This window comes from Pleurodeles waltl, chromosome 7 (assembly GCF_031143425.1).
Source record: "Pleurodeles waltl isolate 20211129_DDA chromosome 7, aPleWal1.hap1.20221129, whole genome shotgun sequence".
Taxonomy (NCBI): Eukaryota; Metazoa; Chordata; class Amphibia; order Caudata; family Salamandridae; genus Pleurodeles; species Pleurodeles waltl.
This window is the reverse complement of record NC_090446.1, coordinates 1,493,201,832-1,493,346,010: the sequence shown is the minus strand read 5'-3', so window position 1 is coordinate 1,493,346,010 and position 144,179 is coordinate 1,493,201,832. Positions and strand designations below refer to the sequence as shown.

Here is a 144,179-nt window from a genome sequence, read left to right as displayed (position 1 = left end):
ACTCCCGAGGACAGCGGACCTGCTCCAAGAAAAGCTGCAACTTTGTTTCCAGCAGCTTTAAAGAACCCTGCAAGCTCCCCGCAAGAAGCGTGAGACTTGCAACACTGCACCCGGCGACCCCGACTCGGCTGGTGGCGATCCAACACCTCAGGAGGGACCCCAGGACTACTCTAAGACTGTGAGTACAAAAACCTGTCCCCCCTGAGCCCCCACAGCGCCGCCTGCAGAGGGAATCCCGAGGCTTCCCCTGACCGCGACTCTTTGAATCCTAAGTCCCGACACCTGGGAGAGACCCTGCACCCGCAGCCCCCAGGACCTGAAGGACCGGACTTTCACTGGAGGAGTGACCCCCAGGAGTCCCTCTCCCTTGACCAAGTGGAGGTTTCCCCGAGGAACCCCCCCCTTGCCTGCCTGCAGCGCTGAAGAGATCCCTAGATCTCCCATTGACTTCCATTACAAACCCGACGCTTGTTTCTACACTGCACCCGGCCGCCCCCGCGCTGCTGAGGGTGAAATTTCTGTGTGGGCTTGTGTCCCCCCCGGTGCCCTACAAAACCCCCCTGGTCTGCCCTCCGAAGACGCGGGTACTTACCTGCAAGCAGACCGGAACCGGGGCACCCCCTTCTCTCCATTCTAGCCTATGTGTTTTGGGCACCACTTTGAACTCTGCACCTGACCGGCCCTGAGCTGCTGGTGTGGTGACTTTGGGGTTGCTCTGAACCCCCAACGGTGGGCTACCTTGGACCAAGAACTAAGCCCTGTAAGTGTCTTACTTACCTGGTTAACCTAACAAATACTTACCTCCCCTAGGAACTGTGAAAATTGCACTGTGTCCACTTTTAAAACAGCTATTTGTGAATAACTTGAAAAGTATACATGCAATTTTGATGATTTGAAGTTCCTAAAGTACTTACCTGCAATACCTTTCGAATGAGATATTACATGTAGAATTTGAACCTGTGGTTCTTAAAATAAACTAAGAAAAGATATTTTTCTATATAAAAACCTATTGGCTGGATTTGTCTCTGAGTGTGTGTACCTCATTTATTGTCTATGTGTATGTACAACAAATGCTTAACACTACTCCTTGGATAAGCCTACTGCTCGACCACACTACCACAAAATAGAGCATTAGTATTATCTATTTTTACCACTATTTTACCTCTAAGGGGAACCCTTGGACTCTGTGCATGCTATTCCTTACTTTGAAATAGCACATACAGAGCCAACTTCCTACATTGGTGGATCAGCGGTGGGGTACAAGACTTTGCATTTGCTGGACTACTCAGCCAATACCTGATCACACGACAAATTCCAAAATTGTCATTAGAAATTCATTTTTGCAATTTGAAATTTTTCTAAATTCTTAAAAGTCCTGCTAGGGCCTTGTGTGTTAAGTCCCTGTTTAGCATTGTCTTTTAGAGTTTAAAAGTTTGTTAAAAGTTTGAAATTAGATTCTAGAAACAGTTTTAGATTCTTTAAAAAGTCTTCCAACTTTTAGCAAAATAATGTCTGATACAGAGATGAATGTGGTGGAACTCGACACCACACCTTACCTCCATCTTAAGATGAGGGAGCTAAGGTCTCTCTGTAATATCAAAAAAATAACCATTGGCTCCAGACCTACCAAAATTCAGCTCCAGGAGCTGTTGGCAGAGTTTGAAAAAGCCAACCCCTCTGATGATGACATCACAGAGGAAGAAATTAGTGACTTGGAGGCCAATGTCCCTCCTCCAGTCCTAAATAGGGAGAACAGGACCCCTCAAGTCCTGTCTCCAACTGTGTTAGTCAGAAATGGTGAGTCCCTCACAGGAGGGTCCCACATTTCTGAAATCACTGAGGATGCTCTCAGTGAAGATGACCTCCTGTTAGCCAGGATGGCCAAAAGATTGGCTTTAGAGAGACAGCTCCTAGCCATAGAAAGGGAAAGACAAGAGATGGGCCTAGGACCCATCAATGGTGGCAGCAATATAAATAGGGTCAGAGAGTCTCCTGACATGTTAAAAATCCCCAAAGGGATTGTGACAAAATTTGAAGATGGTGATGACATCACCAAGTGGTTCACAGCTTTTGAGAGGGCTTGTGTAACCAGAAAAGTGAACAGATCTCACTGGGGTGCTCTCCTTTGGGAAATGTTCACTGGAAAGTGTAGGGATAGACTCCTCACACTCTCTGGAAAAGATGCAGAATCTTATGACCTCATGAAGGGTACCCTGATTGAGGGCTTTGGATTCTCCACTGAGGAGTACAGGATTAGGTTCAGGGGGGCTCAAAAATCCTCGAGCCAGACCTGGGTTGACTTTGTTGACTACTCAGTGAAAACACTAGATGGTTGGATTCAAGGCAGTGGTGTAAGTAATTATGATGGGCTGTACAATTTATTTGTGAAAGAACACCTGTTAAGTAATTGTTTCAATGATAAACTGCATCAGCATCTGGTAGACCTAGGACCAATTTCTCCCCAAGAATTGGGAAAGAAGGCGGACCATTGGGTCAAGACAAGGGTGTCCAAGACTTCAACAGGGGGTGACCAAAAGAAAGGGGTCACAAAGCCTCCCCAGGGGAAGGGTGATGAGACAACCAAAACTAAAAATAGTAAAGAGTCTTCTACAGGCCCCCAAAAACCTGCACAGGAGGGTGGGCCCAGAGCCTCTTCACAAAACAATGGGTACAAGGGTAAAAACTTTGATCCCAAAAAGGCCTGGTGTCATAGCTGTAAACAGCATGGACACCAAACTGGAGACAAGGCCTGTCCCAAGAAAGGTTCCACTCCAAACTCCCATCCAGGTAACACTGGTATGGCTAGTCTCCAAGTGGGATCAACAGTGTGCCCAGAGCAAATCAGGGTCCACACTGAAGCTACTCTAGTTTCTGAGGGTGGGGTGGATTTAGCCACACTAGCTGTCTGGCCGCCTAACATGCAAAAATACAGACAGCAACTCTTAATTAATGGGACTAGAATAGAGGGCCTGAGGGATACAGGTGCCAGTGTCACCATGGTGACAGAGAAACTGGTTTCCCCTGGCCAATACCTGACTGGAAAAACTTACACAGTCACCAACGCTGACAATCAGAGAAAAGTACATCCCATGGCAATGGTTACTTTAGAATGGGGAGGGGTCAATGGCCTGAAACAGGTGGTGGTCTCCTCAAATATCCCAGTGGACTGTCTGCTTGGAAATGACCTGGAGTCCTCAGCATGGGCTGAGGTAGAACTAAAAACCCATGCAGCAATGCTGGGTATCCCTGAACTGGTGTGTGTGAAAACAAGAGCACAATGCAAGGCACAGGGTGAACAAGTAGAGCTGGAGTCTGGAAGAATGGCCCAGCCTACCAAGAGAACAGGAAAGTCAGTTGGGAAACCAACTGCAACACAGCAAAAGAAAGGGAACCTCTCTTCTCAGGAAGAAGTTCTGCCCTCTGAGGGAACTGAGCCTTTGGAGCTTGAACCTTATCAGGTTGAGCTCTTAGGCCCAGGGGGACCCTCAAGGGAGGAGCTGTGTAAGGGACAAGAAACCTGTCCCTCTCTTGAAGGCCTTAGGCAGCAAGCTGCTGAAGAGTCCAAAGGCAAGAAAAATGGAACGCATAGGGTCTATTGGGAAGATGGACTCCTGTACACTGAGGCCAGAGACCCCAAACCTGGTGCCACTAGGAGAGTGGTAGTGCCTCAGCTGTTCAGGAAGTTCATCCTAACATTGGCCCATGACATTCCCCTTGCTGGACATTTGGGACAAACCAAGACGTGGGAGAGGTTAGTCAACCACTTCTACTGGCCCAATATGTCCAACATGGTTAAGGAGTTTTGCCTCTCCTGCCCCACCTGTCAAGCCAGTGGTAAGACAGGTGGACATCCAAAGGCCCCCCTCATTCCACTTCCAGTGGTGTGGGTTCCCTTTGAAAGAGTGGGTGTGGACATAGTTGGTCCACTAGAACCTCCCACAGCCTCAGGAAATATGTATATCCTGGTAGTAGTGGATCATGCTACCAGGTATCCTGAAGCTATTCCCCTTAGGTCGACTACTGCCCCTGCAGTAGCCAAGGCCCTCATTGGTATCTTTACCAGAGTGGGTTTCCCTAAGGAGGTGGTGTCTGACAGAGGTACCAACTTCATGTCAGCATACCTAAAGCACATGTGGAATGAGTGTGGAGTGACTTATAAATTCACTACACCATACCATCCACAAACTAATGGCTTGGTTGAGAGATTCAACAAGACATTAAAAGGCATGATCATGGGGCTCCCAGAAAAGCTCAAAAGGAGATGGGATGTCCTCTTGCCATGTCTGCTTTTCGCTTACAGAGAGGTGCCACAGAAGGGAGTAGGATTCTCACCCTTTGAACTTCTGTTTGGTCATCCTGTAAGGGGACCACTTGCCCTTGTTAAAGAAGGCTGGGAGAGACCTCTCCATGAGCCTAAACAGGACATAGTGGACTATGTACTTGGCCTTCGCTCTAGAATGGCAGAGTACATGGAAAAGGCAACCAAAAACCTTGAGGCCAGCCAACAGCTCCAGAAGTTTTGGTATGACCAAAAGGCTGCACTGGTTGAGTTCCAACCAGGGCAGAAAGTCTGGGTTCTGGAGCCTGTGGCTCCCAGGGCACTCCAGGACAAATGGAGTGGCCCTTACCCAGTGCTAGAAAGGAAGAGTCAGGTCACCTACCTGGTGGACCTGGGCACAAGCAGGAGCCCCAAGAGGGTGATCCATGTGAACCGCCTTAAGCTCTTCCATGACAGGGCTGATGTGAATCTGTTGATGGTAACAGATGAGGATCAGGAGGCAGAGAGTGAACCTCTCCCTGATCTTCTGTCATCAGACCCAAAAGATGGCACAGTAGATGGAGTGATCTACTCAGACACCCTCTCTGGCCAACAGCAAGCTGATTGTAGGAGAGTCCTACAACAGTTTCCTGAACTCTTCTCCTTAACCCCTGGTCAGACACACCTGTGTACCCATGATGTGGACACAGGAGACAGCATGCCTGTCAAAAACAAAATCTTTAGACAGTCTGACCATATTAAGGAAAGCATCAAGGTGGAAGTCCACAAGATGCTGGAATTGGGAGTAATTGAGCGCTCTGACAGCCCCTGGGCTAGCCCAGTGGTCTTAGTCCCCAAACCTCACACCAAAGATGGAAAGAAAGAGATGAGGTTTTGTGTGGACTACAGAGGGCTCAATTCTGTCACCAAGACAGATGCTCATCTAATTCCAAGAGCTGATGAGCTAATAGACAAATTAGGTGCTGCCAAATTCTTAAGTACCTTTGACTTGACAGCAGGGTACTGGCAAATAAAAATGGCACCTGGAGCAAAAGAGAAAACAGCATTCTCCACCCCTGATGGGCATTATCAGTTTACTGTTATGCCCTTTGGTTTAAAGAATGCCCCTGCCACCTTCCAAAGGTTGGTGAATCAAGTCCTTGCTGGCTTGGAGTCCTTTAGCACAGCTTATCTTGATGATATTGCTGTCTTTAGCTCCACCTGGCAGGATCACCTGGTCCACCTGAAGAAGGTTTTGAAGGCTCTGCAATCTGCAGGCCTCTCTATCAAGGCATCCAAATGCCAGATAGGGCAGGGAACTGTGGTTTACTTGGGCCACCTTGTAGGTGGAGGCCAAGTTCAGCCACTCCAACCCAAGATCCAGACTATTCTGGACTGGGTAGCTCCAAAAACCCAGACTCAAGTCAGGGCATTCCTTGGCTTGACTGGGTATTACAGGAGGTTTGTGAAGGGATATGGATCCATTGTGACAGCCCTCACTGAACTCACCTCCAAGAAAATGCCCAAGAAAGTGAACTGGACTGTGGAATGCCAACAGGCCTTTGACACCCTGAAACAAGCAATGTGCTCAGCACCAGTTCTAAAAGCTCCAGATTATTCTAAGCAGTTCATTGTGCAGACTGATGCCTCTGAACATGGGATAGGGGCAGTTTTGTCCCAAACAAATGATGATGGCCTTGACCAGCCTGTTGCTTTCATTAGCAGGAGGTTACTCCCCAGGGAGCAGCGTTGGAGTGCCATTGAGAGGGAGGCCTTTGCTGTGGTTTGGTGCCTGAAGAAGCTGAGACCATACCTCTTTGGGACTCACTTCCTAGTTCAAACTGACCACAGACCTCTCAAATGGCTGATGCAAATGAAAGGTGAAAATCCTAAACTGTTGAGGTGGTCCATCTCCCTACAGGGAATGGACTTTATAGTGGAACACAGACCTGGGACTGCCCATGCCAATGCAGATGGCCTTTCCAGGTTCTTCCACTTAGAAAATGAAGACTCTCTTGGGAAAGGTTAGTCTCATCCTCTTTCGTTTGGGGGGGGGTTGTGTAAGGAAATGCCTCCTTGGCATGGTTGCCCCCTGACTTTTTGCCTTTGCTGATGCTATGTTTACAATTGAAAGTGTGCTGAGGCCTGCTAACCAGGCCCCAGCACCAGTGTTCTTTCCCTAACCTGTACTTTTGTATCCACAATTGGCAGACCCTGGCATCCAGATAAGTCCCTTATAACTGGTACTTCTAGTACCAAGGGCCCTGATGCCAAGGAAGGTCTCTAAGGGCTGAAGCATGTCTTATGCCACCCTGGAGACCTCTCACTCAGCACAGACACACTGCTTGCCAGCTTGTGTGTGCTAGTGAGGACAAAACGAGTAAGTCGACATGGCACTCCCCTCAGGGTGCCATGCCAGCCTCTCACTGCCTATGCAGTATAGGTAAGACACCCCTCTAGCAGGCCTTACAGCCCTAAGGCAGGGTGCACTATACCATAGGTGAGGGTACCAGTGCATGAGCATGGTACCCCTACAGTGTCTAAACAAAACCTTAGACATTGTAAGTGCAGGGTAGCCATAAGAGTATATGGTCTGGGAGTCTGTCAAACACGAACTCCACAGCACCATAATGGCTACACTGAAAACTGGGAAGTTTGGTATCAAACTTCTCAGCACAATAAATGCACACTGATGCCAGTGTACATTTTATTGTAAAATACACCACAGAGGGCACCTTAGAGGTGCCCCCTGAAACTTAACCGACTGTCTGTGTAGGCTGACTAGTTCCAGCAGCCTGCCACACCAGAGACATGTTGCTGGCCCCATGGGGAGAGTGCCTTTGTCACTCTGAGGCCAGTAACAAAGCCTGCACTGGGTGGAGATGCTAACACCTCCCCCAGGCAGGAGCTGTGACACCTGGCGGTGAGCCTCAAAGGCTCACCCCTTTGTCACAGCCCAGTAGGGCACTCCAGCTTAGTGGAGTTGCCCGCCCCCTCCGGCCACGGCCCCCACTTTTGGCGGCAAGGCTGGAGGGAACAAAGAAAGCAACAAGGAGGAGTCACTGGCCAGTCAGGACAGCCCCTAAGGTGTCCTGAGCTGAGGTGACTCTGACTTTTAGAAATCCTCCATCTTGCAGATGGAGGATTCCCCCAATAGGGTTAGGATTGTGACCCCCTCCCCTTGGGAGGAGGCACAAAGAGGGTGTACCCACCCTCAGGGCTAGTAGCCATTGGCTACTAACCCCCCAGACCTAAACACGCCCTTAAATTTAGTATTTAAGGGCTACGCTGAACCCTAGAAAATCAGATTCCTGCAACTACAAGAAGAAGGACTGCCTAGCTGAAAAACCCCTGCAGAGGAAGACCAGAAGACGACAACTGCCTTGGCTCCAGAAACTCACCGGCCTGTCTCCTGCCTTCCAAAGATCCTGCTCCAGCGACGCCTTCCAAAGGGACCAGCGACCTCGACATCCTCTGAGGACTGCCCCTGCTTCGAAAAGACAAGAAACTCCCGAGGACAGCGGACCTGCTCCAAGAAAAGCTGCAACTTTGTTTCCAGCAGCTTTAAAGAACCTTGCAAGCTCCCCGCAAGAAGCGTGAGACTTGCAACACTGCACCCGGCGACCCCGACTCGGCTGGTGGCGATCCAACACCTCAGGAGGGACCCCAGGACTACTCTAAGACTGTGAGTACAAAAACCTGTCCCCCCTGAGCCCCCACAGCGCCGCCTGCAGAGGGAATCCCGAGGCTTCCCCTGACCGCGACTCTTTGAATCCTAAGTCCCGACACCTGGGAGAGACCCTGCACCCGCAGCCCCCAGGACCTGAAGGACCGGACTTTCACTGGAGGAGTGACCCCCAGGAGTCCCTCTCCCTTGACCAAGTGGAGGTTTCCCCGAGGAACCCCCCCCTTGCCTGCCTGCAGCGCTGAAGAGATCCCTAGATCTCCCATTGACTTCCATTACAAACCCGACGCTTGTTTCTACACTGCACCCGGCCGCCCCCGCGCTGTGAGGGTGAAATTTCTGTGTGGGCTTGTGTCCCCCCCGGTGCCCTACAAAACCCCCCTGGTCTGCCCTCCGAAGACGCGGGTACTTACCTGCAAGCAGACCGGAACCGGGGCACCCCCTTCTCTCCATTCTAGCCTATGTGTTTTGGGCACCACTTTGAACTCTGCACCTGACCGGCCCTGAGCTGCTGGTGTGGTGACTTTGGGGTTGCTCTGAACCCCCAATGGTGGGCTACCTTGGACCAAGAACTAAGCCCTGTAAGTGTCTTACTTACCTGGTTAACCTAACAAATACTTACCTCCCCTAGGAACTGTGAAAATTGCACTGTGTCCACTTTTAAAACAGCTATTTGTGAATAACTTGAAAAGTATACATGCAATTTTGATGATTTGAAGTTCCTAAAGTACTTACCTGCAATACCTTTCGAATTTGATATTACATGTAGAATTTGAACCTGTGGTTCTTAAAATAAACTAAGAAAATATATTTTTCTATATAAAAACCTATTGGCTGGATTTGTCTCTGAGTGTGTGTACCTCATTTATTGTCTATGTGTATGTACAACAAATGCTTAACACTACTCCTTGGATAAGCCTACTGCTCGACCACACTACCACAAAATAGAGCATTAGTATTATCTATTTTTACCACTATTTTACCTCTAAGGGGAACCCTTGGACTCTGTGCATGCTATTCCTTACTTTGAAATAGCACATACAGAGCCAACTTCCTACAGCCACTTTTGTGGAGAACCCTCTGCAGCTCTGTTGAAGAGCCCTAATTGTGGCTGAGAGTCTTCACTTGCCTTGAAGGAGAAGAAACATTCACAACAACGGACAATGATGTTGGGTTTTCGGTGGCTGTTAGACCTGGCATCCTTAGGGTGGTCATTCCCCAGACTCTTTGCCTTTACCTCCTGTTTTGTTGCTGTATCTTTTTGTTGGCTCTAGGGGTCTGAGCACTTTCCAATGCTCAACTGTGCTAAAGTGCATGTGCTTCTCCCCCAAAACATGGTAACACTGGCATATCCACAGCCTGTAAGTCCCTTGTAGAGTGTTATACCCTATACTCAGGGCCTCTAAGCTAAATGATATTAGTAGGCCTGCAGCGCTAATTGTGCCACACACTCAAGTAGCTCCGTAAACATATCTCAGGCCTGCCACCGCAGAGCCTGCATATGCAGTGTAACTGCAACACTAACTTGGCATTTAAAACATCTGCTCAGCCTTAATTTTCCTTTTTCTTATATTTGTTAGCCCTAAGGCAGACCCTATGTAGCCCATAGTGCAGGGTGCCATGTAAGCAAAAGGCAGGACATATACTTTTAGGTTTTTATATCCTGTTAATGAAAAACTCCCCAAAGTCATTTTTCATTACTGTGAGGCCTGTCCCTCTCATAGACCAGCATTGGGAATTCCTTATATTATCTATAAGCTGTAATTTCTGAGCTGAGGGGAGTAGCTGCATCATGTTTAGTGCCATTGGAATGGTGATAATAAATCCTCTCTTGTGGTGAGGTCAGATTTATTATTTCTATTTTAGAAATGCCACTTTTAGAAACTAGGTATTTCTCAGCACACAGTGCCCTGTGTGCCCACAGCCTATCTCCAATACACATATGACTTGGGTTAGGTGCCAGTTACCTTTGTGCATTCTCTTCAGACATCCACAACACAGGATACTAAACTGCATCCGCTTGAATCTGCATACTGATGGATCTTCCTTTGGTAGGAGGTTGGGAAGGGCTCACACTTACACCTCAAATGGGTAGTGTCTAGAGTCGTGACACACTCAAGACAGTACACTTCTGGACTCAAGACACGCTGCTAGAGTAAGGACTACTGTGTGCCAGGATTGCTACTCTGCATCAACTGACGGCTCTCAGGAACTGCTGCCCTGCATGGTTGTGCCACCCTTCTGCCTGCTGATCTGTGCCCAGCAACCCAAGACTTGATATCCAAGTTCAGAGTGACTCCGAGCGGTCCTGCCCTCCCCTCAACACTCGCTTCACAACTCTTTTGACTTCTCATCTGAGAGGCTCCTTTCTTGCTTTGCCACTCACATTGCATCAACCTCACCTGAGCGGCCTCTGCCTTGCTTTGCTGCTCTCATGACAGCAAGTTCACCCAAGTGGCTCCTGGCCTGGCCTGCCGCTCGCATCAACCTCACCCGAGAGGCCTCTGCCTTGGTTTGCCATTTGCATTGCATCAACCTCATACGAGTGGCCTTTGCCTTCCTTTGCCACTCTCACTGCAACAACTTCACCCAAGTGGCTCCTAACCTGCTTTGCTGTTCACATCGCATCAACCTCACCTGAGAGGCCTCTGCCTTGCTTTGCTGCTCTCATCACTCACTTCACACTCCAGCAGCTTTTTCCCTGCTTCGCCACTCACACTTCATTAACTTCACCTGAGTGACTCCTGTATTGCTTTGCCCGTCTCACCGCAGCAACATCCCCCAAGCAGCTTCTGCCCAGCTATGCCATTCTCATCTTTTCAGCTTCACTGAGTGGCCTCTGCCCCATGTTTGCCACTCACCATTCTTCCACCTCACTCGAGTGGCCCCTGCATTTCTCCACTGCTCGCACCTTTTAAACTTTGTAATAGGCCTCAAGAAAAAGAGAGAAGGCCCACTCTGGCCAACACATGGCTTAGAAGGGAAACACGCAGAAGTGTATATTGTGCGAGACAAGTACAGGCCTCGAACTGGGTACAATGTTAGACTGGAATGCAAGGACAAGAAGTAAAATGAAGAGAGAGGCCAGGTGCAGGGCAAAGCAGTTACAGCCAGTCCTTGTATACCACAGATAATTTAGAAGGTCATGCACATGAGAGCCTGCGCAATTTTCTGATGCCGGTGTTAGGAGGAGCTATAAATCATGGCAGATGTGAAGAGGAGACATAAGATATCAAGGTTGGTAGAGGGAGGAGGACAGGCTGTAAAACTTCAGGGCCTGGAAGTGGTGCAGGGAGGATCCACAGATAGAATTCCAAGGGAGAGATCAAAAGACACTGTGCTCGTTAGGGGATGTTTATGTATATTATTTACACTACAGCTACATTTTAGTGACAAGTAGTCAGATGCTTTTTAGAAAATTATTGCTTTTTTAAAAATGAATAAAGACAACAGAGAGTTGCACTGCTGTGCTAATTGAGAATGTGATAAGTGGTGTGGAACTTCAATTGCAGACTAAGAGTATAAAAGATGCTGTTTGTAAGAGCTGAGTTGAGTGTGATTTCAGTTACAGAACTATGCTGTACTCCTGGACATATTATATTGGAAAAATATACTGCAGTGCCATCAGAGTCGTGTCACTTCTTTTTTTCTTGAAATTCAACTACAACTTCATCCTGGCTGGCTCAGGTCCTGTCTAGCTGCATCCAGGTTATGGTATGAGCACAACCACGGGCATTGGACACTTGTGCTGAGGAGTCCCCGCCACCATCTTCTTGTCCTATTACCCTTTACTTGCACATTTATTGTACTACCTTCAGTTTTCCACACTAAATACTTAGGTATCATAATGAACCTAAATAGTATCTAGATAAATTAGCTTTATTTTTCTAAATACCCGTGTGAAGTCTGTTTCTGTGGTGTACCTCGTATAAATATTCGGTGTGTGTAGCATGAGTGCTTTACACATTGCCTCCTAAGTTAGGGCTGTCTGCTGTGCACCAAGCTACTAGAGGGTGGCTAATTTATGACATGTCACTGACTTGCCCTGACTAGAACTTTGGTCCCTACTTGGACAGGGTGACCTGGTTTCTAACAGTGGTTATGTAACTGTTTTCTTAAATTCAAAATGAATAGTTTCAGTCTGTGGTGCCTGGTCCATTCTCAGGCAGTTTTCAGACAATTTAGTTTTAATATGTGTTGCTATTTTTAGTCCTTTTGTTTTAGTTAGCTGGAAGAGGAATAGGGGATTGGCTTTGCATCAGTAGGGGAACGATCTATGGCAGTTGAACAATTCATTTTTAAATCTTATATGTTGCTTAGATGCCTCACTATAGTCAAGTTAATTTACTGGAAAACTTTTTTGTAAAAACAAGGCAATTGAGAAACAGTCTGAATTAATATGACAATAAAACTGATACTAGCGAGCAAATAGGTTTTAATAGTGTGCAGAGATAGTGAGTAATTACAACACATTCAGGGTAGAACTCTGTAGGAGCAACACTGGAATTAACACTGTGCGAGTGTAAGAGGCTGGCCTGGTTTCTACTTACACCTTATACCAGGTCCAGTTATCCCTTATTAGTGAAATGTAGGCAGTGTCTAGAAGCCTGTCTCTCCAGAGGTAGCTGTAGCTGAGCAGCCAAGGGTTCTCTAGAAGAACTGCAAAGAACATGCAATTCCACTGTAGTCACACAGTAAGCACACACATGAAATAAAAACACTCAATATTACAAAAAATAAAGGTCCTTTATTTTGGTGACACAATTACCACACATACCATAGAGACTATACTGCCTTAGGAAGTAAGTAATGCACAAATTATATACACTAGTATGTAGAAATATACATGAAAACAGTTAGAAAACAGTGCAATTAGTGAAAATCGCAATAGTTAGCAATGGGCCCAGGGGAAACACAAACCATATACTAAGAAAGTGGCATGCGAATGTTGGTTTCCCACCTACGCAAGTGAAGTGTGTAGAGAGTCACTGGGAGTACTAGAAAACACCAAAGGTAAGTACTAGAACCCACCCCAGTGCCCAGGAAAGTAGGAGTAAAACACAGTAACTTTCCCAAAACACACTGAAACATGAGAAATAATATTATGCAAGAACCAGAAGAGACTGCAGGACACCCACAGGGGGTTCCTGGACCTGAAGACCTGTGGAAGAAGGGGAACAAGTCCAAGAAGCACAATAGAGATCAGGGAGAACAGGAGCCCCTGCTAACCCGGATGAAGGTGCAAAACACTGGATGGAGGATTGCAGTGTGGTTTGCATCACTGGATTCCACCAACAAGCCTTGGCACACACAGAGCTCGCAATTAACAGAAAATGGCACTGCCCGGGACCAGTAGGGAACTGGTGGACTCTACCCAGGAGGAGGAGTCAGAGGGGGCTCTCAGCAACTCAGACAGCCCACAGAAGACCAGGCAGCGTGCACAGAAGTCCCACAGCATGGGGACAAAGAAGTTGCAAAAAGAGGCCTATGCAGCACTACAACAAAGGATCCCAAGCTACCGGAGAACCACTCAGGAAGCTGTGTGTCACAGGGTAGAGTGCTAGGGGCCGGGGCTGCACGGTGCATGAAGAACTTCGTGGAAGGGTGTCAACAAGCCTTGGCAACTGCAAAACACACAGTACACAGGGGTACTGTCTTGCGCGGGGAGGCAAGCTCTTACCTCCACCAAAGTTAGACAGTAGGACGTCAGGACTGTTGGGACTACTTCAGTCCACCACCTGTGATGCTGTATTCACTCAACTCATCAGGAGAGGGGACCCACGCTGCCAGCTGTCGATGCATAGAGGTGCCTGCTGAAGCAGGGAAGTGACTCCTTCTCTCCAAGGGGGATTCCTTCGTTTTTCTGGTGCAGGCTGAAGTCAGGCTGTCCTCTGATGATGCATGACCGGGAAACAGTTGCAGTTGCTAGCAGGAGCTGAATATACAATGTTGCAGAAGTCATCTTTGTTTCTTTGTTGCCGTTTGTAGAGTTCTTGGAGGGTCCAGATGAAGTTTCTTCAGTGAGAAGGCGAAGTAAAGGATGCAGAGGATTCCTGCTGGAGCCTTGCAATCCGAATCTGAAGAACCACGCAAGAGAGAGACCCTAAATAGCCCTGAAAGGGGGATTAGTCAGCTAAACAGGTAAGCACCTATCAGGGGAGGGCTCTGACGTCACCTGCTGGCACTGACCACTCAGATGCTCCCAAAGTTCCCTGCCAACTTGGAATCCAAGATGGCAAAACCCAGGGACCCTCTGGAGGAGCTCTGAGCACCACCCCTCAGGTGGTGATGGACACGGGAGTGGTCACTCGCCTTTCCTTTGTCCAGTTTCACGCCAGAGCATGGATTGGGGGTCCCTGAACAGGCGTAGACTGGATTATGCAAAGAGGGCACCAAATGTGCCCTTCAAAGCATTTCCATTGGCTTGGGGGAGGCTACCCCTCCGAAGCCAGTAACACCTATTTCCAAAAGGAGATGGTGTAACACCCCCCTCCCAAAGGAAATCCTTTGTTCTGCTTTCCAGGGCTTGAGCTGCTCAAGCAGCGTGAGGGCAGAAGCCTGTCTGAGAGGCGGCAGCAGCTGGGGCTGCCTGGAAAACCTCAGAAGATTGGCAATACTGGGGGTCCTCTAAGGAGCCCCCAGAGTGCATGGAATTATACAACCAATGCTTGCAAAACATTGGGGTATGATTCCAACATGTTTGATACCAAACATGCCTATGTTCGGAGTAACCATTATGTTGCTGGTCATAGGTAGTGACCTTTGTCCAGTACACGTGTAAAATGGCGTCCCCACACTCATGAAGTCCGGGAACATGGTCCTGAAGGTTGTGTGGGCTCCTCTGCTAGTGAAGGGGTGCCCTCAGCAGGGGTGCCCTCACACACAGGTACTCTGCATCCTGCCCTCGGGGCTGGAGGGTCTCTACTATAGGGGTGGCTTATAAGTGTCCTGGTGCAGTGTAAACGACAGTGAAAGGGTGCATGCACTTTTTCACACAGGCTGCAATGGCAGCCCTGTAGAAGCCTTTACATGTGCTCCCTATGGGTGGCAAAATAAACGCTGCAGCCCATAGGGATCCCCTGGAACCCCAATGCCCTGGGTACCTAGGTACTATATACTAGGGACTTACAAGGGATCACCAGTATTCCAATTGTGGGTGAACTACTGCGTTACTAGTATGCAACAACAACATTTAGAGGAGAGAGAGCATAATCACTGGGGTCCTGGTTAGCAGGATCCCAGTGAATGCAGTCAAGCACACTGACATCAGGCAGAAAATGAGGGTAACCATGGCAAAAAGAGGGTACTTTTCTACAGCGAGAGACTATGCAAGAGACATGGGTGCAAGTATATTTAGGACCAATTCCATCCAGAGATCTATGTAAATACCACTGTGTGAATGAATAAATAAATGAAAGAAAGATTGGTGAAACGCAAAGTTCACCAGATGGACATCTTGACACTGCTTGAGTTCAAAACAGGAAAGTCAAAAAGTTGGTTGCGGGGGAGCAGGAGCATTAACTGAATTGTTAGGATGTAGAGCCTTCCTGAAGGTCAAAAGAGAGAAAACAGACTTCAGAATTACCAGGAACAGGTTTCACAGCTGTGAAAGGTAATAGTTATCTGCCTTCCACCCTAGATCACTCTGAGCAAACAGACGCACTTAACACTATAGGAACATAGATGCTTTGTAGGGTTGCACAACTTTTGAGGCCACAAAAACACTTTGTGCATGAGGCATAAACATTTTAAAATATTCTCTGCTTCACATGCAGCCAATGCAAACAAACGTGGGCATTGGTGATCTGATCACTTTCACTTAACCCATGAACTGCTCTTACTGCAACATTGTGAACCCGTTGAGGTTGACAAAGGTCTATATCAGGAATTCCTGAGTACAGAAGATTAAAGTAATCTAATCTTGACAGGACTCATGACTGTGCCACTTGCCTATGTAGATTAGATGGAGAAAAAAAAACACAGTGAAAGTCCACAGATTCAATGTGCACTGTAATGGAAAGTTTCAGCTCAAGAATAACTCCTAGAGATTTCACAGTGCTAGTGGGTGATGCTGCCAAGCCCATACCTGAAGGTAAGTATACGTTGGCCCATCTTTCTAGGTTCTTAACCACCACAATCAGTTATGTCTTATTTGCATTCACCTGTCAAAAATAACAGGACTTCCAGTGTGGAAGCCCTAGAAAACATACTACTAAGAGACAAGCACTTGTATAGCTGACACAAAATAATGTTGATCTAAGTGAAGAATAATCTGGAAATCATCAGCATTGGAGAAGGTGAAACATCCATAAAGGATGACAAAAGAAACCAGGGTTTAAATATAGATGTTCAGAAGGATAGCCCAGATGGAGTACATGGTCCTTAATACCACAGTGTGTTGTTGTTTCTAAGCACTTTACATGACATATGTATCAGAATAGTAGTTGTTGGAAAATGGATTACTGATAAGGGCAGGTCTGGACCTACACTTAGCAATAGGCCACTAACCCCCACTTAGGGCCACTTAGGTCTCAATAAATTAAACCCAGCTCAAACCTTGGTAGCTTGGCAACGAGTGACTTAGGAGGCAAGTGTGGAAAGCATTTAAAAATCACAAAACAGTAAATAAGTAAAACACAAAACACAATAAAAATCCAACAACAATTTATAAAAATAGATTATATTTGTATCTTTAAAATTACACCAGAACGATTAAAATCAGATTAGGGGAACTGGAGATATACATTTTAAGGAATAAATGTTTTTAGCTCATAGAAGCAAATAGCACTTAAAGGGTAAAAAAAAGGTCACTCTGGACAGGGATGAAGAAAGTCCAGAGTTCAGGCCACCCATGAAGTAACACTATTACACTTACTTTCAGAAGTGTTTCTTGATACAGGAAAGTGGCCCACAGCACCAACCAAGGGTTCAGAGGCTCTGAGTTGCCTCTTAGGGTCCGGGACTACAACCCCCACAATGCCCTTCTTCAACTTTTTTGGAGCTGTTTACAACAGTTGCTCCAAATGTCTCTAAATTTCTGGATCTTCTTCAAGAGGTCTGTTTGGGTCCTCGAAGTGTCCACAGCTTGATCCAAGGTTACAGAAGCTCTTGGTTGCTCTGTGGGAGTTGGGAGTAAAATTCCCAAAATGCACCTGGTCAGAATCCTCAAATGGCCACTGGACGCTGGTCAACTGGGCTCTTGCAGTACTTGATGCTGGGGACTCCAGGCAGCTCGTTTGTACCTGTAGCTTACAGGAAGTCCCTTCTTGAAGCAGTTGAAGACATGCAAAGTCCTTTTAGTGGTGAACCCTTCAGAGTGTAGTGTCCAGGTGCAGGTCAGGTGTCCAGCAAGGCAGTCCTTCTTCCTCTTTTTCTTGTTCCTTGTAGGGATCTGTGGTGTTGGTGCAGCTCTGCCATATTGATCCTGGTTCCTGGGGGGGCAATTGTGTAATCACAGGCAGGCCACTACCATCTTGGATGACCACTTCCTAGTACGTGTGACATAAATCAATCCCAGGGAGCAACATTCCTTAAAAATCCAAAATGGCAGAAACTGAATTTTGGAGGTTAGGTCTGGATGCGCTCACCCTTTGGTGTGGCTAAAAATCCTTCACACACCCCTCTCCTGCTCTCTCCTAATCTGTCAGAGTCACCGGATCCTCGGGGTCTGCTCACGTTCCCAACACGTCCACCACAAGACAGCTCCAATACTCTGATTAGAATGTCACAGAGTCTAAGAGAGTCCAAGTGGGGAAAAGGGGATTAGGTAGGGAACAGCTGGGAAGGAGACCAGTAGGAAGCAAAAGATTAAAACACGCAAAATCAAGATTATATCATATTAATCATTACTAGACTATGATTCTAAGCATTGTCATACTGGAAACATGGATAACTCAAGCATGGACTAAATAACCTCAAGATGTCTGGGTACATGTGAAGGAATCAAGAAGGATTAATACAACTTTTCAATGAACTTCTCAATGAAATGTTAAACAAGGATTAGAAACATCTGAACCTTCTAGAATTACATTTTCAAATTCAAACATAGTCTTTTGCATGAGGACAAGAAAATAATTTGAATTAATTCTATATCACCATAGGAATTGTACTTAAGGGACTTATTATGCACAAACAATATAACATCTAGAATACTATCACTTTAGTTTCTTAGAATGCAGGAACATGAATTGCGCACATTGCGGATTTCCACAATAGTTTGTAAATGCCATGAAATGGTTGCGCACAATGAATAACATGAGTTAGGCACAAGAACTGAATTGCGCGTCTTGCTGATTTGAAGGCCACCAAGTAAATGCCATGCAATGGTAGCGCACAATGAACATCATGAGTTAAGCACAAGAAATGAATCGTGCGTCTTGCCGATTCGCATACCACCATGTGAAGGCCACAAAATGGTAGCGCACAATGAATAACATGAGTTCAGCACAGGAAATGAATCGTGCGTTTTGCCGATTCGAATGCTACCTTGCGAATGCCATGAAATGGTAGCGCACACTGAATATTCATGAATTAGGCACAAGGAATGAATCGCACGTCTTGCCGATTCGAAGGCCACCATGTGAATGCCATGAAATGGTAGCGCACAATGAATGACATGAATTAAGCACAAGAAATGAATTGGGCGTCTTGCCGATTCGAAAGGCACCATGTGAATGCCATGAAATGGTAGCGCACCGTGAACAACATGAATTAAGCACAAGAAATAAATCGGGCGTCTTGCCGATTCGAATGCTACCTTGTAAATGCCATGAAATGGTAGCGAACAATGAGTAACACGGATTAAGCACAAGAAATGAATCGTGCGACTTGCCGATTCGAATGCTACCTTGTAAATGCCATAAAACATAAAATGGTAGCGCACAATGAATATCAAGAGTTGTACACGAGCAAAGAATCGCGCGTCTTGCCGATTCGAGTGTCAACATGTAAATGCCATGAAACACCAAACGCACATTCACACGCACAAGAGCAAAACTGTTTTATCATGCAAATTAGGCCCAAGAACTCGAAAGACTTAGAGAACGGGATCGGGGGCCCAGCCCGACCTCCGTCTTATCGCCCTGATCAAGAATCACCAACAAAGTGAAAGGGCAAGGCCTGGAAGATCAAAGTAGGCCTCCTGAACAGGAGCTCAGGAAGTTGCTGCTGCTCTGCACCGAGACCTCTGAATAGTGAGCACGTGGAGCTGGGCTGGCTCCCTTATATAGAGTCTTGGCCCAGCCCACAAACCACACCCAGGCATGTTGCAGGGAAAGCTTCTAAAAGGCCCTGGAAAGGACCACACCCTGACACACTCTGAAAGCCTGCAGCAATACATTGCAAATGAACAGTATTTATAAGCACCTTGAACATAAGTCTTCAGGATTAAACTCTGCAATGCAAAAGGTTAAATAACAGCATATCAGCACAATGCATAAATTACGTTATCTTGAAAGTGCTGGGTTTTTTCATTCTAGTCGTCCGTAGAACGCGCACTGCCCTGATGTTGACATAATCTAAACAAGAGGGCACCTGGTTGTCTGAGTTTGCAGGAAATAGGGGAGGTCCTGAGCTGCTCCAAATGTCCTTAACTCCTTTGAAGACCAGTTTGGCTGCTCTCCCCCATCCTGTTTCACCATCTGCTGAGGCAAATCTCCTCCCCAGGCACTTCCTTTGTGTTCAGCCCAGGCCACTTCACACCAAGGCTGACCAATCAGAGAAGGGTGTGGTATATTGTTGTATCGCGCGCAGGCAGTCTCCACGGAGATGCTGCATTGGTATATCGCGTGCGGTCTCCAGGGGACGCGAGCGAGGGGAACGGTGAGAGGACGGTTAGAAGGAGCTGAGCTGATGGCTGGGGCAACGGATAATAAACTAGAATTCATTACCTTAAATGTATCCGTCTTGTTAAAGTTATCAATGAGCCCGATTTCACACTGGTGACGAGGATGGCTCAACATCGCCTCAACATCGCAGCAGGATTAAATTAAGGATGGCAGAAGGCGGTTTCGCCGATCGCATTGTTGCATTTGAAGCGCAGCATCCTGAGGCTCCTAGTTCTTCCCTACATCGTGTTGGTGAGTCGGATTTTGGGTCCGGCGATTATTTTAAACTTTTCCAAATCTGGTGATTACTTTAAGGAGGCCGTGTTTTCAAACGCGAAGAGTGTGTAGCAGTGGAGTGCCCCGGAGTCACGGTTGGAAGCTGTGCTCTGGTTTCCGGTTTCCAGGAGGCGTGGATTAGGAGTGCTTGCCCTTAAAGGGATCGTCGAGGAAACAGTCTTAAAGGGGAAGGTTTCCCTTGCCCTTAAAGGGATCGTCAAAGACTGTCTTAAAGGGGAGAAGTAAAGCTGGATTTTGATGTACATCTCAGGATACATTACCATAACAGTGATAACTGGATACGGTGACAGACACACCTTCAATATTTAATAGTTCATTTGCCTGTTGTGTACATAAAACGGTGACAGGCACACCCTCAATATTTTAATAAGACACTCTGCCTGTCATGTACATTACATGGTGACAGGCACACCTATGATAAAGTTGCGTGACTCAAAGGAAAACATTTAGTCAAACACGTAATAAGAATAGAAACATCCGAGTGTGTATTTTACAGGAAATTTGCAGGGTTGGAATTCTGTATTAGTCTTGCACTGGTGTATTTAAAGAAAAGTGTGTAGTGTTGATTAGTAAAGAACACCTGTGGTGTTGGTTATTGTGTAAGGAGAGTGGGAATTTTCATAGTTAAAGAATGCAGAACGTAACACCCCCTCCGTTTTTCTTGAGCAGTCCAGGAGATCCAACATTTCCTTGGACTAAATGGAAAAAAATGTTTGTTCATAATGCTAAAGTGTGTGGACCGACACTCAGCGCAGAGAGGAAGCACGCACTATTGATGCACTGTTTGGGAGGTGAAGGTCAAGAGGTACTTGAACGCTAGTGGACGAAAGAATTAGAGACCAATTTGTGTTAAGGTGCAGTAGCGACAAAATTAGGGAGGAATTGTGGTTAACCCCTTCGCTGCCAGGCCTTTTCCCCCTCCTGTGCCGGGCCTTTTTTTGCCTATTTGGGGCAGTTCGCGCTTAGGCCCTCATAACTTTTTGTCCACATAAGCTAACCAAGCCAAATTTGCGTCCTTTTTTTCCAACATCCTAGGGATTCTAGAGGTACCCAGACTTTGTGGGTTCCCTTGAAGGAGGCCAAGAAATTGTCCAAAATACAGTGAAAATTTAGTTTTTTTAAAAAAAAATTGAAAAAGTGGCTGCAGAAAAAGGCTTGTGGTTTTTCCCCTGAAAATGGCATCAACAAAGGGTTTGCGGTGCTAAACTCAGCAGCTTCCCAGCTTTCAGGAACAGGCAGACTTGAATCAGAAAACCCAATTTTTCCACACAATTTTGGCATTTTACTGGGACATACCCCATTTTTGCAGTTTTTTGTGCTTTTAGCCTCCTTCCAGTCAGTGACAGAAATGGGCATGAAACCAATGCTGGATCCCAGAAACCTAAACATTTCTGAAAAGTAGACAAAATTCTGAATTCAGCAAGGGGTCATTTGTGTAGATCCTACAAGGGTTTCCTACAGAAAATAACAACTGAAAAATAAAAATATTGAAATTGAGGTGAAAAAAACATAAATGTTTCTCTATGTTTTACTCTGTAACTTTTCCCTGCAATGTCAGATTATCGAAAGCAATATACCGTTACGTCTGCTGGACTCCTCTGGTTGCGGGGATATATAGGGCTTGTAGGTTCATCAAGAACCCAAGGAACCCAGAGCCAATAAATGAGCTGCACCCTGACGTGCGTTTTCAATCTATACCGGGTATAAAGCAATTCATTTGCTGAAATATAAAGAGTAAAAAATTGCTATCAAGAAAACCTTTGTATTTCCAAAAAGGGCACAAGATAAGGTGTTGAGGAGCAGTGGTTATTTGCACATATCTGAATTCCGGGGTGACCAAACTAGCATGTGAATTACAGGGCATTTCTCAAATAGATGTCTTTTTTACACACTCTCCTATATTTGGAAGGAAAAAATGTAGAGAAAGACAAGGGGCAATAACACTTGTTTTGCTAATCTATGTTCCCCCAAGTCTCCCGATAAAAATGATACCTCACTTGCGTGGGTAGGCCTAGCGCCGGCGACAGGAAACACCCCAAAGCGCAACGTGGACACATCCTAAATTTTGGAAAAAAACAGAGGTGTTTTTTGAGAAGTGCCTACCTGTAGATTTTGGCCTCTAGCTCAGCCGGCACCTAGGGAAACCTACCAAACCTGTGCATTTCTGAAAACTAGAGACCTAGGGGAATCCAAGGAGGGGGTGACTTGCGGGGCTCAGACCAGGTTCTGTTACCCAGAATCCTTTGCAAACCTCAAAATTTGGCTAAAAAAACACATGTCCCTCACATTTCTGTGGCAGAAAGTTCTGGAATCTGAGAGGAGCTACAAATTTCCTTCCACCCAGCGTTCCCCCAAGTCTCCCGATAAAAATGATACCTCACTTGCGTGGGTAGGCCTAGCGCCGGCGACAGGAAACACCCCAAAGCGCAACGTGGACACATCCTACATTTTGGAAAAAAACAGAGGTGTTTTTTGCGAAGTGCCTACCTGTAGATTTTGGCCTCTAGCTCAGCCGGCACCTAGGGAAACCTACCAAACCTGTGCATTTCTGAAAACTAGAGACCTAGGGGAATCCAAGGAGGTGTGACTTGCGGGGCTCGGACCAGGTTCTGTTACCCAGAATCCTTTGCAAACCTCAAAATTTGGCTAAAAAAACACATGTCCCTCACATTTCTGTGGCAGAAAGTTCTGGAATCTGAGAGGAGCTACAAATTTCCTTCCACCCAGCGTTCCCCCAAGTCTCCCGATAAAAATGATACCTCACTTGCGTGGGTAGGCCTAGCGCCGGCGACAGGAAACACCCCAAAGCGCAACGTGGACACATCCTAAATTTTGGAAAAAAACAGAGGTGTTTTTTGCGAAGTGCCTACCTGTAGATTTTGGCCTTTAGCTCAGCCGGCACCTAGGGAAACCTACCAAACCTGTGCATTTCTGAAAACTAGAGACCTAGGGGAATCCAAGGAGGGGTGACTTGCGGGGCTCGGACCAGGTTCTGTTACCCAGAATCCTTTGCAAACCTCAAAATTTGGCTAAAAAAACACATGTCGCTCACATTTCTGTGGCAGAAAGTTCTGGAATCTGAGAGGAGCTACAAATTTCCTTCCACCCAGCGTTCCCCCAAGTCTCCCGATAAAAATGATACCTCACTTGCGTGGGTAGGCCTAGCGCCGGCGACAGGAAACACCCCAAAGCGCAACGTGGACACATCCTAAATTTTGGAAAAAAACAGAGGTGTTTTTTGCGAAGTGCCTACCTGTAGATTTTGGCCTCTAGCTCAGCCGGCACCTAGGGAAACCTACCAAACCTGTGCATTTCTGAAAACTAGAGACCTAGGGGAATCCAAGGAGGGGTGACTTGCGGGGCTCGGACCAGGTTCTGTTACCCAGAATCCTTTGCAAACCTCAAAATTTGGCTAAAAAAACACGTTGCTCACATTTCTGTGGCAGAAAGTTCTGGAATCTGAGAGGAGCTACAAATTTCCTACCACCCCGCGTTCCCCCAAGTCTCCCGATAAAAATGATACCTCACTTGCGTGGGTAGGCCTAGCGCCGGCGACATGAAACAACCCAAAGCACAACGTGGACACATCCTAAATTTTGGAAAAAAACAGAGGTGTTTTTTGCGAAGTGCCTACCTGTAGATTTTGGCCTCTAGCTCAGCCGGCACCTAGGGAAACCTACCAAACCTGTGCATTTCTGAAAACTAGAGACCTAGGGGAATCCAAGGAGGGGTGACTTGCGGGGCTCGGACCAGGTTCTGTTACCCAGAATCCTTTGCAAACCTCAAAATTTGGCTAAAAAAACACATGTCCCTCACATTTCTGTGGCAGAAAGTTCTGGAATCTGAGAGGAGCTACAAATTTCCTACCACCCAGCGTTCCCCCAAGTCTCCCGATAAAAATGATACCTCACTTGCGTGGGTAGGCCTAGCGCCGGCGACAGGAAACACCCCAAAGCGCAACGTGGACACATCCTAAATTTTGGAAAAAAACAGAGGTGTTTTTTGCGAAGTGCCTACCTGTAGATTTTGGCCTCTAGCTCAGCCGGCACCTAGGGAAACCTACCAACCCTGTGCATTTCTGAAAACTAGAGACCTAGGGGAATCCAAGGAGGGGTGACTTGCGGGGCTCGGACCAGGTTCTGTTACCCAGAATCCTTTGCAAACCTCAAAATTTGGCTAAAAAAACACATGTCCCTCACATTTCTGTAGCAGAAAGTTCTGGAATCTGAGAGGAGCTACAAATTTACTTCCACCCAGCGTTCCCCCAAGTCTCCCGATAAAAATGATACCTCACTTGCGTGGGTAGGCCTAGCGCCGGCGACAGGAAACACCCCAAAGCGCAACGTGGACACATCCTAAATTTTGGAAAAAAACAGAGGTGTTTTTTGCGAAGTGCCTATCTGTAGATTTTGGCCTCTAGCTCAGCCGGCACCTAGGGAAACCTACCAAACCTGTGCATTTCTGAAAACTAGAGACCTAGGGGAATCCAAGGAGGGGTGACTTGCGGGGCTCGGACCAGGTTCTGTTACCCAGAATCCTTTGCAAACCTCAAAATTTGGCTAAAAAAACACATGTCCCTCACATTTCTGTGGCAGAAAGTTCTGGAATCTGAGAGGAGCTACAAATTTCCTTCCACCCAGCGTTCCCCCAAGTCCCCCGATAAAAATGATACCTCAGTTGTGTGGGTAGGCCTAGCGCCGGCGACAGGAAACACCCCAAAGCGCAACGTGGACACATCCTAAATTTTGGAAAAAAACAGAGGTGTTTTTTGCGAAGTGCCTATCTGTAGATTTTGGCCTCTAGCTCAGCCGGCACCTAGGGAAACCTACCAAACCTGTGCATTTCTGAAAACTATAGACCTAGGGGAATCCAAGGAGGGGTGACTTGCGGGGTTCGGACCAGGTTCTGTTACCCAGAATCCTTTGCAAACCTCAAAATTTGGCTAAAAAAACACATGTCCCTCACATTTCTGTGGCAGAAAGTTCTGGAATCTGAGAGGAGCTACAAATTTCCTTCCACCCAGCGTTCCCCCAAGTCTCCCGATAAAAATGATACCTCACTTGCGTGGGTAGGCCTAGCGCCGGCGACAGGAAACACCCCAAAGCGCAACGTGGACACATCCTAAATTTTGGAAAAAAACAGAGGTGTTTTTTGCGAAGTGCCTACCTGTAGATTTTGGCCTCTAGCTCAGCCGGCACCTAGGGAAACCTACCAAACCTGTGCATTTCTGAAAACTAGAGACCTAGGGGAATCCAAGGAGGGGGTGACTTGCGGGGCTCAGACCAGGTTCTGTTACCCAGAATCCTTTGCAAACCTCAAAATTTGGCTAAAAAAACACATGTCCCTCACATTTCTGTGGCAGAAAGTTCTGGAATCTGAGAGGAGCTACAAATTTCCTTCCACCCAGCGTTCCCCCAAGTCTCCCGATAAAAATGATACCTCACTTGCGTGGGTAGGCCTAGCGCCGGCGACAGGAAACACCCCAAAGCGCAACGTGGACACATCCTACATTTTGGAAAAAAACAGAGGTGTTTTTTGCGAAGTGCCTACCTGTAGATTTTGGCCTCTAGCTCAGCCGGCACCTAGGGAAACCTACCAAACCTGTGCATTTCTGAAAACTAGAGACCTAGGGGAATCCAAGGAGGTGTGACTTGCGGGGCTCGGACCAGGTTCTGTTACCCAGAATCCTTTGCAAACCTCAAAATTTGGCTAAAAAAACACATGTCCCTCACATTTCTGTGGCAGAAAGTTCTGGAATCTGAGAGGAGCTACAAATTTCCTTCCACCCAGCGTTCCCCCAAGTCTCCCGATAAAAATGATACCTCACTTGCGTGGGTAGGCCTAGCGCCGGCGACAGGAAACACCCCAAAGCGCAACGTGGACACATCCTAAATTTTGGAAAAAAACAGAGGTGTTTTTTGCGAAGTGCCTACCTGTAGATTTTGGCCTTTAGCTCAGCCGGCACCTAGGGAAACCTACCAAACCTGTGCATTTCTGAAAACTAGAGACCTAGGGGAATCCAAGGAGGGGTGACTTGCGGGGCTCGGACCAGGTTCTGTTACCCAGAATCCTTTGCAAACCTCAAAATTTGGCTAAAAAAACACATGTCGCTCACATTTCTGTGGCAGAAAGTTCTGGAATCTGAGAGGAGCTACAAATTTCCTTCCACCCAGCGTTCCCCCAAGTCTCCCGATAAAAATGATACCTCACTTGCGTGGGTAGGCCTAGCGCCGGCGACAGGAAACACCCCAAAGCGCAACGTGGACACATCCTAAATTTTTGAAAAAAACAGAGGTGTTTTTTGCGAAGTGCCTACCTGTAGATTTTGGCCTTTAGCTCAGCCGGCACCTAGGGAAACCTACCAAACCTGTGCATTTCTGAAAACTAGAGACCTAGGGGAATCCAAGGAGGGGTGACTTGCGGGACTCGGACCAGGTTCTGCTACCCAGAATCCTTTGCAAACCTCAAAATTTGGCTAAAAAAACACATGTCGCTCACATTTCTGTGGCAGAAAGTTCTGGAATCTGAGAGGAGCTACAAATTTCCTTCCACCCCGCGTTCCCCCAAGTCTCCCGATAAAAATGATACCTCACTTGCGTGGGTAGGCCTAGCGCCGGCGACAGGAAACAACCCAAAGCACAACGTGGACACATCCTAAATTTTGGAAAAAAACAGAGGTGTTTTTTGCGAAGTGCCTACCTGTAGATTTTGGCCTCTAGCTCAGCCGGCACCTAGGGAAACCTACCAAACCTGTGCATTTCTGAAAACTAGAGACCTAGGGGAATCCAAGGAGGGGTGACTTGCGGGGCTCGGACCAGGTTCTGTTACCCAGAATCCTTTGCAAACCTCAAAATTTGGCTAAAAAAACACATGTCCCTCACATTTCTGTGGCAGAAAGTTCTGGAATCTGAGAGGAGCTACAAATTTCCTACCACCCAGCGTTCCCCCAAGTCTCCCGATAAAAATGATACCTCACTTGCGTGGGTAGGACTAGCGCCGGCGACAGGAAACACCCCAAAGCGCAACGTGGACACATCCTAAATTTTGGAAAAAAACAGAGGTGTTTTTTGCGAAGTGCCTACCTGTAGATTTTGGCCTCTAGCTCAGCCGGCACCTAGGGAAACCTACCAACCCTGTGCATTTCTGAAAACTAGAGACCTAGGGGAATCCAAGGAGGGGTGACTTGCGGGGCTCGGACCAGGTTCTGTTACCCAGAATCCTTTGCAAACCTCAAAATTTGGCTAAAAAAACACATGTCCCTCACATTTCTGTGGCAGAAAGTTCTGGAATCTGAGAGGAGCTACAAATTTCCTTCCACCCAGCGTTCCCCCAAGTCTCCCGATAAAAATGATACCTCACTTGCGTGGGTAGGCCTAGCGCCGGCGACAGGAAACACCCCAAAGCGCAACGTGGACACATCCTACATTTTGGAAAAAAACAGAGGTGTTTTTTGCGAAGTGCCTACCTGTAGATTTTGGCCTCTAGCTCAGCCGGCACCTAGGGAAACCTACCAAACCTGTGCATTTCTGAAAACTAGAGACCTAGGGGAATCCAAGGAGGTGTGACTTGCGGGGCTCGGACCAGGTTCTGTTACCCAGAATCCTTTGCAAACCTCAAAATTTGGCTAAAAAAACACATGTCCCTCACATTTCTGTGGCAGAAAGTTCTGGAATCTGAGAGGAGCTACAAATTTCCTTCCACCCAGCGTTCCCCCAAGTCTCCCGATAAAAATGATACCTCACTTGCGTGGGTAGGCCTAGCGCCGGCGACAGGAAACACCCCAAAGCGCAACGTGGACACATCCTAAATTTTGGAAAAAAACAGAGGTGTTTTTTGCGAAGTGCCTACCTGTAGATTTTGGCCTTTAGCTCAGCCGGCACCTAGGGAAACCTACCAAACCTGTGCATTTCTGAAAACTAGAGACCTAGGGGAATCCAAGGAGGGGTGACTTGCGGGGCTCGGACCAGGTTCTGTTACCCAGAATCCTTTGCAAACCTCAAAATTTGGCTAAAAAAACACATGTCGCTCACATTTCTGTGGCAGAAAGTTCTGGAATCTGAGAGGAGCTACAAATTTCCTTCCACCCAGCGTTCCCCCAAGTCTCCCGATAAAAATGATACCTCACTTGCGTGGGTAGGCCTAGCGCCGGCGACAGGAAACACCCCAAAGCGCAACGTGGACACATCCTAAATTTTTGAAAAAAACAGAGGTGTTTTTTGCGAAGTGCCTACCTGTAGATTTTGGCCTTTAGCTCAGCCGGCACCTAGGGAAACCTACCAAACCTGTGCATTTCTGAAAACTAGAGACCTAGGGGAATCCAAGGAGGGGTGACTTGCGGGACTCGGACCAGGTTCTGCTACCCAGAATCCTTTGCAAACCTCAAAATTTGGCTAAAAAAACACATGTCGCTCACATTTCTGTGGCAGAAAGTTCTGGAATCTGAGAGGAGCTACAAATTTCCTTCCACCCCGCGTTCCCCCAAGTCTCCCGATAAAAATGATACCTCACTTGCGTGGGTAGGCCTAGCGCCGGCGACAGGAAACAACCCAAAGCACAACGTGGACACATCCTAAATTTTGGAAAAAAACAGAGGTGTTTTTTGCGAAGTGCCTACCTGTAGATTTTGGCCTCTAGCTCAGCCGGCACCTAGGGAAACCTACCAAACCTGTGCATTTCTGAAAACTAGAGACCTAGGGGAATCCAAGGAGGGGTGACTTGCGGGGCTCGGACCAGGTTCTGTTACCCAGAATCCTTTGCAAACCTCAAAATTTGGCTAAAAAAACACATGTCCCTCACATTTCTGTGGCAGAAAGTTCTGGAATCTGAGAGGAGCTACAAATTTCCTACCACCCAGCGTTCCCCCAAGTCTCCCGATAAAAATGATACCTCACTTGCGTGGGTAGGACTAGCGCCGGCGACAGGAAACACCCCAAAGCGCAACGTGGACACATCCTAAATTTTGGAAAAAAACAGAGGTGTTTTTTGCGAAGTGCCTACCTGTAGATTTTGGCCTCTAGCTCAGCCGGCACCTAGGGAAACCTACCAACCCTGTGCATTTCTGAAAACTAGAGACCTAGGGGAATCCAAGGAGGGGTGACTTGCGGGGCTCGGACCAGGTTCTGTTACCCAGAATCCTTTGCAAACCTCAAAATTTGGCTAAAAAAACACATGTCCCTCACATTTCTGTGGCAGAAAGTTCTGGAATCTGAGAGGAGCTACAAATTTCCTACCACCCAGCGTTCCCCCAAGTCTCCCGATAAAAATGATACCTCACTTGCGTGGGTAGGCCTAGCGCCGGCGACAGGAAACACCCCAAAGCGCAACGTGGACACATCCTAAATTTTGGAAAAAAACAGAGGTGTTTTTTGCGAAGTGCCTACCTGTAGATTTTGGCCTCTAGCTCAGCCGGCACCTAGGGAAACCTACCAACCCTGTGCATTTCTGAAAACTAGAGACCTAGGGGAATCCAAGGAGGGGTGACTTGCGGGGCTCGGACCAGGTTCTGTTACCCAGAATCCTTTGCAAACCTCAAAATCTGGCTAAAAAAACACATGTCCCTCACATTTCTGTAGCAGAAAGTTCTGGAATCTGAGAGGAGCTACAAATTTACTTCCACCCAGCGTTCCCCCAAGTCTCCCGATAAAAATGATACCTCACTTGCGTGGGTAGGCCTAGCGCCGGCGACAGGAAACACCCCAAAGCGCAACGTGGACACATCCTAAATTTTGGAAAAAAACAGAGGTGTTTTTTGCGAAGTGCCTACCTGTAGATTTTGGCCTCTAGCTCAGCCGGCACCTAGGGAAACCTACCAAACCTGTGCATTTCTGAAAACTAGAGACCTAGGGGAATCCAAGGAGGGGTGACTTGCGGGGCTCGGACCAGGTTCTGTTACCCAGAATCCTTTGCAAACCTCAAAATTTGGCTAAAAAAACACATGTCCCTCACATTTCTGTGGCAGAAAGTTCTGGAATCTGAGAGGAGCTACAAATTTCCTTCCACCCAGCGTTCCCCCAAGTCCCCCGATAAAAATGATACCTCAGTTGTGTGGGTAGGCCTAGCGCCGGCGACAGGAAACACCCCAAAGCGCAACGTGGACACATCCTAAATTTTGGAAAAAAACAGAGGTGTTTTTTGCGAAGTGCCTATCTGTAGATTTTGGCCTCTAGCTCAGCCGGCACCTAGGGAAACCTACCAAACCTGTGCATTTCTGAAAACTAGAGACCTAGGGGAATCCAAGGAGGGGTGACTTGCGGGGTTCGGACCAGGTTCTGTTACCCAGAATCCTTTGCAAACCTCAAAATTTGGCTAAAAAAACACATGTCCCTCACATTTCTGTGGCAGAAAGTTCTGGAATCTGAGAGGAGCTACAAATTTCCTTCCACCCAGCGTTCCCCCAAGTCTCCCGATAAAAATGATACCTCACTTGCGTGGGTAGGCCTAGCGCCGATGACAGGAAACACCCCAAAGCGCAACGTGGACACATCCTAAATTTTGGAAAAAAACAGAGGTGTTTTTTGCGAAGTGCCTACCTGTAGATTTTGGCCTCTAGCTCAGCCGGCACCTAGGGAAACCTACCAAACCTGTGCATTTCTGAAAACTAGAGACCTAGGGGAATCCAAGGAGGGGTGACTTGCGGGGCTCGGACCAGGTTCTGTTACCCAAAATCCTTTGCAAACCTCAAAATTTGGCTAAAAAAACACATGTCCCTCACATTTCTGTAGCAGAAAGTTCTGGAATCTGAGAGGAGCTACAAATTTCCTTCCACCCAGCGTTCCCCCAAGTCTCCCGATAAAAATGATACCTCACTTGCGTGGGTAGGCCTAGCGCCGGCCACAGGAAACACCCCAAAGCGCAACGTGGACACATCCTAAATTTTGGAAAAAAACAGAGGTGTTTTTTGTGAAGTGCCTACCTGTAGATTTTGGCCTCTAGCTCAGCTGGCACCTAGGGAAACATACCAAACCTGTGCATTTCTGAAAACTAGAGACCTAGGGGAATCCAAGGAGGGGTGACTTGCGGGGCTCGGACCAGGTTCTGTTACCCAGAATCCTTTGCAAACCTCAAAATTTGGCTAAAAAAAACACATGTCCCTCACATTTCTGTGGCAGAAAGTTCTGGAATCTGAGAGGAGCTACAAATTTCCTTCCACCCAGCGTTCCCCCAAGTCTCCCGATAAAAATGATACCTCACTTGCGTGGGTAGGCCTAGCGCCGGCGACAGGAAACACCCCAAAGCGCAACGTGGACACATCCTAAATTTTGGAAAAAAACAGAGGTGTTTTTTGCAAAGTGCCTACCTGTAGATTTTGGCCTCTAGCTCAGCCGGCACCTAGGGAAACCTACCAAACCTGTGCATTTCTGAAAACTAGAGACCTAGGGGAATCCAAGATGGGGTGACTTGTGTGGCTCGGACCAGGTTCTGTTACCCAGAATCCTTTGCACACCTCAATATTTGGCTAAAAAAACACATGTTCCTCACATTTCTGTGGCAGAAAGTTCTACAATCTGAGAGGAGCCACAAATTTCCTTCCACCCAGCGTTCCCCCACGTCTCCCGATAAAAATGATACCTCACTTGTGTGGGTAGGCCTAGCGCTCGCGACAGGAAATGGCCCAAAACACAACGTGGACACATCACATTTTTTCATAGAAAACAGTGCCTTCGTGTGGATTTTGGCCTCTAGCTCAGCCGGCACCTGGGGAAACCTAGCAAACCAGTGCATTTTTGAAAACTAGAGACCTAGGGGAATCCAAGATAGGGTGATTTGCGGGGCTCTGACCAGGTTCTGTTACCCAGAATCCTTTGCAAACATCAAAATCTGGCTAAAAAACACTTTTTCCTCTCATTTCGGTGACAGAAAGTTCTGGATTCTGAGAGGAGCCACAAATGTCCTTCCACCCAGCGTTCCCCTAAGTCTCTCCATAAAAATGGTACCTCACTTGTGTGGGTAGGCCTAGCGCCCACAAAAGGAAATGGCCCAAAACACAAAAGGGCCACAACATATTTTTTCACAGAAAACAGAGGTGTTTTTTGCAAAGTGCCTACCTGTGGATTTTGGCCTCTATCTCAGCCGGCCCCGGGGGGAGGGGGGGAAATGCCCTAAAATAAATTTGACCCCCCACTCCCCCAAACCCCCCCTGCCCAGGTGCGACCCTTGCCTACGGGGTCGCTACCCCTGCGTGACATTGGCGCCAAAAAACAAATTCCCGGTGCCTAGTGGTTTCTGCCCCCTTGGGGGCAGATTGACCTAAAATCGACCAATCTGCCCCCAAGGGGGGCAGAAATGGTCTAAACACAGTTTGGCCCCTAGGGGAGCGACCCTTGCCTGATGGGTCGCTACCCATCTCTAAAAAAACAAACAACCAAAAAAAAAAACACACAAAAAAAATTTGCCCTGGCACCTAGAGGTTTCTGCCCCCCCCTGGTGGCAGATCGGCCTAATAATAGGCCGATCTGCCCCCAGGGGGGGCAGAAATGGCCTAAAATAAATTTGCCCCCCGAACACCCACTCCCCCCCCCCGGAGGGACCCTTGCCTACGGGGTCGCTCCCCCTGCGTGACATTGGCGCCAAAAAACAAATCCCCGGTGCCTAGTGGTTTCTGCCCCCTTGGGGCAGATTGACCTAAAATCTACCAATCTGCCCCCAAGGGGGGGCAGAAATGGTCTAAACACAATTTGACCCCCAGGGGAGCGACCCTTGCCTGATGGGTCGCTCCCCATCTCTAAAAAAAAAAAAACAAACAAAAAAAAAAACACAAAAAAAAAAATTTGCCCTGGCAACAAGAGGTTTCTGCCCCCCCTGGGGGCAGATCGGCCTAATAATAGGCCGCTCTGCCCCCAGGGGGGGCAGAAATGGCCTAAAATAAATTTGCCCCCTGAACACCCTCCCCCCCCCCGGAGCGACCCTTGCCTACGGGGTCGCTCCCCCTGCGTGACATTGGCGCCAAAAAACAAATCCCCGGTGCCTAGTGGTTTCTGCCCCCTTGGGGCAGATTGACCAAAAATCTACCAATCTGCCCCCAAGGGGGGCAGAAATGGTCTAAACACAATTTGCCCCCCAGGGGAGCGACCCTTGCCTGATAGGTCGCTCCCCATCTCTAAAAAAAACCAAACAAACAAAAAAAAACACACAAAAAAAAAATTTGCCCAGGCAACAAGAGGTTTCTGCCCCCCCTGGGGGCAGATCGGCCTAATTATAGGCCGATCTGCCCCCAGGGGGGGCAGAAATGGCCTAAAATAAATTTGCCCCCGAACACCCCCTCCCCCCCCCGGAGCGACCCTTGCCTACGGGGTCGCTCCCCCTGCGTGACATTGGCGCCAAAAAACAAATCCCCGGTGCCTAGTGGTTTCTGCCCCCTTGGGGCAGATTGACCTAAAATCTACCAATCTGCCCCCAAGGGGGGCAGAAATGGTCTAAACACAATTTGCCCCCCAGGGGAGCGACCCTTGTCTGATGGGTCGCTCCCCATCTCTAAAAAAAAACCAAACAAACAAAAAAAAAAACACAAAAAAAAAATTTGCCCAGGCAACAAGAGGTTTCTGCCCCCCCTGGGGGCAGATCGGCCTAATTATAGGCCGATCTGCCCCCAGGGGGGGCAGAAATGGCCTAAAATAAATTTGCCCCCCGAACATCCCCCCCCCCCCGAGCGACCCTTGCCTACGGGGTCGCTCCCCCTGCGCGACATTGGCGCCAAAAAACAAATCCCCGGTGCCTAGTGGTTTCTGCCCCCTTGGGGCAGATTGACCTAAAATCGACCAATCTGCCCCCAAGGGGGGCAGAAATGGTCTAAACACAATTTGCCCCCCAGGGGAGCGACCCTGCCTGATGGGTCGCTCCCCATCTCTAAAAAAAAAACAAACAAACAAAAAAAAAACACAACATTTTTTTTTGCCCTGGCAACAAGAGGTTTCTGCCTCCCCTGGGGGCAGATCGGCCTAATAATAGGCCGATCTGCCCCCAGGGGGGGCAGAAATGGCCTAAAATAAATTTGCCCCCTGAACTCCCACCCCCCCCCCGGAGCGACCATTGCCTACGGGGTCGCTCCCCTTCTCTAAAAAAAAACACCAAATCAATAAAAAAAACACAAAAAAAAAATTTGCCCTGGCGCCTAGAGGTTTCTGCCCCCCCTGGGGGTAGACCGGCCTAATACCAATAGGCCGATCTGCCCCCAGGGGGGGCAGAGATGGCCTAAAATAATTTTGCCCCCCCCAACCCTACCCCCCCCCGGGGAGCGACCCTTGACTACAAGGTCGCTCCCCTTGTGTGACGGCGCAAAAAAAGGATCCCTGGTGCCTAGTGGTTTCTGCCCCCCTTGGGGGCAGATTGACCTAAAATCGGCCGATCTGCCCCCAAAGCGGGCAGAAATGGCCTAAATACATTTTGCCCCACCAGGGGAGCGACCCTTGTCCAAGGGGGTCGCTCCCCATCTGTAAAACAGAAAAACAAAAAAATCCCTGGTGCCTAGTGGTTTCTGCCCCCCTTGGGGGCAGATCAGCCGAATCAAAATAGGCTGATCTACCCCCCCCAGGGGGGCAGAAATAGCCTAAAATAATACCCCCCCCCCCACCCCCCCCCCAGGGAGCGACCCTTGCCTAAGGGGTCGCTCCCCTTGCGTGAAATTCACGCAAAAAAAAAAAACTCCCGGGTGTCTAATGGTTTCTGCCCCCCTTGGGGGCAGATTGGCCTCATCAAAATAATGCCCCCTAGGGGAGCGACCCTTGCCTAAGGGGTCGCTCCCCACCTAAAAAAAAAAGAAAACATAACAAAAAGAAAAAAAAAAAAAAAAGATCCCTGGTGCCTAGAGGTTTCTGCCCCCCCTGGGGGCAGATCGGCCTAATAATAGGGGGGTCGCTTTGTTGCGTGACATTCGCGCGCAAAAACAAACTCCCTGGTGTCTAATGGTTTCTGCCCCCCTTGGGGGCAGATTGGCCTTATCAAAATATGCCAATCTGCCCCCAAGGGTGGCAGAAATGGCCTAAATATATATTGCCCCGTAGGGGAGCGACCCTTGCCTAAGGGATCGCTCCCCACCTAAAAAAAAAGAAATCATCACAAAAAAAAGGTCCCTGGTGCCTAGAGGTTTCTGCCCCCCCTGGGGGCAGATCGGCCTAATAATAGGCCAATCTGCTCCCAGGGGGGGGCAGAAAAGGCCTTCCTAAAAAAATGCCCCTCTGGGAGCGACCCTTGCCAATTTCAAGGAAAAAAAAAAAAATCCCTGGTGTCTAGTGGGGTTTCAAAAGCCGGATTGCAAGCAATCCGGCTTTTGAAACCTGTGAGAGACTTCAAAGGGAAGGAAATACATTTCCTTCCCTTTGAAGCCTCTCGGGGCCTCCCCCATGGGATTGAAAAAGAAATGCAAAAGCATTTCTTTTTCAATCGCGCTGGAAGCTCTGCTTCCAGCGCGATGGGGGAGACCCTGTGACTAATCAGCGCGCGCTCGCGCGCTGACGTCACAGGGGGGGTTGGGGGGGTCGGGGGTGGGAGGGGAAGGGCTTCCCCTTCCATCCCTGACTTGGGGGGGTGGGGGGGAACCCCACAGAGGGAGCGAGAGCGCTCCCTCTGGGCTCTGTGCACAGGACGTAATGGTTACGTCCTGGGCACAGCAGCACTGTGCTTCAGGACGTAACCATTACGTCCTGGGCACAGAAGGGGTTAAAAGATGAACCACCTTTGGAGTAAGTGATCATGGTAGCAAAGAGGGTGGAGCATATGCTGAAGTGCGTTAAAGAATTAAGTGGTAACAAGGTTATGAGTGGAGAATCTACGAAGGTGGAAGAGGTGGTATGTGAAGTGAAAAGCAAAGAGTTTGGTGCCACGAAAAAGAAAGATGAGGGGTTAAAATTTAAAGGAGAATGCTTTCGATGTGGGAGAAGTGGTCACAAAGCTAATGCAAGCAATTGCCCAGCACTAAATGTAGTGTGCAATGGTTGCAGGAGAAAAGGGCACTACTATAAATGTTGTCGTAACAAAAAAAATGAGGAATGGTAATGGCAATATGATGAGAGAGATCAAAGAGGTGTCTCAGGAGGTGATTTTCCAGGTTGAAGCACGGGGAGAGTGAGGAACATCCAAGCGAGGTGGTGAGAGTGGATGGTGTTGATTTGATTCGTGCTTGCAATTGACGATAATTTCCAATAAAAGTTTTGATCTAATAACAAGGAAAGTTAGAGGTTTAAGAAAAATGGATGTGTGTCTTGGTGGTTATGGGGGACAACCAATAAAGATGCTAGGATATTCTGAAGGTCATCTTGAGCTAAAAGGAAGACATTTAGGGGGTCATTCTGACCCTGGCGGCCGGTGACCGCCAGGGTCACCGACCACGGGAGCACCGCCAACAGGCTGGCGGTGCTCCCTCGAGCATTCTGACCGCGGCGGTTCCGCCGCGGTCAGAAACGGAAAGTCGGCGGTCTCCCGCCGACTTTCCGCTGCTCGGGGGAATCCTCCATGGGGATTCTGACACCCCCTACCGCCATCCTGTTCCTGGCGGGTCTCCCGCCAGGAACAGGATGGCGGTAGGGGGTGCCTCGGGCCCCTGGGGGCCCCTGCAGTGCCCATGCCAATGGCATGGGCACTGCAGGGGCCCCCGTAAGCGGGCCCCACAAAGTATTTCAGTGTCTGCAAAGCAGACACTGAAATACGCGACGGGTGCAACTGCACCCGTCGCACCCCTGCAACTCCGCCGGCTCAATTCTGAGCCGGCGTCCTCGTTGCAGGGGCATTTCCGCTGGGCCGGCGGGCGCTCTTTTGGAGAGCGCCCGCCGGCCCAGCGGAAATGTTTAAATGGGAGCGGTCATTTGTTGGCGGGACCTTGCCGGACGGCCTCCGCCGTCCGCCAAGGTCTGAATGACCCCCTTAGTAGGGAAAGTCTATGGGGGTCATTCTGACCTCGGCGGTAAAAGGCGCTTACTGCCGGTCAGAAGACCGCCATAACACCGCCGCGGCCGCGGAAAGCCGCCACGGTCATTCTGACCCACAACGGCCAAGCCTCAAAAAATCCGACCTCCACTGCAGCCCGCCACATCAGCGGGCAGCGATAAACTGGAGATGACCAAACCTCCACCGTCACGCCAACAGAAATACGCCCATGCCATTCTGACCCACGAATCCACGCGGCGGTCTTTCAAACGCGGTATTCCATTGGCGCTAAACACCGCCGCGGTCAAAATACACACACAGCACCAAAACACAGCCACATTGGACAATTCAAAATACACACACCTGATACACATACACACACCACTCCCACACAATCAATCAACTATAAAACACACACCCACATCACCCACAAACCCCTGCGACCACAATTACTGAGAGAAGGAGAGAGAGACACAGCAGACAATCCATAGCAATACACACTGAGGCACACTACACCATCACACACACCACATAGTAGCACAAAGCACCACACACCAACATACTCATCATCACATACACCACCCCACACCTCACCCACACCACCCCATGGCACCCCAAAGGCACCCACGCTTTTCGGACCAAGAACTCCGGGTCATGGTGGAGGAAATCCTAAGAGTGGAACCCCAGCTCTTCGGCTCGCAGGTGCAGCACACCAGTATAGCTAGGAAGGCGGAGCTATGGCAGCGGATCGTGGACAGGGTCAACGCGGTGGGACAGCATCCCAGGAATAGGGAGGACATCCGCAAAAGATGGAACGACCTACGGGGGAAGGTCCGCTCGATGGTCTCCAGACACAACATCGCGGTCCAGAAGACTGGCGGCGGACCCCCACTCACCCCTCCCGAATTTACATCATGGGAGCAAGACGTCTTGAACATCCTGCATCCTCAGGGCCTCGCTGGAGTAGCCGGAGGAATGGACTCTGGTAAGTCCAATCTCAACTACTATATCCCCCCCACCCCACCAGCATGCCAACCCACACCCCCACCCTCACCCCCAACCCCCCAGCACACATCCTCCCTGACAATGTCTCACCAGCACAATCCACCCATCCCAACACCAACTCCTGCATGCCAACACAATCCATGGACACCCATCACCTAAGCATGACCACTGCACTAACTCCCCCCCCCCACTAACTACCCTCACAACACCTCCCTCAAGGGAATGCCTGCACTGGGGGACAAGGGCACCCATAACACGCACGCTATTGCACACACAGAAACAATAACCAAACTCTCTTACCCCATGCAGGACCCGAACGCCAACACACCAGCCAGGAGGGTCCAGAAATGTCCATCCCACCCCCGAACAGGCCCACAGTGAGGATAGCAGCTCTGTCGACACTGAACCTGATGACCAGCCCGGACCATCGGGGACCTCTGGGCAGTCGGTTCCCCTCAGGCAGCCACAGGCCACACCAGACCCGACCCCCTCTGCCAACACCAGCACAGCTCCCACCCAGCGGGCCCATGCCTCTGTCTCTAGGACAGCTCAATCAGCGGTGTGTCTGCCACTACAGGGCACCCAGGCTAACCCAACACCCCAACAACAACAGGGACCTGGGGGCAGTGGTAGCGGGCACACCGTCCAGGGGACAGAGGCCCGGGGAAACCGGGCAGCTCGGAGGGCTGCTGTGCGACAGTGGGGGGAGGAGAGGCCCAGGGAACCCACTCTCCAAGAGGCCCTCACCACCATCATGGGGGCCTACCACCACTCCCAAGAAACGATGGTGACGGTACTGGCCAGGTTCACTGAGATCCAGGCACAGCAGGAGGAACGCTACATGGGGTTCAGGGAGGAGCTGAGAATCATCGGGACCGCAATGGGGACCATCGTCCTGGCCCTCAACAGGATAGAAGATGCGTTGCGGGACCATGTTGCACCACACAGGGCCCCTGTCACTAGCCCGGACCAGGAACAGCCTACCACCTCCGCCGGCGCTAGTGGACAGGAGGCCCCAACACCACGACAGCCCACCAGAACCCCACCTCCTGCTGAAGAACAACCACCCCGTAAGAGGAGCCTGAGATCCAAAAAAACGACAGAGTAGGATGTCACGACCCCCGCCAGCAGGACATACCCCCTGAAGTCTTCCCACTGTCCCACATTGCCACCCTGTCCAACCATGAACTGCCTATGCTCCATCCTTCCACAGGCAAAAGGACAATGCACCTGTGAGACTGAGAACTGGACTCTGCCATGGACATTACTCCATCCCCACCCATCACCCTTAGAATCACATGTACCGATATCTAGCACTGTAAATAAATCACATATTGCACACAAATCAGTTTTGAGTCATGCTGTATTATTAACAAATGTATTACATATTACTGTTAAATATCTGTTCTGTCAATTAGTCATGACAACATACCAATGTCAATACGGTGTAGTTCATGGGCAAACCAAGCAGAAGTCAGGCACTGAGTCATACAGCACTAAAAAGGGAAGGGAAAGGCAAAAATTAATGAAAAAGATCTGGGGGGAACTACAGAAAGTACAGATGCAGGAGGCTATAAGCAATTGTGAAATGGCGTGGGTGATTCTTACCTGTGTGTTACTGGAAATACTGTTGTATCACTCTGTCCCTATTGTCTGTGTCGTCCTCTTCGTCTTCCTCCTCTTCACTCTCCACAGGCTCCACGGCTTCTACAACACCACCATCTGGACCATCCTCCTGCAGGAAAGGCACCTGGCGTCGCAAAGCCAGGTTGTGAAGCATACAGCACGCCACGATGATATGGCACACCTTCTTTGGTGAGTACATTAGGGATCCACCAGTCATATGCAGGCACCTAAATCTGGCCTTCAGGAGCCCAAAGGTTCGCTCAATCACCCTCCTAGTATGCCCATGGGCCTCATTGTACCGTTCCTCTGCCCTGGTCCTGGGATTCCTCACTGGGGTCAGTAGCCACGGCAGGTTGGGGTAACCAGAGTCACCAATTAGCCACACACGCTGTCTCTGTAGCTGTTCCATCACATAGGGAATGCTGCTATTTCGCATAACATACGCGTCATGCACTGACCCTGGGAACTTGGCATTTACATGGGAGATGTACTGGTCAGCCAAACAGACCACCTGCACATTCATAGAATGGTAATTCTTCCTGTTCCTGTACACCTGTTCATCGTCATTTGGGGGGACTAAAGCCACATGGGTTCCATCAATTGCACCAATGATGTTGGGGATGTGTCCAAGGGCATAGAAATCAGCTTTCACTGTAGGCAAATCACCCTCCTCTGGGAAAATGATGTAGCTCCGCATGAGTTTCATCAGGGCAGACAACACTCTGGACAAAATCTTGGAAAACATAGGCTGAGACATCCCAGATGACATGGCCACTGTTGTCTGGAATGAGCCAGTTGCAAAAAAATGGAGGACAGACAGAACCTGCACTAGAGGGGGAATTCCTGTGGGTTGGCGGATGGGGGACATCAGGGCTGGCTCCAGCTGGGCACACAGTTCATGGATGGTGGCTCGGTCAAGTCGGTATCGTAGTATTATATGGCGTTCTTCCATTGTCGACAGGTCCACCAGCGGCCGGTACACGCGAGGATTCCTCCTTCTCATCGCAAGTCCCAGCGGACGGTGCCTAGGAAGGAGAATATGGAGTACAGAGTCAATCCACTCACAGGTACGTACAACACAGCTTGCACAGTACAGGTAAATGTATGGGTTGCTATGTTTGTATGTGTGCCATAGCAAGGCCTAGGCCTGTGTGACGCATTAGAAATTAAGCCATGTGGGCCCTTGAAATGGCGGATGCCTGACCTGTGAAGTGGGACAATGGGATGTGAGGTCACTGCGCTGGCGGGGCACACCGTGGCGGTAGGCGGTCGAAGACCGCTGTGTGAAGACGCATTGGTTAACATTGAAGCCTATGGGTTTCAGGAGCCAATGACGATGTGCGCCGGCGGTCGCGGTACGCACCACCGCGGTACGCACCGCCGCGGGCGTGACCGCCATTTCCTATCTGCTTAATCACTCGAGACCTGATCATCCACAGGAGAGGACCTATACTGCAAGTGCTGCTGTGAACTCGGTCTGGAAGTGACAATGGCTGCTGCTACTGGTGAAAGGGCCCCCGCCTTCAGTTCAGAAGAGTTGGAGAAGCTCGTGGACGGGGTCCTCCCCCAGTATGCGCTACTCTACGGTCCTCCAGACCAACAGGTGAGTACACTGAGTGCACATTGAATGGGTTATGCCTGTGTGGTGTGGGGGGGATGTAAGTTGGTGGGGTGGGGAGGAAATGAGGAGTGCAACGCACAACAGATGAGAGAATGGGACCCATGGCAAGGTTGGGGAGGGGGGGGCATGTACTCCAAACATGCAGATATGTGACGTTTTCTCTTTCCCACCCTGTACATGTCAAACAGGTGAGCGCCCATCAGAAAATCGATATTTGGCGTGCCATCGCCAAGGAAGTCCGAAACTTGGGGGTCCACAACAGACGGGGCACCCACTGCCGCAAGAGGTGGGAGGACATCCGCCACGGAACGAGGAAGACCGCAGAAACACTGCTGGGGATGGCCTCCCGACCTAGGAGGGGTGCCAGTCGCACCATGACTCCCCTGATGTCCCGGATCCTGGCGGTGGCCTACCCTGATTTGGATGGGCGCTTGAAGACATCACAGCAGACACAAGGGGGTGAGTATCTGCACATTCTCCTATCTGTATGCGCAGTGGAGGCGTCTGGGTGGGGGAGGAGGGCTGTGGGTGACATTAGGCCAGGGCGCTTTCTGTAGTGTAGTCCTCACCCTTAGGCATGGCCCTGTGCCCCCGCCCCCCACCTCTGTAGGGTGCCAAGTGCAGCTACCCATGCTCCAGCATCACCCATGTGCGCGTCTGTTGTCCCTAGACCTGTTGGCCTAGTCAGAAGTACTGAGTAGTGTACCCCAAGTTCGCGACTTAGTGCATGAGGCACCTGTGTCTGTCCTCTCCGCAAAGGGTATTGATAAGGCATGCACTCAACTTTATTTTATTTCTCCCCCCACCCTTATTCTTTGTTTTCTTGTGCTTTAGCATCATCAGGCGGAGGAGATTTGGAGTCGGAGCACGAGGGAGCTGCAGGTCACCAGGCCCCGGTGGGCACTGAAACAGACACCGAGGGCACCAGTGATCCGGAGGGCGAGGGGAGCACCACAACGGGGGCCGGTGGAGACACCAGCGACACGGACACGTCCTCGTTTGGGAGCTCCCTAGCGGTGGCGGCAACATCTGTGCCCCCCGCAACAACAGGTACAGCCGCCACCCAGCGCACCAGCACCGCCCTCCCAGCAGACCCTCAGTCATCGCTCCGTGGCCGCTCGGCCAGGAAGGCGCGCGTCTCCTTCGCCCCAGGCACCTCAGCCCCTGCCTCTGTAACCCCTGCTGCCCTCAGTGCGGAGCTCATTGACCTCGTGAGGACGGTCATTGTTGGGCAGACTACCCTTCTGAATGCCATCCAGGGGGTGGAAAGGGAGGTGCATCGGAGCAATGCCTACCTGGAGGGCATTCATTCGGGTCAGGCTGCCCATCAACGAGCGTTCACTGCTCTGGCCTCAGCACTGACGGCAGCCATTGTTCCTGTCTCCAGTCTCCCTCTTCTATCTCCCTCCACCCTTTCTCTGTCTCCTGTACCTCAGCCTATCCCATCCACACCATCAGACCAGCCTGCACACACCTCAACACCCAAGGCCAGCTCATCCAAACATAAGCACCACAGAAGACACAAGCATTCACCCAAGCAACACACAGATGCAGACATATCAACAGTCACTACCACCTCTGTGTCCCCGTCCTCCTCGTCTCCCTCCTCCCTCCCTGTGACGTCTACACTCACACCTGCATGCACACCAACATCAGCCAGTTCTTCCACCACCAGCACACCCTCCACTACAGTCCGCACACCTGCAGTCACCACCCCCACTGGCATTTACACGTCCCCTGTGTCCTCTCCCACTGTGTCTGTCACCCCCTCTTCCAAGACACATAAACGCAGGCAGACACCCAAACAACAGCCAACCACCTCACAACAGCCTACGTCCCAGTCACCTGCACCCAAGGACAGCACACCTGACTCTCATACAACCACATCCTCTTCCTCCACTTCTCTCACCACTACTCCTACCCCTTACCTTGGTCCCAAGAAATATTACCTCTCCAGTCTTGACCTCTTTCCCTCCCCTGACCCACCCCCTCCAACTGGGAAAAGTCCCAAGGGCACCTCAGCCACCACCAGCCCAGCTTCTAAGGTGCAAGTGGTACATGGCATGTGGAGTCCACCCTTTGGCGGCAGTGACACTTCGGTCAGCAGCAAGGGGACAGCCAGCCCCCCCCCAGGCAAGAGGACCCGGAAAGTGAAGGGCCGCCGTGAGCGGACAGAGACGGCTGCCCCCAAGGAGGTAACTCCGGCCACTTCACCTGCCACAACAGCCAGGGGAGGCAAGGGCCCGAGAGCCCCATCTAAGGAGCGGAAGGACAGCAGGGCGGAGAGGATAACCACCAGGAGTGCGGAGCAGGAGGGCCCCACAAGCCCCATCCCGGCTGCAAGGGACGACACCAAAGGGCCCAGGACTCCGTCCCCGAAGGGGCCTGACACTGCACGGTCGGAGGGCGAGTGAGCAGGGTGTCCAGGCCAGGTCTGACTCCCTTGACATACTGCAAGAGCACCGCTGAAGAGGGCCCGCCGTGAAGACAGGTACCGCTGAACAGGGCCCGCCGTGCAGAAGAGCACCGCTGAAGAGGGCCCCGCCGTGAAGACAGGTACCGCTGAACAGGGCCCGCCGTGCAGAAGAGCACCGCTGAAGAGGGCCCCGCCGTGAAGACAGGTACCGCTGAACAGGGCCCCGCCGTGCAGAAGAGCACCGCTGAACAGGGCCCCGCCGTGCAGAAGAGCACCGCTGAACAGGGCCCCGCCGTGAAGACAGGTACCGCTGAACAGGGCCCCGCCGTGAAGACAGGTACCGCTGAACAGGGCCCGCCGTGCAGAAGAGCACCGCTGAAGAGGGCCCCGCCGTGAAGACAGGTACTGCTGAAGAGGGCCCCGCCGTGAAGACAGGTACCGCTGAACAGGGCCCGCCGTGCAGAAGAGCACCGCTGAAGAGGGCCCCGCCGTGCAGAAGAGCACCGCTGAACAGGGCCCCGCCTTGCAGAAGAGCACCGCTGAACAGGGCCCCGCCGTGAAGACAGGTACCGCTGAACAGGGCCCGCCTTGCAGAAGAGCACCGCTGAAGAGGGCCCCGCCGTGAAGACAGGTACCGCTGAACAGGGCCCGCCGTGCAGAAGAGCACCGCTGAAGAGGGCCCCGCCGTGAAGACAGGTACCGCTGAAGAGGGCCCCGCCGTGAAGACAGGTACCGCTGAAGAGGGCCCCGCCGTGTCAAGCACCGCTCCGCTGGGCCCTTCCTGTCAAGCACCGCTCCGCTGGGCCCTTCATCTCAAGCACCGCTCCGCTGGGCCCTACCTGTCAAGCACCGCTCCGCTGGGCCCTTCCTGTCAAGCACCACTCCGCTGGGCCCTTCATCTCAAGCACCGCTCCGCTGGGCCCTTCATCTCAAGCACCGCTCCGCTGGGCCCTTCATCTCAAGCACCGCTCCGCTGGGCCCTACCTGTCAAGCACCGCTCCGCTGGGCCCTTCCTGTCAAGCACCGCTCCGCTGGGCCCTTCCTGTCAAGCACTGCTCCGCTGGGCCCTTCATCTCAAGCACCGCTCCGCTGGGCCCTTCCTGTCAAGCACCGCTCCGCTGGGCCCTTCATCTCAAGCACCGCTCCGCTGGGCCCTTCATCTCAAGCACCGCTCCGCTGGGAACCGCCGTCTCAGGCACTGTTTATGGTTCACTGTGCCCACCATGCCTCCTCCTTGACCAGTGGAGACTGTCATCCACCGGATGGACTGTGGCTTTGCACTCCCCAGGATGGTACAGTGGGCAAGCCACCCACTGTAGAGACATTGAGAGACTGTGGCTTTGCACTCCCCAGGATGGTACAGTGGGCAAGCCACCCACTTTAGAGACATTGAGAGACTGTGGCTTTGCACTCCCCAGGATGGTCCAGTGGGCAGCCCACCCACTGTAGAGACATTGAGAGACTGTGGCTTTGCACTCCCCAGGATGGTGCAGTGGGCATGGTGGCTCCTCGTGGATCTGGCGTCGTGGACTCATGTGGCTGTGGTGCCCCCCCCTTCCCTTCCCCCTGAGGTGCCTGTAGTTTTAACATCAGATGCCCCTGCAGTGTTCTCTCCAAAGGACTAAGGTCTCCTGTGTGGGCTTTGCCCTTGTTTCGCTAAACATTGGCCCACGGACATGTTAGATTCGTAGGATGTGCATGACTTGTTACTTCAGTTATACACTGATGTGTATATATATTTTTTTTTTGTAAATATTTATCACGGTTGGTCAATAATTTCCAGGAGATTTTTTTGTACATAAATATTTATTCTAAATTTGGTTGTGTCATTGTATTTTTTACGGGTGTTTGGGTGGTGTCACTGTGACTTGTTGCTCTGCATTGGTGTGTACATATTGGGGGGGGGTGTGGGTCGCATATGTGTGTGCCCGTAACCTTTCGTCCTCCCCCCTCCCGTGTGTCGTAGGTGCAGTACTCACCGTTGACGTCTGCGCCGGAGTTCGTACTCGTGGTAGATGAGCAGGTAGACGAGAGCAGGTATGATGTTCAATTCGGGTTCCATGCTGTCCGGATTCCGCGTGGAGTGTCTCGAGGTGAGCGTTTTCCATTGAAAATGTCTGTTTCCGCCGTGTTTTTATCGGCGGGGCTCCCGCCACGGAAAAGGTGGCGGATTGGTGGGTCGTGATAGGGTGGGTGGTACATTGTCTGCCGCCTGTCTGTTGGCGGTGACCGCCGCGCTGTTTGTTTGTTCCGCCGTGGCGGTCGGAGTGTTAAAGCGGCGGCCTGTGTTGGCGGTTCCCGCCAGGGTCAGAATTGCATTTTTTGGACCGCCGGCCTGTTGGCGGATTGGCCGCCGCTTTATCACCGACCGCAAGGGTTAGAATCAGGCCCTATGTGTCTAACCAGGGAGACAATCTTTTAAGTTGGGCACATCAAAGATTATTAGGGGTTGTATTAAATCCCAATGCACGACCACAAGTGCAAGTGCAGTGTGTAGATGGTAATAAAGGTGAGTTAGTCTCTGAATTTCCTGAAGTATTTTCGGAAATGTTGGGATGTTTAAAAGGCTGCAGACATAAAATTAAACTGAAGAAGGGTGCCATTCCAGTAGTGGCAAAGAGGAGGAAAATTCCCTTGGCGTTACAAGAGCCGGTTGTGTTAGAACTCAAAAGGCTGCAGGATTTGGGTATAATTGAGGAGGTGGAAGCAATGGAATGTTTGGCACCTATAGTGGTGGCAAGGAAGGGTGATGGGGACATTAGACTATGGGGGTCATAATGACCCTCGCGGAAGGCGGAGAAGCGACGGTAAGACCGCCAACAGGCTGGCGGTCTTTTTTTTGGAATTATGACCATGGCGGTTACCGTCATGGTCATCCGCCGGTTCTCCGTTCCGCCCGCCGGGCTGGAGACCTGGGCGTCCAGACCGGCGGCCGTCACTATACCACCGGCGGTATTTTGACCCGGCTGACCGCCATGGATTTCATGCGGCTTGAAACCGCCATGAAATCCATGGCGGTAAGCACTATCAGTGCCAGGGAATCCCTTCCCTGCCACTGATAGGATCTCCCCCACCCCACACCCCCACCCCGACGCCCTCCCCTACACCCCCCACCAACCCTGCCACCCCCCAAAGGTGGCAGGACCCCCCTCCACAACCCGACCCCAACATCACATTACTCACTCACACACGACACGCACGCACGCACCACGAACACACATACACGCACACACACCAACATACATGCCAACATCCACAAACACAGTCAGACATGCACACCCACATTTAAACATACACGCACACATCCATACAGAAATACACACACTCATTCCCAAACACACAACACCCCCGCAAGCATACACGCACTCACACACCCCCTCTATTTACACACACTGTTGGAAAATGGGTTATTGGTAAGGGCAGGTAGGTACCTACACTTAGCAATAGGCCACTAACCTCCACTAAGGTCCAGTTAGGTCTCAGTAAATTAACCCCAGCTCAACCCTTGGTAGCTTGGCAACGAGCGTCAAGGCTTAACTTAGGAGACAGAGGTGGTCATTCGCCGCCTGCCAGGCGGGAACTGCCATTTGGCCGCTACGCGGTCAGAAGACCGCTGCCGGCATTCTGACCTTCCCGCTGGGCCGGCGGGCTCTAACTATGTTAGCGCCCGCCGGCCCAGCGGGAAGGAGGGCTGCAACACAGAAGCTGACTTCGAATGGAGCCGGCGGTGTTGCGGCCGTGCGACGGGTGCAGTTGCACCGTCGCGCTTTTCACTGTCTGCTAGGCAGACATTGAAAAGCCGTTCGGGGCCCTGTTAGGGGGCCCCTGCACTGCCCATGCCAGCGGCATGGGCAGTGCAGGGGCCCACAGGGGCCCCAAGACACCCGTTCCCGCCAGCCTCTTCCTGGCGGTGACAACCGCCAGAAACAGGCTGGCGGGAAAGGGGTCAGAATCCCCATGGCAGCGCTGCTTGGATGGCAGATTAGCCCAGACGGGGAAAAATCGGCCGGAAACCGCCGGCCCCGGTTTTCTGACCGCGGCTTTATCACCGCAGTCAGAATGGGCTAGGAAGCACCGCCAGCCTGCTTGCGGTGCTTCCGTCATTCGTGGAGAATGACCCCTAGAGTGTAAAGCATTCAAATATCACAAAACAGTAATTAAATAAAACACAGGAAACAGTTTAAAAATCCAAAACCAATTTATAAAAATAGATTATATTTTTGTCTTTAAAATGACAACAAAACGAATAAAATCGGATAAGGGGAACCGGAGATATGAATTTTTAAAGAATTATTATTTTTTTAGTGCCTAGAAACAAAAAAGCGCCTATCGGGTCATCTGGTTGCACCTCGACCGGGGCAAAGTCAAAGTTTAAGGCCACCCACGATGGAGCCCTGCTCGGCTACAGGCAGCGGGAAGCCTCGGTTGAAAGTTTACCTTCGCACTTAGTCGTTTTTCTGAAGATTTTCTTCAGCGGGACGAACCTGCCAGTCCAATCCGACCTAATGGAGCCCTTCTCCGGATACGCAATGCTGGAATCCTCGGTGGAGATTTTTACCTTCGGACTTAGTCGTTTTTTCGAGGTGAAAATCCTTCGACCGGGGTAAACCTGGATCTTGATCCGACGTCCATGGAGCCCTCCTCTGATACGCTGGCTGGGAGGTCCCGGTCAACTTTTTACCTTCGGACTTAGGCGGTCATTCTGACCTTGGAAGCGGCCACCATGCGGCCACAATAACGCGGCCCACATTCCAACATTCCTGCTGGGCCGGCGGGCGCTAACCATGTTAGCGCCCGCCGGCCCAGAGGGAATGAGGCTGCAACACTGGAGCCGGCTCCAAATGGAGCCGGTGGTGTTTCGGCCGTGAAACGGGTGCAGTTGCACCCGTCGCGCTTTTCACTGTCTGCCATGCTGACAGTGAAAAACGGGCCGGGGCCCTATTAGGGGCATGGGCAGTGCAGGGGCCCCCAGGGGCCCCAGGACACCCCTTACCGCCAGCCTCTTCCTGGCGGTGTAAAGCGCCAGAAACAGGCTGGCGGTAAGGGGGTCATAATCCCCAGGGCAGCGCTGCTTGCAGCGCTGCCCTGGCGGATTATCACCGCCGGGGGAAAATCTGCCGCGGTCAGAATGGGAGATGAAGCACCGCCAGCCTGTTGGCGGTGATTCCGTCATTCTTGCCCTGGCGGTCCAAGACCGCCAGGGTCAGAATGACCCCTTTAGTCTCTTTTTCTGAGATTTTCTTTACCGGGACGAACCAGCAAATCAGGCCGGGTCGCGGTTGAGGCAAGCCGGCTAGAGTTGCCGCGGCGGGTCTGTCCCTCTATGGAGCTTTTTTACAAAAGATGTCCAAACTTCTCCAAACTTCTGGGGCTTCTCCCAGATGTTCTTTTAATGTTCTTTTGGGGTCCACAGCTCACCCCAAAGGTCCAGAAGTTCTGAGATGTCCTTGGGGGGGTGCGGACTACAACTCCCAGAATGCACCTGGCGCAAACTCCTTTTTGGCCACTGGACAGTTGTCAGTTGGTCGCTTTCTTCAGGAGTAGGTGCAGGGGACTCTGGATAGCAATTTTTCACCTGTAGCAAACAGGGAGTCCCTCCTTGAACCAGTTGAAGCCAGGCAAAGTCCTTCTTGTGGTGAAGCCCAAGTGTGCAGCTGGTGCAGTCCTTCTGAGTGCAGGTTCCAGGTGCAGGCCAGGGGTCCAGCAGGGCAGTCCTTCTTCTTCTGTTGTTCTTCCTTGTTGGATGTGGTAGGGAACTGAGGTGTGGGTGCAGGTCTGCCAGTTTTATCCTTGCTACTGGGTGAAAAGCAGGGGGGTCCTGGTTCTCCAATCAGGTGCAGGGTCCTTCCCCCTGTGATGACCACTTCCTGGGAAGTGTGGCAAAAATCAATCTCTGGAGGCAACATTCTCTAAAAATCCATCATGGCTGAATCTGATTTTTCGAGGTTACATCTGGCTGAGCCCACCCACTGGTGTGGCTAAAAATCATAAACACACCCCTCTCCTGCCCTCTCTTAATCTAATCAAGGGGGCACCTAGTTGTCTGGGGTTGCAGGATGTGGGGGTGTTTCTGGTTGCTCCAAATGTCCTTCTCTGCCTTTGAAGACCAGTTTGGCAGCCCTCCCCCTTCCTGCCTCACCATCTGCTGAGGGGAGATCTCCTCCCACAGGCACATTCCTTTGTGTGAAGCCAGGCCACTTCACACCTCATCAAGGCAGCTTGGCCAAGCTGCTCGAGGCTGGCCAATCAGAGCACAGCAGCAAAAACTATGCAGGGCTGAAATTGGCAACTTTTCAGGTAAAGTTTAAAACTCTTTACCTGAACAAGTTATATTAAATCCCACAACTGGAAGTTGTGGGATTTATTACAAAAATTAATTTGATACCAAACTCTTGGTTGGCATCATTTAAGGAGACTTTAAAAATTAAAATAAAGTCTCCCCATTCTAGCCTATGAAGGCCATTTACTACAATGAGGGAAAAACGAATTTGGTTGTTTTTACCTCATCCGGGCTTATACAACTATTTTTATAAGGTCCCTGCTCATAGTTACATGGCACCCAGCCCTAGGGGCACATAGGGCACACCTTAGGGGTGACTTATATGTAAAAATAAGGTAGTTTAAGACTTTGGAACTACTTTTAATTCCAAAGTCGAATTTGCATATAACTTTAATTTAAAAGGAGCCAGCAAGGCAGGCCTGCCTTTAAAATGACACTGGGCACCTCAGCAGTGCACCTATGGGTGCACTACCTATGCTGTGGTCCCTAAACCTAATTATAATTAGCCTAATTTGCATATTGATTTTACACAGAGCACAGGCCCTGGGACAGTTAGCAGTACCCAGGGCACCAGCAGAGTCAGGAAAACACCAGCAAAAAGGGAAAAATGGGGGCAAAAAGTTAGGGGGCCTCTGCAATCAGCCCTGTTTTCTCACACACACGCACACCCCCATGCACCCACACAACACACAACTCCCCCACCCCCCTCCCCTAACGGACGATCGACTTACCTGGTCCGTCGATCCTCCGGGAGGGGACGTGATCCATGGGGGCTGCTCCGCCGACACCACACCGTCAACAGAACACCGCCACACCGAATCACAGGACGTGATTTGGTGGGTGGTTTTCTGTTGGCGTGGCGCAGGAGGGGGAGCAACCTCCACTTCCCCGCCAGTATGGCTGTTGGCGGCTCTCTGTCCGAAAAAGGACGGAGAGCTGCCAATAATCATAATACGCCGAGCGGAAAACCGCCACCACTGGCGGTCTTCAGCACGGCGGTCCCTCGGCGGTCTTTCAAAAACACCGCCGAGGTCATAATGACCCCCTATGTGTGGATCTTAGGGCCCTGAACAGAGAGGTAGTGGTTGACAAATTTCCCCTTCCAAATATTGAAGAAATTGTGTCCACGGTTGGGGGAGCAAAATATTTCTCCACGCTAGATTTAACATCAGCGTATCATCAGGTAGAGTTGGAAGAAAATTCACAAGAGTTGACGGCATTCATCACACCTTTCGGTGTCTTTAAGTTCAAGAGGATGCCTTTTGGACTTGTATCTGCAGCCTCTGTGTCCCAAAGCATTATGCACAAGATTCTGGGAAATGTGTGTGGTGTGAAGTGTTACCAGGACGATGTTTTGATCTTTGCAGATACAGCAGTGGATCATTGGGAGAGAGTGAGGTTGGTATTGAGAAGTTTAAGTCAAGCTGGTCTCACTCTTAAGAAGAAAAAATGTCATTTTGATCTGACTGAGGTTGAGTATCTGGGACATTTGATCACAGGGGAAGGTGTGAAACCCAAACCTGAGTTGGTTATGACGATAAAAAAGTAATCTGTACCACAAACCAAGGAGGAAGTGAGTTCATTTTTAGGGATGGTAGAATACTACGGGAGGTACATCAAGAATTTGTCAGAGAAAACAGTGAACATGAGAGACCTATTAAAGAAAGGAAAGGAGTTTAGGTGGGACACTGAATGTGAAAAGGAATTTGCCAAAATCAAGGAAGTACTGGATAATGCTCCGGATCTTCAGGCTTTTAAGCCCGGCAGGCCGACTGCTATTGTCACTGATGCCAGTGCGAAAGGGTTGGGTGCGATCTTGATGCAAGATGACAAAGGGAAGAAGAGGTTGATTGCTTGTGCATCTAAGGCTTTGAGTGGAGCTGAGAGGAATTACTCAGTGATTGAAAGGGAGTCGTTGGCTATATACTGGGCACTGAGGAAGTTTAGACATTTTGTCTGGGGTACTGAGTTTGTGGTGCTGTCCGATCACAAACCTCTAGTTGAGGTGTTTGGCAACAAAGGTTTAAATTGTATTTCAGCAAGAATAAGGAGGTGGATCATTAGTCTACAGGATTTCAAATTTAAAGTGGAGTATCTACTGGGCGCGTTGAATGTCAGTGCAGATTGTCTTTCCAGATTAGTGATGGAAGATGTAGAACTGAGTGAGGTGTGCTGAGCGTTAGAAAATGGAAGATTTGGTGCCCTAGGTAGGGTGTGGGGTTTGATAAAAGATGAATTGGCAGTGGATAATGGCATGTTGCTGAGAGGTACAAGATTGGTTCCACCAGGTATGCTAAGGAATAAGATAATGAACCAAGCACATGAAGGCCATCTGGGAATAGTTAAGACAAAAAACAATTTAAGAGTGAACTTCTGGTGGCCAGGAATGGATTTGGAGGTGGAATGTGTGGTCAGAGAGTGTATACAATGTTCACAGAGCGACAAAATATTAAAAACTCATAATGTACCAATGTACTGTAGGAATTTGCCATACAGACCCTGGGATGAAGTGGCTATAGACATTGTTGGCCCTTTATCAGGTGAACATTTTACCCCATATCTGATTGTATTAATAGATATGTATTCCAGGTGGGTAGAAGTTAAACATTTACGTACTGTCTCCTCTTCTAGTGTGATAAGTTTCTTGGAGGACATTTTTAGGAAAGAAGGATTTCCTAAATCATTGTTATCGGATAATGGTCAACAATTTTGTTCAACAGGTTTTGAGAAATTTATGAGTGAGTGCGGGATAAAGCACAAAAGGTCAGCGGTATATCATCCCAAGACCAATTGCGCAGTAGAAAGATTTAACAAGTATATCAAAGAAAGTATCCAACTGGCAAAGGCGAACGCTTTGATTTGGCGGACTGAACTATTTAAGAGAATCACGGCTTATCGGTTTTCACCACATTCTACCACTGGTAAATCTCCTTTTGAATTGTTCAAGAAAAGGATACCTAATACCAAATTGTGTCCAGGTTGGATGGGGTGGAAGAAAAATAGTTTCAATTTGGACAAAACTGGTTGGCGAGAAAGAGGACTTGGCATGGGCAGTGCAGGGGCCCCCAGGCAGAGCCTCGTCGCGCATTTCACTGCCCAAATTTCAGGCAGTGAAATGCGCGACAGGTGCTACTGCACCCGCTGCACATCAGCATTGCCGCCGGCTCAATTACGAACCGGCGGCAATGTTGATGTGACTTTTTCGCTGGCCCAGCGGAAAAGTCAAAATAGGGAGCCAGCCATACCGCCAGCAATGGCGGTATTCTGGCACCCGCAACCTCTGACTCCCTATGCCCTAGATTGAATGAATTGAGTAATGGTTAATAGGTTTGTAAGGTTGCTCTGTACAGGCAAAGGGAAATATTGCATTCACTTTGTTATAGTGTATATAATCCAACTCACTGTGTAGTGGGGGATATAGGTTGTTTGGGTCATTGGTTGTTTCACATTCTTGGGGTATTTGGGTTCCTGTTGTACTAATGCTTTTTATCTTTGTGTTTAGGACCTCTTATGTGGATAACACATACTTCTATGTTAATATTTGTTAATTATAAAGGAAGGAGATGTGTGGTATATTGTTGTATCGTGCGCAGGCAGTCTCCACGGAGATGCTGCATTGGTATAACGCGCACGGTCTCCAGGGGAAGCGAGCGAGGGGAACGGTGAGAGGACAGTTGGAAGGAGCTGAGCTGGATGGCTGGGGCAATGGATAATAAACTAGAATTCATTACCTCAAATGTATCCGTCTTGTTAAAGTTATCAATGAGCCCGATTTCACAAAGGGCACTACAGAGCTGAAACTAGTAACTTTTAACTCTTTCCCTGAATTAGTTATATTAAACTCAGCCATGGAAAGTTGTTGTATTTATTATAACAATAGGTTTGAGACCAAACTTGCCATATCTAACTCCTTTGGAGACTTTATTGATCAAAATAAAGTCTCCCCATTACAACCTATGGAACCTATTCACTACAATGAAGGAAAAACTAATTTGGCTATTTTTCCTCACCAGGGGTTATAAAACATATATTTATAAAGTCCCTGCTTATAGTTACACTGTACCCAATCCTGGGGTCACCTAGAGCACACCTTAGGGGTGACTTATATGTAAGAATAAGGTAGTTTAAGACATTGGAAGTACTTTTAATTCCAAAGTTGATTACCTTTACCTTTAAGAGCAGCCAGCAAGGCAGGCCTGCCTTTAAAATGACCCTGGGTACCTCAGCAATACACCTATGGGGGCACTACCTATGCTGGGGTCTCTAAGCCCTAGGGACGTATAGGTAGGTTGATATTACCAATTAAAATTAGCCTATATGCATATACATTTTAATCAGACTACATATCCTGGGACTGGCTAGCAGTACCAAAGGCACCACCAGAGTCAGGAAACCACCAGCAAAAAGTGAAAAATGGGGGCAATAAGTAAGGGGGCCTCTGCAATCAGCCCACCTTTCTCACAGTAGTATTCATTTCAGAAGTTTGCAAAACTTGTTTGACCTTGAGGGATGTGAGCTCATGACCTGCAAATCCCAGTGGATGCTGGCTGGAGGTAGTCAACATGCTGAGCAATAGAGTTCACAGCAATATCTACAGAGAGTAAAATCTGGACAAATGTGGAGTGGCATGCTTGTGCTTACCTATGCTTAAAGTAGAGAGAAAGTTGTCACAGCTGGGGGTATTGAAAAGTTTCTGCAAAATCTTGTTTTGAACCTAATTATTGCCTACCTGTAGTTCACAAAGTTTCCTCCTTTTCCTGTTAATGCCTATTCCTATGTTCGATCTCAGTGGACAATCTTTCTTCATTATTGTTAGTTGGGGCTGAAATAGATGTGTCATTTTCTCAAGAAAAAACTTTAAAACTGTACTGGATGGGGGTTGGTAATTTTTCTCTCAAACAAAATTAACAAGATGCAAAAGATTTCATTTTAACATGAAAACACACACAAAGAAAACTTCGCTAACTATGGGTAGTAATCATAGACTTAACAAAAATTACAGCACACTTGCATGCTGTTGGTGCCATGTGGGTACATGAGCCACACATACTTCCCCGGACCACGTACGCAGATGCAATGCACAGGAGACCAGATCAATACATATATCTATTATGTGCACACATTTCATACATACAGTTCTATAATAATAATTATTGTCATTGTTATAATTTCCGTAGTGCCCAGGCACCCCTAAGGCTGCTGTTGCTCATATGTCTGTTGCAGGTTAAAAGTTCACCCCTCTGGTTCCAGTCTTATCAGCCTTGTGACAACCAACGTGACCATGTTTGGATATGTACATCAGATACTCAACAATATCTCAGATGGAAACTGTCAACGTCTCACGCTGCAGCAGAGAGCGAGAACCAATCAGGATATGTTTCTGATCTCCCTACCCCAGGGGGATGGAGGATCCTGAACACATCAAGAAAAGGACTTGAACCCTTCACATGATAGGGGAAGAAGAGGGACTCGAATAAAGTACAAGAAGATCTGAAAGAAAGATCCAGACTATCTCATTGATTCACAGGTATGGAAAGAGTGTGGAATAGAGGCTGTGAGATAATAATGTATAGCTCCTGCTCAACAGGTGGTCCCATAGGAGAAAGTGACATTGTGGACCCAAACCAGAACAGCTGTTACACCCTAGAGTGTTTAGTTTGAGTGGCATTGCCTCTGTCCTACCTGCATTTCATGGAGCTCCATCCTTTCCACATATGGTTTCTGCCCCTGGCTCTTGCATTCTGGAGTTTATGTTTAAGCAGGAATAGGGATTTCTTATCACCTGACACGAAACACAGCACATCTTTTCTGGGCTAAAGGAAAACTACCCTTTGTGTTTATTTTGGTTTCAGGATAAGCAGGCCCAGTCCTGTGCTCCACAACCCTTCCCCTGGTTGCAAGTTTATAGGAACGGATCTGTGAAATATAATTGCCTGCAACTAAGGTAAAATTTGTATCTTCATGTTTAAGTTATTCAAACTTGCATCTAAGATTCAGTATTTGTGAATCGTATATAGTATTTATATAGCGCTGAGATTAACTGATATATATATGTGTGTGTGTGTGTGTGTATATATATATATATATATATGTGTGTGTGTGTATATAAACATGTACATATATATATATATGTGTGTAGTATGAGTGTATATATATATATATATACTCATGCTACCTACTGTACTGGTGGCAGTCGCCGGTAGGTAGTTATAGCGATGACCATGTTTCCATAGAAAAAGCATTTTTTGACTTGCCTAAATCTTTGACACTGTTTGACGAATCTTGACAAAACTTTCCAATAAAAGTGTCCTCATGAATCTTAGTGTTCATGGAAAGTTTCAGGGTAATCCGTCAAGCAGGGACCGGGAAAAAGGGGGCTAAAGAAAATGTTGCGTTTCCCATGTTAATTGCCATAGGAACTGTCAACACGTCTTCATCCCGAACCACTGGACAGAACTACACCAAATTTGTCAGAAAGTTAGCCATGGGTACGCAAATTGTGCTTTTTGTTAATTGGTGTAAATCTGTTCAGTAGTTTTTAAGAAATTTAGGGAAATTCAAATTTGTATATCTCTGGCAGTGAAGTATTCACGATCAAAGATGAGCTCGTGCTGGGAAATGCACAGCTTTGATTGGCTGCCAACATTTCAAACTAGGCAGCTATCTTTGGACTCAGCTTGAGCCGAGACCCAGAAAAAAAAGTTTACAAAAAATAAAAGAGGCGAAAGGAGAGATACCCTGACCCCTTAGTACTGGTGGGGGTCTCTGAGGGCTCCAGTGCTTGTATTTCTTAAAGGCCCCAGGGTGGCCCAGGTACCGGGGCATTAAAAGATTTGTGTGTGGGGGTCTCTCGGCCCCCCTCACAGCTCTGGGGACCACCACCTCCTTGGAGCTTTCATTTTTTTTTATGTGCGGGGGCACGTGACCCCCGCTGCCCTGGGGACCTCCACCTTCCCAGGTCCTAAATGTTTATATATGGGGGGGCCCGTGGCCTCCTGCAGCCCAGGGACCACCACCCCCATGGCTTCTATTATATAATATGCTAAGGGGCATGGCCGGCCCTCTGCCCTGGGGACCACCATCTCCCCAGGGCTGCCTTATTTGCGATATGTGGGGGGCTTGGGCCCCCTGCACCCTGATGACCACCACTCCCTGGGGCATCTAATCAAATACACGTGGGAGGCCTGTGTAAAAAAAATGAAAGGGGGTCCTTTTGGGACCCCCAAGCTCTACGGACCACCACCCCAGCAGTGATGTAAATGTTGGAGGGGGGGCACGTGGCCCCTCTCGAGAAGTCTCTGATGGCTCCGGGTACCGCACCGCCCAGGGCCAGCTCCTGTCATGTCTCAGGGGTGCCTACCCCGGGACATAGCTGTTTGCTGTGGCTTAGCTGCAGCACTGCAGCGCTGCAACCAGGCCACAGCTAACACTTTGAGTTTTGACAGCAAGACCTTTAAAGCAGGTCCCGCTGTCAAAATCCGAAGGTTTCATCTCTGTCCCCTGCACACGTGCAGGGGACAAAGATGAAATGCTTCTGCAAGCACGGATCTGCTGTCAAAGCAGCTCAGTGCTTGCTGAAGCAATGGCACTGTCAGGGAGGACTTATAGTTTCCCCCGCAGTGCCAGGAAGCCTGTAAAGGTTTTTTTTATTATAATTTTGAATAAATAATATTTATTTAAATAAATAAAAAATATATAGGGACCATGGGAGAGCCCTTGAGGGCTCCCTCGTAGTGCTTGAAAGCCCATGAAGGGCTTAAAAAAAAATCGGAAAAAACCCATAGCTCAGTGTGAAGGTTGCAGACCTTCACATTGAGCTATGGTGGTTCAAGCTCAACTTGACTCGTTTCCGTTTTTTTTTCGTAGCAAAAATGTTTTTTTTTTTTTTTTTAACTAATTAATTTTCTTATTTTAAATTGAAGACAAATAACTCATTGTAAGTATAACAGACAGCAAAGCCTAAAAACACTATCACTCTCCCTTTCACTTCCGTTCTCTCTCTATCTCTCTTTCAATCAATTCTCCCACACACACACCCACTCAGACTCTTATGCACCCACTCCCAGACCCACTCAGACACTCACGTACCCACTCACAGACCCTCTCAGACCCTATTGTACTCACCTACAGCCCCAGTCAGACCCTCATGCCCCCACTCAGACCCACTCAGTTACACTGATGTACACACTCTCACACCCAGACACACCCTCTGACAGCCACTCACAGTACCACGTACAGACCGGTGCACATACTGACGCACCCAGTAAAACACTGATGTACACACTCTCACGCCCAGACACACCCTCTGACAGCCACTCTTACCCCAAGATACAGCTTCTCACACCTATTTTCACATCCAGAGAGGCCGTGGCTAACGTCTGCCGTGCTCACAAAAAGGTCCATGCACAACATCGAGTTGAGTGATTAGGGGGGGTTGGCCGCAAGGACTGGCTGCAGGTCAACCCTTGTGGGCAACCCCTACTGTGCATGGGAGAAGGCAGTGCACAGTGCAAGTTGGGGGGGATTGGCCCTGTAGCCACGCGCACACAGCCAAAGGCCATCCGCGGCAGTGGTTGGATTCACGTATAGTAATTAAATTTACTATACATTAAAAAAAAAGAGAAATTCACTGAAAACAAAAAGGTGACAGGGACGTTATAGTTAGGTTCTGAATTTACTCGTACAAAACCATAGAAATTTAGCAGTTATAGTTAGAGTTCTGTTAGGTACCTAAAACTCATGCCCTAAGGTAACTTTAACTCGCGCCTTCGCCATGCACAGCTAATTACTCCACATATTATAACATTGATGGCATATTCTATGCCATCTTTCATATTATCACTGCAACATTTGCAATAAACTTATTGATGAGATAACTGTGCAAGGAGAAGGCGCAAGTTATAGTTAATTTAGGGTGCATGTTTTAGTTACGTCAATAAACTCTAACTATAACTGCTGAATTTCTATGGTTTTGTATGAGTAAATTCAGAACCAAACTAGAACCAAACTATTAAGTTCCTGTAACCTTTGATTTTTTCAGTATATATATATATATATATATATATATATATATATATATATATATATATAGTTAGATAGATACATATTTACACACACACAACATACAGCAGAGTTTTTAATGTCTTGTACATACTGTTTTGATACTCTGTTGTGTTGTGAAGAATATAGTGGTTATGTGTGGAAGAGCCAGCTCTTGCCTAATCTACTGAAACAGAGAAGGTTATCAGTGGATCTTATATTTGTGGGTAATAAATTCCATAGCTTGGCTGCTTGAACAGAAATAGATGTTTCACCCATGATATTTTGCTTGTATGTAAGTTCCTTTGTTTTATGTATTTGGTGATTATCTTTCTGATGAAGAGTAGTTGTTTTTATATATTGCTTGTGAGTGATACAAATGAGTACTGGCAGCTGGTGAACGCTATAAGGCCCTCAAAGCAGGGGATGTGTGTGTTTGTGGATTTACATGTAGGAGTAGTCTATCAGAAGTGTCCTGAAAACTCTGTAACCTAATAGTTGATAAAGGTAAGCCATGATATAGAACATAAGCATAATGCAGTTTTGATAGGACAAGAGAGATGTTAGCTTGAACCATGTGGGGGAGTCCGAGGTGTTGAAATATATGTTGTATAATTTTTATTGTAAGAAACTTGATTTGGCTACCTTATCCACTTGGCCCTTCACTGACAGCTTGACGCTTAGATATTTATAATTTTGTTCATTATCATCTTCCTCCAAAAGTTATAGAAGACATTTGTTGTGTCTGTCTTTATGTGTGGTAGTGAGTTTGTATAAAATTAAGATTTTGAGCTATGGAGATGTGTCTGACTTGTGTGATCGACAGGGGTGATGCTAGGTTATGAAGAGTGGAGTGGAGTGTATATTGAAGGTAGAAGATGTATGTGTTAGGTGTGGTGGTAGAGCATGAGTGTTATATTTTATGGTTCTGAATTCAGCAATGGATGATAGGTGTGTGGGATTTTTGCCTCATGTTTTCAGCTTTTACGACTGGTGTATTTGTTGCATGCAAGGTGTGAGAGATGGGTTTAAATGTGTGTTATTCATGTAGATATTCAGAGCAGAATGGATGTGTGTTTGTTAGACTTGACATTCTTGGCATGGTGTCCCCTAACTTTTTACCTCTGTTTCCCAGGTTGTTGATGTGTGCTGGACTCAGTTTTTGCTGTTTTTGTTACTCTGGGCACTTAACCGCTGTTATCCAGAGCTAAAGAGCAAGTGCTTCTATATAAAATGTGTATGTAATTGGATTTCCATGATTGGCATTATTGATTTACTGGTAGGTCCCTAGTGCCATGCACTACAGGAGCCCAGGGCCTTTAGATCAAATGCTACTAGTGGGCCTGCAGCAATGGTTGTGCCACTCACATTAGTAACCCTGTGATCATGTTTCAGACCTGCCAGTGCAGTGTCTGTGTGTGCAGTTTTAAACTGCCAATTCGACTTGGCAAGTGTACCCACTTGCCAGGCCTAAACCTTCCCTTTTCTTACATGTAAGACACCCCTAAGGTAGGCCCTAGGTAGCCCCTTGGGCAGGGTGCAGTGTATGTTTAAGGTAGGACATATACTAATGTGTTTCATATGTCCTAACAGTGAAATACTACCAAATTCGTTTTTCACTGTTACATGGCCTATCCATCTCATAGGTTAACATGGGGGCTGCCTTTAAATATGATTAAAGCTTAGATTCCCTTTGGGAGCGGATAGACATGTGGAGTTTGGGGTGTCTGGGCTCAAAATTTTAAAATACACTTTCAGTAAAGTTGATTTTGTGATTGTGTGTTTGAAAATGCCAGTTTTAGAAAGTGAGCATTTTCTTGCTTAAACCATTATGTGACTCTGCCTGTTTGTGGATTCCCTGTCTGGGTCAGTTTGACAGTTGGGCTGTTTGCACCTCTCTCTAGACAGTGACACAAAGGGAGCTGGGGTGTAGCCTTCAAATCCTGATGAGCCATCTGTGCTAGGAGAGAGGGGAAGAGTGGCCACTCACACCTGAAAGGGCTGTGCCTGCCCTCACACAATGCAGTCTCCAACACCCTGGTGTGTGTCTGGGGCCTGGCCTAGGCAAGGCAGGACTTCACAAACAAGATAGACTTTCCTTTGAAGTAAGCCTACTTCATAGGCCAAAATGGGTATAAGAAGGGCACCCAAAAGTACAGACTTTAGATCACTTCTGGAAATCTAGAGGAACCTCTGCCTAGAGAAGGAGAAGTGCTGCCCTGCCTGTGACTGTGCTTTGTGGAGCTATCCTTCAGTTGCTGCGTCTGCCTGGTGAAAGGGGGCAAAGACTGGACTTTGTTGTGCATTCCTGCTTGTGAAGAAATCTCCAAGGGCTTGCCCTGAGCTTTCCTCCTGTTGTTGAAGTCTCAGCGCCATCAAAGACTTCCCCTGCCAGCACCTGGACTCTCTGGTAGGACTCCTGCCCTGCCAAGTGGTGCCCTATCCAGTTCCTGGAGCCTTGACAGGTAAAGCTGGCAGACCAAGACTGAAAGTCCATGCACTGACCGCGGTGCGGGGAAATTTCCAAGATGCGGCCGAAGAAACGACGCGCGCCTGCTTCGCAGCTGAAGAAATGATGCGCCGCCTGCTTCCTGGCTGAAATTGATGCTCCGTCTGCAGCGCAGCTGAAGATCGACGCACGCGGCTTGAGAAATGACGCGCCACATCGCTAACGGAGGCTGGTAACATCGTGACCCACACAACACAGTTTTGCTAATACCGTGCGTCAAGATTTTTGACGCAAACCTTGCTGGACATGAAAAAACGGCGCAACGCCTGCCCGGACCCGAGTGCTGTCCGGATCGAAGCATCATTCTCCTGCGGAGAGGAAAATATTTATACACACTGACGCAACTGGAGAAAGAGAAACCATGCACAGCCTCGCTTGAGGGTGAGAAATCGAAGCATCGCTAACCTTTTTTGACGCACACTCGCCCTTGCATGTTATTTTGATGCTACCCAGGTACTTTCCAATGCTAAAAGTGTTGTACTGTTTACAAAAGGATTTAAGACTCTTTTGCTTTTAAAATGTATTACTTGACTTGTGTATGTTGGATTGTTGTTGTTTTGGTCTTGTTTTATTTAGATAAATATTCCCTTTTTCTGAACCTGTGGTGTGTCATTTTGTAGTGTGTGTGTGTTGGTAGAAATACTTTATACCTAGACTCTGAATTTAATCCTTCCTGCTTGTGCCAAGCTACCAAGGGGTGAGCAGGGGTTAACTGAGGGTGATTCTCCTTTACCCTGACTAGAGTGAGGGTCATTGCTTTGACCGGGGGTAACCTGACTGCCAACCAAAGACCCCATTTCTAACAGTGTTGGTATTTTGGGATGGGTGGGTGGTTTTGAATGTGTGAAATTTCATTCAGATGTATAGTGTATGTGAGTTTGGTCTTGTTTTTGTTGTGCAGTATTACCTGGTATTCAGCTACTGACTGAATAGAGTTGCTAACTGGATGTGTACGATTTGAGTGTGAAGGACTTCGGAGTGTGAAGGACTGCCGAGTTGTGTATCTTGAACGAGAAGGCAGTGGGTTTGAGTGTCAGAGGGTAGTCTGTGTGTAGCATGAGAGTGGATAAACGTGGGTCTGAAAGATCTTTGTACCCTGAGTAGGGGGCAGAGTTTGTCTTACTGGTCGATGGGAGTGTTGAAAAGTAATGTTGTTAATGTCCTTTATGAAGAATGTGATAGTTGTTTGGTAAAGTGAGTTGAAGAAAAGGTTGAGAGTGGTGGAAGGGTACTTGTAGGAGTAGGCACAGGGTAGTGGACAGTTTTTCTTTGAGAAAATGAGAGTTTGTGAGATTGAGGGAACTTGTTTGTGGAATATGAGAAAAATGTGTATTAGGTCTAGGTAGTACAGAGTTGTGGTTTGTGTGGGTGTGTTTTGATATCGGGGTATAAGAGTTTGTAGGAGTGTGTCGCATGAGTGGTGTCGCGATAGTGTTTGGTGAGTGTGTAGAGGGTGGATCGACCTTATTTGTTGGTACAAAGAGGCGAGTGTTTGCCAAGACCTGTGTGCATGGCGGTTAGCGGCTGTTCTTTCTAGTGTGGTTCTCGATTATGAAACAGACTGCCTATGGCCTTTCCCAGCCCAAACAGGCCCAAACAGGCAATCGCTGGAGGAGATGAATTGTCATCTTTCTAATCCACAAACTGTCTTTGGTGAGAGCAGGTAGAAACTGTCAAAATGGAGAGGAGGTGAGAAAAACTGGACTTTTAGCAATAATCTATGGTTATGGTGGTTGGAATTGCAAAAAAGTCACCGATTTACACAATTAACACAAGTGCAGTTTGTTACCAAAATATTACTGCTATATTGCTCTAACATGCACTTTTAATATAGTCTAAAGAGTACAACAGCTATTAGGCTGATAAGCACAACTCAAGTAGTGGGTAAATCAAGGAGGAAACAGAGCAGAATGGGAGAGAAAACAGAGATAATCAAAGACTTTAAAAGGATAAAGACACTAAAGAAAGGGAGCAGAGCCAGTAAATGGAATATATTGTGAGGGGTGAAGAGGGGCAGTTGGAGATCACACTGGGAGAAAAAGGGTCCAGAGCGAAGGATAGAGAGAGTGAAATATAGGCTGAAAAGAGGGAAACGACAGCAAAATAGGAGAGTATTTATATTGGGGATTAGGGGGCAGTTTGAGATTAGACAGGGGACGAGTGCAGAGGGAGCGAGAAAGGGAGAAAAAAACTGGCTACAGGATGAAGAATCAAGAGAAGGAAACAGTGGAGGGGGGAAATGGGAGGGACTTTTACAGACTTTAGAAAGTACAAAGACTGTTTTTCTTTGTTGAACAAGAGATAGCAGAGCAAACAAGATCAGAGTCCTGGTGGACCTGAGAGTATAACCCAGAAATCATGCAAAGCTTTTACTATTAACGTGCACTTTCTGAAGAAATGCAGTGAGTTGTGAGCTATGCTTGCAGTACTGACAGTGGTTGCAGTATAAACAAGCATTAGTAAATGCAATACGTTAAACCTCTGTGCCTCTGTGATCAATAATAAACTGTTTTTGTTGTAAATTGTAGTTTGGTGTGTAATATATGTTACTGAAACTCCCTGAAAGTGTTATGACGTGGCTTCTTTATTGAGAAAGGCAGTATATTGTGCTGTTACCAGTGCTTTAAATGGGCCGGTACTCTCCGGTACTGAGTACCGGCACTTTTTTATTTTGAGAGGAAGAGTACCGGCACATCTCAAGAAAAATTTAATACTTTTAATTGGAGAGTACCGACACTTCTCAGAAACAAGCAGGTACTCTGGTACAGAGTACCTGCACTTCTATTGTTCCATTTAAAGCACTGGCTGTTACTGATGGTACTATAAACGGGGAGGTTAGTTAAAGGGCAGAGGGCGAAGAAAAAAAAACCTCCAGACAAATATGCTTGAAATGGGTGCAGCTAGGGAGAGATTAACTAAAGGGGTGGGGAGAAAAACAAAACAAGCACAGTGCAAGCTCTGTGCAGACAAAACCTAACAAATGAGTGCTGACACAAGGACGGTGAATAAAAGAGATTGGACGAACTAAAAAAATGCAGCCAACAAAAGTATTCAGTTTTGAAAACATTAACTCATATGGCGACCTCTCACTGAAGCCTGGAACTGGCAACAGGTGTAAATCCAGTGCACGTTCTGTTATGTCTAGACAAGGTGCAGCAATGCACTTAGGGAATCACTATATTAAGAGTGCATGGCATAGGCAACAGAAAAACTGTCACAGTGTGTGCCTGCTGACACATGTAAATACATGAAAACATGCACTAACAGGGAAAGTGTGACACTGGCAGTATTAGGACTCCAACCAGTGAAGCGCTTCACTGTTGACCAAAGCACTCACACCTGCCTCGTGTCATCTCGGCTGCAGTGAGCACATTTTGGGCACATATCGGATTTAGCCTGAGCTTTAAAAGAAATGCTTTACAAGCAGATGAATTCAGCTGCACGTCACTGTCATAGTAACTTTCTTGGCCTCCTATGCAGGACACAGAATTAATAAATCAATAGCATTTTTTAATAAAGGGATGTAGGTTCACGATTCAACAACGTCCTGGAACCAATCCTAAGAATGCCACGACAACATGTCAGAGAAACAAACAGATGAATGCGTGGTGCACCCGTCAGCAGTTGTGATATTCACTTCCATACAATGAAAATATTACAGTGCTATGGCAGTGCTAACAGCAACAAACATTTTGCTCAGGCAGCAAAGCCCTAACCTAGGGCCAGATGTATCATCACAGCCCTTTGCGATTCGGAAATAGCGATTTTTAAGAAATCGCTATGTCCGACTCGCAAAGTGCCATGTATCACATTTGCAAATAGATAATAGCGATTTCTTAAAAATCACAAATGCTATTACCGAATCGCAAATTGCGATACCGGCCCTATTCGCAGCTATGCCATATATGCAAATTGTTTTGCATTTCCAAAATTGCGATTTCTGAACCAGGAATCGCAATTTTGGAAATGCAAAACCCCAGGGTGCTCGGGGGCTAAAGCCCCCTCTGCTGCAACCCAAAAAAGTTTTGGGGCACATGTAAGGTGCACACATGCCAAAAGGGCATGTGTGCTTTACATGTACAATTTAAAAATGCATTTTAAATGCATTTTTAAATTTTGAACATGGTTACCACCAAGTTCAACTTTGTGGTAATTAGCGATTCCTAAATGCCAAAATCGCATTTAGGAATTGCTTCATACATGTGCTAAGACATCGCAAATAAGGAATCCTTATTTGCGATTTCTAATTTAAAGAGTCGCAATTTGTGACTGTCTAAACAGGGTCGCAATTTTAAGGAATCGCTATTTTAGCAAGTCCTCAAAATTGCGTTCAGAATGTATTTCATACATTCTGAAATGGCATTTTGCATTCGCAAACAGGCATTCGCACCGTTTGCGAATGCAAAATGCTTTCCTACATCTGGCCCCAAAAGAATAAAGATAAAGCCATAAACTTGGCTACATTTCTGTCGTGGCCAACACAGCAAATACCTGACTACACACAGTTCTCCCATTGTTACCCCTAGAGGGGGATGCAGTACTCCACCTGAGACCTCTAGAACTCACACCACACCTGTTATCTTATGAAAAGGCAACTTCTCTTGTAAGTGCTGCACAATGAGACACACACAATGCTGCCTCTGGAGAAGGACGCAGTGCTCAAGCTGTAGCTTGCAGAATAGGACATTACATCCTAGATGAGTCCTCCAGGACTGGGCACAACAATCCAGGCAATGCATAACACAACTGTACACACGACTGTACACAGTGCCCAAGGTGTGGGCTGATGACGCAGAAAAAGAGGGTTCGACATATATTCATGTATACTGTGTAACCGACATATATATTGAAGTGTGATTTTAAGTAAAAGAAATAGTGTACGAGGGAAATTGTGCCCTCGGGGCAGTTCGCCATCATTATAAACGAGCTTTATTAATCATGAAGTATTAAAAATGTACTAATCCGTCATAATCGCAAATGTATGCCATGATTTCTTGTTTGAAAACTGTTTTGCTTAGCTTAAATTTAGTACAGGCTTTGGCCTAGTTGCTTGGTTTCAAATTCTAACTGCGTGATTCTTTTTTTCCTTGAATTAATGAAATATATTCTTGCTTGAAGTTGTATTTTTCCAGTAGAAACTGGCTGGTACACTTATCTCCAAGGTTTCGTGCTAGGCCGGTTACATCCCCTTTGATACAAGGTCAGTCTCTGCAGGTGCGGACAATGAAGGTACAGATAGTAAAATAATTGGCAAACCATGATACAATTTGTGTTCCAAGGCGCCAAGGACAGTGTATGCATAAATGGGCGCTAGTAAAAGACAATTTTTGATTGGACAATTTGAAGCCAACCTATGAACCCTCCAATGGAAGACCCTACAGAATTTGGAATGTTTCTTACTTAAACCCACCGGACAAAGAGAAGTCAGCCATTTTCCTCGATGCCAGTTTGAAGCCTGATGCCAGACTCCATTTTGGACGACACCCTGATGCCCTTTTCTCTATCTGAGAGAAAGAGACTTTGAGAATTCTCACCCTAGAGACTTTAACTTTGATTTGTCCCCATCTTGCCCATGCAGTAACTTTGCCCCATTCTCCTTGCCGCTGCAAGGGAGCTTGCCCTTAACTTTGCCCCCTTTTTGAAACTTGCCCCATGCTGATCAACCGGTACCTGAAGGACGAAGACTTTTCTTGAATGCTGATTGTATTTGGTAAATATGAAAGGATAAATGTATTATGCATTGTGTTTTTCCTTTTAGGTACCAACTGCTATTTTTGATAGGATCCTAGCTAGAAGTTTTCCAAATTTGTGTTGACTAAATTAGTTTTGCATGAAGTCCCACATGCCAATGCTAATTAGAGGTTAGTCGAGGTATTCATTCAATGTATCATGAAGAATTGAAATCTTGTTATGCTGACCGAATGTATGCAATTAGTCAAATACAGTTAGTCACATTGGTGATTTGCATTGCTATAACAGAGTGTATCATTATTCAGATTTTACGTAGATTGCTTTTATTCCGCCGTTATGGACAGCTAGTAATGTTCATATACATATATCAATTGGTTTTGAGACATATATATATTGTGCTAGCTTTGTTAATATAGGGAAATAAATTCACTAACTTTTAATAAACTGGTGTGGTTATTCATGACTGAAAGGTCATGGTGCGCCGAAATACCAACTGTTATTGATTTCCGATGTATTATATTGATCTATTAATTGAGTACTGATTACCGATTACAACAGTTATTGATTATTGATCTGAGTGACTCAACTATTGAGGATGAGGAGAGCCCGACTCGGTTAAAAGATTCACCGACCTCCAACGTGTCCAGGTACAGGTAATTTATAAGGGCTGGACGCGTTATCAGTAGATGGTAGCAGAGATTGATGGTTTAGCCCTTTGAGACCTCATCCGAACAATAGACAGAGTCAGGTTAGAATTTTCTTTGTTAAAACAAGTTGGAGAGATGATGATGCCCTAAGTCCCCGATGACTTTCCCGGGATCTCAGAGCTTGCGAATGAGGAACATGCAGGTATGAGAACGGTCTCAGCGTTTCTAGTGACGGTATGAGTGAAGTTAGGGTTTCGCGCTTGCACAGCTTATCACGGCAGATTAATTGAGAAGTTTGTGAGGATTTTAAGGGGGGTTAAAAGATATTAGAGGACTGTTACTCCAAAGGTGTGAGAGTAGGGAAGTCGTCGAACTTCACATGTGTGTGGCGCTTTGAGCAGAAAAATTGTCCACGTGGTTGTTGATGTTGAGACGGGCCCTGCGAGGTCAAGAGACTCCGGAGTATGTTGAAAAGTGTATGTGACACTTGTTTGATGTTGTGATCTGGTCGGTTTAATAGGTTGATCGGACGTGGTCAACAAGTCGGTATGAATGTTGCAGAGTGAAAGAAAACTTAGACTTTGAGATTTGACGAATTCTAAAGTGCACTAGAATAGTTCATTGATCAGTTGAGAGTAAAGTTTGCGGGTCAAATTTTGCTTGCGAAAGTGGGAAACCGAGAAAGATGGAATAACTGCCGAGGCTAGTGAAAAATCCCTAAGGTTTCTGAAGCGGTTGTGTTACCCTTCCTGTAGTAAACCGACAGATCTGTTTTATTCTTTTGGTTAAGTGCTCGCGTTATATTGCAGAAATTAGTTTATGAGTGAAGCCGAATGAAAAGAGGACAAGCCGCAGGACTTTGTCAGCCGCAGTGTGTGAGTGTGACGTCACTAGGAGCCGCGATGGGATAGGTCGGTTGGTGAGAAGGGTCGCGCACGGATTGGACGCAGTCCGTGAAGCGCAATTGGAAGGGGAAAGGCAAGCGAAGAGTATTCCGGGAATTAAAGTCACTTATTGATTACATATTGTCAGAAAAACAAAAGACGGAAGGATGACATTTTTCAAAGCATTTAAGAGTGCCATGAGGGGAGATGTTTATATTAAAGCAAATGTAGGAGAAGAAACACCGCCTGAGGGTACACCAGCTTACATCGTCATTGAAGAAAAGGGTGTAGCGCCGTGTCTTTGGCTAAAGCAATGGTGCAAATTAACAGAAAAACATGGAAGTGTAGCGTTCCCTATCCACGGGTCGTTTAACCTAAGGGTTTTAGAAAATCTGAGGTTTGCGCTATACGACATGAAAGTACCCCCAAGGCCAGCACAGTTTGAGGCATTGGCAATTTGGGAGCTAATAGCTAGAAATCAACAAAAAAAGAAATTTGAGACAAGGATAAGGAAAGTAGAAAAGACTCTAGCGGATGCTAGATGGGACAGCACACAAAAGGTTTGAAGATCAGACGTATTGCAGGGAATTAAATAGTTTCCAGCGATTGCCGAGGAAGAGGAGACGGAAGGAAGGAAAGCCACCTGTAAGACAAACAGGAGTCAGTCCAGGGAAGGAGAGAGCAATAGAAACTCGAAAAGGGGAGACGAGTCAGATGATGAGGAGTTCATTATACAATTACTGAATGATTGCCCACCACCATATGTGGAAAGCGAAAAAGGCTCAAGCATTAGTACTGCCCCTCCAGAACCAATACAGGGTAATGTGACGCCAAATTTGAGAAGATCTCAGAGGCCGAGCAGTTCTGACATGCCTTTCTCACCACGAATACCACGGGTTCAGAGGATGTACCCAGACGTGCCAACATTGAAACCTTCTGATAACTATCAGCCACAGGTTCAAAGGCACTATTGCGATGAGCATAATGTGGGAATGACTTCCGATTCAATGGCGCAGGGAGGACAAAACTATCAGAGACCGACATTGATTCAAGCTGAATCAACACAGTTCTCGATGCCCCAAAAGCAGACACCAGAAGTGCGAGTGGTAGAAAGCCAGTTAGGTATGCCAGCAATGATGAACCACAATGTGGGGATTAACATGCCACAGAATTCGGGGAACAGACAGAATCCAGATGCAATATCTCTACCTATCACTGTAGGTCCACCAGTACCACTGTACATACAGGCAAATTCAAGCACCAGCGACCAAGGGTTAATGATACAGAATGGGACAGGGAGAAGATGCATAGAAACCACTCCAGAGACAACTCCGATAGCGGCACTGCCAAATGGATCTGGGTCCTTGTCGGAGTTTAGTCCAATTCCAATTTGTGCTCCGTCAACCGTGGTAAGGTCACATCCACCACTATTAGTACCGTTAACCTCACAGACTGAAACATTACAGAAACCGTCGATGGCAGTTGATGTAACTGCTACATTGATGGGACTGAACGCGCAACAGTTGACACAATGGTTCAACAGCCTGAACTCCCCACAGAGTACATCAAGCGGGAAGGGAGAAGAATACCTGAATAAAATAAGGTTGGGTATGGAGGCAGACAAACTGGTAGAGGGAACAATGGGTTTGAACAGATTAGAATCATACACAGAGGAAGAACTAAGATACATGTGCCCTAGGATTACAAGAGAAGTGAGCAACATACATAAGAAGTTACAAGAAATTGCAGACAGAAACGAGATCGATATAGGTAAGACCAAACACCTGAGCAGAAGTTACAGGTTAGACTTTGAGACAAAAGATTTTGAACACATGAGATCCGCAGGGATGAAAACACACCTTAAAGAAATACTGCAGAGTGCACAGGTTTGGAGATGTTTAGACAAGTGGGAAAGCAGGTGGGTCAAGAAAAAGGATAAAAAGAAGGAAAACCCTTCAGAACGAAGTGAGAAAAAACAACAGAATGACGATCTGATAACCATGTTACCAATGAGAGAGACAGCAAGGGGAAAACTTGTGCATGTACCATGGCACAGGTGCGATATTCAATCCTTTACGGATGACTTTCCCAAATTGAGAGAGAAGCCGATTGAGTGGTATCAACAAACGGATAGATTTGTGAAGCTTGCGAAGTGTCTCTGGGAAGACCTGAATACCTTATTTGAAATTGTGGTTCCGGCTGATTTGTGGGAAGATTGTAAAAGGGCTGTAGGTTGGCCGACGAGTGAACCAGAGAGAGATAGGGACACAGGTGCGCCATCACCTATGGTAATGAGTTTATACCATAAGGTGATCGAGCACTTGAAAACCAAGGTTGCGTCGAAAAATGTGGATTGGCAAAGGATTGACAGGACCGCTCAAGAGGTTAAAGAATCTATACACGCGTATTATGAAAGGTTGTTGAAAGCGTTTAAAAATTACAGTGGCACGGAAACGATTGAACCAAAAGACATGCTCCATTTTGTGTTCAGGTTTGTGGAAGGGCTGAGACCCGAAATTAGCCAGATGATTAAATCGCATTTGATTTGTTGGCAGTCAAAGTCGATCGATGAAGTGTTGAATTATGCAAAATACTGCAGTGATGAGATTGAGACAAAGCAGAAAAGATTGAAGGAAAAGGTGATGGTGATGCAGCTCAGAGCAGCTCAGACAGGTTTACAAGGTTTGCAAGGGTTTCAACAACAGATGCCGCAGCAGCAGCAACATGGAAATGTTATGTTTCAGCCACAGATGAGAGGCAGAGGTCGAGGAGGTTTTGTGAATAATTGTCCAGATTTGAATACCGTTATGATTCCAAATGGTATACAGGCAATGAAGAAGGTGATGCCATGTCACACGTGCGGAATTGTCGGGCATTGGAAACGGGAGTGCCCAATGATGGTGCAGGAAGGTGTAGGTCAGCAAAGCAATGATGTCAATGCATTTCAGACTATGAGAGGACCGAAACTGAGAGGTCCGAATCCAAATTTTCAAAACAATATGAACCAGATGCAGGGTCTACAACCCATGCAACCGCAACAGGTGCAAATGCCTCGTGTGCAAATGACACAATTGCAGCCAATGCAACAGCAGTTTCCTATGGTACCTAATCAGCAAATGCAAATACCCTTAGCACCAATGAATCAGCAGCAAGCAATGCTTCCTCAACAGGTCACGGGTCAAGGAATGAATCAAGATGACACAGTACATCAGTTCCCGTTACACAGTGAGAATGGAATAAACGATGCATGGGAGAGTGAAAGTTCAGATGAGGAGGGAAATTGTGTGCTTGCAGCATCCTTGGAAGTTGATCAAAAGGGCCCGTATGTGGAGGGAAGAGTTATGGGCCATCGTGTTTCATTCTTGGTTGACACAGGAGCTACACGTTCCAATGTTAGGAGCATTGAAGTACCAAATCTGCCACTTTCAGGGAGAACAGTTCAAGTAGTGGGAGTAGCAAACAGGTACCTGACGAACCCAATCACAGATCCAGTACAAGTCAGAATTGGTAACTATCAAGGGTCACATAATTTTGTGGTATGTGAATCAAGCCCGATATCACTGTTAGGGAGAGACCTATTGTGCAAATTGGGATGTTCGATTATGTGTTCGAACAATGGAATTAGAATTCAGACGAGCAGTGATGGGGAAGAAGAGGACAGTGTAGAAGGGGATGAGATGGAAACTGTCGATGAAGAATATCCTCTGATTACCCTTTTTCCGATGATCACTGAAGCAGATATTCCAGCTGAATTACGGGAAACAGTCGGAAAAGAAGTGTGGGATATGACAGGAAAAGAGGTGGGATTGGTGAAAGGAGTGGAACCAGTGAAAGTGACCGTAAAACCCAATGTAACCTTTCCCCAGACCCCACAATACCATATGGCACAAGACAGCCTCATGAAAGTCGCCCAACTCATTGACGAGTTTGGAAAACAGGGAGTACTGAAAGAAGTGTTAAGCAGTCCATGTAATTGACCAATCATGGGACTAATAAAGCCAAGTGGAAAGGTCCGAATTGTGCAGGACTTGAGGAAAATAAATGACATCATAATTAAATGCTGCCCTGTAGTACCAAATCCAGCTGTGATAATGTTTCAAGTCCCTTGCGATGCCGAGTGGTTCTCAGTCATCGACTTGTCACAAGCATTCTTTTCGGTGCCTCTTCATGAGGACAGCCAATTTTTCTTTTGTTTCAAATTCTTAGACAGAGTTTACAGTTGATGTCGAATTCCTCAAGGGTTTTGGGAGTCACCGTCAATTTTCAATCAGATTCTAAAGAAAGACTTGGAAGCGTTAGAATTGCCATTCGAGTCAACCCTAGTACAGTACATTGATGTCTTACTGATTGCATCCAAGACAGAAAGTGACTGCACAGCCGACACCATTGCCCTATTGAACCATTTGGGAAGGAATGGACACAAGGTGTCTCCTTCAAAATTGCAGTTCTGTCAGAAGAAAGTGAAATATTTGGGTCATCAAATAGAGAAAGGGTCACGGAGAATAATGAAGGAAAGAATAACAAGTGTACTTCAAATGAGTCCACCAAAGACGAGGAGGGAGGTGAGGAAGTTTTTGGGGATGGTGAGCTACTGTCGCCAATTGATTCCCAACTTCTCAACTCTAGCAAAACCTTTACTGAAACTGACCCAGAAGGATGCATTGGATGAAATTGAGCTGAAAGGAGATGAGATGGATGCTTTTATTGAATTGAAAGAATGCATGTGCAGGGCTCCAGCTTTAGGTATGCCTGACTACACAAAGCCTTTCACATTGTTTTGTCATGAACGTGATGCATGTTCCTTGTCTGTCTTGACCCAAGCCCATGGTGATGTAAACAGACCAGTAGCATATTTTTCAGCTACTTTGGATCCGGTCGCAGCAGCACTGCCAGGGTGTTTGCGCGCCGTAGCAGCAGTTGGTATCAGCCTCACTCAGAGTGAAGGAATAGTGATGGGACACCCATTAACAGTCATGGTCCCTCACTCAGTCGAGATACTTTTGACACGTTCCCGAACACAGCACATGACTGGTGCTAGACTCACAAGGTACGAAACAATAATTCTGGGATCACCTAATGTGCAGCTGAAAAGGTGCACTACGTTGAATCCAGCAACCTTGTTTCCCAGTGAAAATGCTGAAATTGAGAACGCTGAAGACATCGAGCACGACTGTCTTCAGGTGACTGAATTTTGCACCAAACCAAGGCCTGATATCAAAGATACCAAATTAGAAGAAAATGATCAAATCATTTTTGTTGATGGTTCATGTTTAAGAGATGCACTGGGTGTATTGAAAGCAGGGTATGCTGTATGTACTGTAACAGGTGTTCTGGAAGCCTCTTGGCTTCAAGGGGTTTACTCTGCACAAGTAGCAGAATTGGTAGCTCTTACTAGAGCATGCCAACTTTCTGCACTAATGAAAGTTACCATTTACACTGACAGCTAATACGGGTTTGGAATAGTGCATGATTTTGGACAATTGTGGTCACAGAGAGGCTTCATGACCTCTTCAGGATCACCAGTGAAAAATGGTGAAAGAATAAGAGAATTGTTACATGCCATTCAGTTACCAGGGGAAGTAGCAGTGGTGAAGTGCAGTGCACACTCGAAGGGACAAGACTATGGGGGTTATTCCAACTTTGGAGGAAGTGGTAATCCGTCCCAAAAGTGACGGTAAAGTGACGGATATACCACCAGCCGTATTACAAGTCCATTATATCCTATGGAACTCGTAATACGGCTGGTGGTAAATCTGTCACATTTGGGACGGATTACCACCTCCTCCAAAGTTGGAATAACCCCCTATGTTTCCCTAGGAAATGGATATGCGGATCAAGTCGCAAGGTTTTGCGCATTGAACTGTATATTGCTCAGGGATGAATGGAATTTGATAAGTGAACCAGAACTTGAACAAAGCGAAATATTTGCTCTAAAAGTTATAGATACAATGGACGAATTGAAATCCCTACAGAATGTTGTCAGTGAGGATGAAAAACTCTCGTGGACTAAATCACAATGTGTAAAGAGACTAGATGAATTATGGGTTTCAAGTGAAGGGAAATTCGTTCTTCCAAATAGCCTTTTGACACAGATAGCCAGATTTTACCATGGACAAGCTCATCTTGGGAGGGATGCCATGATTAGGTTATTTAAAACTGATTGGTTTAACCCCAAATTCCGTCAAGTTGCTGAAGCAGTTTGCCACCGCTGCGTCATTTGCCAACAGATGAACGCAGGGAAGGGAACAGTAGTAAATTTGAGCCACATTGGAAGAGCAGGGGGTCCATTCAGCAGGATGCAAATGGACTTCATTGAGATGCCTGTGCATGTAGGCTTGAAGTATGTGTTGGTGATTGTGTGCATTTTTAGTCACTGGATTGAAGCATACCCTACACGCAGAAACGACAGCCTCACAGTTGCAAAACTACTCTTGAGAGAGTTAATACCACGTTTCGGATTCCCGATCTCTTTAGAATCAGATAGGGGAAGTCACTTCAATAATGAAGTAATAAAATTGCTTTGTGCAGCACTGAACATTGAGCAAAAGCTGCATTGTAGCTACCGCCCTGAAGCATCAGGTCTAGTGGAGCAAATGAATGGCACATTGAAATCGAGAATGGCGAAAATATGTGCATCAACAAACTTGAAATGGCCTGACGCATTGCCTTTGGTACTAATGTCAATGAGAAACACCCCTGACAGAAAGACTGGATTGTCCCCACACGAGATTCTCATGGGCAGAGCTATGAGACTTCCAGCAGTTCCTGCAAATGCGCTTTTGAATATTACAGATGATATGGTGTTAGACTACTGCAAAGGTCTAGCTGATGTGGTTCGATCTTTCTCTCACCAGGTGGAGGCAACCACCTTGCCACCGATCCAAGGTCCAGGACACACCCTGAAAGCAGGTGACTGGGTCGTGATAAAGAAGCACGTGAGGAAGTCGTGTTTGGAACCCCGTTGGAAAGGACCTTTCCAAGTGATTTTGACGACTACCACCGCTGTGAAGTGTGCGGGAGTTCCCAACTGGATTCACGCCAGTCACACAAAGAGGGTGTTGTGTCCCACAGATGAGGAAGTTGAAGCGCTGAAACTGCCAGTACCTGATAACAAAGTGCCGAGCGCTGAGGCAGAGCAAAACAGAACTAGAAGCGAACAGGCAGAAATAGAGGAGGGAGAAATATTCTCTGAGGACGAAGCAACCGATTCACTTGGGTAAGACCAAGGAGGAGCCTCAGACAGCGACGAAGCAGCTGAAGGTAACAAAGAGCCTGAAGCAGCTGAAAGTGACAAAGAGCCTGAAGAAAGTAACGGTGACAAAGGGCTCGAAAGAGGTGAAGAAGCAGGAGAGCCTGATCAGAGGAGGGCTTTCCCAGAAGCAGACGGTACAGAAAAAGAAAAGGAAAACCTGATTGACTCCCCAGAAGGAGAGGACAAGGCAGAACAAAACGAAACTGCTCAAGCTTCTTCAGAAGAGATCGCAGGCCCATCAAGTGGACCTAGTGCAAAAAGAAGACCAAGTATATCACCAGTGAAACTGAGAACTAGAGAAACATTGAACGACAGTGAAGGGCCAAGAGTGAAAGAGAAAAGAAAGGAAGTGTCTGTCGTGGTACCAACATCAAGTGAAGAAAAGGACTTGGCCAAAGAGGAAAGTACCAGTGAGACAGAATCAAAGAGAGATGCAAAACTGAAAAGAAAAAGGATACCGAGCAGGAGGTATTCCGGTCCGGAGTGGGCATACGTAGCCAATAACGATTGGTCAGACGAATTCGTATCCCTCAGCCTTGAGAACGAAGAGGCAGAACTTCATTTTGGAAATAAAAACTTTATGGACTCTGTTGATTGAAACCATTGATCACTTGATTGATTTTCTTTTACCGGCTAAGACATTGCTAACTTGACATTGCTAACCTGATTGACTTTTCAACCGGCTAAGACGTTGCTAACTTGATTGACTTTGAAACCGATTTTGAGACAACGCTGCTAACCGACAAGAGACTAAGCTGCTAAAGAAACTGTGTGAACATTGAACTCGTTCAGCTTTGTGAATACCTGCAACTTTAAAAAAAAGAAAAAAAAAAAAAAAAAAACCCTGCAAATACGCTTTGATAAAGTGTCTTCAGCTTTCTGATTCTATACAGATCATGACTAGCTTCACTACACAGGGGCGTAAAATGAAGTGTTGTAAATACATGTGTATAGGCTTACTGATCGCATGCGTACTAATAATTGTAGCAATAGTTCTTGGAATGCATGGTAAAGGCGAGAGTGAGACGAATGATGCTTCTACTTCTAAACCTATTATCGTTACTGAACTAACAGCTCTGAAGAGACTCGAGCAAGACGAGAGACACTTGCATGATAAAAAGGAACTTTCATCTAACGTTTTCTATCGCTTACTGAGTGAGTATGTTGAGACCATGGATGCGAAAGATTGTTATGTGTGTACACAAATACCTACCTCAGTAGTGGAAGGGGTAACGTATCACAGCATGCCTCTTACGTATGGAATTACATGTAGTATAGTAGCTTCCAGATTTTATGCTCAAAAAGACATTCATTATTTTTATACTAATTACGATGTTACATTTGCATATGTCCCCATAATAGGACACCTAAGTAAGATAGCTAGAGATTGGTCTGCCAAATTAATGAGGGAATTTTTCGAACCAATGTCCCCTTTCCACACAGCTCACGCACATAGGGAGAACCTTACATGCTTGCTTTCACCAATAGAAATAGAATTTTTAGACCGCACTGACGACAGAAAGAACGAAATGAAGGAGAAATTAGAGAAGGAGTTGCACGAAAGGACGTCTGTAGATAATTATGCTTTTGCCGCAATAAAGACACAAGGGAAAATAGCCTTAGATACATTGCATGTGGGAAGATTTTGTATACATAGATTTCCATCATATTATGACACAGTTTTTGTGGGAACGAGTGAATGTAAACACACATACGCATTTCAACAAAAGTGGACGTTCATGCTGAATGGACAAGACCCAGTTATTCCTGGAGTATATTATATTTGTGGACTCAACGCCTATTATCGTCTTCCTAAAGGATGGTATGGGAGGTGTTATTTGGAAATATTGTTCCCAAAGGTTTACCAGTTAGATGACTTAAAGAAATTTCCAAGGCTGTCTGAATCACATCATGTTCAGAAAAGGGAGACAGCTGCTGGTGTGGTAGGAGATATATTTGGAGCTATGATTCCTTCAGTAGGAGTCATATTGAATTCAATCAAAATACGAAAGTTGTCTACTATTGTGGATAACATGTTGACAAAGTTTTCGGGAGCTATAATCCTGATGGATGCTGAACTCGCTGCAGAAAGAGCTATGACTCTTCAAAATCGGCTTGCCTTAGACATTCTTTTAGCAAAGGATGGCGGCGTTTGCAAAATGCTTGGTACGCATCACTGTTGTACCTATATACCCGACAACAGTGGAAAAATTAGAACAATGCTTACAAATTTAACTAGAGAAAGTGTAGATTTAAAGGAATTGAAAGAACCCGGAGTTTGGGAGAAAATTGGAAAAGGATTTGCTTCTGTGGGAAATTGGCTCAGCAACGTTTGGAACGGATTGTTACTAAAAATAGTAAAGGGAATATTAATAATATTAATTTGTCTATTAGGTTCTTGGGGAATATGGAAAGCTTTCAAAATGTTAAAAGCAAGGAACAAAAGAAAAAGAGAAGAGAAAATAGAGAACAAAATGGTGGAAATTTATAGGGAGAAGTCAAAAGGGACTAAAAGAAAAAGGGAATTGACTGAAGTGCCAAATTACTATACAGAATTTTAATGGAATAAAATTTGTGGGTAGATTTGATGTGATGACATAATTAGTCATCAGAGGAGGGATTGATGACGCAGAAAAAGAGGGTTCGACATATATTCATGTATACTGTGTAACCGACATCTATATTGAAGTGTGATTTTAAGTAAAAGAAATAGTGTACGAGGGAAATTGTGCCCTCGGGGCAGTTCGCCATCATTATAAACGAGCTTTATTAATCATGAAGTATTAAAAATGTACTAATCCGTCATAATCGCAAATGTATGCCATGATTTCTTGTTTGAAAACTGTTTTGCTTAGCTTAAATTTAGTACAGGCTTTGGCCTAGTTGCTTGGTTTCAAATTCTAACTGCGTGATTCTTTTTTTCCTTGAATTAATGAAATATATTCTTGCTTGAAGTTGTATTTTTCCAGTAGAAACTGGCTGGTACACTTATCTCCAAGGTTTCGTGCTAGGCCGGTTACATCCCCTTTGATACAAGGTCAGTCTCTGCAGGTGCGGACAATGAAGGTACAGATAGTAAAATAATTGGCTAACCATGATACAATTTGTGTTCCAAGGCGCCAAGGACAGTGTATGCATAAATGGGCGCTAGTAAAAGACAATTTTTGATTGGACAATTTGAAGCCAACCTATGAACCCTCCAATGGAAGACCCTACCGAATTTGGAATGTTTCTTACTTAAACCCACCGGACAAAGAGAAGTCAGCCATTTTCCTCGATGCCAGTTTGAAGCCTGATGCCAGACTCCATTTTGGACGACACCCTGATGCCCTTTTCTCTATCTGAGAGAAAGAGACTTTGAGAATTCTCACCCTAGAGACTTTAACTTTGATTTGTCCCCGTCTTGCCCATGCAGTAACTTTGCCCCATTCTCCTTCCCGCTGCAAGAGAGCTTGCCCTTAACTTTGCCCCCTTTTTGAAACTTGCCCCATGCTGATCAACCGGTACCTGAAGGACGAAGACTTTTCTTGAATTCTGATTGTATTTGGTAAATATGAAAGGATAAATGTATTATGCATTGTGTTTTTCCTTTTAGGTACCAACTGCTATTTTTGATAGGATCCTAGCTAGAAGTTTTCCAAATTTGTGTTGACTAAATTCGTTTTGCATGAAGTCCCACATGCCAATGCTAATTAGAGGTTAGTCGAGGTATTCATTCAATGTATCATGAAGAATTGAAATCTTGTTATGCTGACCGAATGTATGCAATTAGTCAAATACAGTTAGTCACATTGGTGATTTGCATTGCTATAACAGAGTGTATCATTATTCAGATTTTACGTAGATTGCGTTTCTTCCGCCGTTATGGACAGCTAGTAATGTTCATATACATATATCAATTGGTTTTGAGACATATATATATCGTGCTAGCTTTGTTAATATAGGGAAATAAATTCACTAACTTTTAATAAACTGGTGTGGTTATTCATGACTGAAAGGTCATGGTGCGCCGAAATACCAACTGTTATTGATTTCCGATGTATTATATTGATCTATTAATTGAGTACTGATTACCGATTACAACAGTTATTGATTATTGATCTGAGTGACTCAACTATTGAGGATGAGGAGAGCCCGACTCGGTTAAAAGATTCACCGACCTCCAACGTGTCCAGGTACAGGTAATTTATAAGGGCTGGACGCGTTATCAGGGCCCAGAACTGAACACAACTGCAGGTGGTATCTACTGGGTGGGCACAGTGAAGCTAACAAGGCTAACAGAGCTGGACACACTTTTCCAGATGTGGTTTTCACAAGTGAACACAGAACTCCAGATGGTTTTCACAATTGAACACAAAAATCCAGATGGTTTTCACAATTGAACCCAGAACTCCAGATGCTACGATAGCTCAGAGGAAACTGCACCCTCTATTAAGTTATGGCTGTAACGTCAAGTCTCAGGATTAACTCTGGCAGGATCAATTCTGCCTTGCATCCTCACGAGGCGGATTGCCCATCTACCATTGCCACTTCAGACATCTGTGGGTGACCTTGTGGCCACAGGTTTGAGCCTTTGCAGGTTCACTCAGCCTTTTATCCTCCTGAGGGCGACTAAAGGAGAACCATTGAGTTAGGTAACTATAAATATCTGTTATTCAGCACTAATATGCCCCAGTGGGAGAGCGCACACTTTACAAGTACACATGTGTTGTTATTACTTTGGGATCTGGCACGAAAGTACTTAGAAGGAGATGCATTCTGTATATTGTGCACATTAATGCATGTTGCTGTGAATATATGAAATGACTGTCTTCCCCGCAACAGGTACCTGTAAAAGTCCTCGGGGCCTTGACAGGAGGACATAAAGCGCTAACAAATATTACAGTACTGTACATATATGAGCACTTGGCTATGAAAACACTTCATACACACCCAGGAAGCTGCACTTCCTTTCAATGAAGGCGTCTTTCGAATGTGGCAACGCTGTGCGTCTTTTCACTCTTTCAGTTGCAGGCGGGAGGAGCTGATTTGTCAGAACACTTCAAAGTCCAGAAGGGCTGGACCAGAGTCAGGCCCATAGGCTTTGCTATAGTCTAACTCCTGCACAGAGATCCAGATGTACTATGAAATGAATTTATCCAGAGGTGTCGAATGTATATCAGGGTGTGCGGAAGGTTATCTTCCATATTTCCTGGCTATCCATAGAAAAAAATGTACACATAAACTAAAACAATTACCATTATCCAGAATATCTGACACATAGCCTGCCCTGTGGACCTACGCTGGACACCATCAAATGACTTCCAGTTTTGCTAATGAGAGTCCACTGGCAATGGAAGGTGGAACCATGTGCCCACTGTCACAGGATGTGTGAATCTCTGCCAAGTAGAAGACCTGCCACTCTGCCTGTTGTTTTGCTGTGCTGGCTGCTGCTTCTGCTGGGCTTTGCTTTCTGAAATCCTGCTTGTGAAGTTTATCCAATGGCTTGGACTGAGATTGCCCCTGTTCTGAAGTCTCAGGGCCAATAAAAGACTTTATTTGCCAGCACCTGGGCTCTCTTGCTGAGTCCCCTACCCTGCTGAGTGATGCCACATCCAGTCACTGGGCCCTTGAAAGGCAAAGCTGCTGAACCAAAGGAGAAAATCCACGCACCTGAGCTGAACAGCAGAAAAATCTGCGCATCGCCTGCACCACTGCTGAAAAATCAATGCAGTGCCAGTGAATTTGATGCATCGCCAGCTCAGTGTGGATTCATCACTGCTGTGCTTCCAGATTGTCCATGCATTGTACCTGGGCATCAAACTCTTCAACATAAGCCTGACTGCTTGTGCCAAGCTACCAGGGGGGTGAGCAGGGGGTTATCTGAGCTGTGTATCTTCCTTACCCTGACTAGAGTTAGGGTCCCTACTCGGACAGGAGGTAAACTAACTGCCAACTAGAGACCCCATTTCTAACAATCAGTAATGTGTGATACTGTATATTTAGACCTGTTGGGTCTCTATACAGTTGTGCGCAGCCAAGTTCTGAAGGAACAGTTAATTGTTGAGTTCTGATCGGTTGAACCCTACGGTTTCCTACCTCTGTGATCCATTTTCCTCATCCTGACTCATACTTGTATTGAAAATGAAATATGATGCCTTATAAGTAGCAGTGGGCCATTCACTGGAAATTCAAGGTCATTTTCCTGATAGGCCACTGGTCACATCTCACTTGTATTTGTAGTATCTTGCATCACTATTAAGAAGCCTATGAGTTTATGGTACAATAACGTATGAGCATTTTTCTTAAGATTTTGACCCACATCCTTCATACCCTGATTCACAGTTCTTGCCTAATTAGCCCTGCTGTTCTCCTCCATCAGCTATGCTACGCTCTGCGCTGCATCGGCCATGCTCTGTGACCTCACCAGCCCCCTCAACCAAACTTACAGCTATGGTCCACTCCACATTTCTAGGTACTCATGTATGCTCTGCCCACCCTTGTCTGTGCTCTGAATATTCTCGTTCATCTCTGTTTTGGTTTGGACCACAGCCTTTCTGCACTTCAGGGAAGGGAGTGGCCTGCAAAGGGAAGGAACCTGAACACACACATCATATTTCTTGCGGTGGGGAGACAAGACGAGAGAGGAAACTGTCCACAAGCAGTATCTTCTACTTTGCTGTTCCCAGCTAGTGTCTATAGGATGTTGAGTGTTACAGGATGTTTGGCATCTGTAAATCTCACCTCTACACAGAAATGATGATGGGAACTCTACAGGAAGTGGTGAGCAGTGTACAGCTAGATAAGTCCTGAGACATACTTTAGAAGTTCGTCAGCTTCTGTCATAATAAAACAACCATTGGCAAATCCAGTAGGGTTTGTCGAAGCCTTCGTTTTGTTTCATCATGGTGTTTGTAAAACTTTATTGTTGATGGCAGCTGGACCCTCATCAATAGAAAAAAAATAGTTAAAAGAAACATTTTGCTGTCTAAAAATGGCACATTGTCATAGTAGTTCCTGACAATAAAGAGAAGTACTAGTGAGTAAATGTGTTAGTTGTGAAAGAGCAGAATGGCGTTATTAACTGTGTGTTAACTAGTGGCTGACTAGGGCTGAGCCATTTCCCTGAGCTATACGTTAGAGTGAACTCAATAAAATGTAGATGGCACAACATCAAACCAGAAGATGGAGGACTGGCTGAGAACCCCTAGGAGTAAGCATTTTGGGTATATAATTTTAGTCAAATCTGTAATCTTGTCATTGCCTTTGTACTTCCACTGACGGCCAGCCAGATCCTACTTCGGTATTACTGTTTTTAGCCTTCTCTCTCTGTAGCTGTGTCTGTCCTTCACTCTGTCAGTTCTCATTATGTTTAGTTCTTCTGTCCTTTGAGAGACTGGATTACTAGTTGTGACGCTGGAAAATCCTCAGCAAGTAATAATGTCACTATTCGTGATAGGTCCAGTGAATGTTTCAGTAATTTAAACCTGAACTCAACACCTGGTAGCTATTGCACAGAGTTGATAGGCTCAACTTAAGAAAATTAAAACATTTGGAAATAGCAAAACAGTTAAAAGTCCACTCCAGTTTATAAAAATAGAGAATATTTTGATGAAAACACTAAGCGTGGGCTACTCGTCTTGCTAGACTGCTAAAGGCGAGGTTCGAGGCAGACCATGATGGAGTGTGGGTCGAACACCCCGTTCTGAATAATCCTGGTCAAAAAGTTACCTTTACCCTTAGAAAATTTCCAAGGAGGTAAGAGTCTTCAGTGGGGCAGGGCTGCAGGCTGGATGGGAAGACAGGCTTTGTGATGACGGTTTGGCAAAGCATGCGGTCTTGGTGAAGCTATCAGTGAAGGTGGGAAAAGCTTAGCGCAGGAAAAGTCCAGCGTTTGCACCCAGGAAGTTGTCGACACTTATCAGATGCTCCGTGAACATTTTTGCCTTCAGACATAATCTTTTCTGGAACTCAATTTCCTCAATAGGGCAAGGCTGTAACTGTAGAGTGTTCAACGTCATTGGATGCCGGTTGATACTGGGCCGCCTGAAATGGATTTGCTGCTGTGGGAAAGAAAGTAGTGGGTCCTGCACTGAAGTCAGGCGCCCCGGCTATGCACCCTCAGTGGAATTGCTGGCATGTTGGTTCCAGTCCCACGATGTTTGTCCAGGCAGAAATTTAGCAAAAAGTTAACTCCCAGGTTTTACTGTTAGGCAGGAAGAGTACACTGACACCAGCCAAAAGTTCTGGAACTTAGGAACAGCACTTGAAGGGCAGGACTCACTCCAACAGAAACGACCAGCACGGTCCAGGGCAGGTCCATAGAAACTGGTCAGCTGATCTTTTCCAGGAGAGTAGGTTTCTTGCAGCATTTGTGTTCCTGTAGCTTAACAGGGCAGCCAGCTGAGCCGTGGAGCCCACTTGTTTTTTTTCCTGGGTGCAAGTGGGAGGAGGTCCAGTCCTAAGGATTTCTCCTCATTGTTCCCAACAGGTGCAGTCTTTTTTCTTCCACAGGTCCTTTAGTGTTCTGAAGAAGGTACCCAGGGGTGCCACATTCATGCCTGGCATTAGCTTGTCAGTATGGGCGACACCTGGTCCCTCCCTAACTGAGAAAACATTCCCAGGGGCAACCCTACCCAATTTAGACACAGCTCCTGTTTGCCTGGCAGCAAACAATCTCACACTGCACTTTTATACGCACACATCCAACATATGGGTGCAGAGCCTTACTTCACCTGTGCAGCGCTCCTGTGCCCAACCTAGAAGTGTGACCAGGGAAATGAGCAACCCCTCTTCTGTGACCACTGAAAAACAGTTCTTGGAACAGCTCCTTTCCCACTGGGATTGGTACCTCCTCTGCTATAGGGACAATGGAAGAGACAGACCCAGGTCTTAGCTACAGTTTCTTTGGAAAATATGTATTGCTACTATGTCATAACAATAAAATACACACACTATTTAAACCTGTCTGACTAAGTTTTTTTACCCATGATTCTAATTATGTATTGTATGTGCATGTATGTGTATTCATGTGTGTGTGTGTGTATATATATATATATATATATATATATATATATATATATATATATATATATATATACACACACATATATATATATATATATGTATGTATATGTATGTATGTGTATATGTTGTTTCTGTGCTTGCCATGTTCGTGGATCATTGCATGGCTCCTGGGTGGGTTGTTATACTATTATGTCATGTCTCTATCAAACTATCCTCCATTCTCACTCTGACTCATCCCAAATCCCTTCTACCACTTTCATCTCCTAAATATCTCTGCCTAAGCTCTTCCCTCCGCTTCCACATCTAACTGACCAAACCTCACTCTACCTCTGTGACCTCCCACACAACCCTACTAAATTCTCCTGCATTCATCTCCCCCTGCTACCATGCTCTCCCTAACCCTTCCACATACTCTTCCCCCTCCGCCCCCTTTTACTCATCCCAAGCCTTTGGGTTGAGTAAATGAAGGATATACTCCCAATTAACACTTCTGGATTTCTTTCCTCCTCCACCCCTCCATTACTCCAGTCAATCGAACTAACAAACTCTCATATCTGCGGCTCAAATTAACTCCATATTAATACTAAAACTGTACTCATTATTTAACAATAATAATCCATCACTAATTCTTGTTGGGTTCCGGAGTAGCGTGCTACTCATCCAAAAGTGCTTAGACGCCTCGTCAGGGGTAGTAAGCGCTATATAAATACGATTACAATACAATACAATACAATACTTGTGCAGCCGGGACTGGAAATCAGATCACCCGATGCTGACTTCCCACGTGACGTGTGATCAGCGGATCACGGCTCCACTGCCTTCATCACTGCCATTCCATCGGGCGGTTCCTCTCCCTCACCAGGAGTTGCAGATTCTGCCACTACTTCCTTTTGGGGGGGGGCTCTCAGCTCCCAGAAGTGTTTGCATGTGCAGGTTGCTGTGCTGCAGCTCTGCTCTGGCAGCATGAGAGTGCAGTAGGCTACCAAAGTGCTCCCCAGTCTGGGCCTACTGAGAGCCAGGACAGCGCCACTCTGCTGCCCAACTCCAAAGTTATTCGGAGGGGGGTAGGGGTGTGGGAAAGGACCAATGGTATATCACCAGCCAATGCGCTCTATGCAATGCAGTAAGCTTTACTTACAACATATAAAGTTCCCAACCATAAGCCAAGTGTAGGAAGTTGGCTCTGTATGTGCTATTTCAAAGTAAGGAATAGCATGCACAGAGTCCAAGGGTTCCCCTTAGAGGTAAAATAGTGGTAAAAAGAGATAATACTAATGCTCTATTTTGTGGTAGTGTGGTCGAGCAGTAGGCTTATCCAAGGAGTAGTGTTAAGCATTTGTTGTACATACACAAGACAATAAATGAGGTACACACACTCAGAGACAAATCCAGCCAATAGGTGTTGTTATAGAAAAATATCTTTTCTTAGTTTATTTTAAGAACCATAGGTTCAAATTTCACATGTAATAGCTTGTTTGAAAGGTATTGCAGGTAAGTACTCTAGGAACTTTGAATCATTACTTTAGCATGTATACTTTTTGCATAAAACACAATAAGCTGTTTAAAAAGTGGACACATTGCAATTTTCACAGTTCCTGGGGGAGGTAAGTAATTGTTAGTTTTCACAGGTAAGTAAGTCACTTACAGTTCTCAGTTTTTGGTCCAAGGTAGCCCACCGTTGGGGGTTCAGAGCAACCCCAAAGTTATCACACCAGCAGCTCAGGGCCGGTCAGGTGCAAAGGTCAAAGAGGTGCCCAAAACACATAGGCTATAATGGAGAGAAGGGGGTGCCCCGGTTCCAGTCTGCCTGCAGGTAAGTACCCGCGTCTTCGGAGGGCAGACCAGGGGGGTTTTGTAGGGCACCGGGGGGGACACAAGTTAGCACAGAAAGTACACCCTCAGCAGCACGGGGGCGGCCGGGTGCAGTGTGGGAACAAGCGTCGGGTTTCCTTCAGTTTTCAATGGGAGACCAAGGGGTCTCTTCCGCGATGCAGGCAGGCAAGGGGGGGGCTCCTCGGGGTAGCCACCACCTAGGCAAGGGAGAGGGCCTCCTGGGGGTCACTCCTGCACAAAAGTTCAGTTTCGTTAGGCGCTGGGGGCTGCGGGGGCAGGGTCTTTTCCAACCGTCGGGAAATGGAGTCTAAGACAGTCGCGGTCAGGGGGAGCCTGGGGATTCCCTCTGCAGGCGTCGCTGTGGGGGCTCAGGGGGGGCAACTTTGGTTACTCACAGTCGTAGAGTCGCCGGAGGGTCCTCCCTGAGCTGTTTGTTCTCCACCAGTCGAGTCGGGGTCGCCGGGTGCAGTGTTGCAAGTCTCACGCTTCTTGCGGGGAGTTGCAGGGGTCTTTAAATCTGCTCCTTGTAACAAAGTTGCAGTTCTTTTGGAGCAGTGCCGCTGTCCTCGGGAATTTCTTGTCTTCTTCGAAGCGGGGCAGTCCTCAGAGGATTCAGAGGTCGCTGGTCCCTTGGAAAGCGTCGCTGGAGCAGGGTTCTTTGGAAGGCAGGAGACAGGCCGGTGAGTTCTGGGGCCAAGGCAGTTGGTGTCTTCTGGTCTTCCTCTGCAGGGGTTTTCAGCTTTGCAGTCCTTCTTCTTGTAGTTGCAGGAATCTAAATCTTTAGGTTCAGGGAAGCCCTTAAATACTAAATTTAAGGGCGTGTTTAGGTCTGGGGGGTTAGTAGCCAATGGCTACTAGCCCTGAGGGTGGGTACACCCTCTTTGTGCCTCCTCCCAAGGGGAGGGGGTCACATCCCGAGTCCTATTGGGGGAATCCTCCATCTGCAAGATGGAGGATTTCTAAAAGTTAGAGTCACCTCAGCTCAGGACACCTTAGGGGCTGTCCTGACTGGCCAGTGACTCCTCCTTGTTATTCTCATTATTTTCTCCGGGCCTTGCCGCCAAAAGTGGGGTCCGGGGCCGGAGGGGGCGGGCAACTCCACTAGCTGGAGTGTCCTGCGGTGCTGTGACAAAGGGGTGAGCCTTTGAGGCTCACCGCCAGGTGTTACAGCTCCTGCCTGGGGGAGGTGTTAGCATCTCCACCCAGTGCAGGCTTTGTTACTGGGCTCAGAGTGACAAAGGCACTATCCCCATGGGGCCAGCAACATGTCTCTAGTGTGGCAGGCTGCTGGAACCAGTCAGCCTACACAGATAGTCGGTTAAGTTTCAGGGGGCACCTCTAAGGTGCCCTCTGTGGTGTATTTTACAATAAAATGTACACTGGCATCAGTGTGCATTTATTGTGCTGAGAAGTTTGATACCAAACTTCCCAGTTTTCAGTGTAGCCATTATGGTGCTGTGGAGTTCGTGTAAAACAGACTCCCAGACCATATACTCTTATGGCTACCCTGCACTTACAATGTCTAAGGTTTTGCTTAGACACTGTAGGGGCACAGTGCTCATGCACTGGTACCCTCACCTATGGTATAGTGCACCCTGCCTTAGGGCTGTAAGGCCTGCTAGAGGGGTGTCTTACCTATACTGCATAGGCAGTGAGAGGCTGGCATGGCACCCTGAGGGGAGTGCCATGTCGACTTATTCATTTTGTTCTCACTAGCACACACAAGCTGGTAAGCAGTGTGTCTGTGCTGGGTGAGGGGTCTCTAGGGTGGCATAATACATGCTGCAGCCCTTAGAGACCTTCCCTGGCATCAGGGCCCTTGGTACCAGAGGTACCAGTTACAAGGGACTTATCTGGGTGCCAGGGTGTGCCAATTGTGGAATCAAAAGTACAGGTTAGGGAAAGAACACTGGTGCTGGGGCCTGGTTAGCAGGCCTCAGCACACTTTCAATTCAAAACATAGCATCAGCAAAGGCAAAAAGTCAGGGGGTAACCATGCCAAGGAGGCATTTCCTTACACAACCCCCCCCAAACGAAAGAGGATGAGACTAACCTTTCCCAAGAGAGTCTTCATTTTCTAAGTGGAAGAACCTGGAAAGGCCATCTGCATTGGCATGGGCAGTCCCAGGTCTGTGTTCCACTACAAAGTCCATTCCCTGTAGGGAGATGGACCACCTCAACAGTTTTGGATTTTCACCTTTCATTTGCATCAGCCATCTGAGAGGTCTGTGGTCAGTCTGAACTAGGAAGTGAGTACCAAAGAGGTATGGTCTCAGCTTCTTCAGGGACCAAACCACAGCAAAGGCCTCCCTCTCAATGGCACTCCAACGCTGCTCCCTGGGGAGTAACCTCCTGCTAATGAAAGCAACAGGCTGGTCAAGGCCATCATCATTTGTTTGGGACAAAACTGCCCCTATCCCATGTTCAGAGGCATCTGTTTGCACAATGAACTGCTTGGAGTAATCTGGAGCTTTTAGAACTGGTGCTGTGCACATAGCTTGTTTCAGGGTGTCAAAGGCCTGTTGGCATTCTACAGTCCAGTTTACTTTCTTGGGCATTTTCTTGGAGGTGAGTTCTGTGAGGGCTGTCACAATGGATCCATATCCCTTCACAAACCTCCTGTAGTACCCAGTCAAGCCAAGGAATGCCCTGACTTGAGTCTGGGTTTTTGGAGCTGCCCAGTCCAGAATAGTCTGGATCTTAGGCTGGAGTGGCTGAACTTGGCCTCCACCTACAAGGTGTCCCAAGTAAACCACAGTTCCCTGCCCTATCTGGCATTTGGATGCCTTGATAGAGAGGCCTGCAGATTGCAGGGCCTTCAAAACCTTATTCAGGTGGACCAGGTGATCCTGTCAGGTGGAGTTGAAGACAGCAATATCATCAAGATAAGCTGCACTAAAGGATTCCAGCCCAGCAAGGACTTGATTCACCAACCTTTGGAAGGTGGCAGGGGCATTCTTTAAACCAAAGGGCATAACAGTGAACTGATAATGCCCATCAGGTGTGGAGAATGCTGTCTCTTCTTTTGCTCCAGGGGCCATTTTGATTTGCCAGTACCCTGCTGTTAAGTCAAAGGTACTTAAGAATTTGGCAGCCCCTAATTTGTCTATTAGCTCATCAGCTCTAGGAATGGGATGGACATCTGTCTTGGTGACAGAGTTGAGACCTCTGTAGTCCACACAAAACCTCATCTCTCTCTTTCCTTCTTTGGTGTGAGGTTTGGGGACTAAGACCACTGGGCTAGCCCAGGGGCTGTCAGAGTACTCAATTACTCCCAATTCCAGCATCTTGTGGACTTCCACCTTGATGCTTTCCTTAACTTGGTCAGACTGTCTAAATATTTTGTTTTTGACAGGCATGCTGTCTCCTGTGTCCACATCATGGGTACACAGGTGTGTCTGACCAGGGGTTAGGGAAAAGAGTTCAGCAAACTGCTGCAGGACCTTCCTGCAGTCAGACTGCTGTTGGCCAGAGAGGGTGTCTGAGTAGATCACTCCATCTACTGAGCCATCTTTAGGGTCTGATGAGAGGAGATCAGGGAGAGGTTCACTCTCAGCTTCCTGGTCCTCATCTGTTACCATCAACAGATTTACATCAGCCCTGTCATGGAAAAGCTTAAGGCGGTTCACATGGATCACTCTCTTGGGGCTCCTGCTTGTGCCCAGGTCCACCAGGTAGGTGACCTGACTCTTCCTCTCTAGTACTGGGTAAGGGCCACTCCATTTGTCCTGGAGTGACCTGGGAGCCACAGGCTCCAGAACCCAGACTTTCTGCCCTGGTTGAAATTCAACCAGTGCAGCCTTTTGGTCATACCACAACTTCTGGAGTTGTTGGCTGGCCTCAAGGTTTTTACTTGCCTTTTCCATGTACTCTGCCATTCTTGAGCGAAGGCCAAGTACATAGTCCACTATGTCTTGTTTAGGCTCATGAAGAGGTCTCTCCCAGCCTTCTTTAACAAGAGCAAGTGGTCCCCTTACAGGGTGGCCAAACAGAAGTTCAAAGGGTGAGAATCCTACTCCCTTCTGAGGCACCTCTCTGTAAGCGAAAAGCAGACATGGCAGGAGGACATCCCATCTCCTTTTGAGTTTTTCTGGGAGCCCCATGATCATGCCCTTTAATGTCTTGTTGAATCTCTCAACAAGGCCATTAGTTTGTGGATGATATGGTGTAGTGAATTTATAAGTCACTCCACACTCATTCCACATGTGTTTTAGGTAAGCTGACATGAAGTTGGTACCTCTGTCAGAAACCACCTCCTTAGGGAAACCCACTCTGGTAAAGATACCAATGAGGACCTTGGCTACTGCAGGGGCAGTAGTCGACCTAAGGGGAATAGCTTCAGGATACCTAGTAGCATGATCCACTACTACTAGGATGTACATATTTCCTGAGGCTGTGGGAGGTTCTAGAGGACCAACTATGTCCACACCCACTCTTTCAAAGGGGACCCCCACCACTGGAAGTGGAATGAGGGGGGCCTTTGGATGCCCACCTGTCTTACCACTGGCTTGACAGGTGGGGCAGGAGAGGCAAAACTCCTTAACCTTCTGGGACATATTGGGCCAGTAGAAGTGGTTGACTAACCTCTCCCACGTCTTGGTTTGTCCCAAATGCCCAGCAAGGGGAATATCATGGGCTAAGGTCAGGATAAACTCTCTGAAACCCTGAGGCACTACCACTCTCCTAGTGGCACCAGGTTTGGGATCTCTTGCCTCAGTGTACAGGAGTCCATCTTCCCAGTAGACCCTATGTGTTCCATTTTTCTTGCCTTTGGACTCTTCAGCAGCTTGCTGCCTACGGCCTTCAAGAGAGGGACAGGTTTCTTGTCCCTTACACAACTCTTCCCTTGAGGGTCCCCCTGGGCCCAAGAGCTCAACCTGATAAGGTTCCAGCTCCATAGGCTCAGTTCCCTCAGAGGGCAGAACTTCTTCCTGAGAAGAGAGGTTCCCTTTTTGGTGTTGTGTTGCAGCTGGTTTCCCAGCTGACTTTCCTTGTCTCTTGGTAGGCTGGGCCATTTTTCCAGACTCCAGCTCTACTTTTTCACCCTGTGCCTTGCACTGTGCCCTAGTCTTGACACACACCAGTTCAGGGATACCCAGCATGGCTGCATGGGTTTTCAGTTCTACCTCAGCCCATGCTGAGGACTCCAGGTCATTTCCAAGCAAACAGTCTACTGGGATATTTGAGGAGACCACCACCTGTTTCAGGCCATTGACCCCTCCCCACTCTAAAGTTACCATAGCCATGGGATGTACTTTAGTCTGATTGTCAGCATTGGTGACTGGATAAGTTTGTCCAGTCAGGTATTGGCCAGGGGAAACCAGTTTCTCTGTCACCATGGTGACACTGGCACCTGTATCCCTCAGGCCCTCTACACTTGTCCCATTAATTAAGAGCTGCTGCCTGTATTTTTGCATGTTAGGGGGCCAGGCAGCCAGTGTGGCTAAATCCACCCCACCCTCAGAGACTAATGTAGCTTCAGTGTGACACCTGATTTGCTCTGGGCACACTGTTGATCCCACTTGGAGACTGGCCATTCCAGTTTTAGCTGGATGGGAGTTAGAAGTGGTATCTTTCTTGGGACAGGCCTTGTCTCCAGTTTGGTGTCCAGACTGACTACAGTTTCGACACCAGGCCTTTTTGGGATCAAAGTTTTTACCCTTGTACCCAGAATTGTTTTGTGAAGAGGCTCTGGGCCCACCCTCCTGTGCAGGTTTTTGGGGGCCTGTAGAAGACTCTTTACTATTTTTATTTTTGGCTGTCTCACCACCCTTCCCCTGGGGAGGTTTTGTGACCCCTTTCTTTTGGTCACCCCCTGTGGAAGTTTTGGACACCCTAGTCTTGACCCAATGGTCCGCCTTCTTTCCCAATTCTTGGGGAGAAATTGGTCCTAGGTCCATTAGATGCTGATGCAGTTTATCATTGAAACAATTACTTAATAGGTGTTCTTTCACAAATAAATTGTACAGCCCATCATAATCATTTACACCATTTCCTTGAATCCAACCATCTAGTGTTTTTACTGAGTAGTCTACAAAGTCAACCCAGGTCTGGCTCGAGGATTTTTGAGCCCCCCTGAATCTAATCTTATACTCCTCAGTGGAGAATCCAAAGCCCTCAATCAGGGTACCCTTCATGAGGTCATAAGATTCTGCATCTTTTTTAGAGAGTGTGAGGAGTCTATCCCTACACTTTCCTGTGAACATTTCCCAAAGGAGAGCACCCCAGTGAGATTTGTTCACTTTTCTGGTTTCACAAGCCCTCTCAAAAGCTGTGAACCATTTGGTGATGTCATCACCATCTTCATATTTAGTTACAATCCCTTTGGGGATTTTCAACATGTCAGGAGAATCTCTGACCCTAGTTATGTTGCTGCCACCATTGATGGGTCCTAGGCCCATCTCTTGTCTTTCCCTTTCTATGGCTAGGATCTGTCTTTCCAAAGCCAATCTTTTGGCCATCCTGGCTAACTGGATGTCCTCTTCACTGGAGTTATCCTCAGTGATTTCAGAGTTGTTGGTCTCTCCTGTGAGGGAACCAGCATCTCTGACTATTATTTGTGGAGTCAGAGCTTGAGAGGCCCTGTTCTCCCTAGATAGGACTGGTGGGGGGAATCACCCTCCAAGTCACTATCATCATCCTCTGTGTTGCCATCCTCAGAGGGGTTGGCTCTTTCAAACTCTGCCAACAGATCCTGGAGCTGTAGTTTGGAAGGTCTGGAGCCCATTGCTATTTTCTTTAGTTTACAGAGTGACCTTAGCTCTCTCATCTGTAGATGGAGGTAAGGTGTGGTGTCGAGTTCCACCACATTCACATCTGTATTAGACATTATGCTTCTAAAAGTTGGAATACTTTTTAAGAAACTAAAACTAGTTCTAGAATCTAATTCAAACTTTTACCAAACTTTTAAACTCTAAAAGGAAATGCTAACAGGGACTAACACAAGGCCCTAGCAGGACTTTTAAGAATTTAGAAAACTTTTCAAATTGCAAAAATCAATTTCTAATGACAATTTTGGAATTTGTCGTGTGATCAGGTATTGGCTGAGTAGTCCAGCAAATGCAAAGTCTTGTACCCCACCGCTGATCCACCAATGTAGGAAGTTGGCTCTGTATGTGCTATTTCAAAGTAAGGAATAGCATGCACAGAGTCCAAGGGTTCCCCTTAGAGGTAAAATAGTGGTAAAAAGAGATAATACTAATGCTCTATTTTGTGGTAGTGTGGTCGAGCAGTAGGCTTATCCAAGGAGTAGTGTTAAGCATTTGTTGTACATACACAAGACAATAAATGAGGTACACACACTCAGAGACAAATCCAGCCAATAGGTGTTGTTATAGAAAAATATATTTTCTTAGTTTATTTTAAGAACCACAGGTTCAAATTTCACATGTAATAGCTTGTTTGAAAGGTATTGCAGGTAAGTACTCTAGGAACTTTGAATCATTACTTTAGCATGTATACTTTTTGCATAAAACACAATAAGCTGTTTAAAAAGTGGACACAGTGCAATTTTCACAGTTCCTGGGGGAGGTAAGTAATTGTTAGTTTTCACAGGTAAGTAAGTCACTTACAGTTCTCAGTTTTTGGTCCAAGGTAGCCCACCGTTGGGGGTTCAGAGCAACCCCAAAGTTATCACACCAGCAGCTCAGGGCCGGTCAGGTGCAAAGGTCAAAGAGGTGCCCAAAACACATAGGCTATAATGGAGAGAAGGGAGTGCCCCGGTTCCAGTCTGCCTGCAGGTAAGTACCTGCGTCTTCGGAGGGCAGACCAAGGGGGTTTTTGTAGGGCACCGTGGGGGACACAAGTTAGCACAGAAAGTACACCCTCAGCAGCGCGGGGCGGCCGGGTGCAGTGTGGGAACAAGCATCGGGTTTCCTTCAGTTTTCAATGGGAGACCAAGGGGTCTCTTCCGCGATGCAGGCAGGCAAGGGGGGGGCTCCTCGGGGTAGCCACCACCTAGGCAAGGGAGAGGGCCTCCTGGGGGTCACTCCTGCACAAAAGTTCAGTTTCTTTAGGCGCTGGGGGCTGCGGGTGCAGGGTCTTTTCCAGCCGTCGGGAAATGGAGTCTAAGACAGTCGCAGTCAGGGGGAGCCTGGGGATTCCCTCTGCAGGCGTCGCTGTGGGGGCTCAGGGGGGGCAACTTTGTTACTCACAGTCGTAGAGTCGCCGGAGGGTCCTCCCTGAGCTGTTTGTTCTCCACCAGTCGAGTCGGGGTCGCCGGGTGCAGTATTGCAAGTCTCACGCTTCTTGCGGGGAGTTGCAGGGGTCTTTAAATCTGCTCCTTGTAACAAAGTTGCAGTTCTTTTGGAGCAGTGCCGCTGTCCTCGGGAATTTCTTGTCTTCTTGGAAGCGGGGCAGTCCTCAGAGGATTCAGAGGTCGCTGGTCCCTTGGAAAGCGTCGCTGGAGCAGGGTTCTTTGGAAGGCAGGAGACAGGCCGGTGAGTTCTGGGGCCAAGGCAGTTGGTGTCTTCTGGTCTTCCTCTGCAGGGGTTTTCAGCTTTGCAGTCCTTCTTCTTGTAGTTGCAGGAATCTAAATCTTTAGGTTCAGGGAAGCCCTTAAATAATAAATTTAAGGGCGTGTTTAGGTCTGGGGGGTTAGTAGCCAATGGCTACTAGCCCTGAGGGTGGGTACACCCTCTTTGTGCCTCCTCCCAAGGGGAGGGGGTCACATCCCTAATCCTATTGGGGGAATCCTCCATCTGCAAGATGGAGGATTTCTAAAAGTTAGAGTCACCTCAGCTCAGGATACCTTAGGGGCTGTCCTGACTGGCCAGTGACTCCTCCTTGTTATTCTCATTATTTTCTCCGGCCTTGCCGCCAAAAGTGGGGGCCGGAGGGGGCGGGCAACTCCACTAGCTGGAGTGTCCTGCGGTGCTGTGACAAAGGGGTGAGCCTTTGAGGCTCACCGCCAGGTGTTACAGCTCCTGCCTGGGGGAGGTGTTAGCATCTCCACCCAGTGCAGGCTTTGTTACTGGCCTCAGAGTGACAAAGGCACTCTCCCCATGGGGCCAACAACATGTCTCTAGTGTGGCAGGCTGCTGGAACCAGTCAGCCTACACAGATAGTCGGTTAAGTTTCAGGGGGCACCTCTAAGGTGCCCTCTGTGGTGTATTTTACAATAAAATGTACACTGGCATCAGTGTGCATTTATTGTGCTGAGAAGTTTGATACCAAACTTCCCAGTTTTCAGTGTAGCCATTATGGTGCTGTGGAGTTCGTGTAAAACAGACTCCCAGACCATATACTCTTATGGCTACCCTGCACTTACAATGTCTAAGGTTTTGCTTAGACACTGTAGGGGCACAGTGCTCATGCACTGGTACCCTCACCTATGGTATAGTGCACCCTGCCTTAGGGCTGTAAGGCCTGCTAGAGGGGTGTCTTACCTATACTGCATAGGCAGTGAGAGGCTGGCATGGCACCCTGAGGGGAGTGCCATGTCGACTTACTCATTTTGTTCTCACTAGCACACACAAGCTGGTAAGCAGTGTGTCTGTGCTGGGTGAGGGGTCTCTAGGGTGGCATAATACATGGTGCAGCCCTTAGAGACCTTCCCTGGCATCAGGGCCCTTGGTACCAGAGGTACCAGTTACAAGGGACTTATCTGGGTGCCAGGGTGTGCCAATTGTAGAATCAAAAGTACAGGTTAGGGAAAGAACACTGGTGCTGGGGCCTGGTTAGCAGGCCTCAGCACACTTTCAATTCAAAACATAGCATCAGCAAAGGCAAAATGTCAGGGGGTAACCATGCCAAGGAGGCATTTCCTTACACCAAGCACTCACTTTCGCTACGGCACATGAAGATGACATGGGGAAGTGGACGGCTGCGTTCTCGCCTTGGTACCCGCTTGCATGCGGCAGGTAATTGATTGCATGTGAGCCATTGAGAAGCTCTTAATTTGTGGCACCCCAGACGATCAGCCAGTTTAGAGCACTCATGTTACGCTAATGTTGTGTAACGCAGGGCCTTGCTGTGCATGGAGCAGGGAACTCGTGCAGGGCTCTGCACAGCAGCGCAGTCAGAGTGTCATGTGTTCCTGCAGCACAATGCCTGTCTGTTGCGGCATGGGCTGCATATTGTGTAGTAGTGCATCTGTAGTCACCTAAGGCGCACTTTGACAAGCTGCATTACACTGAGTGCAGAGGAGTGGAGCGTGAATCTCTGCACCTGCCTGCCCCCCAAGCACTGCCTCCTCTTGCCCACCGGCCAGCCTCCCCCAGCAGCGCCCTCCCCAGGGAGCATGCCAGGGTAAGGGAGAAAAAGGAGTACATAAGCATGCACAGCAACAGTCTACATGGGAGAAAAAGGATTGTATGCATGTCCATGCAAGCTCATAACAAAAAATAAACACAAAGGAGAGTTGGTGAAGAAGGAAGACGAAAGGGGAAAGTAAGCACAGGTGCACGTCTGGTCTCAAAGTAACAAAAACACAGCAGAGAGTGGGAGGAGGGTAGGAGTGCTCGCTCGGAAATAACAGAGAAGTTTGTGGATGAATAGGAGTACTTGGGCCATAGGACACTGACAAGACAAGCGCTGTGCAGGGACAACAGGAAATAGTATGCTACAACCAATAGAAACTGAGGAAAAGTAACTGGAAGACACACCAACCAGTGAAAAGTTAGGGTGGGATGTAAGCTGCTTTTAAGATTTATATTAAATACAATAGATTTCACAAGCACAGCTCAAGCGCTGTGCAGGAAAAACCTAAAAAGTGTACGTGTTTGCAAAAGTTAACAAATTTCAGCTACTTTTAATCCTCCCCAAATGCTCCCTGACTATATGAAAATACAATCAGAAACCTAAAAGCAGGTTTGATCATTATTTAGTTTCAAAATGAAAAGTCCATAACATAATTTGTCATATCTTCATTTCCTCTCATGTTGCTCAACTTCTCTCTGTAGTGTAATCGTTGGGCTTGGGAGCCCTGAGGTTCCAAAGCTTTAGAGTGTGGAGGATACAGACACGGCAGGAGAAGGAGAAAGATGGTTCATGATTTCAGAGCTGCCCATATTGCTGCAGCTTTATTTACTTGCCAACAAACTTTAGGTTAACCTACCTGATTCCTTCAGGCGTCTCCATGGCTTGCTTCCTCGCCCTTCTTGGGTTTAATAGAATTTCAACATGAAAAAATGTTTTGCAAAGTTATTCTGTAAATGTGGTGTTGTATAGTAAAAGTGTTTGCAGCACTTCAGCCCGAAATGCGTAAAGTGACCACTAGGGACCTGAATCCAACTGAGAATTTGGCAGGGAGCTGTAAAGGTTGTTTATCCTTTCTTTACTCTATACTTCTGTCCATGATTCCCTCCCCACAACCCAGATATAAACGTTTTTGGGAACAGGTCTTTGAGATATTTCAGAGAACATCAGGGGTGGACCTTGGAGAGATATACCACGATTTAACCACTCCAACGGCATGAGAGACGTCCATTACAAGCAAGTTTTCGATTGGTATCTCTAGCCCACGAAACAAAAAAATATCTTTCCAACTACATCAGATCTATGCTGGAGGGGGTGTGGCTTACTTGATGACTTTTGTCATATATGGTGGGACTGCCCAACCATACCTCCATTGTGGACTGAAATATTAGCTCAAATTAACGGGATCCTGGGATACCTGATACCTAACACCACAACTTTGCCTTATTGGGGCTGCAAGATGATAACCTTGGGAATCAAACCAGGGGTGACAAGTTCATGCAAGTTGTGTCTGGGGCAGCAAAACGAACTATAGCGGCCGCTTGGGAAAAAAATGGCATGCAGGATTGTGGCAGGCCGCCACGATGGAACGAATGGCGGATATATTTCGGGATGATTATACAAATTTTGAATACATTTGGGGTCCCCTGGTGGTGTACCTCTCCAGAGGTCTGCCTCTATGAGTTGCCCCCCAACACGCGAGCACTACAATTTTTTCAACTTTAGGTAGACAAAGGAATGGAGCAACACGATACCAGGAGCTGGGCCCTTGGCTGGTTGGGCCTGGTGTTTCTCCCCCCCCCACACTCCTATGGTACACTCCTATTTGGGTATTTATGTGCTCATGCTGATGACTCCCACATGTACCAACTCGTTCTTTTGGGTTCCCAACCGTCTTCTTTGGGAGATTTGTTATTTGTTTGTTTGTGGGGTGTTGGAGGGAAGGGAGATAGATCAGACAACAGTTTATTAAAGTGACAACAGCAGTGATGGAATCCGTTGAGCTGCAGGAGCAACATTTCTCAAAAGTTGGGAACTGTACATTACATTGCCAGATATGGAATACAGTGAGATCTGAATTATTCGCTACTATCAATGTTATGATATATATAAAATTAACCAAGATCATTTTGACTAAAAAAGTAGTTGAAGCATGCCAATATTAAAGAACGATTAGACCTAGAGAATGAGCGTAAAATCATTATGGGTAACACAAAATATATCCGAGGCTTCTTAAAGAAAGTCACACAAGTGAACCTTTAATTATTTATCCATGCATTGGTGGAGATTAATGATTTTCAGGAGTCCACGATCAATGCAAGCCTCTATGTTGGTCCCACAGAGAATACCCTTATTACTGTAGAGCAATCTCTAAGGGTGCCAGATTAAACCCTGCCGAGGCCCTAAGCAATTTCTGGTCCCTCTTCGCTAATTATCTCCTAATATGTTTTTAATTTTACCAATCAACAATTTTTATAAATTATTTTTTTACAAACTGACAGCTAACAGAAGATGAGGTTTTAAGAGACAAACTGCTGTGTGAATCTGATGTCTGTGGTTTAAGTACTTTAAATTGTTAATGGGTACATTACATTAATACAGCATTTTCTCTCTAGACTCTTTATTGTAAAGTTTTTATTTCTTTGAGTTGATTTTTTTTTACTATCATTTGGTCATTCTAGAAAGCTTGCTTGTCATTTTCTTTCAAGATCAAATCAATATTATTTTGATCCGATGAAGGGGCCCCCCTAAAAGGAGTGGGGCCCATAGGCCTGTGCCTACTTTGCCTAATTGGCAATTTGGCAATTGTACACGTATTTATCAAAGCACTGCAAAGGTCAAATTCAATGTTAACCTCACTGTGTATGCTTGCTACCTTTACAGCAGGGAATGATAAATCAACGTGTGCGCCCACTCACTATAGCAATTTAATGACCAGTCCTTTTGATTTGATGAAATTACTCTGTTTATTACTTCTACTCATGAAAATATATGTCGTGAACCATGTATGCAGGTTCAGTGATGGTAACGACCATGAATGACCCCCACGGAGTAATACATCTCAGTAGCACCAGACATTAATGAGCATCATGTGTCCAGGGACTGGTGCATTTGGTGCCCACTAGGATTCCCCTTTGCCTTCCAAAGGGCAGGGGCTCATGTTGACTGGGGATGCTAAGAGCTGTTCCCGTCTTCTACATGGATGTCACCATCAGATACATGTTAGATATCAGGGTCATTAGTTTAATGGACATAAATGCCTCTTATTTGTATATGAAGTCATGGGATTTCCTTGAAGTCACTTAAAATAGGTAAAGGAAAATAAAACATTCAAAGATGTTTTTCTTTGCTGCCTTTTTCCTGAGTTCTTGTGTTTCCAAAAACCGAGAGAGAGTAAGATAAAATATACTTCAAATGATGCGTTTCGCCACTTTTATGGATGGTTTGTAAGAAACATGAGTGTTTAAAAAGAAGTAAACATTTCTTTATTGTCATAGTCTTGAATGTTTTACTCTGTGTGGAGAGGAGAAAGGCGATTGTGTAATGAAAAGGGGAGGGATGAAACTGCCAAATACCCGACCCTGGAGGTGAACAAATCCAAATGCTACTTTAATTTGAGATTATGGCACAGGAGTCAGCAAGGAGGAGAGTTCAATGAGCCAAGCAATCCTGTGGTTGCTTCCTCGCAGGAACATTTGCAAAAGGTGGGACAAGCATTTATCAATGTCAATGAAAAAGCAACTTCTTTAGTGAACAGCTTAATTCTTTGCCTCAATACTTATCAAAGACTGCAAAAAGAGATTGTGTCCTCTTAAGAGTACATCTATGCACAGTGCATAATTTGTAAATAAAAATATGCCAGTGCCCAAATCTCCTCTGAAACACGTGTCTGCTGCAATAAATTGTGCAAGTACAGAATACTGAGGCAGCTAATCCTGAACCGATCTTCGGCCTCTTTAATCCATTTGCAGCCACTCCCCGCCACTTCAGCTCACTCTTGCAGCTTTCTGCTTTCTCCCTTTGTGACGCTTTTTCGTTGCTCTCTTCCTCCAACATTTCCATGTGTGTCTTTTGCTCACAGCAAATGATTGAGGTAGAAAAATAAGTGTTGGCCCTCAAAAATAAGTGCAGGTGGCCTGCACCAGAAACCACTGGCTCAAATTAAGCGCAATCTATGCAGCAAATTGGATTTAATGTACACAAATGTGCTGGCCACTTTCATTTCTTTAACAGAAGTGGCTGTCTTAGTTTACAAGACTTGGATCGTAAGGAAAGTGGGTGAAGCAAAAGAAGAAAGTCTGCAAATTTGAGGCCAGGGAAAATGTGGAGGCAGTCCTGTTCACTTACAGTCTCTGCAGCAGCAACCATCACCATCACCGGCTACAACAGCTTAAAGTTCACTGGCAACCTCTGCACTGTGTTGTTTTCATATGGTAGGACTTATATCAGGTGCAGAGGTGTAGGCAGTGAGGCACAGTAAGTGACAGCATCATTGAATGGAAGATGTTCCAAGACTATCTGGAGAACAAAATAGAGGTATTTTATTTGGTTAACAAGACCCATTGACCTTTTTGCATGGGAAGAAGTAGAATTGGACAGAACTCAGCTGACTGGCAATAAAGTATCTATCATATCTGGTAGCTAGCATGTCTTTGGATCGGAGCATGTGTTCAGTGAAGCTGGCAAAGCTGAAACAGTCAGAAAGTCATATCTATACTGGCAATGTGTACACATTGGTAATGGTTCATATAAAAATATTGTAGTTCATCTGAAGACGCAAATATGGATGAGGGCAGTTGATCTGACATCACAGATGGCGTGAGTGATCATCCTCCGGATGAACCCCCTCTGTTTGACAATAGAAAAGATATGACTGCTTAAAAAAATTACATATAGGCTTAGTGTGCAGCCTACTCTAACTATTGTACTTGGCACAACTTTGCAATCAAGGAGAACACCACCAGGGTTGACTGAGCGGTGAGAAGTGAGAAAAACAAATTCATCCTTTGGTTCAACTGTAGACTTCACAATGAAGAATGGTGTCAATCTGAAAAGCAAGCTTCTATTTCACAAAAAAAAAAAAAAAGAAAATGCCTCGCATCCATTTCCTTTGTTTAATTCCTGTGTCAGGATGTCAGTGAATATTTAAAAGAGTGTATTGGACATTGATCCCATGTGAAAGAGGGAAACATAGTAAATGGAACAGCGAGCTTGTACTAATGAATCCCAAATGTTGACGATTCATGTTGATGATTCATGAGATGGCTGTGAGGGTCTGCTAAACTAGACTTGAAATGTAATATTTGAGTGATCATCACTACGTGACATTGGGTTACTTGCTTTACTTGAATGTCCTCTCTTATCCACCCATCACAACCACATTCTTTTGAGACCACTCAGTTTAACTAGACCAAACTAATGCTTAGGTTCTTTCCTTTTTTATTCAAAAGGTCAATCTCTTTGAAACCTTAAAGTACCGCTGACAACAGCCAAAAGAAGGCTAATTACCTCTCTACTTCAGTCGGAAACAATGAGACACAAAGTGGCCTATCCCTTTGGGCAGGAGCGAGAGGTGTGTTTTAGAACAAAAATGCAGACTAGTGGCCCAAATGGCATGCTCTAAATAAGTAGTTATGGTGGACTCGGTATGTTACACCATGAGCACAATTTAATTTTTTAAGTGTTTGATCAATCACTGATCTGTTGGGTGTATAAAGAAAGCTGTCTGTCTGGTTGTCTGGGCTCTGGGAATCATAGGGGACTGGCTCTTAATTAATGGTACTCTACTACACCAGTGTTGGAAACTGGGTTGTTGGTTGACTGCGAGCCCCTGGTCAAGCAATAGCCACAATCCCTTGCAGGGTGAACTACAAAAAGTCTCTAAATTAACCTGTGCTTAACATTGGGTAGCCTGGGACAAAAAGCAGTCAGCCTTAACTTAGAGGCAATGTGTAAAGTATTTATGCTGCTCACCTAGGTTCACTCAGGGCAGCTCAATTACGGAATTAATTGACTTTGAACCTCAGATTGTCTTTAGGGTTGTTACAGTTCAGGAAAGCCTTGAAGACTTGGCTTTTTCCCTAACATGTTTCTGCTTCACTCTGTGTGCTCTTATGTCTGCAGCGTTGGTGCCTTCTTCCTGTTCCTAGCGCCAAGATACCTGGTTTGGTGATAGTCACATTTTATAAATACCATAAATAAATAATACAACAATAATAAAATGAAAACACAACACAAGAAAATCCAAAACCAGTTAAAAAAGAATAGGGTACATTTTAATAAATTAAATGTTTTGACACCAAAACAAGAAAAATCCAATCAGTAGAACTGAAGTTATGAGTTTTTAAATTTCTTAGTAAAAGATCATAGCACCAACTACAGACATCCAGCAGTGCAAAACTGGGTCAAAGTAAAAAAAATAAGGCTGACCGCGATGTAGCGCGGTAAGCATACAAAAAGTGGATTGGGCCCGGTCAGCGTTTACCTTCTGTCTTCCAAGGAATTCTGAGAAAAAGTTCTTACAAGGTAAAGCTCAGTGGGCCTGCACGAGGTGTCTGAGGAGGGAGCGTCATCGTGGAATAGTCTTGGGTCAAAGCCGTGGTGAAGATTTCCATGTTTGAACTTAGTCTATGAAATGGAAGTCAAACACCTTCAGCAGGATGAGGCAGAGGGCTGTCTCCAAAGGCAACTTCATGAGGTTGGATACCCCTTTGGTGAAGGACCACTGAAAAGGATTTGCTCAGGAGGAGAGGAATGTAGCGGATAAGCCACATAGTCAATCTGACGGCGATACACCTTGGGTGGATAGGCAAGAAGATTGGTTCCAGTCTCCTCCTGGTTCTCTGAACATTTTTGGATTTTTTGCTATCTGGGCACCAGTCTGGAGATCCTGCAACAGATGAACAGATGAGGATCCACTCCTTGTACCCAGACAGAAGGCTGCAGAACAGCAGGGCTAAAGGGCAGCAATCCAGCAGGGTAGCAGACCTTCGGAGCAGCAGTGGCAGTCCTCCAGCAGCACAGCAGTCCTTCTTCCTGGCAAAGTATCTACATGTCCAGAAGTGTACTGAAGAGTTGGTGTCTGAGGTCCTATTTTATACCTGCGAAGTTTGAAGAAGTTTCTAGACATTTTGAAGCACATGGAAGTTTCTGCCTCCCCTGCTTTGACTCCAAACTGTCTGCAGTGACAATGGGTAGGTATTAGACCTGACAGCCTTAGGGTAGTCACCCCTAACTTTTTGCCTGCCTCCCTCCACTTTTTAGACACTTGCTGGAAAGGAAACCTGAACCAGAAACTACATCCTGCCAAGAAGAACTGCCTGGCTGCTCAAAGGACTCACCTGTCTGCTTTCTTCTACAAAGGACTGCTGCCTTGCTGTTGGCCTGCTGCCTTGCTGAACTCTTGCCTGGCTGTGAAAGTGCTCTCCAAGGGCTTGGATAGAGCTTGCCTCCTGTTCCCTGAAGTCTCAGGACCAAAAAGACTTCTCTCTTTCATTTGGACGCTCCGTGCACCGAAAATTTCGCCGCACAGCTTGTTCCGCGGCGAGAAAAACGCCGCACACCGACGCTGATCGACGCAACGCTCTTGGGACGACCGAAAATCCGACGCACGGCTTTGCAAGGACCACACTGCCCGACCTCTAGAGGAGAAATCGACGCGACGCCTGCCGTGAGATCGTAATTTCGACGCGCAGCCCCGCAGAACGACGCGCAGCCGGAAAACAAGCAGGAAAATCCACGCACAGACCCGGGACATCTGGTAATCCCCGTGATCCACGAAAAGAGACTGTCCGCGTGCCGGAAAACGATGCACAACTTCCCCGCGTGGAAAATAACGACGCAAGTCCGTGTGTGCTGGGGAGAAATCGACGCACACACCCTTTTTCCACGCACCTCTTCTTTTGTGGCCCTCTGAGGAGATTTTTCCACTCCAAACCAGGTACTTGTGCTTGAAAGAGACTTTGTTTATATTCTAAAGACTTAAGACACTGTATATCACTTTTCAGTGATATCCCTACAATTTCCCATTGCATACTTTATTCTTTCTGACCTACAATTATCCAGATAAATATTATATATTTTTCTAAACACTGTGTGGTGTATTTTTGTGGTGCTATATGGTGGTATTGTATGATTTATTGCACAAATACTTTACACATTGCCTTCTAAGTTAAGCTTGACTTCTCGTGCCAAGCTACCAGAGGGTGGGCACAGGATAATCTTGGATTGTGTGTGACTTACCCTGACTAGAGTGAGGGCTTTTGCTTGGACAGGGGGTAACCTGACTGCCAACCAAAAACCCCATTTCTAACACTGGTGATCAGCGGTGAGGATAGGACTTGTATTTGTGCAGTGACATACAGTAGCTAAGTATTTCACTACCTACCCACAGTTGAATGTCAACTTGGTTTTTATCTCTTTTTGCAAATCCGTTTTTTCTCCTGACAATTTTCAAAAACTAAATCCTCACTCAACATGTCTCTGACCGGGTCTCAGACAGGGGACTTTGACCTAGTCCAGTTGGATACATATACGGTCAAACAACTAAGAGGATTCTGCAGGGCATTGAGGGTACCCACCCAAGGGGCCTCCAGAAAGGAGGACTTTCAAGTGGCGCTGAGGGCCTGGGCAGAAGCCCATTTAGAGGATGATGAGGAAGAGGAGCCAGAAAATGGCCCCTCAGAGGAATTTTCCCTATCTGTGGATGGTGTTACCACTGCAATTGTGTCCCCTTCTAGACCAGGGAGCAGTGTCTCTGTGCAAAGCCTGACCGCAGAGGAAAGGAGAGAAGAAAGGGAGTTCCAATTGCAAATGGCAAAACTGAAAATTGAGGCTCAACAGGAGGAGAGAAGGGCAGAAAGAGAAGCCAAGCAAGCTGAGGCTGAAAGAGCAGCCAAACAAATTGAAGCCGAAAGAGAAACCAAACAGGTGGAAGCTGAGAGAGCTTTGGCTGAAAAGAAACTATTGTTGGCTCATGAACTGAGTCTCAAGGAGCTGGAGATCAAGGCAAGACAGTCTGAATCCATCAATAATGGTGGCAGCATACTGACAGGACCTGCTGGAGAAAAGAAGGTTCGTATACCCAAAAATGTGGTGCCCAGTTTTGTGGTGGGAGATGACATAGATAAATGGTTAGCTGCTTATGAAGTTGCACTAAGGGCTCATGAGGTTCCTGAAGGGCAATGGGGGGTAGCTATGTGGGGTTATGTACCGCCATTGGGGAGGGATACACTCCTTACATTGGATCAACCTGATCAAAACACATACCCACTTCAGAAAGCCACTTTACTTGCCAAGTTTGGGCTGACCCCTGAGGGATACCGTCAGAGGTTCAGGGACAGCACCAAACAAACCACACAAACATGGGTAGATTTCTTTGACTTCTCCAGTAAGGCACTGAATGGATGGGTGCGGGGCAACAAAGTAGCTGATTCTAAAGGTTTATATGACTTGATTCTAAGAGAGCATATGCTTAATACTACTTATACAGAGTTGCGCCAGCACTTAGTGGATAGCAAGCTGACTGATCCCAGGAATCTTGCTGAGGAGGCAGACCTCTGGGTTAGCACCAGAGTGTCCAAGAAGGTACCTGAGGGGGACTCCCACAAAGGTAGTCAGGGTTCCCAACAGAAGAAAGAGGGGGGAGATAAACTTGCAGATAAGGAACTCTCCAAAGGCCCCCAAAAGAATTCCCAGGGAGTGGGTGGCAACCCTTCCTTTTCAAAATTTGGGAAAAAGCCAGGGACATATGACAGGTCAGGGAAATCTAACCCCAAATGCATGGAGTGTTACCAGTATGGTCACTATAAAGGCGATCCCCAGTGCCCCAAGAGGGCACCGTCCACTACCGGACAGGCACCTGGGTTGACTAGTGTAGCGCTCGGGGGGAGATGGACCCAGATAGCTTTGGGGAACAGGTAGAGATTTCCCTAGTGTCCCTGGGAGAAGGAGAAATGGTGCCCAAGGTCCACATGCCCAAAAATACTTCCAAGTACAGGCAGTGGGTCACCATTGATGGGCAGAAGGTGGAGGCTCTGCGTGACACAGGAGCCAGTATGACTACTATCAAGAGTCAGCTGGTGTCAGCAGGGCAGATAGTACCTAATACATTCTACCAGGTCATAGTCGCTGACAATCGCGAGAGTCACCTACCGGTGGCTCTGGTTCCCTTTGAGTGGGGGGGGTCTCTGGTACTCTGAAAGTAGCTGTGAGTCCTGCCATGCCTGTAGATTGTCTGTTAGGCAATGATCTTGAGCATACTGCTTGGAAAGAAGTGGAGCTCAAGTCTCACCTGGAAATGTTAGGGTTACCTGAGTGGGTCTGCATGACCACACAGTCCATGGCTGACCGAGAGGGAAGTCAAGGGCGTCTGGAGCCTGGAACGATGGCCCAGAGAGCTGCCAAGAGGAGGGACCAGGGGCGCGGGAAACCGGCCCCAGAAGTTCTCGCAGTGGCTGACGGGGCTCCTGAGGAGGAGGCTCCCGAGCCAACTGGGGAAGACATTGCCACCCTAGGTGACTTACCTGAGCTTGCTGGCTGGCAAGTTGAGGGTGGACCCACCAGGGAGGAATACTGCAAGGCGCAGAAAGAATGTCCCACTCTAGAAGGTCTGAGGAAACAAGCCTCAAACCAGGCGGCAGGTGACACCTCTGGCGATCACCACCTATATTGGGAGAATGATCTCCTCTACAGTGAGCTTAAGGTTCCGGCCTTCGAGGCAGCACGTACGCTGGTGGTCCCCCAATGTTACCAAACCTTCCTACTGGGTCTGGCTCACAACATTCCCCTGGCAGGACATTTGGGGCAAGGCAAGACCTTTGACAGGCTTGTCACCCACTTTTATTGGCCCAAAATGAGGACACACTCAGATAAATTCTGCAGATCTTGTCCTACCTGCCAGGCCAGTGGTAAAGCAGGAAAAAGGGTTAAAAGCCCCCTGATTCCACTTCCTGTCGTTGGCACCCCATTTGAAAGGGTGGGCATCAACATTGTTGGTCCCTTGGACCCCAAAACTGCCTTAGGCGACAGGTTCATCCTGGTTTTGGTGGACCATGCCACCCGTTACCCAGACGCAATCCCTCTGAGGACCGTAACTGCACAGGTGGTGACCAGAACTCTGATGGGGATATTTACCCGTGTGGGATTCCCCAAGGAGATAGGCCCTCATTCTGACCTTGGCGGTCGGCGGAGAGGCGGCGGTCGGACCGCGAACAGACCGGCAGTATTAAAAATGGCATTCTGACCGCGGCGGTCACCGCCGCGACCGACCGCCACTTCCCCACTCCGACAGCCACGGCGGTCATGACCGACGGGCTGGAGTCTGCGCACTCCGGTCCGGCGGTCGACCCAACCCGCCAACGGTATCATGACCCTGCTCACCGCCGCGGTTTCTGGTGTTCGGGAACCGCCATGCGAACCATGGCGGTAGGCACCATCGGGGCCAGGGAATTCCTTCCCTGGCACTGATAGGGGTCTCCCCCACCCCCCACTGCCCCCACGAGTCCTCCCCCCACACCCTCCACCCCCCTGCCACCCCCCAGAGGTGGTACGAACCCCCTCCCCACCCCCACCCCGACATGCACATACACGCACCCCGACATGCACACACCCCCAACATGCACATATACACACCCCCTACACACACACATACACAACGGGGACACATACCCGCACACATACATGCGACATGCGCACCCGCCGAACTACACACATTGCCCATAGGCACAGCAGCACTCCCCGCCCGCATGCACGCACTCACTCACCCCCTCTACACACTCACACGCACACCCCCATGCACGCACACATCACACAACACCCCCCCACCCCCTCCCCTCACGGACGATCAACTTACCTTGTGCGTTGGTCCTCCGGGAGGTGACAGGAGCCATGGGGAGGTGACCGCCAACAGAAGACCGCCAACAGAAGACCGCCACACAGAAATGTGGGTCGTAATTCTGTGGGCGGTGTTCTGCTGGCGTGGCGGTGGAGGTTGACCAGTCTCCACTTTCCCGCCGACCGCCAGTGTGGCTGCTGGCGGTTTTCCGGCGGAACGCTCCCAGCGGTCAGAATGCGCACAGCGGCATACCGCCGCGGTCGGCGGTCTTCACCGCGGCGGTAACTCGGCGGTCTTGCGAAAAGACCGCCAAGGTCAGAATGAGGGCCATAGTGTCTGACAGGGGCACTAACTTCATGTCTGCATACATGAAGTCTCTGTGGGATGCGTGTGGTGTAACCTACAAGTTCACCACACCCTATCACCCCCAGTCTAATGGTCTTGTGGAGAGATTCAACAAGACCCTGAAAGGCATGATTGGTGGCCTCCCTGAGGCCATGAGGCGTAAGTGGGACGTCCTCTTACCATGCCTTCTCTTTGCTTACAGAGCGGTCCCCCAGAGGGGGGTAGGGTTCACTCCCTTTGAGCTTCTCTATGGGTACCCTGTCAGGGGACCCTTAAGCATTGTCAAGAAGGTATTGGAGAAAGCTCCCAAGGCACCCCCTCAGAACGTGGTCAGCTACATGTTGGCCCTCCGCAACCAGATGACCCGCTTCTGGAAAGAGGCCCAAAGTAACCTTGAGGCCAGTCAAGAGGTAATGAAACACTGGTATGACCAGAAGGCCACCCTGGTAGAGTTTCAACCTGGAGACAAAGTGTGGGTAATGGAGCCAGTAGAGCCTAGAGCTCTCCAGGACCGCTGGTCTGGCCCATTTGAAATCAAGGAGCGGAAAGGGGAGGCCACTTACCTAGTGGACCTCCAAACCCCTAGGAATCCCCTAAGGGTGCTCCATGTGAACCGACTAAAGGCTCATTTTGAGAGGTCGGAGATCAACATGCTTCTGGTCACAGATGAAGGAATGGAAGAGGAGAGTGAACCTCTCCCCGACCTCCTCTCTGCCCAAGAAGGTGATGGGTCAGTAAGTGGGGTCATTCTTTCTGACTCCCTGACTCTAAACCAGAAAGGAGACTGCTATGAGCTGTTGGAGCAGTTCTCCCCCCTGTTTTCCCTTACTCCTGTACTGACCCACCTCTGTGTTCATGATATTGACACCGGTGACACTCTCCCTGTGAAGAACAAAATTTACAGGTTGTCGGATAAGGTGAAGGCCAGCATCAAGGAGGAGGTCTCCAAGATGTTGACTCTAGGGGTCATCGAGAAATCCAGTAGTCCCTGGGCCAGCCCAGTGGTGTTGGTCCCTAAGGCTACTGCCCCAGGTGCGAAGCCAGAACTCCGGTTCTGTGTGGACTACCGGGGTCTCAACTCAGTCACACGGACTGATGCTCACCCCATCCCCCGAGCTGATGAGCTCGTTGACAGGCTAGGCGCTGCCAAGTTCCTAAGTACGTTTGATCTTACTTCAGGGTACTGGCAGATCGCCCTGACTGAGGGGGCTAAGGAAAGATCCGCATTTTCAACACCTGATGGCCATTACCAGTTCCGGGTGATGCCGTTTGGATTGAAAAATGCCCCGCTACCTTCCAACGGTTGGTTAACGGGGTCCTAGCTGGCAAGGATGCCTTCTGTGCAGCCTACCTGGATGACATAGCTGTCTACAGTTCCAGCTGGGAGGAACACCTGCTTCACCTCAAGGAGGTGCTTCAGGCCCTGCAACAGGCCGGCCTGACCATCAAGGCTAGTAAGTGCCAGATTGGGCAGGGTTCCGTGGTGTACTTGGGACACCTAGTGGGTGGTGGCAAGTTGCAGCCACTCCAGGCCAAGATTGAAACTATCAAGGCCTGGCAACCACCGCGAACGCAGACTGAGGTGAGAGCCTTTTTAGGCCTCACCGGATACTACCGCAGATTTGGGACCATTGTATCACCCTTGACAGAACTCACTTCCAAGAAACAACCTAGGTTGGTGAATTGGACAGAGGCTTGTCAGAAAGCCTTTGACGCCCTGAAGGAAGCCATGTGCACGGCCCCCGTGCTCAAGGCCCCTGACTACTCCCAGGAATTTATCGTGCAGACAGACGCTTCAGAGCATGGCATAGGGGCAGTCCTAGCACAGCTAAATGAGGAGGGCCGAGATCAACCGGTAGTCTTTATTAGCAGAAGGCTATTACCACAGGAACAAAGGTGGAGTGCTATTGAGAGAGAAGCTTTTGCTGTGGTCTGGGCACTGAAGAAGCTAAGACCCTACCTGTTTGGGACTCACTTCCGGGTTCAGACAGACCACAGGCCCCTCAGATGGCTCATGCAGATGAGGGGTGAGAATCCAAAACTCTTGAGGTGGTCCATTTCCCTACAGGGGATGGACTTTACGGTGGAACATCGCCCAGGGGTTGACCACGCCAATGCTGATGGTCTCTCCAGGTACTTCTGCCTTAGCGATGAGAGCTCCCAGGAGGTCGGGTAGCTCTCCCCACTTTCAGCTTGGGGGGACACATGTTAGACCTGACAGCCTTAGGGTTGTCACCCCTAACTTTTTGCCTGCCTCCCTCCACTTTTTAGACACTTGCTGGAGAAGAAACCTGAACCAGAAACTACATCCTGCCAAGAAGAACTGCCTGGCTGCTCAAATGACTCACCTGTCTGCTTTCTACAAAGGACTGCTGCCTTGCTGTTGGCCTGCTGCCTTGCTGAACTCTTGTCTGGCTGTGAAAGTGATCTCCAAGGGCTTGGATAGAGCTTGCCTCCTGTTCCCTGAAGTCTCAGGAGCAAAAAGACTTCTCTCTTTCACTTGGACGCTCCGTGCGCCGAAAATTTTGACGCACAGCTTGTTCCGCAGCGAGAAAAACGCCGCACACCGATGCTGATCGACGCAACGCTCTTGGGACGACCGAAAATCCGACGCACGGCTTCGCAAGGACCACGCCGCCCGACCTCTAGAGGAGAAATCGACGCGACGCCTGCCGTGAGATCGTAATTTCGCCGCGCAGCCCCGCAGAACAACGCGCAGCCGGAAAACAACCAGGAAAATCCACGCACAGACCCGGGACATCTGGTAATCCCTGCGATCCACGAAAAGAGACTGTCCGCGCGCCGGAAAACGACGCACGACTACCCCGCATGGAAAATAATGACGCAAGTCCGTGTGTGCTGGGGAGAAATCGACGCACACACCCTTTTTCCACGCACCTCTTCTTTTGTGGCCCTCTGAGGAGATTTTTCCACTCCAAACCAGGTACTTGTGCTTGAAAGAGACTTTGGGCCTGATTCAGACCGCCGTCCGCCAAGGTCCCGCCGGCAAATGACCGCACTGCGGTCAAAAGACCGCGGCGGCCATTCAAACATTTCCGCTGGGCATTTCCGCTGGGCCGGCGGGCGCTCTCCACAAGAGCGCCCGCCGGCCCAGCGGAAATGCCCCTGCAACGAGGACGCTGGCTCAGAATTGAGCCGGCGTAGTTGCAGGGGTGCGACGGGTGCAGTTGCACCCGTTGCGTATTTCAGTGTCTGCAAAGCAGACACTGAAATACTTTGTGGGGCCCTCTTACGGGGGCCCCTGCAGTGCCCATGCCATTGGCATGGGCACTGCAGGGGCCCCCAGGGGCCCCGCGGCACCCCCTACCGCCATCCTGTTCATGCCGGGTTTCCCGCCATGAACAGGATGGCGGTAGGGGGTGTCTGAATCCCCATGGCGGCGGAGCGCGGATTCAATGGGGCAGCGGTAAACCGGCGGGAGACCGCCGGTTTACCCTTTCTGACCGCGGCTGAACCGCCGCGGTCAGAATGCCCTTGGGAGCACCGCCAGCCTGTTGGCGGTGCTCCCGTGGTCGGTGACCCTGGCGGTCACCGGCCGCCAAGGTCAGAATGACCCCCTTTGTTTATATTCTAAAGACTTAAGACACTGTATATCACTTTTCAGTGATATCCCTACAATTTCCCATTGCATACTTTATTCTTTTTGACCTACAATTATCCAGATAAATATTATATATTTTTCTAAACACTGTGTGGTGTATTTTTGTGGTGCTATATGGTGGTATTGTATGATTTATTGCACAAATACTTTACACATTGCCTTCTAAGTTAAGCCTGACTGCTCGTGCCAAACTACCAGAGGGTGGGCACAGGATAATCTTGGATTGTGTGTGACTTACCCTGACTAGAGTGAGGGCTTTTGCTTGGACAGGGGGTAACCTGACTGCCAACCAAAAACCCCGTTTCTAACAGTAGGTTTTAGACTCTTTGTGTGAAGGCAGAGCACAGGCTATTCAAGTGCAAGAGGGGATGTGCTCATCTCTGTTCCCCATTCTGCCAGTAGATGGCCCATTCTGGAACATCTAATCCCTCTATTATGTGACTATTTTGGAGAAATTCACAAAGTTTAACCGTCAGTTACACCCAGTCATGTGATCCAAGCCAGGCTGCAGGCACAAAAGTGAAGTAAAATGCCAACTTTTGAATTGTTGACTCTGTCTAGGAATACTCTTTTTCTACACAATACAAATGTGTCCCTCTCCCGAATAATTTGTTTACACCACCAGAACTGTCCAACTAACCGAACGGCCTGGTATACATTGTAGACTCTGTGTTGAAGTATTTTTGCATGTATTCCTTACAGGATGCCTTATTGAAGAGCCCAAATTTTGATAGTTGCTAGGGAGCTTTAGGCAGATGACATTTGTTCTGATGAGACCCGAAGACTAACTACAGGTTGAAACGTTGACATACTCTCCCTAAGTTGCTCTCAAAACATGTCATGATTCGCCAGTAGATAACATATGTGACAGACAGGACCTCTGCTTATGTTTGTTTGATACAAAATCCTATAGAACCTTGGGATCTTTTCAGTGTCTTGTTCTGTTTTGTAGTATATATATTTTCACTGTCTGAGCACTGCGTCGCCTGCATTAATTTGGATGCATAATTAAATGTATTTTGTCCTTATAGTAAAAGTGTGAAAAAATAATTATACAAGATATTGTATCCTGTATCCTTTTTTGAATAACATTGGGTATGACACAAGTTACTAATTGAGTTTTCACACATTCAAAGCAAGAGTAGAGTGTCATTGAATGAGTCCCACAGGGCATTTTTGTAGGTTTAAAGCTTTAGTGAACTTAGGCAATATTCTGCAGTATGTTTTCCTTAGCTTCAAAGGCAGATATGCTCACTCAGTTTGAGGAATATAGGAATCAGAGGCATTATTGTACACCACCAACTTGCATCTACAAACTGGATGTGTTTGGATTTAGCACAGTGACTGCTCCGAAGGCGCTGAGAGATGTTTTCTTGAGCTTCAAGTAGCTAGTGAAGGAAGGCGTTAATATAGGCTCACTTGGCAAGTATACAGGATTAGTCAGGACTTTGATGAGGACATAGACATGAACAGGAAAAGATTCAGCTAAGTGAGCTTTCACTGGTATATTGCATAGGTAGCAGGCAGATAATAAAGGTAGTACAGATACACATGCCTTCATTTTATCTTCACCTACTGATTCAAGTTCATCAGGTGCACACTCACCCAGATACTGAATTACTCCCTCACTCAACTAAGCAGATGACTTCAACGCATACAGTATGCAGAAGACAGCCTCTTTCCTTAATATCCCAATATGCACACACCCTGCACCTTAAACAGCTAGACTACCTCCCCATCCATAGCACTTTTGCATACCACAATACCGTCTCAGATTTCAGAAACCTTCCGAGCACCTCAGCCAAACTCAAACTCACACACATTCAATGTGTATGCATCACCCAAACAAGGAGAAGTGACTGTGATGGGCCCTTCAATGGCAGCTGTATGTTTGTGTGAATGTCCTGATCTGTTGGATTGGGCCCATGGCCAGCGGTATGAAAGTCTTGTATGTGGTGCGTGAATAGCGTGTGAAGAGACCATAAACTAGTTGGTGCCTTGACGCGCTTTATGGCTCACCTTCAGTAGTCTTGATACTCAATATTCAGATACTTTTAATTAAGTAATTGTGCTTTGAAGCTAGCATTTCTGGAGGTGTGAAAAACCAACCAGTGTAAGTGGTGGATTAACTTAAAAAAATTAGTAACATATTTATATCAATTGCTGTAAGGATACTCCATCATAATAGTGACAGAGTATCCTCAACATGACGATAATGGTCTGGCCGCCCCATATATATGTGGATGGATCACTGGTGTAACCATGTGAAAGACTACTCCATCTCTGGCATAGTTGTGCCCCTCCCATTCCTGACTGAGTAAGGGCCATCTGTCACTGACCTCTATGTTCTCCCATCTAATTTAAATGTGCAGACATACAAGTCAGTTTTTCCTGCCCGTCACCACCAGAAAACCATGGTGGTAAGGGGCAGTGAAAACTGTCTAATGCCCCCCTTGCCATTGGAGATAAGTCCCATGGTAAGAGGGTCATTTTTTTTTCAAAATGAAACTCCGGCTTTGAGATTTTGTTTTTGAAAATTTAAAAAAAAACGATGGATGACAGCCAATGTCCAGATATGGGCCTTACTAAGAACTACTCTTTTTTTTGCAATCTAAACAACTGGAGGTGTCCAGTGTGGTGTAACTTGCATTAATTCTGTTCACTTTCCCATAATGTCATACAAAACTTGAAAGTGAAAATATGGCTTACATTACTCATTTATTTACATTTTGTGTTGGACATTTCTGAGATCCACAAATTGACAACCAACTAGCGTTCCCAGGTGTCTCCACATAAAAACCAAACACAACTTTTGTGGGTGACCCTAGCGCACATGATTGGAAAATGCAAAAAACACAGCATTGACACATCACATTTATTCAGTGAAAAAACTGCTTTTTTTGCAATGTGGTGAGCTGTGGATTTTGGGTCCTAGCTCAGCTGACTCCTAGGCAAACCTGAACATTTTTGTAAACTAGGGGAGTCCAAGGCATTACTTGCATGACTTTCATCAGGCAATTTTACCCAGAAGCTCTTCCAAATGTCAAACTTTGGTAAGAAACACACATTTTCCTCAAATGTCTGTGAGAGAAAGACCTGGAATATGCAGGGAGACACATGTTTCCCATCACCCTGAGTTCCCACACGTCTTCCTATAGGAACGGTATCCCACTCGTGTGAGTGTGCCAAGAGACAACAACACAAAATACCCTAAATCGCTACATTAAGAGATAGGCAATAGAGTAGCTGTTGTATCACAGAAATGTAAGGGAAATGTGTCTTTTCAGGCAAAGTTTGAGCTTTGCGTAGCAATGTGGGTAGAAAAACTTTGTGGAATCCATGCAAAGCACAGTACCATAGACTCCCCTGGCTTCTAGTTTTCAAAAATGTCTGTGGTTAGTTAGTTTGCATTGGTGGCGCAACAGCCTACCCACACAAGTGAGGTACCATTTTTATTGGGAAACTTGGGGAATGGCAGGTGAAAGGAAGTTTGTGGATACCCATCGATTATTTAACTTTCCATCACAGAAATATGGGGGAGAATTTGCTTTTTAACTCAAAGTTTGAGATTTGCAATGGATTGTGGGTGAAATAACTTGGTGAGAGCCACACAAGTCACCCTGCCATGGATACCCCTTGATGTCTAGTTTTCAAAAATGTAAACGTTTTCTTGTTTCCCGTAGGTGCCACTTCAGCTAGGGTCTAAATCCTACAGCAACCCGCATTGGAAAAAAAACATAATTTTTCAGTGATGTGTTTTGGCCCGTTTCCTGTGGCAGGCGATGCAAGTGACATACTATTTTTATCAGGACACTTTTTGGAATGCTGACTCAAAGGAGGTTTGTGGCTCTCCACAGATTACAGAACTTCTCATCACGGAAAGGTGAGGATTATTTTTTTTTTTTTAGGTTTGCAATGGATATCGGGTAAAAGAACCTGGTCAGAGCCATGCAAGTCACCCCACCCTGGATTCCCCCAGGTGTCTAGTTTTCAGGAATGTGCAGGCTTGCTAGGTTTCCTAAGGTGCCAACTGAGTTAGCTTCTGAAATCTCCATCAAACAACATTGGAAAAGTGGAAAAATGTGATGCATTCACGTTGTGTTTTGGGCCGTTTCCTGGTGAGGGGACTAGGCATACTGTTACACCTGGATTCCTTGGCAGAGTTTCCTCTCACTTTTTGCCTTCAGACCTCCTGCTTTTACTGACTTTGCTTTTGCTGGCCTTAGGATTCTGCGCTCTTTACCACTGCTAACCAGTGCTAAAGTGCCTGTTTTTTTCCCCCAAAGCATGATGATATTGGAGAATACCCAAATGACAGATTTAAAATACCTATAAGCCCTTCTATCTCTGCCCATGGCCTCTAAATTAAATGCTCCCATTGGGCCTACAGCACTGATTGTGTCATCCACTTACTTAGCCCTCTAACCATGTCTCAGCCCTGCCACTGCGGAGCCTGTGTGTGCAGTTTTACACTGTCATGTCGACATGGCAAAGCAAACCTTTTGCCAGGCCTAAAACATCCCTTTTCATACAAGTAAGTCACCCCTAAGTTAGGCCGTGGACAGCCCAAAGGGTGGGGTGTAATGTATTTAAAAGGTAGGATGTGTACTTTTAAGTTTTGCAGGCCCTGCTAGTGAAAGCCTCCAAAGTTGTTTTTCAATATGTCAAGGCCTATCTCTCCCATTGGGTAGCATAAGGATTACCTTATTACATTTTATAAGTGTCATTCCCAATTGTGAAGACATTCACTATTCAAGGTTGGTGTCTCTGGAATCACAATTTAAAATCAAAACCTATAGTAAAGTTGGATTTTAAATTGTATTTTAGACACTTAGGGCCAGATGTAGCAAAGTGTTTGCGCCTCGCAAACGGCGAAAATCGCCGTTTGCGAGGCGCAAAAGCCACTTTGCTATTCAGAAATGCATTTTGCGAGTCGGCTCCGACTCGCAAAATGCATTTCCGACTCGCAAATAGGAAGGGGTGTTCCCTTCCTATTTGCGACTCGCAGTGGGATGCAATTCCATTTGCGACCGTGTACGCGGTCGCAAATGGACTTGCAGTTACCATCCACTTCAAGTGGATGGTAACCCACTCGCAAATTGGACCCCTTCCACTTTGTGAATGGACTTTGTGAATGGACCCAAAAATATTTTTTCAGGGCAAAATTTTCCTGAAAAAATACAGAAACAAAAGGTTTCGTTTTTTTTGCAGTGCAGCTCGTTTTCCTGTCAGGAAAACGGGCTACACTTAAAAAAAAAAAAATGCTTTATTTAAAAGCAGGTCACGAACATGGAGGTCTGCTGACGTCAGCAGGCCTCCATGTTAGCGAGTGCCTATACTCGCTATGGGGCCGCAATTTGCGACCCACCTCATGAATATTCATGAGGTGGGTCATTGCGACCCCATAGCGAGTTGCAGTCGGTGTCTGAGACACCGTACTGCATACGAATTTGCGAGTTGCAAATTGCGAGTCGCATGGACTCGCACTTTGCAACTCGCAAATTTGTCAGTTGCTAAATCTGGCTCTTAGACATTTGGTGCCTGTTGCCTGTCTCTGATCACATGTCTGAGGTGGGTGACAGCTAGGCCTTGTGCTTTCCTTCTAGACAACCTCACACAATGGAAGCTTAGGTGTGACTTAATGGCCATCCTGGTAGGATGGGAGGGAGGAGCTGGGCACAGCCTCACTTACACCTGAATAAGCTGTGTCCTATTCAAACACAAAAGGCTGCATACCCCCCTATATTGAGTCTGAAGCCGGGGCAGGAAAGGCAGGGACTCTGTGCACTTGAAAGACATGTCTTTGAAGTCTCCCCCACTTCAAAAGCACAACTGGTTATAAATCAGTCAAAATAATTGTAGAATGCTTCTTGTCACTCGTAAGGGTATCCAGGCGCTGGCAGGGTCCAGTTGATTAGCCGAATAGCCAGGTCTTCAGACATTTTCAGAACTCTGGAAGAGATGAGACAGTCTGGAGAGGAAAAGGTAGTTTGGTCCATGTCCTTGCTGCTCAGTAGGAGAAGGAGCAGCCTCCGCATCTGCTACGTCGGATGCCAGGGGTGAGGGTTAGAGAAAGGGAAGCGCAGCAGAGGTGTCTGTTGGGCTGATATAAGTTCAGGAATTAGTTCAAGTAGGCAGGCCCACAGTTCTGCAAGGCCTTATATGCTTGGGTCAGTACCTTGAACTGGCATCTTTTCTGTGCAGGGAACCAGTAGAGTTCCTTGAGCTGGGGGTGATATGAATTCATCTAAGGAGATGTAGGACTTCTGGCTAGTCTGACTATGGCATTCTGTATGGTATGTCGTTTTGGAGGAGGTGAACTCTGATAAGTACTAGACTTCTGACACCACAACTTTAGAACACATCTGGACCTGTAGATACTCTGCCAGAAAGACGGACTGCTGTGCTGCTGAAGGACTGCCTCTCTGCTGGACTGCTATTTTGCTGATCTGCTGCTTGCTGCCCTTTTGCCTGGGAGTGAGAAGGAGTGGCACTGCATATCTCCACCCAGAATCCATCTAGACTCCAAGGGCTAGTTGTCTGGCCTCCTAATCCGAAGTCTCAGGGACATAGAATACTTCCAACCAAACTGCTCATGCACCTGGACACTGTCATCTGTGAGTCTGCCCTGCCAAGTGGTGCCACCCAAGTCCTGGAGCCTTAGAATGTTTTTACTACAGCGGAACCAATGGATCCAGCCCAGTCAACCAACAACAATTTCTAACACCTACCCACACAAGTGAGGTACCATTTTTTGGGAGACTTTTGAGAATGCTGGATAAAAGGACATTTGTGACACCCCACAGATTCTAGAACTTTCCATCACAGAAATGTGAGGAAAATATGTCAACGTTTGAGGTTTGCAAGGAACTCTGGGTAAAAAAACATGGTGAGAGCCACACAAGTCACCCCACCCTGGAAAACACTAGGCGCCTAGTTTTAAAAAAATTTACAGGGTTGCAAGGTTTCCCTAGGTGCCCGTTGAGCTAGGGTCCAAAATCTACAACTGCCCACATTAGAAAAAAGGTTTCAGTGGTAAAGTGTGATGCATCCATGGTGTATTTTGACTTGTTTCACAAATGAGGTTCAGTTTTTAACAGCAGACAGGATGGAGTGCTGGAAGGAAGGAAGTTTGTACGCCTCTGCAGATTCCCAGACTTTCTACACAGAAATATGAGGAAAATGTGTTTTTAGTAGATGTTTAAGATATGCAAGAGATTCTGGATGAAATAAATTGCACAAGCCATGTAAATCGCCCCAGTCTGGATAAACCCCTGTGTGTCTAGTTTTCAAAAATGTACGTTTGCTAGCTTTGCCTAGGTGCCTGCTGAGTTACGGTCAAAAATCTAAAACTACCCACACTGGAAAAGAGGGTCAGTGTTCAGTTGAAGAATGTGATACATCCATTTTGTGTTTCGACCCATTTCCTGTCGTGGGCATTATGCCTACCCACACAAGTGAGGTACCATTTGTATCGGAAGACTTGTGGAACCACAGAATAATAGAACATTTGGTATTACCACTTAGATTTCACAACATTTGTGCCTTTCAAATGTGAGACATTGTATACAAAAGAACACATTTCTAGCAGAGGCAATGGTATATAGTTTGTGTAAATAGGCCATTGTGAAAAAATGTTACAGAATAAAGCATTGTTTACAAATGGCCATTTTATTCTACTCATTTTTAATATGTCTTTATTTCAACAGTTAGGGGGTGATTCTGACCCCGGCGGTCAAGGACCGCCGGGGCCGGGGTCGGCGGGAGCACCGCCAACAGGCTGGCGGTGCTCTGCAGGGCATTCTGACCACGGCGGTATGGCCGCGGTCAGAACAGAAAAACCGGCGGTCTCCCGACGGTTTTCCGCTGCCCTGCTGAATCCTCCATGGCGGCGCAGCTTGCTGCGCCGCCATGGGGATTCAGACACCCCATACCGCCATCCTGTTCCTGGCGGTTCGCCCTCCAGGAACAGGATGGCGGTATGGGGTGTTGTGGGGCCCTTGGGGGCCCCTGCAGTGCCCATGCCAATGGCAGGGGCACTGCAGGGGCCCCCGTAAGAGGGCCCCACCCTGAATTTCAGTGTCTGCTTAGCAGACACTGAAATTCGCGACGGGTGCTACTGCACCCGTCGCACATCCTCCACTCCGCCGGCTCCATTCGGAGCCGGCATCCTCATGGAGGGGTGTTTCCCACTGGGCTGGCGGGCGGCCTTTTGGCGGTCGCCCGCCAGCCCAGTGGGAAACCCAGAATACCTGCGGCGGTCTTTTGACCGCGCAGCGGTATTCTGGCGGTTCCCTCCAGGCGGGCGGCTCCCGCCGCCCGCCGGGGTCAGAATGACCCCCTTAGTGTCTTTGGGAGAACTTTGAGGGATTTACACATATGACCCATTGCTGAATTAGGAATTGTGTCTCCTTTTCAGAAAACTATAGCTTTTCTGTATCATCCATGGGTTTCACACTAGTTTCCACCACAAACGTGAAGAAGGTTGAGAGCACCAGAAAATGGAAAACAAGGTCTACCGCTTTGAAAAATGCCAACACTGTGGTAAAAAATATTTTTTTTTTTTATTCAGCTTGTGCATGTTCCTGAAAGCTGGAGAGTTGAAACCATTAATTTATGCCATTTTTGGGGGAAAAACAGACACTTTTATTTGGTGCACTTTTTCACATGTTTGCTAAATTCTCATCAATCATATCTTTATTTCGGCTAAGAGCCATAAAAGAACATATAACAGGCATACAAGGTAAAACTCATAAAACTGCATCAAGCAGTTGTCATCAAAGCACTCAATTTCCTACTGTAAAATTTAATGTCATTGTTGGAAAGTGGATTATTGGTAAGGGCAGGTAAGTACCTACACTTAGCAATAGGCCATTAACCCCTACTAGGTCCAGTTAGATCTCAATAAATTTAATCCAGCTCAATCCTTGGTAGCTTGGCAATGGGCAACAAGGCTTAACTTAGGAGACAAAGGGGATCATTACGAGTTTTGTGTTACCACAAATGCCATGTTGGCTGTGGCAGCCGCACCGCCGATGGGCCAGTGGAGAAGACTGCCAAAATATGACCATGGCGGTCTTCCCAACAGAGCACAGCCAAACTACCACCTGCACCGCCAGTGCGATCATGCCGCCACGGAGGTGGTAGCCACTTTCAGGCCGGCGGACACCATGTTTTTGCCGGACATATTATGAGGCTGCACGCCGCCAAGGTTTCCGCCGCGGTCGCACCACCATGAAATGATTGGCCCAGATAAAATAAATATAAATATAAATATATGACTGTTTGAAATGGGGGATCTGGTTGGCTAGGGTATGCACCTAAGCCAGACAGAACCCACCCACTCCAGTCAGGGCAAGGGAGTTACAAGTCCAAGATTACCCCTGCCCCTCCTTTGGTAGCTTGGCACGAGCAGTCAGGCCTATCCCAGAGGCAATGCATAAAGTGTTCACACAACACGCACAACACACGTGACACACTATCCCCACACAACACCAAGTTATATACAAATAAACTGTATTGTACACAACACAATTATTAGACCAAACACAACATGTCAGTAATACCCTGCTAATCAGCAGTTGTCAGACCTTTACTCCCTAGTTACTCTGCAGAAACCAGCAGTAGTCACACATAACACCAGGGTTACTTATTAATCTGCAACATAAACAGTAGTCAGGAATCACATTACAAAAGAAATGCACTTGTCATTAAAGTATCATAAATGCACATGGCAAGTCATAAAACATATCAGTATGCCATGCCCATAGAAGGAACATCAATACCTATATGTAGCACATCATAAAATAGGCAGGTTAACATGTAAATCATTACTGTGCGTACCAGGAACATAAGAAATATGTATGTCCTTTAAAAGTACCTCTTTTATGATGAAAAGGCACTTCCAGTGCAAAGAAGGTAATAAAAAGGGGGCCCCTGGTGCTCTACTGTGCAAAATGGGTACCTTCTGCTAAATCTGAGGGGATGGGGGTGGCACGCACCCCCTCCTGCTTCAAAATTGGGCCCCTCCTGGGGCCTGTGATCTCTGGGGGCCCCCCTGGCTGCAACTGACCCTCTGGGGGTTGGAACCAAAGCCAGCAAACAACACAATAGGGGGCCCAGTGGCACGGGGAGCCTCTGATGAGGCTTCCACCCCGCCCTTCACAGTGCCCAAGTATCACTGGAGCTTCACGCTCCTGTGGCAGCGACCGGGGGAGGAGGGGTCCTACCCGCATCTCCTCGCATCCTACTATCTGGGCGGGCCTGGGATCCGAAGGAGTCCTCCGATGAGGTCTTCCTCCCTGCTGGGGCCGTCACTGAGCACTCGCCCGCACCCGATCTGGTGCTCAAGTGTCTCTGCTCCTGGCCGGGCCGCAGCGGTGAATAGGCCTAAGTGTGGGCCGGCTGGTGCCCTGGGTGTGCTCCGTGGACCGAACCTCGCCCCAGGGGCACTGATACGAGCGCGTTCGCTCCAATTCCACTTTCTCCAGCTTCTTCTTGTGCCCTGGTGGCACGCCAGATAGCCCGCTCTCAACGTGCTCCGGCTTCTGGACAGCCCGGATCGCGGCAGTGAAATCAGCACGACAGCACACTTTCAAGCGCCCACGAATAGCTGGGAATTCCCGGTTGTGGCGAAGAATCTCCTTCACGGCAATCCGCTATGAGACGCAGGGGGCACAAACCAGCGCTCATAAGGTGGTAGGGACCCAGGAAAAGCGTTTCCCAAGGTGCTAGGGTCCATCCAGTACAGCACAGACATCACTCCTCATGCGCTGTGAACAACAAGTTGCAGGGGGCCAGAGGACATAGCACCCAGCCCCTGGGGACACGCAAAAATGGAGCACAGGGCCCAGCAGCAGGCCAGCACAAGGTGGATGCAGGCAGATGGCAGGCTCTCCTAGTGACCCAGCAGGTCACAGGTCAGCACAGCAGCAGCAGTCCATGGCAGTTCCTGGTGAGTCCTTCCAGCATTCTGTGTCCAGTTCAAAGTAAGTTCCAAAGAGTTCCCAAGTGATCCCAAATTGTGGGGAAAACTCCCCTGTACTTATACTCAACTTTAGCAGTGTGTTAACAAAGAAGGGGAGAGGGGGTTCCAACCAGTTACAACTGGTTCTTTGAGTGCCTCCTCTCTCCTCCAGCACAGGCTTCAAACATCAGTTGGGGGTAAACGACCCTTTTGTGTGAGGCCAGGGCACAGCCTTTACAAATGCAGGTGTGCCCCACCTCTCCCTTCTCTCAGCCCAAGAAGCCTATTCGGTATGCAGATTCACCTATGTGACACCTCCACCCTCCCTGTGTACAGGCTGTCTGAAAAGTATGCACAAAGCCCAACTGTCACTCTGCCCAGACGGGGATTGGAGTCAAGCTGCAATTCTCACTACTATTACAACCATACCAAATATGCCTATGCTACCCCTCATAAATCAGACAATACCCCCTTGATATGAGGCAGGGCATTTCCAATGTAATCCAGTGAGAAGGCAGCATTCACAGCAGTGAGAAACCAAACAGGCTGTTTGTCACTACCAGGACAGGCCACACAACCAGGCACAAGTCCTGTCTTCTACATACATAGCCCCCTGCCCATAGGGCTAGCTAGGGCCTACCTTAGGGGTCACGTACATGTAGGAAAAGGGGAGTTCTGGGCCTGGCAAGTACATTTAGATGCCAGGTCCCTGTGGCAGCAAACTGTGTATGCAGGCCCTGTGCTAGCGGGCCTGAGACAGGATTGAAAGGCTACATCAGTGGGTGGCGCATGCAGCGCTGCAGGCCCACTAGTAGCAGTTAATTTACAGGCCCTGGGTATAGAGATACCACTGTACAAGGGACTTACAGGTAAATTAAATATGCCAATTAGGTATAAGCCAATCATATCAACTTTAAAAGGGAGAACACCTGCACTTTAGCACTGATCAGCAATGATAACGTACTCAGAGTCCTAGAGCTAACAGTGAGAGGTCAGAAAAAATAGGAGGAAGGAGGCAAAAAGTCAGGTGATGAACCTGTCAAAAGGACCAGGTCCACCAATGGCAATAAATAAATAATTATTTACAAAGAGAAGGCCATTGGCCAGTCCAAAGTGCATAAGGCACAAATGGCACTTCTGTGTGCCCCTACATGACTCCTGACTGCTAGATGACCTACATAGGATAGGGGCATCCAAGGGGCTGGCAGGTACCTCAGGAATTGGGGGGTTAAGGGGTGGGTTTAGGCTTGGGTTTGGGAGGAGAGGCTTTGGGCTTGAGCTGGGCTTCGGAGGGGGGTCTTTGTGCTTGGGCTTGGGAGGGGTTGACTTCTTGGCAGAAGGTGGGGCATGGGTACTTAGCAGGGGGGCAGAGGAGGACTTGGAGGTAGAAGGGCTGGACCTGGGAAGGGACACAGACCATTTGGGGGTACTGCAGGGTAGGAGAGGAGTAGGGAACAAGGAAAATTCCAAGAGGAACACCTTCTTAGACACACGGGGCAGTCATGGCAAAAAGGTTTGGGAGTGGAGGTAGAGGGAGTGGTTGTAGGAGGTGTTTTGGTGGATGTTTTGGGTGCATGTGCGTGCGAGGAATGCTTGTGGGTTCTGGGTGTCTTTTGGGTGGGTGACTGCGGGTGTTTAAGTGTCTTGGGAGGAGGGGGGAGGGGGAGGTGTGGTATCTGCGGATGTGGTGACTGGGGTGGATGTCTGCGGGTCTGATATTGTGCTGTGGATAAGATAGGAGTTGTGGCTAGATCAGTGAATGTTGGTGTGGTGGCTGCAGGTGTGTGTGGTGTAGTGTCTGTGAAGGTGTGGTGATGGGGAAGTCTATGCAGGTTGTCAGTGTTGATGTGTCTGCAGGTGGGTGTTGTTTGTGTACATGCTACAGGTGGGTTTTGTGGTGCTTGTATTTGTCTGCACTACCCTTGGATGTTGAGGGACATACATGCTTGTATGTCTGTGTGCTTTTTCTGAGTTTGGGAAAGGGGGTTTGGGATTGGGAAGAAGTAGGTGGAGGGGAGACATGTAGACAAAGGGAGACTGGCTGCCGTCAGTGTAGAGGCCATAGCCTGAAAGGATCTCTGTAGGCCAGCCAGTGCACTGTGAATGCCCTCTAGGAACGCATTGCTCTGCTGGAATTGAACTGCCAGTCCCTGGATGGCATTCACATTGGTCGACTGACCCCAGAGATTGACCTCAATAGGTCAATAGCCTCCTCACTGAGGGCAGCAGGCTGACTGGGGCAGGGGCAGAGGTGCCTTCAGTGAAGGAGACACCCACCCTCTTAGGTGAGCGGGCATGGGCAACTGGGTGGGGAGCTACAGGGAGGGCGGTAGTGGACTGAGATGGTGCTGGGGTGATCCCGGAAGGGTCCGCCACCACTAGGGAGTGTCTACTGGAGGAGGATTCCGAAGATGATGTGGAAGATCCTGTCTCCCCCATGGCACTCCCCTCACCCTCTGTGCCACTAGGTCCCTCGCTGTTGCTGGTAGCAGCACCCTGCGTCCCGTGGCCTGCAGCATCCCCACTCACCTGTGCCCCTTCCCATTTGCCTTCCGATGCTGGTACACAGAGAGAGAGAGAGAGGAGGGGAGAGAGAGAGAGCTAGGGCAAGAAAGGGTTAACATATACCTCACATACACACATGAAAACATTCACATCTATGAGAATACATATCCTGGCTAGGCTATTTCAGGTCCCAATACACATTTCCTACATCATGTCACAACCTGACACTACTACCCACCCCTGTATGCCAACCCTCACACCTACATCTAAATTCAAGTAGGTCAGCATGACAGGAGTCATCCACATGATCACCACCAAAGCCATGTTTGCATGTACATCATGCACTGGATGAAGTACAATTGACTCCCTGATTTCACATTGTACCTCTCCATTCCCCTATCACCTATTGGAAGTGCAGCTGACTGAACATAACACATCAGGCATCTACTGTTACAACAGCTGATCAGTTCATGCCATTTGTAAAATATCAGTGACAATGGCAGTGAAGACTAATCCACTCACACACCACACAGCATCTGTCTGTCACAATACATGGCTGACCTAACACTCTGTACAGTAATGCCAATATAGATATCATAACTGATTTAGCCACTACAAGTTAGACACCCATACAGGTGACATCTGATGTCTATAACACAAGTCTGGGGTATAGCCATGTGATTAGTCTGATCCAATCCCAGAGGAAGATCTGCAGACACCAAAAACATATGTATCACAACTAATCATACAGCTAAGTACATCTACAATGGCCTGTATTGCACATATTACACATCCATACTCAATCACTGAGTGCGGTGTCACAACTGATGAACTTCAGGAACACACATGTGTCATCATGGTCCACATACAATACCACCACACATACAGTTTCACCAGTAGGACTTCACAACATGATACCACCCCCTCACATACACCATTCCAGAGTTATAGATATCTGTACCTAAGTCCAAACAACACACATCTCAAATGGTAAATACATGTAAGCATTATGTACACATGGACCAACACCACTGCTTTTGCACTGACAACACATACCACTGCTATATAGGGCAGCCTCAGGAGAGAAATACAACATTTGATTCACATCAACATCTCATAAGTCATGCAATACCCAATCCTGTCCTAATCTGCCACTCCAGCTAGGCCACGGGTTGCAGACTTTGTCCCACTCCGTCAGATGTGCTCCCAAGTAATCATTGAGACATGATGTAGGCAGTAACTAAGCTATGTTGCACTGTAGTTGCTAGGGCATTGGCATGCATGGTATATACATAACATATTGGCAATGACGAATCTGCCTAGGCACTTACCACCTCTAGTACTATCCAATAGGGTTCAAGGTTTCATCCCCACAAGTATAGCACTTAGAAATGCATGATGATTGCAATCAGACCAAATCAAACATACATGTAAAAGTATCCTACTTGAGCAACCTTCACGTACCCTATATTTAGCAGATGACCAATATATGGGTATGCAACTATCAAGCAGTTAGTCCAACCCTATACAGGCCATATCTGTGGTGGAAATGTAATGGCTGCCTTACATGCAATTAATACCATTGCCAGTACTTGATGCATGTAGTCCCTGTGATAAAACAAGAGGCACACAGCTGCATATACAGGTATACTATACAGATGGGAGTGGACTGACACATTAGAGCCACAATTGCAGATGGATGGAGCAAGTCATACTCAATGATTAGGGTGATACACAAGCTCACATCCATGGTAAAGGCAGGATGGAGTCACACATGTGCCAATGTCATTAGACTATCTCCACAATCCAAACATGGAGATGTCTTGATACGGGAGATGTACATCCACTGACAATAAACCATCAAAACACATTTATAACTTATACTGAGCCCAGGTGGTGAAGGCTGGGGCTCTATCATCTGTTGGATGTGGCATGAAGACTCTCAGAGACAGTACACAGCAGCTCACGCTGCGGAGGTCTTGTTAGCAACAATTTTTGAGTTAAGTGAGCCAGGCTGCAGAAAATGCCGGTCACGGCCGCCACGTACAGGACCGTCACTGCCGGCAGTGATCGCCATTGACCCCAAGCCATCATAGGCAGCAGTGTTAACCAGTAACAAGTTGCACAGTGGTTTTGACCACCTACGGCCATGACGACATACGCTGGTGGACTTAGGTCACTTCCACCTGTCTAGTGCAACAGGACAGATGGCTGCCATTTTGTGCACATATCTTGCAATGATGTGCCAAAATAAGTGTGCCATACATATATTCGCCCACATTGTGGAGTAAGCATATGTTGTGCTATCATTGTAGTGCAAGACATGTGACATGCATGACACAGTGATGTGACGTGGCAGTATATGTGATGATGGGCGTGTTTAGATACTCTGAGGCACATAGGCGGTGTCACTATATTGGTATATCCCATTACTATTCAATTAATCAGTGCAAGACAGCTCAGTCTGCCACATATGCTATATTACACATGTGATATGTGTCCTATATGACATACATGTTCAGTAATGTGCTGCAAGGATGGTATCCAAAGTGCTTCAGCATGCCCATAATAGTATGTCAGCAGTGCTACGTATGTCCTAAAGTGTTAGGTGTGTGTGATTTTGACATGTTCTGCTTATATGTGTCAAGTGCATTTCTCAATGTACGTTCTCTCCTCTCTGCCTAGATTTCCTGCCATTAGGAGATTGAGACAACCACCCGTGTACTGTCCACTAGTTGACCTTGCATTCATGGAGGACAGGCATATCATCCAGACCTAGCGTCAGAATCGTCAGACCATCATGGATCTATGTACACACTTGGAGCCTGATCTCTTACCAGCCGTACGAAATCCCTATTGCATCCCTTCCACAGAACAAGTCCTGTCAGTGCTACACTTTCTTGCCACAGGCTCCTTTCAGAATACAGTGGGCTTGACAGAAGGGATGTCACAGGCCATGGTCAGTCTTGTTTTGAAGTATGTACTGTGTGCATTGTTAAAACACCTGGGCAGCTACATGAGGTTCCCCCAACATGTGGATTTGGCCTATGTGAAGGCAGACCTTTATGATATGGACACATCCCTTATGTGATAGGGGCCATTGATGGCACCCACATAGCCCTAGTCCCTCCCAGTGCAAATGAACAGGTGTTTAGGAACAGGAAGAACTACCACTCCATAAATGTTCAGTTGGTGTGTCCGGCAGACAAGTACATCTCGTAGGTCACAGCCAAGTTTCATGGATCTGTGCATGACTCCTACATTTTGAGGAACAGCAATATCCCACACATGATGGCACAACTACACACCTGGCTCCTTGGTATGTATGCAAAGGAAGGTGTTTCACTGTTATGGCACCTGTCAATACATTATTTCCTGTCGCTGTATGTGTATTTTCACTGGTTCTACATTTTTTACATAGGAGACTCTGGATATCCTAACCTTCCATGGCTGTTGACATAGGTGAGGTACCCTGCCACTGATGGGAAATGCCATTTCAATGAGGCCCACGGGAGGATGAGGTGTGTTATTGAAAGAACATTTGGCCTCCTGAAGGCCAGATCAGGTGCTTGGACCTATCTGGAGGTGCCCTCCTCTACTCGCCCCAAAAGGTATACCAGATAATAGTAGCCTGCTGCATGCTCCAGAATCTAGCCCTGAGACGTCAGATACCATTACTAGCTGATGAGGGTGAGGCATCAGGACCGGTGGCTGGTAATGCTGACATGGCAAGTGATTAGGAGGCAGAGGAGGAAGGTGGAGCTGACTCTAGGACTGAGCTCATCAATCAGTACTTCCAGTGACATACGGGTATGGTGAGTATGAGTTTGCAAGTGTTATATATTGACATTCATTGCTGACAATATTTCTCCTGAGTTAACTCATCAGTGGGGGGGTGATGTGGTCCTATCCCTATGTGTGTGCTGGAGGAGCTGACTGATTGAATGTAAGGTGCACAGTAAAATTGTCTCAACTCTTACAAGTATGCTCACTGCAGTTTCCTACATTCACATCTCCACTGTACAGACCACTATTAAGCTATATTTGCTGCATTCTCCTGTTCTCTTGTCATTCCACCCACTGACTGTGGTATTGAAATATGTGCCTCTGCTACCTATGGCTTGAAGCATTCATAGTCATTAGCCATTGCTAAATGATTTGAGAATTGAGGGTTGAACATGACTGATAGAAGCTAAAGTGATTTGTGATGAATATTCTCTGATTGATGATGTATAGGTAATCTCTGGGGGGCCCTGCTTAGGAGGTATTTTACACTGGGCACAGCATCTATGAGCTGCATATATGCTTTGTGTGGCTCCATGCCTTCCATCCTGATGGTGCTATCTGTCATTGTCTTTTTGCAGGTTGGAATACTAACCGTACTCTTGTGTAACCCTGGAGTTATGACTCGCTGACGTATGCCCTGGAACATATGTGTTGTATTGTGTCTCCTGCTGAGGTGCCTCCCTCTCCTGTCCGTTGCACTGCCTGTTGGATATAGGGAGGCATAACCACATCACATTTTGCAATCATTACATTTGTTGATGTTTTAATGAAGACACATATACACTAGCTGTGTTCCAATTGTGTTTATTGTGCATATAATGAAATTGGGACTACTACATTTTGGTGCATACATTGACCAACAGGTGATGAGTGAGGTAATGGTAGATAGAATCATCAGAGTAGGGGGTTCAGCAGTTGTTTGCACAGGTCCATGTGCCAATGGGAAGATGGAGTTATGTCATTGAGCAGTCAACAGGGTATATCAGGGGCACACAAGGGAGACGAATCAGGTGAGGTTCACTTCCAGTCACTTTGGGTCTTGGCATATGTTCCAGCCGGATGGCTGGATGGGCGACCACATTTGCGGGGGGTTCTTCTGCTACAGATGGAGGCATATCTAAGGGCAGGGCCTCCATTCCACTAACTGCCCCTGATGTGGATGGCTCAGATGTTATGTTGCTAGCGGAAGGGGCCTGCTGGTGAGTGGTGTTGATATCCTTCAGCACCCCTGCAATGGGGGCCATGGTGGCATTGTGTGCCTGTCACTGCTGCATGACCTCCTGGTGGTATTCCCTCTGTAGCCTTTGGTTTTACCCCAACAATGTGATGATCTGACCCATCCTGTACTGGGATCATTGGTATGCTCCTAGGACTTGGGAGATGGTTTCCTGGTCATTAGAATCCCTTGGGGGGCCCATACCCTGGCACACAGCTTCCCTCCGATGCCATCTGCCCCCATGTGCCTGTGCCCCTGGCATGGTGTGCCCACTCCCAGTGTTTGCAGGGCCTTCATTGTTTGGGGTGTGAGGGGTCAACTCTGATCCCTGTACTGTGGGGAACATAATCGTTTGAACAGTCCTTTGTACACTGGTCAGGGGACAAAGGGTTGGCTGTGATATAGAAGCTACATGGTTGGGGGGATTGATGTGGGCAGGGTGAGGCAGGGAGCCTCATGGGCCAGGTAAGTCATCAGTGTCCTGACATCCAGGCATGTTGCCCTCACTGAGGCCTTCATCCTGAGGAGGGCTGGCAGTCTCTGATATCCTCTCCATGGTGGCACTGGCAGGGGTACCTGTGGATTGAGAGATAGATAGAGTTACATATAGAAAGTGTGTTTGGGTATCTGTTTATCAGATTCATACAGTGGTTTAACATGATTGCTAGCAACTACAATGACAGATGCTGCACAGCATACCATTGGTGGTAGATAGTAGTCTGTGACATGTGTACCGTACTCCATGTTGGTTGGTGTCAATCAGGCTTGGTTAACTTTAGCTCTGTGGATGTGTTCAGGTACCTACTGATAATTCACATGACTGTTTAGCACTGTTACCTAGTGACTAATAAAGCTTGCTAGACGTGACTTGAAATGGCTGGACATTTTAGCATGGTGTCCCAGTGGGAGGAGAGTATGTAAGGTTAAATGTCTTGTCTGTGAATGTTCTGCTTGTGCATGGAGTCTGCCATCTTACATTCCATACCATGGTGAGCCCAACTAAGGGTTGGAGATTTGGATAAGTGGCCATTTGGATTAGTCACTGAGCTGTAGTTGTGTTTAGCCTTGGTTGGTATTGTGGTGTGCCATTGCATTGCTGTCATTGCCATGTAGTGGTCCTCACACGTACCATCTACTTGGTATAGCTAGTACAATAGTCATACATGCAAGGGATGTGAGGTGATATGCACATTGCAGGTTTTCACGTAGATGGGCTAGTGCATTGTTGGAGTCGTAGTGATAGTATTATCAAATGCTATCCGTGCCTTTGGCAAGGGCTGTGTGGCCAGTTGGGCTGGATGGTGATGTGGCATGAAGGAGGGGGCATTAGGTGTATAGGTAGGAGGTGTTGAGAGACATACAATGAATGGGGAGTATTTGGGTGGTGAGGAGGCATGCAGGACATGACAATTGTGGAAAGGTATTCCAGTCAGGCCCTTGAAATGCAGAATGTCCACGACCTTCTCCTCCCAAGATTTGAAGTGAGGGGGAGGAGGTAGGGGCCCATCGCTAGTCTTGTGAATTTCAATTTGGTGTTGTGATGTCATGGAACGTACCTTCCCCCATAGGTCATTCCACCTCTTCCTGATGTCCTCCATTATGCGTAGATTGTTGCCCACTGAGTTGACCCTGTCGACTATTCTCTGCTATAACTCCATTTTCCTGGCTATGGAGGTTTGCTGGACCTGTTCAACAGCCAGTTGTGGCTCTACCCTGATGATTTCATCCACCATGACCCTCAACTCATCGTCTGTGAACCATGGGTGCTTTTGCGGGGACCTGCTATTAGTTGTGTTGAGGGGGGCGCAGTGTGGGGTGATTGATGGGGTATGGGTGGTACGTGGTGAGTGATGAACGCTTGTGGTATGTGTGTGCGTGGTTGTTATGTGTGTTTTGTATTGATAGTGCAGTTGTGTGATGTGTGCTGAGTGAGATGTGTATATGTGCCTATGGTGTAATGGTGCTATATAAGTGTATTTGCCTGCTGATTGCGGGTTGTGTGGGGTGTTTTATACAGTGCAGTGAGTAGGTGTGTCTGGTGTGTGGATGTGTGTCAGGTGTGGATTATTCAAACTGATTTTGGGTGTCTCGGAGCCCGACCGGGGCCGCTGTGCTGATGCGTCCGCATTCCGGGCACTGTTGGTTGTTTGTATAAGTTGAAAGTGCGGAAGCCACTGTAGAACATTGTGATGAAGAAGGGAGTTCCTGTGAAACGTCTTGTTGCCTTTTGACGCTGGGGAGTTTATCCGGGTCCCGAAGTATTACCTCTATTAATCGTTCTGACATGCAGCTTGAGCGCCACAGCATTGGAGCGCAAACTGAAGAGTTGTGAGACCTGGCAGTTGGCCTCTTGCTCCACGGAAGTGTGCCAAGCATGCGGTTTGAGTAAGCGTCATCTAGAGAACTGTATGACCGGACAACCAGGTTTTGGATTCACGTAAGCAAGCTAAGTGACGGTGCTGATTATTATTACGCTGATGTAGCTTATGACTTATACTTGACATTGAACTGAGTAAAGCTCGTAATAAAGTACACTTCATGTGAGCCGCATTGTTGCATAGGTCTATACTAACGAGACATTTGAGTCTGTCCTTGTTTACTACTCATCAAAGGGATGAATGCTGAGTATTATTCAGTCTGATTAGATATAAGTACATTATTCATTGAAAGAATCTACAGGAACAGAGTGGACAGTATATAAGACAGATCTGTCGTCATATCCACATCCATATTAAGTGTTAGGAGTGTAATTACACGCAATTTACAGAGACTATTGTTGATTCAGAAATTATGGCTTCTGCTTGGGAAGCTCGGCAAAAGTAAAAATCGAATAAGTTATTTTTTTCCCAAATGGATGAGTTGCAGCCCATTCAATCTGGTCCCAGTAATATGAGATCTGGAGTGAAACTACAAACGTTGTATGACAAAATGGAGAAATTATATAGAAAGGAATTATCAAAGTGGTGGGAGACAGAGTCTCTACAGAGATATATTGAGGTAGAAAGAGTACCAAAGAGGTCTAAGAATCTATACCATACCCATACCAACATATGAGGATCCGGATCCAGAAATGTTGGAGGAATGGGCGGAGAACTCTAAAAAGAGCTCTTTGAACATGATGAAAATATTAATTAAATATGCTATCAAGGATAGAAGCAGGATTTTGGATGAGATTGAGAAAATTAAGTCAGAGTTGTTAACTATTATTACACAAGAACTGTTGGATGAATTTATGAGGAATTTAGAGAAAAAGCTTTCCAAATTGGAGGAGGAAATTACTAACAAAAAACAAAGGATTTTTTAGGATTTTCAAGCTGGGAGAATTCTAACTTTTCAGCGGAAATATGACCACATGTATAATGAAGAGATGACAGGAGTGGTTTTGAAAGATATTGAAGTTAGAAGTACACCCCTCGGGGATCAAGAGGAGAGTGATGTGTCGGATGGCAATCTATCTGATGTGTCTGACTCAGTGCTAGCCAAAGGTTTAACATCAGGTAAAGCTGTTGATGAATCTAATTTTTTAAACAATTTCGGCTTTTAAATCAGGGGCGGACAGATCAATACAAGGAATCTTATCCCCAGAGGGGCAGAGGGAGAGGATCCAAAGGAAAAGAAAGAGGGATAGACAAGCAAAGAAGAGGAGATGTGGAAGACGGCACAAAATCCCTGGGAGTGGTAACTCGTGCTTGCAAATAGTCACTATGAATGTTGTCAACCTCTCCAGTAGAATGTTATCAGCTGTAGAAGAGCGGCTTTTATCCTTGGGTCTTTCGTTCTGCCCGACAGGGCATTTTGATTATGCTCAAACAATAATTGATACCTTTACATTTATCAGGAAGTTGAAGTTGAAAAAGTGGTATCACACTACGGTTAAGTGCTGTTAAAAACCATTAGTGGGACAAGACTATAGTAAATTATGCATCTCCGACATCGAAATTCTACATACATTATCAGACCACATGATGGCTCAACAGCCCATGAAGATCCAATTATGAATTTGGAAGGATTGGGAATGCGTTTGGATGATACATGTCCAAGTAACTTCAAACCCAAATCTACTTTTTTACCGGCTTTTCAGTGTGATGCTCTAGAAGTTTTTGAGAGTGAGGTGACTAAGCATTTGAAGAAAATGAGACATAATCCTAGGAATGTGAGGAATAATAATTTGTCTGGGGCACAGTGGAAAGCCCTACAGGACTTGAAGAAAGATCAAACCATTGTCATCAGGCAGTCTGACAAGGGGGGCAATGTAGTAGTCCAGGATGTCAATAAATATTTGGCTGAAGGGGAGAATCAACTAAACAACATAAAATGTTATATGAAAGTTGGTTGGGAGGATGTCAACTTGATGAATGAAGAATAATATGGAATGCTTATTGATTGGAGGGAAAAAGGTTTAATGGAATGGGAGGACTATTTGCTCCTTAAATGTGATCATCCGAGAGTTCCCATATTATGCCTTTTATGAACTCCCTCCTTGAGAATACATCTAAATATATTGATTATAGGGATTACTAGCCTGTACACCAGCATTGATCGTGATTTGGAAATAAGAGCTATAAGGCATTATTTAAGAGCAAGGTCAATCTCATTATTATTTCACTCAGAGATGCTGTGTGATATGATACATTTTTGCTTAAAGAAGAATTTGTTTATTTTTGACAATCAACTGTACAGACAGTTGCAAGGGACTGCTATGGGTACATGTTTTGCCCCCAGCTATGCAAATCTGTTTATGGGCTGGTGGGAGGAACAAGTATCTGAAACAATGAAAGAATTTGATGACAATGTAATTCTATGTATCGGTTTATTGAAGATGTATTTGTAATCTGTGGGGTGATGAGAAGTCAGCTATGGAGTTTGTAGGAATTTGAACAACAATGCATTCAATTTGAGGATTAGAGTTCTTGGATGTTGAGGTCACAGTACCCAACAAAGGCTTGATCTCCAAGTTGCATAGAAAGAAAACGGCTGGTAACAGTTTACTTTATGCACGTAGTGCATATCCTGTAAGTTTAATTCAGAGTCTTCCTTATGGTGAGTTGTTAAGAGCTTGAAGAATCTGCAGTAATGTGTCAGACTATCACCGGGAATGTGAGGTGATGTGTAAAAGATTTAAAGAAAGAGGTTATGGCTTTAAAACCATCAGTCAAGCCAGAGAGAGTGGAGAAGATGAGTAGGGAGGATCTACTATATAAAGCGAATAATGAGCAGGAGGCAAGTAGAGAAACTATTAGATTTGTCACTACATATAGTGATTAATCTTACAACATAAGTAGCATTCTGAACAGGAGCTGGCATATATTACAAACGGACCCAGTCCTGTCCAATTGCATCAATGAGAGACCGCAAGTAACGTTTAAGAGAAGTAGATCCCTTAGGGATGATCTCTGCTGGAACTATATAACACATGAGAAGAGTATGAAGAGTGTGATGGAAGGAGGATTTTATTGCTGCATGAAGTGTAAAGCCTGCAAAACCAACAGCAATTGTAAGAAATTAAAAATACCGGGCAGACAGGAAGAGTTTGTTATTAAGGGCAATTTCATCTGCAATACTGCATTTTGTGTTTCCTGTCTATTATGTCCCTGTGACAAACTATACATAGGAAGCACGATTCACAGTGCGAAGAAGAAGGTGTTGGAGCACAGATGAGGCATCAAAAATCATGACAGGAGCTACCCAGTAGCCAGACATTTTTATGAAGTACATTTTGGTAATGAGAATCTACTTAGGTTTGTAGTGATTGACCAGGTCAAACTGAATAATCGGGGTGGAAACAGGGAGAGATCATTAAGAATTATGGAGTCCAAATATATAATTGATTTTGAGACTTTGGACCCTGTGGGGTTGAACTCAAGTGAGGAGCTGAGTATCCATTTGGGATAAATGGTTAATTGGAAGAAATGTGAGCTGCACAGAGGAAGGGTTGTTTGATCGTTTTTAAAGTCTTTAGTGAGTGGTGGTGTTTTTTATAGGGTATCACATGTATTGACAAGGGTGGTTGAGGACCAAACTGTGCTTGAGGTAGAAACTGTGGGCGGCAGGCTGAGCTGGGTTATTAATAATGAGGTGTTCTGTAGGGTTCTATTTAATATACTTATTTTGTGGTGTGAAATCTAAATTTTGTATTATGAACTATGCCCACTAGGGCTTTTTTAGGCACCCAATCATAAATCATCGATTATTAATTACCATTACAGCTTTGATTATTTTTTAAATAAAAAATGTTTTATTGAATGTTAAAAAGTATTGATGTGGTGATAATATCTGAATTTTAAAGATAAGTAAGATATGAACCCAATATGGCTCCTTACTGAATGGCAATATTGAAAAGTTGATGCCTAAACATTATGACATGAACGCTCTAAGATGGCTGCCGCCTTTGTGTTAATATTTCAATGTGATGTAAGTTTGTTCGTTTTCTGTTTTAATTCTTTTTGGCTATTTAAATTTGTATGTTACTCTCTCACTCCATCCGTGATGAAGACTACGGCCGAAACGCGTTGGAGTCTTCAGATTTCTGAATTAAAATTGCTACTCTACACTTCAGAGGTGTCCTGGTTATCTTTGGATTGAACGGATTGTTGCAAAGCATATATATATATATATATATATATATATATATATATATATATTAATTCACTGAAAAAAACAAAGGCTACAGGGACATTATAGTTAAGTTCTGAATTTACTCGTACAAAACCATAGAAAATTCGCAGTTACAGTTATAGTTCTTTTAAGTAACTATAACTCACGCTCTCAGGTAACTATAACTCGCATCCTTGCCATACACAGTTTTCTTATCAATAATTTGACTGCAAATGTTGCAGTGATAATATCGTGCATGGTGCAGCAAAATTATTTTAAACCCATATTTGCTGCTAAAACACACCTATATCACACCCCTGGGTCAGAGTACCTTCATCCTGACCTCTTATGACACTTTCAATTTGGATTTTGACCTCAGTCTAGTCAGGTTGCGGTCAGCCAATTGCAACGCTTCTCTTTGCACGTGTATCCGTGAACAATTTGAAAATTTTGTGAATTATTTACGAATTATTTGCGAAGTAATCCAGCCAGAGATATCCAAATGTATTTTTCCTTTAATATCTTAAAAACTACTGAACATATTTACACCAAATAAGCAAAAGTGTGATCTGCGTACCGAAAGCTATCTTTCTGCCAAATTTGGTGTCATTCCTTCCAGTAGTTCGGGCTGTAAACATGTCGAAAGGTCCTATGGAATTAACAGGGGATAAGCAACTTTTTTCAAACACTCCATTTCTCTGCCCCTGCCTGATAGATCACCTCAAACCTTTCCGTGCACAACAAGAATCACCCCGATACTTCTTTTTGAAATATTTCATGAAGATTTGTCAAACGGTGCCAATGATCTAGGCAAGTCAAATACCACTTTTTCTATGGAAACATGGTCCACACTATAACTACCTAGGTAATATATATATACATAGGTCTCATATATATATATATATATGTATATATATATATATATATTTTTTTTTATCTAATCTCTGCATAACGTTGCATACTTTGTCAATGTAGAAAGAAAAAGTTATTACTGAACAATTATCTAAAGAGTTCCTATACTTGGTAAGCCTAACTATAACTACAGAGTGGCTACATATTTATATTTATATTTAAGGAAGACTCCATACAGAACAGAAACGTATTTGATGCAAAAGGGCAAGTAAATATAGATTGTGACTGACTGAATAGAAAATAGATACACCATTTTAATTTGGCCGCACTGAGGTCGAGGACATACATTTAAGTGTTTTTTAACATACAACTTTTAAAGTAAACCCAAAAAAATCCTTTGATGTTGGCCCTGCATCTTTTCTAATGTTTTCTAATGTTTCTAAGGTTTTTTTTTCTTTTGTGCTGTTGTTTCATATCCCAGGATATATGCTTAAATATATCACTATCATAATTGTGGCACAAATATTATTTTTATTTCATTTCCATAAATATTTACATTTAATTTTAAGTTTCCTGCAATTTATGTTTGTTTCTGTTTGCCTTGGAGCAGATAGTTGACAAAAATAAAAACGTCCCTTTTTTTTTCAGGGAAGCACAGTCAGATGGTCATGGAGAACGTTACAGACATTCCACTTTTACTTCTGTCAAACTCAACAACTATTGAGACACCTCACAACTTTGACTCCATTATACATTACATGATGGTGTTCACCATTGTGTCTTATTCAATCACTTTCCTTCTGGGAACATTAGGCAATGGGATTGTGATAGGTATCTGTACCTTTAAGATGACCAAGACAGTGAACGTCATCTGGTTCCTTAATTTGGCCATCGCAGACTTCATCTTTGACCTTTGCCTCCCCCTTCACATTAGGTCAAACGCAATGGATGGATATTGGCTCTTTGGAGGATTTTTGTGCAAGATCAGTAACATGGCGTTATATCTAAACATGTTGGCAAGCATCTCCTTCCTCGTGGTAATCAGTATAGACCGATGCGTTTCTGTGCTGTATCCATTCTGGTCTCGAAGACACAGAAGACCCAGCCTGGCATGCAAGGTTGCATTTGTAATATGGATGTGGTCAGTCATTCTCAGCTCTCCATATCTCGCATTTTATGACACTGTGGATGTTTCGGAGTACAACTACACATTTTGCTTCGAGAGTTATGCTGTTCCTATTGAGGATTTTTCTGAAAAAGGCTTCAATATCATGAGAATGCGTCATAGGGTCATGATCATAACTCGAGTTGTAACCATGTTCATAATTCCATTCACCATAATCATTATTTGCTATGGAGCGATTGCTGTGAAGATCAGGCAAAGGCCATGCCACCGAACATCCAGCCGGCCCTTCAGGATTATCATTACTATCCTGGTGCTGTTCTTCATCTGTTGGTTTCCTTTCCATTCCTTACCCTTGATGGATCTTAGAGAAGATGCTCTTTGGCCTTCCGATGTTCTTATGGTAGCAGTAACTCTTGCAACCTGCCTGGCCTACCTTAACAGCTGCCTTAACCCTATCCTGTACTTCTTCATGGGCAGAGACTTCAAGGATATGTTCAGATTGAATATTTTATCAGTCTTTGAAAAAGCTTTCAATGAGGAACAATCTCTGGCCACGTTCGACAGCAGGAGTCCACCTAAATCATCATGTGAGGTGGAATCTTGTATGCTCTGAAACTTTGTTGAGCAACCTGCACTGAACATTTGTTTGTTCCAAAGTGCTATTATGTCTTACTCCAGTGCAGTTTTTACAGGTGTTGCTGTACTGTTGTGAATCATTCTTCTAAAACCAGTGTGAGCTCTTACGCTTAGAAATGTCAGAGAGGGTTTTCAGAATTCTGTGTGTGTGGTGCATGCTGTAGAATCACAGTGTATTCTGAGTCCTCTATCACCCTGCACAACATTTTCTTTCTTTTTATTTTATGTAGATACCTCTACCAAATTGCCAACTATCAGTTGGAAAAGTTATCTTTTCCAGAAAAGCCTTGTCACTATAATCAATAATGAAATGTTCATTGTGAATGTTTTTTTTTCTACATAACTATCCTTTCCTAGTCAATTATTATCTACAAGTTGATAAAAAGGTTTCACAGTGTCTACATTATAGTATCTACTGTACTTGAGATTGAGTGACAAAATGTCATCATCATTGTTAGAAATTGGGTTTTTGGTTGGCAGTCATGTTACCCTCTATCCAAGCAAGAACCCTCACTCTAGTCAGGGTAAGTCACACACAATCCAAAATATCCTGTGCCCACCCTCTGGTAGCTTAGCATGAGCAGTCAGGCTTAACTTGGAAGGCAATGTGAAAAGCGTTTGTGCAATAAATCATACAATAACACAATATAGCACCACAAAAATACACCACACAGTGTTTAGAAAAATATATAATATTTATCTGGGAATTTGCAGGTCAAAACGATCAAAGATGCAATATGAATTTTTAAAGATATCACTAAAAAGTGACATAAAGTGTCTTAAGTCTTTAAAAAGCAAACAAAGGGGGTCATTTCGACCTCTGCGGTCTTTTGACAAGACCGCCGAGGGACCGCCGTGCTGAAGACCGCCAGTGGTGGCGGTTTTCTGCTCAGCGTATTATGACTGCTGGCAGCCCTCCGTCCTTTTCCAGACGGAGAGCTGCCAGCAGCCATACTGGCGGGCGGCGGGGAAGTGGAGGTTGCTCCACCTCCACCGCCACGTCAACAGAACACCACCCACCGAATCACGTTCTGGGATTTGGCGTGGCGGTGTTCTGTTGACGGTGTGGTGGTGGCGGAGTAGCCCCCATGGATCCCGTCCCCTCCCGGAAGATCAACGGACAAGGTAAGGTGATCGTCGTTTAGGGGAGGGGGATGGGGGGTGTTGTGTGGTGTGTGGTTCATGGGGGTGTGTGTGTGAATATGTAGAGGGGGTGTGTGAGTGCATGTATGCATGCAAGGTGTAGTGTGAATGGAAATGTGTGCGTGTCTGTTTGTATGTCTGTATGGATGTGTGCGTGTATGTCTGAATGAGGGTGTGCGTGTATGACTGTGCGTGTGTCTGTTGGCATGTTTGTGCGTGTGTGTGCGGGAATGTGTGTTGGTGGTGCCTGCATGCATGTCGGGTGTGTGTCTGTATTGTGATGTCGGGGTAGGGGTGGGGAGGGGGGTCCTGCCACCTTTGGGGGGTGGCAGGGGGGTGGGGGGTGTCGGGGGCGGACTTGGGGGAGGGGTGGGGGGTGGCGGCGACCCCTATCAGTGGCAGGGAAGGAATTCCCTGGCACTGATAGTGCTTACCGCCATGGATTTCATGGCGGTTCCAAACCGCATGAAATCCATGGCGGTAAGCCGGGTCATAATACCGCCAGCGGTCTTGTGACGCCCGCCGGGCTGGAGATTCAAGTCTCCAGCCCAGCGGTCATCTACGCCATGGCGGTCTGATCGGAGAAGTGGCGGATGACCATGGCGGTAACCGCCATGGTCATAATTCCCATTTTTTTACCGCCAGCCTGTTGGCGGAAAAAACGCCACTTCTCCGTCAACTGCCAGGGTCGTAATGATCCCCAAAGTCTCTTTCAAGCACAAAGTACCTGGTTTGGAGTGGAAAATCTCCACAGAGGGCCGCAGAAGAGGAGATGCGTGGAAAAATGGTGTGTGCGTCGGTTACGCCCCTTCACACACGGACTTGCGTCGTTATTTTTCATGCGGGGAGACGTGCGTCGTTCTACGGGAGGAAAAATTGTGTGTGCGTCGGTTTCGCCACTTCACACACGGACTTGCGTCGTTATTTTTCACTTGGGGAAGACGTGCGTCATTTTCTGGCACGCGGGCCGTCTCCTACTATGTATCGCGGGATTACCAGATGTCCCAGGGTCTGTGCGTGGATTCCTCGGCTTGTTATTCGGCTGCGCGTCATTCCGGGAGGCTGTGCGTGGAATTTTCTTTCTCATGGCAGGCATCGCGTCGATTTCCTCTATGGAAGTCGGGCGGCGTTGTCCCTGCGAGGCCGCAAGGCGAAGTTCCGGTCGCACCGCAGGCGTCGCGTCGAGTGGCGTCTTTCTGGATCGGAGTGCAGTGAATTTTTCACTGCGGAGCAAGATGTGCGTCGAAATTTTCGCCGCACAAGGAGTCCAGTTGAAAAAGAGAAGTCTGGATTCATTTTTGGTCCTGAGACTTCAGGGAACAGGAGGCAAGCTCTATCCAAGCCCTTGGAGAGCACTTTTGCAGCCAGACAAGAGTTCAGCAAGGCAGAAGGCCAACAGCAAGGCAGCAGTCCTTTTTAGAAAGCAGTCAGGTGAGTCCTTTAGGCAGCCAGGCAGTTCTTCTTGGCAGGATGCAGGTTCTGGTTCAGGTTTCTTCTCCAGCAAGTGTCTGAGGTGGTAGGGCAGAGGCCCTGTTTTATACTAAAATGTGCCTTTGAAGTGGGGGTGACTTCAAAGAGTGGCTAAGAAGTGCACCAGGTCCCCTTTCAGTTCAACCCTGTCTGCCAGGGTCCCAGTAGGGGGTGTGGCAGTCCTTTGTGTAAGGGCAGGCCCTCGACTCTCCCAGCCCAGGAATACCCATTCAAAATTCAGATGTATGCAAGTGAGGCTAAGTACCCTGTGTTTGGGGTGTGTCTGAGTGAATGCACAAAGAGCTGTCAACCAAACCTAGCCAGACGTGGATTGTAAGGCACAGAAAGATTTAAGTGCAAAGAAATGCTCACTTTCTAAAAGTGGCATTTCTAGAATAGTAATATTAAATCCGACTTCACCAGTCAGGAGGATTTTGTATTACCATTCTGGCCGTACTAAATATGACCTTACTGCTCCTTTCAGATCAGCAGCTGCCACTTCAACAATGTGTGAGGGCAGCCCTAATGTTAGCCTATGAAGGGAGCAGGCCTCACCGTGGTGTAAAAACGAATTTAGGAGTTTTACACTACCAGGACATATAAACTACACAGGTACATGTCCCACCTTTTACCCACACAGCACCCTGCTGTAGGGGTTACCTAGGGCACACATTAGGGGTGACTTATATGTAAAAAAAGGGGGGTTTTAGGCTTAGCAAGTACTTTTAAATGCCAAATCGAAGTGGCAGTGAAACTGCACACACAGGCCTTGCAATGGCAGGCCTGAGACAATGTTAAGGGGCTACTGAAGTGGGTGGCACAACCAGTGCTGCAGGCCCACTAGTAGCATTTAATCTACAGGCCCTAGGCACAAATAGTGCACTCTACTAGGGTCTTACAAGTAAATCAAAATAGCCAATCATGGATAAACCAATCAACAGTTCAATTTACACAGAGAGCATATGCACTTTAGCACTGGTTAGCAGTGGTAAAGTGCCCAGAGTTCAAAAGCCAACAACAACAGGTCAGAAAAAATAGGAGGAAGAAGGCAAAAAGTTTGGGGATGACCCTGTCAAAAAGCCAGGTCCAACAATCATGATTTAGTGCAATAGAAGAAAGAAAATTGCAGTTTGAACACCATTTTGATGGGGAATTTCTTT

General features: G+C 47.1%; 1 protein-coding gene across 1 annotated transcript; it reads left to right on the top strand.

The window, feature by feature from the left end:
* The first annotated feature begins 55,300 nt into the window (after positions 1–55,300).
* On the top strand, positions 55,301–140,383 carry LOC138247087 (chemerin-like receptor 1). The gene is made up of 3 exons (XM_069201834.1): positions 55,301–55,394; positions 55,720–55,811; positions 139,293–140,383. The coding sequence occupies exon 3, from the start codon at positions 139,307–139,309 to the stop codon at positions 140,381–140,383; it is 1,077 nt and encodes a 358-aa protein (XP_069057935.1). The 5' UTR covers positions 55,301–55,394; positions 55,720–55,811; positions 139,293–139,306.
* Positions 140,384–144,179: the final 3,796 nt, after the last annotated feature.

Excerpts from the sequence above, each read along its gene's own strand:
- LOC138247087 (XM_069201834.1), top strand. The coding sequence starts at position 139,307 with ATGGTCATGGAGAACGTTACAGACATTCCACTTTTACTTCTGTCAAAC.